The sequence below is a fragment of the Hemiscyllium ocellatum genome, unplaced genomic scaffold, assembly GCF_020745735.1.
Source record: "Hemiscyllium ocellatum isolate sHemOce1 unplaced genomic scaffold, sHemOce1.pat.X.cur. scaffold_93_pat_ctg1, whole genome shotgun sequence".
In the NCBI taxonomy this organism is placed as follows: domain Eukaryota; kingdom Metazoa; phylum Chordata; class Chondrichthyes; order Orectolobiformes; family Hemiscylliidae; genus Hemiscyllium; species Hemiscyllium ocellatum.
In genome coordinates, this window is record NW_026869319.1 from 1,603,510 (window position 1) to 1,706,678 (window position 103,169).

The 103,169-nt window shown below is 45.3% G+C and overlaps 2 long non-coding RNA genes across 8 annotated transcripts; one reads left to right on the plus strand and one right to left on the minus strand.

Annotated features, from left to right (window-relative positions):
• The first annotated feature begins 6,639 nt into the window (after nucleotides 1–6,639).
• On the plus strand, nucleotides 6,640–45,553 carry LOC132814814 (uncharacterized). 4 transcript variants are annotated; one of them, XR_009644505.1, is made up of 10 exons: nucleotides 6,640–6,692; nucleotides 7,329–7,435; nucleotides 10,618–10,834; nucleotides 15,082–15,186; nucleotides 20,083–20,189; nucleotides 27,898–28,110; nucleotides 29,260–29,368; nucleotides 34,360–34,465; nucleotides 37,914–38,251; nucleotides 43,603–45,553. It is a non-coding gene; the product is annotated as an uncharacterized LOC132814814 (long non-coding RNA). The 4 variants fall into 4 exon arrangements; XR_009644504.1 differs by lacking the exon at nucleotides 27,898–28,110; XR_009644507.1 differs by lacking the exons at nucleotides 20,083–20,189; nucleotides 27,898–28,110.
• A 5,628-nt stretch (nucleotides 45,554–51,181) lies between these two features.
• Nucleotides 51,182–93,302, minus strand: LOC132814812 (uncharacterized). Of its 4 annotated transcripts, none has more exons than XR_009644499.1 (9): nucleotides 93,257–93,302; nucleotides 92,208–92,314; nucleotides 85,298–85,625; nucleotides 74,971–75,077; nucleotides 72,415–72,505; nucleotides 70,013–70,100; nucleotides 63,042–63,159; nucleotides 59,638–60,205; nucleotides 51,182–56,996 (listed from the first exon to the last, which is right to left on the minus strand). It is a non-coding gene; the product is annotated as an uncharacterized LOC132814812 (long non-coding RNA). The 4 variants fall into 4 exon arrangements; XR_009644498.1 differs by lacking the exon at nucleotides 93,257–93,302 and adding an exon at nucleotides 92,885–93,224 and having other exon boundaries at nucleotides 85,327–85,625; XR_009644496.1 differs by lacking the exon at nucleotides 93,257–93,302 and adding an exon at nucleotides 92,885–93,224.
• Between the last annotated feature and the right edge of the window lie 9,867 nt (nucleotides 93,303–103,169).

The following is a 103,169-nucleotide window of genomic DNA, read 5'->3' on the forward strand; positions in this document are numbered from 1 at the left end:
AAGAATGAGAGAGATGGGGAGGGTGATAGAGGGGGGTAGAGGCAGGGGGATAGAGGGAGAGGGTACAGGGAGGGGGGTAGAGAGAGGGGTGTGGGGGGAGAGGGAGGGCAGGTAGGGAGTGTAGAGGGGGTATAGGGAGGGGGGTAGATGAAGGGTGTGGGAGGGGCAGAGGGAAGATGTTGAGGGAGAGGGGGAGAGGAAGGGTGGAGAGGGAGGGGGTAGAGAGAGGGGGTAGAGCGAAGGGGGTAAGGGATAGAGGGAGGGGGGGTAGAGGGAGGGGGTAGAGGGAGGGGGAGAATGGGTGCAAGGGGGACGAATCAGGGTGCGAAAGGGTGGCGCGGGGGGTGGGGGGCGAGTGGGGGGCGAGTGGGGTCGGGGAGATAGAGGGGTGCGAGAGGAGGGGCGAGGGTGGCGATGGGGGGGCGAGCGGGTTTGAGGGGGACGGGGGGCGAGAGGGTAGTGAGGGTGGCGAGGTGGGCGAGGGGGTACGAGGTGAGCGAGTGGGGGTGAGGAGGGTGAGGGGGGTGAGTGGGGGGGGCGAGTGGGGGCGAGGGTGGTCAAGTCGGGGGCGAGGGGGGACGAGGGGGCGGGGAGAGGGGTGGGGGGTTAAGAGGGGTGTGCCGGAAGGGGGTAGAGGGTGGGGGAGGGGGTGGGGGGGGTGGAGAGAGGGGGGAGAGAGTGGGGGAGAGACAGAAGGAGAGTGTTGGCTGTGTCATTTCATCATCTGTGAAACACATTAAGACCGGCGAAGTCCCTCATCCTGATAACGTTCTGCTCAGGACTCCAGTCACTAATTTGCTGCCAGGTTCTGATAAATAACCAAAAACACAACAGGAGTTGCACTTGCAGAGAATAAGGGAGCCACGGTTACATCAACATCAGAACACGAGGAGGCTATTTAGCTTCGTGAGCCTATTCCACCATTCACCCAATCTATCGTAACCTTCATCATCATGACAAATCCCTGTCTTTGTTCCATAATCCTTCAGCATTTTCATTCCAAATCTACCAACCTCAAATTTGAAATTTGCAAATAATTTCCAATCAATCGCTGTTTGTGGAACTTTATCAAACCATCCATTTCTGTGTATAAAAGTGTTCCCCGTTATCACACCTCAATGTTCTGACTCGAACACTTTCTCTGTTTAATCTTTCTTCTTAAGTTAAGCCTTGGAATCCAAGTATCACTTCAGTAAATCTGCACTGCACTTCCCCTCAGAGGGATACTCTCCTTCAGCCATGGTGCCCAGCCCTGACAGCTTGGTCTAACCTCGGTTCGGATTTGCTGAAGCATGACTTCTAATCCTTTGGTATCTCATCTTCTGTCGAGATCAATGTCAACATTCCACCGGCCCATTAGTCACTTTTCTGAACCTGTTTGAGACATTTTCGTGAACTATACAACTGGATCAATCCCACCAAGTTCCTTTGGAGTCCACTCTCTCTATTTTCACAATCACAAAATATCCGATTTTGATCCAACCTCTCACTTGCCGACACAAACTCATCTGTCGTTTTTTTTTCATTTACTGAATCTATCAAGATTGCTTCCTAATGCTGTGCTTCCATCTACCTACACTTGGAATCGCTGTCATCTGCAGAGTGGCCCCAAATGTTGAATGTGGCTTTCCTTTCATTATGAATAGCGAATAATAAGATCTCCAACATCGATCCATGCAGGATATCACTAAACATATCCTTCCACTTAGAATATCTCTTACTATCTGCACAAATGTCTCTTGTTCAAATCAAATTCCTCTGCAAAAAATATCTTTTGCATCTTATTACCTTTAATGAACAGTAGAAAGGTGTAAATTCAGGGACATGCTTCACAGTCAAATTTACCTTGTGTTTATCTGATTGGGGGAGCAAGGAATCCCAGTAAATATTAATCGTTGTCTTCGCTATATGGGAACTCGATCACAAAGATTAACAATGTCAAGTATTTATTCTCCTTCATGATTTATAAACTCTGGGCACATTGTGACCGAGTGGTACTCGTTTTTTTTTCAGAAACACAGGCCCTGCCCAACTGTTGGCTCACACTTGTTACACCATATGGTCCTCGTCCTCTCCATCTGAATCTCGTGGCAAGATACCTCGAACAAGGAGAGAAGCAACTATTCCAAGCACTGAGATCCCACTAATTGGTAACACCACTCACCCTAATCCATTACAGAAGCCGACTGGTCCCGCACTATGTCCTCATCTGAACCATCCTGCTGGCTGCGTTCCTTCCCCATATGAAAGTGGTGTTGGCTCTCTGGTGGCAGAAGGGAACGGAAGGATTTCTCTTCAATCTCATCTTTAGTCATTGGCTCGTCAAACTTATGGGAGTATTCAGTGGCAACAGGAGCAGAGGCTGTAGAGACAATAAATGATTGACATTGTTCTTTGTTATTTTCCATTGCTAACTGAAAGGTTTAGAACTTGAACTTGAAGTTAAGGGCTGAGCTAGAATCCTTGGATTAACTATCTGCTCAAGGAGCAGAGTGAGGTTACAATTATTGATACAACACAACTTTGATATTGGATCATACATTGTTTAAGTTTCCTTGTGCACACCCACAGATCCAGGGGAAACACAAGGAACTTGGATTGAATAGGTTAAGCACATAACTGAAGAAAGGAATCTTGAATTAAAGCAGTGCAAGACATGTGCCTATTTGACCCACATATCCTTTGGGTAGGGAAGGAGTGCTAACGTAGCAAAAGATTTGATTGATTCAAATCATCTAACTGATGAGACACATTTCCCTGCTTCAGTCATGAGATCATTGGAAGAACAAAACATCATTTCTGGTTAAAGAAGTCCCCTTTCTCACCAGGTAATGAAGGCACACTGTCTCTCGGATTGAGTCGTTGGCCACTATTTGAACCACCTCCTTAATAGAGCTATTTCCCTTTTGTGTGGCCAGAGGTTCTGCTTTTCTCCAAGAATGGTAAGGGTGAGCTGTCTTGTTTACTGCTGCCGCTGCTGCTCCTATAGAAATGTCACAGAACAACACAGATGCATAGTTTCAGGACACAAAAACAGGTTCTCAGTATCTGTGATTTACACAGGCTTCCTTCTCAACCTAAACCCATCAACATGGTTTTCTTCGATTTCTTGTATTCCAAGCTCCTCCTTGAGTTCATCTGTTATTTACTTCAATTATCCCTGATGAAGTAAGTTCTACATTCAAATCCCTTTTTGGTAAAGACTTTGTCGCCCTCTGCAAATTCCCCGTTAGATTTAATAGTGATTACAATTATATCCACAGATCCAGTGGATTCTGTCATTCCCAAGCAGAAACATCTTTTCCATGTCTACCCGATCAAACATAACTGGACCATGTCACTGTTTTACAATGAGACAAGACTGTCCAATCTTACTTGATGAATTCAAATTCAGTTTGAATATAATTCCAGTAACTATTCTTTATCTTCCCTACTGCCTCTACATTCATATTACAATATGAAGATCGGAACTGTTTGCAGTGCTCCAAGGGTGATCTGTCCATGGTTCTACACATATCAAACACATTTCCATTCTGTCGTCCCAGAAATAAACCCATGATCTACTTTTCTATTTAACCTCACCAACTGGTGCCATTTGCTGCCAGTGACTCATTGCTATCTCCAGATCCCTCTGCCCTATTTAAGGACATATTTCCAAAGAGGAAGTGGTCTCTTTATTCTTTTGACCACAGTGTACTACCTCACACATGGGTGGAGGTTAATCTTCCACAGCTTTGACTGCAATATTCCCTTAACCAAATCTTCCCAACAGTAAGTCTTCCTAAAAACAAAACGCCAACATATTAATGCACTTAATCTCGTCAACTATTTCTTATTTGAAAAGCACTAACTGTCGAGCTCAGTTTTGAACAAACATCCTCTGCCACAGTTATCAAAATGCCACAAGCTGAACGACAACCACTATTTACATTCATATTCATTGCAGCCTAAGAATGAGAGGTGGTATCATTGAGGGTCTATAAAATGGTCAAGGGATTGACCAAGTAGAGGCAGAGAAGATGATTCAATCTACAATGAGTCGTCCTAAGTTTACAATGAAGGGAAAGTTGGAGGAATTACTTTTCTCAGAGGATGGTGAACCTGGGGAATTCCCTATCTCAGAACACTGTGGATTCTGGGACATGAAGTAAATTTAAATAAGAGACACACAGACTTTTAATCAGTAATGGGTTGAAGAGTTAAGGAGGGCTGGCAGGAAAGGGGTGTTCAGGCCAAGAGGAGATTCACAATCAAGCTGCCTAAACTTTAAACATGAACACTTCTTAATAGTTCACTCGATCCTCACGAAATATTTTGTGCGAAACAAATCACATGATCCATAGTTATTCAGAGAACAAAACAAGTTTGTTCATTGAAGAACCCAGAGGAAAAGGTGATGAAACAATGTGAGTTTGATAAACCTCAGTCAGCATTTCAAGGGCATTCTCTGCAGAAATTCTCCTTTTCTTCCTCGAAGTATTCAACTTCTTGAATAATTGAGAGAATGACGTCACAGTTGTACAATACATAAATCAGACCCTTCAGTCCAACTTGCCCATGCTGACCAGATATCCTAAATTAATCTAGTCCCATTTGCCAGCATTTGTTCCATATCCATCTTAGACCATAAGACATAGGAGTGGAAGTAAGGCCATTCGGCCCATCGAGTCCACTCCGCCATTCAATCATGGCTGATGGGCATTTCAACTCCACTTACCAGCGTTCTCCCCGTAGCCCTTAATTCCTCGAGGCAACAGGAATCTATCTATCTTAAACACTTTCTACTGATTATCAGTTTATTTTACTTTATCAGCACTTGAAATATTGACTTTTTCCCCCAACATTGGTTAAAGAAATCATAACTTCATTCATCCAAGTTAATTTTGTAATCTTTCACAAAGAAATAAGTGAGAACAACATATAGCTGAGTGCAAAACAAAATACTGCAGCTGCACGATATCTGATAACACTCTAAAGGTGAGGCACTGATACTTTGTTGTAACCTGCAGTCTGGCCAAATTGCAGCAAAAAGCTGTTCCATTTTATCAGCAAACTATTGAATGAAATCCTCCTTGCACAATAAAAATATATTATTTTCAAAGTTACTCACAATTAAGAGTGATCACTTGGTGCTGTCTGCATAACACGGTACGAAAAGGAATTAACAGAAAAAAAACATTATAACCCAAATTCAGAGGCACAAATTCATTGATATTGCATGGTCCAGCATTTTATAAGTAATTGATTTTTAAAAATAAATAGATACATTTACTAACTATATTGGAGTACAGTCAAGTTTCTTACTGAATAGTGACAGGATTAGACAGATTCCGCATGGATATAAGAGAGGGGAATCATACTTAGCAAATCTACTGAAAGAATCCACAGAGTCAAATATTAAAGTAAGAAATTGCAGGACAGTTAGAAAAGCTTATCATTAGACATGGTCGACTGGGTTTTGTGAAAGAGAAACTATATTTGACAAATTTGCGACAGTTCATTGAGGAGATAACAAGCAGGGCTGATAAAGGGCATCCAATGATGTTCTGTATTTGGATTTTAAAAATGCATGTGATAATGTGCTCCATAAAAGTTAATTGCACAATTTAGGAGCTCATGGTATCAGTGAAATGTATTAGCATGGATTGAGGATTGGTTAACCACGCTGGCTGTTGCTGAGTCCTCACTTGCAGTGCTGTATACAATGTTAGCTCCCAAAATTATTAAAGGATAAAACAACATTGGAGACCATTCAAAAAAGATTCACTTAGCTTCTTCGAGCATGAAAGGGTTGACCTATCAAGAATAGATAAGCAGGGGTGATCTCATGGAAACAAGATTCTGAGGAGCTTGACAGGGTGGATGTTGACTAGATCTTCTCTCACCAATGAAGTCTTAAACTAGGGGACATTACACAAGGGAACATTCATTTTTGAAAAATTAAAGATTTTTTCTCTCAGTGAATGGCAAGAATTTTCTCACCCAAACAATTGTGCAAGTTTAATGTGGGAGGGGAATGGTTGGGTTACTCTTCGGAGGGTTGTTCTGGCTTGTTGGGCTGAAGGGCCTGTTTCCACACAGTAGGGAATCTGTGATTCTATCTCAAATTATTTTTAAAAAGGGTAGATAGATTTTTGAAATATTGATCAGTTGAGGGCTATGCGGATCAAGCCTAGAAGAGGTGTTGAGGTCTGGGTTGGCCCAGCCATGATCTGACAGAATGGGGGAACAAGCTGAAAGGGAGGAATGCCCTACTCCTGCTCCGATTCCTCGAGGCTCCATTTCATGATTTGTTTTTGTTTCCAAAGAAGAGTGTGATACAATGTGCTAAAGATCTCAGATGTTGTGAAAATGGGGTGTTTATGTACTGATTCAGATGGCATTGATTCATCAGTCACAGCTATACAGTCATGAATAGGAAGGCAATGCCCTCCATGAATAAAGGAAATCTACTGCAGAGCTCACCCAAAGGGAATTCATACCCTCAGTAAACTCTCTACCCACCCTAGCTCTTGCAAAAATGCCATCCCGTTTTCCAATTCCTCCGCCTCCGATATATCTGCGGGAGGTTAGTCCTCCAACCAATCAAAGTGAATGAAGGGCGGAGCTAAAGTAAACCATGTGATCACCCTCGCGCGCGGCGCAGAGTCGCTGTAATGAAAGCTCGGGAAGTTATGGAGCGAAAGGATACGGTAAGGAAAGAAATAAACAGGGAAACGGGAGAGAAGCTGTGTTGCTATGAGCGGAGAGGTTTTACAAACAAATTGTGCATGTCGGAAAACACAAATGTGACCGTCCCAGTCCCGTGTTTGCAGTAAATGAGGAATTGCCTCAGCGGCTGCAGGCCTGAGTGAGCGCCGCCATCTTTATTCGGGTCAACGATTCACTGGACACGTGCGGGGCCGCCATCTTTGTAGGGGGCAAGGTGCAGCCAGGCGCATGTGCAGCCTCTCTCTGGTACAGAGTCATTGTGATGACAGCAGCCAATCCTGCTCTGATTCACCTCTGGGCTCCCTCAGGACCACTTTGTCAATGTCTAGCTTCCTCAGTCTCCAACCATGGGGGTATTTTTGGTCTGTTTAATACTGTATTATTACTTTTATAGACCCTTTGTAAATGAGTTTTTCACTGTGGCCCAGCCCCTGACCATGTGCTGCTCTATTATCAGATTACTTTTATCTTCAATATTTTTGACAGTCAAGAATTCTTTTTTCCAATAAGCAAGTGTATTTTCCTTCCATTTCTGACTATCAAATTCTGCATCATTTTCATTCCCTGTAATCCGTTTTGCTCTCCCTGAAACATCAACTGTGTTTCTCCTTCCACAGATCCCAGTGATTAATGCCAAAGCCCTGTTGCCTGGGGAGAGGGTGATGCTTGACTTTCTTGTACAGCTGCAGTTTGTGGGGTGAAGGTGCTCCCACAATGTGGTTGGGTAAGAGACATTACAGATTATTCATTACAGCCACAGTGATGATGTGAAGATAATGTCCAAATCAAAAACAGACTTCAATCAGACTTTAAATCAAAAACAGTTTGTAGTTTTATCATCAGTTGAAGTAATGGGAGTCTCAAAGAAAATGGGTTGTCGAGGTCTCAAAGGATGTGTGGTGCAGGGAGCTAGGGGTTATCACAGCCAGGAATCAAATCAAGAATGAGAATTTTAAATTGTTGCTGCTTATGAATAGGATCTGTTTGACAGATGAACATGTTTGGGGAGAAGTGAGCACGTGGGCGATAGAGCTTGCAATTTTTCTTGAGATTACAGGAAGGTTGAATTTGGGAGGCTGGCCAGGAGTGTGTTTGGATAATTAAGTCTGGAGATAACACACAATGGATGAGAGTTTGAGTATATGAGCTGAGCTGAGGTGAGGGTGGAATCAGCTAGAAATAGTGGTGTTGGGAGTGGGACTGGGCTGTCACTCTCACCTCACCTCTGGGATTCAGCTGGTTGTGAATCAGGGCAGTAACACAATCGGGAGCTGAGTGGCCCTGGTGGAGCCTAAAATGAGTGTCACTCAGCTGGCTGTTGCTGAGCAGCTGCTGCTTGATAGCCCTGTTGATAACATCTTCCATCACTTTACTACTGATCGAGTGTGGACTGACAGCGGGAAATTTCCTGGGTTGGATTTGCCTTGTGTTTTTGTGTTGTACATGCCTGGGCAATGTTCCACATTGTCAGTAGATGCCAGTGCTGGAGCAGTACGTGGTTTGGTGGGTGGCAGTTTGCGCTCCAGAACTTATCAGTATTATTGCCAGAATGTTAGCAGGACCCATAACCTTAACACTACTTAACCATTTCTCGGCATTACTCAAACTAAATTGAACTGGCTTAAAGCTCACATCTGTGATGTTAGGAAACACCGGAGAAGGCTGAGATGGATTATCTCACTTTGCATCTGGCTGAAAGTTGCTGCAAATGCTGTTATCTTACCTTTTGCATGGATGTGTGAGACCCCTCCATCAGTAAGGGTGGGGATATCTGTGGTGCTTCCTGCAACGAGTTGTTTAATTGTCCATCACTGTTCATAACTGGGTGTGGCAGAACTGCAGAGCCCTGATCCACTCCATTGGATGTAGGATCACTTAGCTCTGTTGCTTGCTGCTGATGCTGTTTAAAATGCAGATAGTCCTGTTTGGTAGCTTCACCAGGTTGGCACTTCATTTTTAGGTATGCCTGGTGCTGGTCATGGCATGCCCTCCTTTCCTGTCCATTGTGATGGGTAAGTGCGGGATGTACAAACCCATGAGGTTACAGATTGTGCTGGAGTACAGTTCTGCTGCTGTTGTTATCCCACAGTGCCTCAGAGAGATCCAGTTTGAGTTCCTACATCTGTCCCATTTAGCACATTGTTAGTACCACTCAGCTCAATGGAAGTTTTTCTCAACTTTAAGGTGGGGCTTTGTCTCCAAAAAGACTGTGGGATGGTCTCTCTTACCGATACTATCATGGACAGATGCATTTGCAGCTGGTAGATTCATACTCATAAGGTCTAGTATGTTTTTCCTTCTTGCTGGTTCCGTTATCGCCTGCTGCAAACCCAGTTGAGCAGTTATGTCCTTGAGGACCCGACCAGCTCAGTCAGTAATCCTGCTGCTGAGCTACTCTTGGTAGAGGACATTGAAATCCTGTACCCAGAGTAGGCTTGTAACCATTTTATTGCCTTAGTGCTTCCTCCAAGTGTTGTTCAACATGGAGAAGCGCTGATTCATCAGCCGAGGGTGCACGGTACGTGGTAATCAGCAGGAGCCATGAGACTTCCTGGTGTCCAAAGTCAATACTGAGTACTCCCAGGGCAAATGGTCCCTGTGTGTACACCACTGTGCCATCACCTCTGCCTGGTCTGTCCTGCTGGTGGGACAGGACATATCCAGAGACTTCAGGAGAAAGTGAAGACCGCAGATGCTGGAGATCAGAGTCGAGAGTATGGTGCTAGAAAAGCACAGCAGGTCAGGCTGATGAAGGGCTTAGGCTCGAAACGTTGATTCTCCTTCTCCTCAGATGCTGCCTGACCTTGTTATGCTTTTCCATCATCACACTCTCGATATCTAGGGATGGTGATGTTGGTGTCTGGCCATTATCTGTAAGGGATTACGCTGTGAGTATGACTATGTCAGGCTGTTCCTTGACTAGTCTGTGAGACAGCTCGCCACATTTTGGCACAAAAAACCAGATGTCAGTGAGCAGGACATTACACCATCGAGCAGGCTGATTCTGTGGTTGTATTTCCTAATGCCCTGTTCGATGCCAAGTGGTCCATCCAGTTTCATTCCTTTGTTGAGACTTTGCAGTGATTACTACAGTGAGTAGCTTGTTGGGCGACTGTCAGGTTGGCAGTATTTTTTTCGCCATTGACAATGTTTCCATGGAGATCAGGAGATTCCTAATTCCAGTTATTTTTTCTTGAATTCCGATTCTACCATCTGCCGAGCTGGGATTCGGACAAGGACTTCAGTTGTACATTTTAATATTCTGGATAAAAGTTAAATACATTAGGTTTGTTCACTCATTTTATATATCACTAACCCTGGTTTTGTTTCTTTGTAAAACACTGCCCACCATCCTGTCTCCTCCATCCTTCCCTCCAACAACAAGAGCAAGGAGCACATTGAGTTTCTCTGTCACTAAGACGGAGATAATCTGACCAGCTGCCTCTGCTGCTTCCCTCCCACCCACTAGCCCACTGAGACAAACTGCCTCACATGGTGTTCCTGGTTTTTGTCCCAAACTTACATCTTTCTCCAGTCTCTTGTCAAGTCTTATCAGAGCTCATCTTGATCTTTTACTTGTCTCGCTAAACCACAGACATTCCAACTCTGTTTCCTCCTCATCACTCCCCCTCGCCAATTCACAGATATTGTTCCTTGTTCTGTCTGTCTGTCTTTTCTGGTTATGTCCTTCTCATCCATTCTGCAAAAAAAAACTAACATTTGACCTCACCATCATTTGTAAATCCTGCTCCATCTCCACAATCCCTTTCCTTTCTGAATTCCTTGTATTTTGTGTCCCTCAAGGATGTATCCTTGGCCCCTCCTGTATCTCACCTACATACTGCCAGGAGGTGACATCGTCCAAAAGCACCGTGTTTTTTTAACTTTGTCCCTCATTCTATGCAGAGCAACAAAAGCCACGAAGCAGTGCGCATGCTCCAGCCAACAATGGTCACAAGATGATTGATGTCAGCGGTGGACCAATGGACGTACAGGGGCGGGGCTGGAGGACCTGGCGAGGCGGTTGGCCCTCCGACCAATCAGAGTGAATGAGAGGCGGGACTTGATTATACCACGTGATCATCCTCGCGGACAGCGCGGCTGTGCGGGCGGAGAGCTGTCGGTAAGGAAAGAAATAAACAGCAGCAAGCGGGAGGGAAACGGTGACGGTCTAGGCTGAGAGGTTTTGCGAACATTTGGTGCACATCGGAAAAGACAAATTTGAAATTTACAGTCTCGTTTTGGCAGTAAACGGGAAAATGCCTCATTTCGCGATTGACTCGAGTCAGCGCCGCCATCTTTATTCGGGGCAACGATTCACTGGACACGTGCAGCCGCCATCTTTGTAGGGGGCAAAGTTCAGAGGGGAGTATGTGCAGCCCTCCCTGATAGAGAGTCATGGGGCAGGATTTACACAGAGCTCATTCACACACAGGGAAATGGATTTTTGTTTTTCTGTGGAATTGTTCCGTCATTCATTTAAATGATTTGGATGTGAATAGAGGCGGTACCGTTAGTAAGTTTGCAGATGACACCAAAATTGTTGATATTATGGTCAGTGATAGAGGGTGTCTCAGAATACAATGGGATATTGATCAGATGGGCCAATGGGCTGGGGAGTGGAAGATACAGTTTAATTTAGATAAATGTGAGGTGCAGCATTTTAGAAAAGCAAATCCGAGCAGGACTCTCACACTGAATTGTAAGGTCTTGGAGAGTCTTGCTGAACAAAGAGACCTTGGAATGCAGGTTCACAGTTCCTTGAAAGTAGAGTCACAGGTCGATAGGATAGTGAAGAAGGCATTTGGTATGCTTCCCTTTGTTGGTCAGAGCGTTGAGTACAGGAGCTGGACAGGACATTGGTTAGGCCACTTTTGGAATATTGTGTGCAATTCTGGTCTCCCTATTATCAGAAGGAGGCACTGAAACTTGAAAGGTTTGAGAATTGATTTTCAAGGATGTTGCCAGGGTTGGAGGATTTGAGTTGCAGGGAGAGGCATAATAGGGACTGGGGCCATTTTCCCTGGAGTGTCATAGGCTGAGGTGTAATTTTGAAGAGATTTATATAATCGTGAGGGGCATGGATAGCGTAAATAGACCAGGTGTTTACCCTGGGGTGGTGGAGCCCAGAACTAGAGGATATAGGTTAAGGGTGAGAGGGGAAAATTCAACAGGGACCTAAAGGGCAACAAAAATTGTAACATTTCAAAGGCAGTTGAATAGGAAGGGTTCAGAGGGATGCCGGCCAAGTGCTGGCAAATGGGAATAGATTAGGTTCGAATATTTGGTTGGCATAGACGGGTTGGACTGAAGAGTCTGTTTCGGTGCTAGACATCTCTGACTGTGGGATCATAAAACTGCTCCGATTCGCCTCTGAGCACCTTGATGTCCACTTGTTCACTATCTAGCTTCCTCAGTCTCTGAGTGTATTTTTGCTCTGTTTAGTATTTTACTGTTATGTTCACAGACCTTTCAATAAATGAATTGTCCACTGCTGCCCGGCTCCTGACCATATTACAGACGAGGTAGTACTGGATGTGTTGAATCATATCGAGGTGGATAAATCCCTGGGACCTGTTAATGTGTATCCCAGACATTTGTGGAAAGCTAGGAATGTGATAGCAGTGCCCCTCACTGAGATGTTTATAATGTCATTGGTGACAGGTGAGGTGCTGGAAGGCATGTGCCATTATTTAAAAAGGTGGTAAGGAAAGGCCAGGGAACAAGAAAACAGTGAGCCTGAAGTCAGTGGCAGGCAAGTTGTTGGAAGGGATTCTGAGGGACAGAATTTACATGTATTTGGAAAGACGAGGAATGGTTAGGGATAGATAGCATGGCTTTGTGTGTGGGAAATTCTCTCTCTAAATTGATTGAGGTTTTTTTTGAAGATGTGACAAAGATGATTGATGAAGGCAGATTGTGAATGTTGTCTATATGGACACTGAACGATGTTCCACAAAGCAGACTGGTTAGCAAGGTTAGATAACATGAAATGTTGAGAGAACTAGCCATTTGGATACAAAACTGGCTTGAAGGTAGGAGGCAGAGGGTGGTGCAGAGGGTTGATTTGTGGACTGGAGGCCTGTGAGCAGCAGCGTGTTGCAGGAATGGATATTGGGTCCTTAAATAATTGACTTGGATGTGAATATGAGATATGGTCAGTAGGTTTACAGAAGACACCAAAATTGGAGGTGTAGTGGACAATGAAGAAGGTTAGTTCAGAATACAACAGAATCTTGACCAGATGGGCCATTGGGGCGAGGAATGGCAGACTGGGTTCAATTTAGACAAATGTAAGCTATTGGATTTTGGAAAGGCAAATCGGGGCAGGACTCATACACTTAATGGTAAAGTCCTTGGGAATGTTGCTGAACATAGAGACCATGGAATGCAGGTTCATTGCTCCTTGAAAGTACAGTCATAGATAGGCAGGCTAGTGAAGGTGGGGTTTGGTATGCTTATATTTATTGGTCAATGCATTGAGTACAGAAGCTGGGATGTCAAATTGTGGCTGGACAGGACATTGATTAAGCCATTTCAGGAATTACGTTTTAAGTTCGAAATCCCCTGTTCTGGGAAGGATGTTGTGAATCTTGAAAGCGTTCAGACAAGATTTACAAAGACTTTGCTAGGATTGGAGGATTTGGGCTACAGGGAGAGGCTGAATAGGCCAGGGTTAATTTCCCTGGAGAGTCAAAGACTGAGAGGTGACTTCATGGGGATTTATAAAATCATGAGGGGCATGGATATGGTGAACAGCCAGGGTCTTTTCCCCCCAGTTAGGTGGGTTCAAAACAATCGCATGGGCTTAAGTTGAGAGGGCAAAGATTTAAAACGGATCTAAGGGGCAAAGTTTTCAAGCTGTGTGTGGTGTGTGTGTGGAATGAGCTGCCAGATGAGGTAGTGGAGGCTGATACAATTACAACATTTGAAAGGCATCTGATTGGGTACATGGACAGGAAGGGTTTAAGTGATACGGACCAATCGCTGGCAAATGGGGCTCCAGTTGTTGAGGATTCCTAGTTGGCATGGACAAATTGGACCAAAGGTCTGTTTCTGTGCTGTACATCTCTGTGACACTAATAAATGAAAATAAGATGTGTTCCTCTTTTGTGGAGAGCTAGCAGAAGCACAGATAATTGTTCTTGGAGCTGAGAAGGTTAAGCAGTGATTTTGATCAGCTGCAAATTTGTTTCTAAGATATTTAATTTGCAGAGAGGGGAATTGTTAACAATATCACAATTTTAGTAACTATTTTCAGGTAATTGGCAAATAATAAGTGAATATGTGAACATTATGTTCTTCAGTAAGTTCTGAGCATCTGGAATAGTCTGAACGGCAGCTGGACAGACTCAGCAATTATTCATAAACAGATTTGGAATTTTACCTTTTAAGGGAAGATTTGGGGTGCTATGGGCAAATGGGAAGGGAATTGGGACAGATTTGCAGCATTTCTAGAGGGAGAGAGTACAGCCCCAATGGGCTGAATAGCCCCCAGTCCCTGTGCTCTGTGATACTGTCCCATTCACTGTGAATGATGAAGCTCATCCCAGAGCAGAGAGAGGGAGAATCCCACCAATCATCCGGGGCCCATTGTGAGGTGAGTGATGTCAGCGCAGGCCAATAGGGCCAGAGGGCAGTACTGGAGGACCAGGTCGTACCAGTTTGTCCTCCAACCAATCGGAGTGAATGAGGGCATCCTCAAGGTTGGAACTAAAGAAAGGCACATATCGCAGAGATTTGAGAAACTGGAGGACGTGAGATAGGGAGCGTTCTGTGGCTTGTGAGGAATTATATAAATAAGGAAGAGTTGTGAGGATAGTTTAGGTGACATTGATCAGGCGAGTTGAGGATGGAGGAATTTAGGGATCGTGAGGATTAGAGTCATAATGTGATACAGCAAGGAAACAGGCCCTGTGGTCCAACCAGTCCATGCCGACCATAATTCCAAACTGAACTAATTGTACCTGCCTCCGCTTGGTCCACATCCATCCAAATATTTCCTATTTATGTACTTATCTGAATGTCTTTTCAATATTGTAATTGTATTCACAGCTACCACTTCCTCTGGAAGTTCATTCCACACGTGTATCTTTTTTATTAAAACCTTCATGTATTTTCTCAAATCTTTCTCATTTCTTCTCAAAATGAATGCACCCAAGTTTTGAATCCCCCTCTCCCCCGGCTATTCACCCTGATCTACACTCTTTCTAATTTTATAAACCTCGAATAAGCTCTCGCCTCAACCTCGTGCATGCCAGTGAAAAAGTTCCCAGCCTCTCCCTAGAACACAATTCCTCCATTCACGGCAACATGCTGGTAAATCTCTTCTGAACCTGCTCCAATTTAATAATATCCTTCCCATAACAGCACAACCAGAACTGGACAGAGTATTCCAGAAGAGGCCTCCCCAACGTCCTGTACATCCTCAACATAACGTCCCAACTCCTGTACTCCAAGGTCTGAACAATGAAGGTAAGTGTGCTTAGCACCTTATTAACCACCCTGTCTACATGTAACACAAACTTCTAAGACGTGAAGCCCTCGGTCTCTCTGTTCCCATATCACTACTCAAGGCCCTACCTTTATTGAGAGCAAGTCCTGCCCTCGTTTGTTTTGTCAGGTTGTTATATTTTGCATTTATTCCAATCCAAAAAAATTGAGTATAAAGGCAGTAGGGGTATAATTAAGAGGGAAATCAGGAGGCAAAAAAGGGACGTGAGATAGCTTTGGCGAATAGGTTTAAGAATAATCCGAAGGGCTTCTATAAATACATGAAGAAAAAAAGGCTAACTAGGGAGAAAATAGAGACCCTCCAAGATCAGCAAGACAGCCATTGTGTGGAGCTGCAGGCCATGGGCGAGATAGGAAACCAGTGTTTACTGTGAAGAAGTACATGGGAGATATAGAATGTGAGGAAATAAATGGTGACATCTTGAAAAATGTCCATATTACAGAGGAGGAGGAGATGCTGGATGAGTGGCTAAGGAGCTGGTGCAGGGGAAAAGGATTCACATTTTCTATGGATCATTGTGATCTCCTCTGGAGTAGAGTTGACCTGCATAAGGATGGATTGTACCTGAATTGGAAGGTGTTAACATCCAGACAGGGAGATATTAGTGATACTTGGGAGGCATTAAACCAGTGAGGGAGTGGGTGTAAACCCAATAAGATAGTGAGGAAAGAGTATGTCTGAGGCTGGTACAGTTCAGAAGTCAAATAGTCAAGGCAGGCAAGGGCAAGGCACAGAATGAAGTCGGACTGAGCAGTTGCACTGCATTTACTTCAATAGAAGAGGCCTGACAGGGAAGGCAGATGAGCTCAGGGTATGGTTTTGAACATGGCACTGGGATATTATAGCAATTACAGAGGCATCACTCAGGGATGGATAGGACTGGCAGCTTAATGTTCCAGGGTATAGATGCTATAGGAAGAATAGAAAGGGGGACAAGAGAGGAGGGGGAGTAGCATTTTTGATTCAGGATAGCATTATGTTTTTGCTTAGGGAAGATATTGCTGGGAGTACGCCCATTGAAGTTATTTCGTTGGAACTGGGAAATAAGAAAGGGATGACCACCTTATTGGGGTATTCTGCATGGATTTTGTCTGGGTTCTCTGGTTTCCTCCCACAGTCCAAAGATGTGCAGGATAGGTTGGATTATCCAGGCTGAATTGTCCACAGTGTTCAGGGATGTGCAGGTTGGGTGGATTGTCCAGGCTGAATTGTCCATAATGTTCAGGCATGTGTAGGTTGGGTGGCCCTGGGAAATGCAATGTTACTGGGGGAGGTGAGGAGGCTCTCAGGGTCAGTATCAGTGTGATGGGCTGAATGACCTGCTTCCACACTGTTGGGATTCTCTGATAATTCTACTAGTTTTAAAATAGTTACAGAAAATAATAGACCAGATCTACATGTTAAGGTTCTGAATTGGACAAAGGCTGATTTTGATGGCACGAGGCAAGAACTTTCACCTGGCCCCTCCAGCCTGCTCTACCATTCAATAAGATCAGGGCTGATCTTTTCATGGCCTCAGCTCCACGTTCCCGATCTCCCACCATAACCCTTAATTCATTTCCTGTTCACAAATCTACATTTTGCCTGAAAAGCATTTAAATGCTGCAGTCAGCAGGAAACGCCACAGATTCACAACCCTTTAGCTGAAGAAGCTCCTCCTGATCTCAGTCCTAAATCTGCTCCCCCTTGTTTTGAGGCTCTGGAGTTGGACCAGTCCCCAGTGGAAGTAGCCTCCCTGCTTCTGTCTTATCTCCTCCCCTCATAATTTTATTTGTTTCCTATCCAACGTCCCATTCTTCTAAATTACAATGAGTATAGAACATGTTTTCTCAATCTCTCCACATACACCAACGCTCTCAACTCCCAACTCAAACTAGTGACCCTCCTCTGCACTCCCTCTAGTGCCAGTACATCCTCGCTAATGTAAGGGGATCAAACCTGTACACAGTACTCCAGGTGTGGCCTCCCCAGCCCCCTGTACAGCTGCAGCATAACCATCCCTCTAGCAATGAAGGACAATATTCCCTTCACTGCCTTAATTACCTGCTGTACCTGCAAACCAGCTTCCTGTGATTCATACACAAGGACACCCAGCTCCCTCTGCACAGCAGCCTGCTGCATGTTTTCACCATTTCATCATCCAGTTTGCTGTTAGTCCGACCCAAATGGATGACCTCACATATCCCAACATTGAACTCCATTTGCCAGATCCTTACCCACTCACTTAATTGATCTGTATCCCTGTGCAGACTTGGAATGGACTCTGCAGACATTGCTTTACTCATCTTTGTATCAAATGTGAACTCTGACACCGTACACTTGGTCCTCAACTCCAAAACATTTGTGTAAATTGCAAACAGTTGTAGTGTCAACACTAATCCAAACACCCGTTTATCCCCATTCTTTATTATGTTGGTGAACCGATCCTGTATCAATGATAATTACCCATAATGCTGTGTATCTTTACCTTATACAGCAGCCTTTTGTGTGGCAACGTATCGAATACCTTCTGGAAATCCAGGTACACCACATCCACCTCATTGTATCCTCAAATAATTCCAGTAAATCCATTAAACGTGACCTGCCTTTCATGAATCCATGCTGTGTCTGCGAAATGAGACAATTTCTACCCCGATATCTCACCACTACTTCCTTGAGAGATTCGAGCATTTTCTCCACTGCAGAAGTTAAGCTAACAGGTCCTTTTTGAAAAATAGTGGCACCACATTTGCAGCTTCCAGTCTGTCAAAACCATCCCAGAATCCAACAAATTTTAGTGAATTATCACGAGTTTGTTATTCTTCCCCCCCCCCCCCCCCCCGCCCACCCCCATCTCCTTTAGTCCCTCGAATGCATTCCATCAGGGCCAGGAGACCCAGCTACCTTGAGGCGGTTATCTTTCCCAACATTGCCTCTTTACTGGGAATGATTGTTTCTCTGTCCTCATCTGCTATTGCCTCCACAGGCCTGCCAGAATGAGAGTATATAGACAGTATGTTCCTGTTAAGGCCAAGGCTGGGAGGTGTAGGGAATGCTGCCTGTCGAAAGAAATTGAGGGCCTGGTCAGGAAAATGAAGGAGGCATTTGGCAGGAACAGAGAGCTGTGTTTGTGAGAATCCCTAGAGGAGTATAGGGGCAGTAGGAGTATACTCGAGGTAAACCAGGAGGGCAGAAAGGGGACATGAGATAGCTTTCGGAAATAGGTTTAAGGAGAATCCAAAGTGATTGTACAAACACACTAAGGACAAACGAGTAACCAGGCAGAGAATAGGTACCTGCAAAAATCAAGGCTGTCTGTGGAACCGCAGGAGGTGAGAGAGGTTCTGTGTGAGTGGAGAGGTTTTACAAACACAATGTGCGCATCGGAAAACACATATTTTGTAACGTCCCAGTCTCGTGTTTTCAGTAAATGGGGAATTGCCTCAGTGTGGCTGCAGGTATGTGTACGCGTCACCATCTTTATTCGGGGCAAGAATTCACTGGATACATGCGGAACTGCCAGCTTTGTAGGGGGCAAGGCGCTGCCAGGCGCATGTGCAGCCTTTCTGTGGTACAGAGTCATTGGGCAGGATTTACAGAGCACATTCAAACTCAGAGAAATGGATGTTTATTGCTGGATTTGTTTTGTCATTCATTTAAATGATTTGGTATCGGAAATGAGTTTGCAGGTCATACAAAATTGGAGGTATTGTGGATAATGAAGAAGGTTACCTCAGATTACAATGAGATATTGATCAGATGGGGTTTAATTTAGATAAATGTGAGGTGCTGCATTTTGGAAAAGCAAATCAGTGCAGGACTTATACACTGAATGGCCAGGCCCTGGAGACGTTTGCGGAACAAAGAGACCTTGGACTGCAGGTTCACAGTCCTTGCCTGTCAAGTTGCAGGCAGATAGGATGGTGAAGAAGGTGTTCAGTTTATATTCCTTTATTGGTTCGAACATTGAGTACAGGATGTGGGAGGTCATGTTGCTGTACAGGGCATTCGTTAGGCCACGTTTGGAATATTGTGTGCAGTTCTGGCCTGCCTCCTATCAGAAGGGTGCTGTGAAACTTGAAAGGTTTCAAAAAAGACTTCCAAGAATGTTGTTAGTGTTGGAGGATTTGAGGTTGGAGGCTGGGCTGTTTTCCCTGGAGTGCAATAGGCTGACCTGTGATGTTATGGAGGTTTATACTATCAAGAGAGGCATGAATGGAGTAAATGAACAAGGTGTTTTCCTTGGAGTGATGGTGTCCAGAAGTAGAGGCATTGCTTTAGGATGAACGGATAAAATTTCAAAGGGGCCTAAAGGACAACTCTCATGCAGTGGGTGGAATGAGCTGCCAGAGGAAGTGGTGGAGGCTAGTACAGATAAAACTTGTTAAAGGCGTCTAAATAGACACATGATATGATGAGTAAGCGTTTACAGGGATATGGGCCAAGTGCTGGCAAATGGGAATAGATTAGGTTCGGATACCTGGTTGTCATGGATGAGTTAGACTGAAGGGTCTGTGTCGGCGCTATACATCTCTATGACTGTGGGATCATAACAGCTTATACTGTTCTGCTTCATCGCTGGGCTCCCTCATGACCACTTTGTTAATGTCTAGCTTCCTCAGTCTCGAACAATGGGTGTATTTTACTATTACTTTTACAGACATTTTTATACGTTAATTTTTCACTGCCGCCCAGCCCCTGACCGTGTGCTGCTTATTAATTTTTTTTCTGGAAAATTTTTGACAGTCAAGAATTCTTTTTTTCCGATGAGCAAGTGTATTTTCCTTCCGTTTCTGACTCTAAATTCTGCATCATTTTCGTTCCCTGTAATCCGTTTTGCACTCCCTGAAACATCAATTGTGTTTCTCCTTCCACAGATCCCAGTGATTAATGCCAAAGCCCTGTTGCCTGGGGAGAGGGTGATGTTTGACTTTCTTGTACAGCTGCAGTTTGTGTGGTGAAGGTGCTCCCACAATGTGGTTGGGTAAGAGACTTTACAGATTATTCATTACAGCAACAGCGATGATTTGAAGATAATGTCCAAATCAGGAACAGTTTGTAGTTTTATTATCATGCTTATAATTTCACACAAATATTATTGGAAACTTTAGACAAGGCCAGAGAAGTAGGTTTTGAGGAATGTCTTAAAGGAGGAAAGCAGACCTGTGAGGTTTTGGCTGTGAATTTCAGAGCTTGTTGCTTTGGCAACTGTAAAAGCAGCCACCCAGGTGAGGTAATGAATTAACAGGTCATTGGGAGTCTCGAACAGAATGGGTTGTCGAGTTCTCAAAGGGTGTGTGATGCAGCGAGCTAGGGATGGTCACAACCAGGAATTATATCAAGGGTGAGAATTTTAAATTGAGGGATGTGGGCCGGATACTGGCAGGTGAGACTAGATTGGGTTGGGATATCTGTTCGGCATGGACAGGTTGGGTCGAAAGGTCTGTTTCCATGCTGTACATCTCTGTGGCTCTATGTTGTTGATTATGAATAGCAGCCTTTTGATGGATCAACAAGTTTTGGTACGAGGAAGTACTTGGGCAGAGATTTAGTTTTTCTTGAGATAACAGGGAGGTTGAATGTGGGAAGTTGGCCAGGAGTGTGTTTGTATAAGGAAGTCTGGAGATAACACAAGGTGGATGAGAGTATATGAGCTAATACAATGTTAGAATCAGCTCGAAATAGTGGTCTTGTCCCCCTGACCTCACCACACCTCTGGGATTCAGCTGGTTGTCAGGTTGTGAATCAGGCGGTAACACAATCGGGAGCTGAGTGGCCATGGTGGAGCCTGAAATGAGTGTCACTCAGCTGGCTGTTGCTGAGCAGCTGCTGCTTGGTAGCCCTGTTGGTGACAACTTCCATCACTTTACTGCTGATCGAGTGTGGACTGACGGAGGGAAATTGGCTTGGTTGGATTGCCCTGTGTTTTCTGTTGAACATGCCTGGGCAATGTTCCACAATGTCAGTAGATGCCAGTGCTGGAGCGGTACTTGGCTTGGCGGGTGGCAAGTTCTGGAGCACAAGGCATTAGTATTATTGCCAGGATATTGGCAGGGCCCGTAGCCTTTGCACTACTTAACCACTTCTTGATGTTATTCAAACTGAATGAAACTGGCTTAAAACTCACATCTGTGATGTTGGAAACCACTGGAGAAGGCTGAGATGGAGCATCCCACTTCTGGCTGCAAATGCTTTTGACTTATCTGGTGCATGGATGTGTGGGGCCCCTCCATCAGTAAGGGTGGGGATATCTGTGATGCTTCCTGCAGTGAGTTGTTTTATTGTCCATCACCGTTCACAACTGGGTGTGGCAGTACTGCAGAGCTCTGATCTGATCCATTGGTTGTGGGATCACTTAACTCTGTTGCTTGCTGTTGATGCTGTTTGATATGCAGATGGTTCTGTTTGGTAGCTTCACCAGGTTGGCACTTCATTTTTAGTTATGCCTGGTGCTGCTCTGGGCATGCCCTCCTTTCCTGTCCTTTGTGATGGGTGAGAGCAGGATTTACAAACCCATGAGATTACAGATTGTGCTGGAGTACAGTTCTGCTGTTGTTGATGTCCCACAGTGCCTCAGGGAGATCCAATTTACGTTCCTACATCTCATCAAAGTCTGTCCCATTTAGAACGGTGATAGTGTCACTCAACACAATGGAAGTTTTTCTCAACTTTAAGCCAAGACTTGTGTCTCCAAAAAGAATGTGCAATGGTTGCTCGTACCGATACTGTCATGGACAGATGTATCTGTAGCTGGTCAGTTCATAACAATGAGATCAAGTATGTTTTTCCCTGTTGTTGGTTCCCTCACCACTTGCTGCAGACTCAGTTGAGCAGCTATATCCTTTAGGACCTGACCAGCTCAGTCAGTAATTCTGTTGCAGAACTAGTCTCGATTGTGGACATTGAAATCCTGTACCCAGAGTACGTTTGACACCATTTTACTTCCTCAGTACTTCCTCCAAATGTTGTTCAACATGAAGGAGAAGTGATTCATCAGCCAAGGGAGGACGGAGCGTGGTAATCAGCAGGAGCCATGAGACTTCCTGGTGTCCGGAGTCAATGCTGAGTGCTCAGAGGGCAAATCCTCCCTGTCTGTGCCACCACCTCTGCCTGGTCTGTCCTGCTGGTAGGACAGGACATATCCAGAGATTTCAGGAGAAAGTGAAGACTGCAGATGCCGGAGATCAGAGTCGAGAGTGTGGTGCTGGAAAAGCACAGCAGGTCAGGCTGATGAAGGGCTTAGGCTCGAAACGTCGATTCTCCTGCTCCTCGGATGCTGCCTGACCTGTTGTGCTTTTCCATCATTACACTCTCGATATCTAGGGATGGTGATGGTGGTATCTGGTCATTGTCTGTAAAAGGGCTCCTGAAGAAGGGCTCATGCCCGAAACGTCGATTCTCCTGCTCCTTTGATGCTGTCTGACCTGCTGCACTTTTCCAGCAACACATTTTCAACATTGTCTGTAAGAGTTGATTTCACGAGTATGAGTATGTCAGGCTGTTCCTTGATTGGTCCGTGAGACAGCTCTGCACATTTTGACACCAAACTCCAGATGTTAGTCTGGAGGACGTTGCACCATCGAGAGGGCTGATTCTGTGGTTGTATTTTCTGGTGCCTTGTCAGATGCTGAGTGGTCCATCCAGTTTCATTCCTTTGTTGAGACTTTGCAGTGATTCATACAGTGAGTAGCTGGCTGGGCCACTGTCGGGTTGGCAGGATATTTTTCCACCATTGACAATGGTTCCATGGAGATTAGGAGATTCCTAATTCCAGTTATTTTTTCTTGAATTCAGATTCCACCATCTGCCAAGTTGGGATTCGAACCAGGATTTCTGTCATTGGTTTTAATATTTTGGGTAAAAGTTAAATACATTAGGTTTGTTCACGCACTTTAAATATCACTTACCCAGGTTTTGTTTCTTTGTGAAACACTGTCCATCATCCTGTCTCCTCCATCCTTCTCTCCACCAACAAGAGTTTGGAGCACATGGAGTTTCTCTGTCACTAAGACTGAGACAATCCGATCTGCTGCTTCCCTCCCTCCCACTGAGTCAAACTGCCTCACATGGTGTTCCCGGATTTTGTCCAAACTTTCTCCAATCCCGGTCAAGCCTTATCAGAGCTCATCTTGACCCTTTAACCCTCATCTCAGTAAACCATAGAGTTTCCAACTCTCTCTCCTCCCCCTCCTCATCAGTCTCCGTCACCGATTCACAGATATTGTTCCTTGTTCTGTCTTTTCTGGTTATGTCCTTCTCTCCCATTCTGTGAAAAACTAATATTTGACCTCATGGTTGTTGAAAAATCCTGCTCCATCTCCACTCTCCCTTTCCTTTCTGAATTCCTTGCATTTGGTGTCCCTCATGGATCTATCCTTGGCCCCTCTTGTATCTCCTCTACATACTGACAGGAGGTGACATTGTGCAAAAGCACCATGTTGGGTTTCACATGTACACTGACAATGCCCAGCTCTCCCTCCCCGTCATCCCTCTCCATTACTCCACTGTTACTCAGTTATCAAGCTGCTAACCACATTCCCACTACTCGATTAGGTGCAGTTTCCTCCAATGAAACATTGTCATGGTTAAACCCGTTGCCTGACCAATTCCTTTCCCTTACTGCTGAGCCCCTCCCTCTCACTGAGAACTATACAGCAGAACTACACTCTTCACAATATTGCAGTTCACTCTTCACAATATTGCAGTTGTTTCTGACGCGAAGCTGACCTTCTGATTAGACGTTTACACAATCCCAAACACCAGGAATTCCAATCTCTTAAACGTTGATTGTCCCCTCCTCACTTCAGCTCCATTGCTACTGAAACCCCTTACCCATGTCTGTGTTGCCTTAAACGTGATGAATCCGAAACAGAACCCTTGATTCTGTGACTGGCTCAGAATCTGGTTTCAGACTCCCCTCTCAGTATTTACCCTCAGACACATCAGTATTTATTCTGTCAAACCCCTTCAGAATCTGGTGGTGCGATCTGATTGTAGCTGGTGGGAATGGCAGAAGCTGATGTGTTGTATCTGGGTGGAAGGTAAGGACTTGGGGTGGGTGGGGGGAGCTTGTGGGGTGTTCTATCCTTGTTGCAGTTGGAGGTGTGGGTTTCAAAGGCAGAGGTGCAGGAAGTGGAGGAGATACATTGGATGGTATTGACCACATGGGAGGGGAAATTGCAGTCCTTGAAATATTTGGTATTTTGGTATGTTCTGGCTTCACTGGAACACTGCAGTAAGCATGAGACAGAGGTGTTGGCCAGGTGTGTTATAGTGACAGGCAGCTGGAAGCTCGGGGTCTGTTTTTGCAGCAGAACGTCGATCATCAGTCGCCATTTCCGCCACCTCCACTGAGATGCTGCCAGACACAGGTTCCTGTCCTCTCCATTAACAGCTATGCACCCTCCCAGCCAGATCGTAATCCACTCCTTTGTCTTTCCAAATGTTCCGGTCTCTCTTTGGGTCCTGTCCCTACCTATTATTTACTCTTTAACCCCTACCTCCTGCAGTACAAAGATCTGCAGGTTAGTTGAATTGGCCAAGCTAAATTTCCCATAATGCTCAGGGATGTGTAGGTGAGGTGCATTAGTCAGGAGAAATATACAGTAATAGGGTAGGGGAATGGGTCTGGGTGGGATACCCTTCGGAGGGACGCTGTGGACTTTTGGGCCGAATGGCCTGTTTCCACACTGCCAGGATTCTAATGTTCCCAGCTCCCATCGGTTCTGAGGAAGGGCCACTGGACAGATTCCTGTTCCCAGATGCTGCCAGACCTGCTGAGCTTTCCCAGCACCTCCTGCTTGTTGTTCCTGATTGACACCATCCATCCACCTTCCGGGTTTGATTCAGGCAGGGGGAGGATCCCACCACTGACCTCACAATGGGGTCCAGCTGATTGATGGCAGCTTTCCACCAATAGGAAAAGGAGGTGGGACTGGTGGACCAAGTGGAACCAGCTGGTCATCCAAACAATGGGAGAGAATGAGGGGCGTGGCCAGTGGGATGACACGTCACCAGTAACTCCGCCTGTGTAGTGTCACGTGACTCGGCCGTTGGTGAATGTGGGAGAGGCAAACAGGGAAGGGGAGAGTGGCCTCAGAGGCGGGGGTAATGAGTCACTTCAGACTGGGAAGTTTTAATTACACTCTGTACGGGTCGTTAGTCTGAATTAGAAACTCTTAATCCCGCGTTTGCAGCAGATGGGAAAATGGCTGCGGCCCTCAGGCGGTGATAGGTCCTGGGATATCGCCGCCATCTTTATTGGGGGTAAGGTGCAGTGAGGGGCATGGACATGTCCTCTTCCTCGGATGGGGGAGGGGGAGGGGGGGCATGTGATTTTAGGAGAGGCATTTACACATCAAGCACAAACCAAGAGAAAGGTATGTCTTTATATTCTGTTTTGTTTTGTCAATTTATTTCATAGGATATTAAATCAGAATAATTGAGGTTGGGATCTCAAAAGTAAGTTTTTACAGTCAATGGAGTCATCAGGATCTGAATATCATTGGCATTTAACTGTGGAAGGAGAAAGGTTTGTCTGTTCTGTTTGTGGGAAAATATCTCCAATACTTTTGTTAAGCAGAAAGATGTACAAATTCGTGGTTGGATCACCCTTTGGGTGTGTGCTCTGTTCTGGGCCCTGCAGCTGAGGAAGGAGATATTGGCCTGAGAGGGAGCACAGATTTATCCAAATTACACCTCGTCTCTTTGTAAGAACTCTCAGATTTAGACCCAATCACCCACTTCATGATGTTAACCTGTAAACTTGATATTTTCAATTACCTGCAAACTTCCCATTAAAACTCCTTTTAGACTCAAATTCCAGTACCTTTTCAGGTGGGATGTTTCAGCTTCTGACAACTGTCTGTTCATTCAGAAACTGCTGAGGTCCATGTTGACTCTGGGGTTACAAAGGGCTGAACTGAAAGATGAGATGCTGTCCCTGAGCTCCCATTGAGATACACTGGAACAGTACAGGAGGCTGAGGGCAGTGTAGGTGTGAGCAGACAATGAAAATGACAGGGCTGCACTGAGAGGGCTGCTTGGCTCAATGAGAGTGTTCTGGAGTTGGGTGTAAACAGAGTGAGGGGAGACAGGGAGAAGGTGAAGCTGAAACTCCGTTTTAGTTCAGGCCGTTCAGAAATTCCCATGGTCCCATTGGGAACAGCCAGTTTTTAAGTGATACCTGCGGGGTATTTGTTAACAGTTTTTAATGTATTTTTCCTGAGGGCAGTTGAGAGTTAACCACATTGCTGTGGGTCTGGAGTCACATGTAGGCCAGACCAGGTGAGGATGACCGTTTCCTTCCCTACAGGACATTAGTGAACTAGATGGGTTTTCTAACAATCGACAATAGTTTCATGGTCATCATTCGCCTTTTCATTCTCGATTGTATTGGATTCTGATGCTGCCATCAGCCATGTTGGGATTCTATCCCTAATCCTCGGAACACTGTACATTTCAATCATCTGGCAGGAATACCATTAAGCCATTGCCTTCCTTTTTTAGCAATATTTAAAAGCAAGTTCCATCATTCTACGTGTACAATGTGAGATAAAATACTGCGGTGTCCATGTGTCGGCCTCTCCAAAAGGGCAATCAACAGAAATTTGTTTGGGGGTGAAATATGTCACTTTTTTGTGGAGGGGGGAAGTGGTTTATTAAACAAAAACGAATCCAAATAAAAATCTTATGCCACGGACATGTAATTTCTGAAGCCGGAGGGGGATTACAGAGACAGGGAGGGTGGTGAAGCCGGAGGGGGATTACAGAGACGGGGAGGGTTGTGGGGCCGGAGGGGGATTACAGAGACGGGGAGGGTGGTGAAGCCGGAGGGGGATTACAGAGACGGGGAGGGTGGTGAAGCCGGAGGGGGATTACAGAGACGGGGAGGGTTGTGGGGCCGGAGGGGGATTACAGAGACGGGGAGGGTGGTGAAGCCGGAGGGGGATTACAGAGACGGGGAGGGTTGTGGGGCCGGAGGGGGATTACAGAGACGGGGAGGGTTGTGGGGCCGGAGGGGGATTACAGAGACGGGGAGGGTGGTGAAGCCGGAGGGGGATTACAGAGACGGGGAGGGTGGTGAAGCCGGAGGGGGATTACAGAGACGGGGAGGGTGGTGAAGCCGGAGGGGGATTACAGAGACAGGGAGGGTGGTGGGGCCAGAGGGGGATCACAGAGACAGGGAGGGTGGTGAAGCCGGAGGGGGACTGTTGTCCAAACATCACTGTGGTGTACATGGACTGCAGCATTTCAGGGAGGTGGTAAACCACCATTTTCTCCAAGACAAGTAAAGGTGGCCAATAAATACTGGTCTGGGCAGCAAAGGCACCCTCCAGTGAATAAAACCAAGCAGTGACCTCTCTGAGCTGACTTGCTGTGAAGTTAAAAACCTCTCTGGAAATGGAGTGGGCAGAGAAGAGAAACAGTGACATTTCACAGCTGCCCTCAGAGAGACCTCCCCCTTGGAAGTACTCAGAGCCAGGGATCAGCTCAGTGAGTTTCAGTCTCTTCAAACATCAATCTTAGTCAGTTTTATTTTATTAAATCTACAATCATGAGTCAGGTGAGGATTTCTTTTTAATGTCTTACGGTCTCTTGATTAAATGTTTAAGATATAAAATGTAAGCAATAAGTTATTCTCAGGCAGTATTTTTCGAGCAGTTAGACTGTGCCTTTGTCTTGGTCTGTAGGTTGTTAAGGCGGAGAGGTGGCCTACTGTTCCTGTCGGGTGCGGAAGATTAGGGAGAGTTTCAATGAACCTGATGATTTGTCTGCAAGAAGTGTGATTGCAAATCCTATTGGATCACATGGATTGGTGGCGGAGTGATTAAAGGCAGTGAGGAATTGACAGGAGCCCGGGAGTGTGATAGGCAGCAGTCTCAGGATACTGCAGATACAGTCAGGTAGGTGGGTTACCTCCAGAAAAGCTAGGAGGGGTAGGTAGGTACTGCAGGAGTCTCCTGTGGCTATCCCCATCTCAGACAAGTATACTGTTTTGGAAAATGTAGGTGGTAATAGACTTTCAGGGGAATGTAGCACTGACAGCCAAGTTACTGGTAGTGAGACTGGCTTCTAACATAATGTGAGGTGTATCCAGTTCCACACGATCGATGGTGATAGGGGACTCTCTCGTCAGGGGCACAGTCTGCCGTTTCTGCAGCTAACAGTGAGAGATCAGAATGGGGTGGTGCTGCCCTGGTGCCAGTGTCAAGGATGTCTTTCAGAGGGAGCAGAACATTCTCAAAGGGGAAAATAACCAGTGGGAGGACATTGTACATTGGTACCAATGGCATAGGAAGGGGAAAGCATGGGGTCCTGAGGAGCAGGGAGATTTGCTAGTGCCACTCGGGAGGCATTAAACCAGTGAGGGAGTCGGGGTAATCCTAAAGAGATAGTGAGAAAAGAGGTGAGTCTGAGGCTGGTACTGTTCACCGGTCAGACTGTCAAGGCAGGCAAGAGCAAGTCACAGAATGAGGTGGGACGGACCAGTTACACTGCATTTATTTCAGTGCAAGAGACCTGACAGGTCAGGCAGGTGGGCTCAGGGTATGGTTTTGAACATGGTACTGGGATATTACAGCAATTACAGAGGCAGCACTCAGGGATGGATAGGACTAGCAGCTTAATGTTCCAGGGTATAGATGCTATAGCAAGGGGACAACAGAGCAGGGGGAGAGGTGTTTTTGATTAGGGATAACATTATGGCTGGGCTTTGGGAGGATATTCCTGGGAGTACATCCAGGCAAGTTATTTGGGTGGTACTGAGAAATAAGAAAGGGATGACCATCTTACTGGGGTTGTATTTTAGACTCTCTCCCAATAGTCAGTGGGGAATTGAGACACAATTTTACCGGCAGACCTCAGTTATCTGTAAAAATATAGTTGATGAGGGGTTTTAACTTTACCAACATGGCCTCGGAGTGCTGTAGTGTTAAGGGCTTGGATGGAAATGCATTTGTTCAGTGTGTACGAGAACATTTCTGATTGAGTTTGTAGGATGTACCTACTAGAGAAGGAACAAAACCTGACCTGTTTCCTTTATTCATTCACAGGATGAGGCTGTCACTGGCTCGGCCAGCATTTATTGCTGCGTTTACCCAGTGGGCAGTTAAGAATCAACCACGTTGCTATAGGTCTGGAGTCCCATGCAGACCAGACCAGGTAAGGATGGCATTTTCCTTCCCTAAAGGTCATGAGTGAACCACATGGGTTTTTTCAACAATTGACAATGGATTCCTTGTCGTCACTAGATTATTTTTTCCAGATATTTATTGAATTCACTTTCCAAAATCTGCCGTGATGGGATTCAAACCCAGGTCCCCAGAACGTTATCTGGGTCTCTGGATTAACTGTCTAGTGATAATTTCACTCCATCATCACTGCCTCTTAGGAAATGAGGCAGGGTGAGTGACTGAGGTATCAGTGGGGCAGCACATCAGCACCAAAGATCCCACAGTATTGTGGCTCAGTGGTTAGCGCTGCTTCCTCAGCAACAGAGACCTGGGTTTGATACCAGCCTCAGGCAACTGTCTCTGTTGGAGTTGGCACATTCTCCCCAGTGTTTGTGAGGGTTTCCTTCGGATATTCAAATTTACTCCTACAGTCCAAAGATGTGTAGGTTAGTTGGATGAACCATGTTAAATTTCCCATAGTGTCCAGATGCAGTATATGAGGTTTTGGGATGTGCAGGCAAATCTCTGCCTGATGTGAAAAGATCGTTTTGAGGTCCTGGACAGAGCTCAGTGAGGTGTGGCTGAACGTTTTACATTTCCCGTGGCGGTAAGGGAAGGTCAAAGGTGTGGAGCATGTGTTGGTGGGAGGGTGTGGACCTAACAAGGGAGGTGCAGAGGGAATGGTCTCTGTGGAACGCAGATAGTGGTGGGGAGGGAAATATGTCTCTGGTGGGGTCTGACTTTAGGTAGCAGAAATAAGAGGTTAATGCGCTGTATCTGGAGATTAGTGGGGTGGAAGGTGAAGACCGCAGGGCTGTATTCTTTATTGTGGCTGGAGGGGTGGGGTAAAGGTGGAGGTGCGGGAAGTGGAGGGTATGTGTTGGAGGGCATTGTTGATCAAGTCGGAGGAAAGTTACGGTCCTTGAAGTAGGCCTTTCTGGGATGTCCTGGAGTAGAATCCAAAGAGATTAAACAAATATATCACAGACAAAAGATTAACTGGACCAGAGAATAGGACCCCTTAAAGGTCAACAAGGCTGTCTATGGAATCACAGAGGGTGTGAAAGATATGCAAATGTTTCATGTCATTTTTACTGGAGAAGTATATGGAAGCTCGAGAGTTTGGAGAAATAAACAATGATAACTTTGAAAGTGTCCATGTTACAGGGGAAGTGGGACTGGATGTCTTAAATCACATCAAGGTGGATAAAGCTCTGGAACCTGATCAGGTGTATCCTGGAACTTTCTGGAAATCTAGGGAAGTGATTGTTGGGCCTCTCCTGAGGTATTTGTATCGTTGATAGTGACAGGTGAGGTGCTATTATTTTAAAAAAGGTGGTAAGGAGGGGCCATGGAACAAGAGAACAGTGAGCCTGAAGTCAGGCAGGCAAGTTGTTCGAAAGGACAGGATATCCATCTATTTGGAAAGGTAAGGAATGATCAGGGAGAGTCACTGTGGCTTTGTACATGCACAATTGTGTTTCACTAACTTGAGTGAGTGTTTTGAAGTGACAAAGAAAATTGATTAAGCCAGGCGGTGAATGTTGTTTATATGGACATTCAACAAGGTTCCACAAAGCAGACTGGTTAGCAGGGTTAGGTAACATGGAATGCAGGGAGAGCAAGCCATTACAAAACTACCTTGAAGGTAGGAGACAGAGGATGATGATTGAGGGTTGCTTTGCGGACTGGCGGCCTGTGAGCAGCAGTGTGCTGCATGGATGGATATTGGGCCCTTAATTAAACGACTTGGATGTGAATATATGAGATATGGTCAGTAGGTTTACAGAAGACACCAAAATTGGAGGTGTAGTGGACAGTGAAGAAGGTTAGTTCAGAATACAACAGGATCTTGATCAGATGGGCCATTGGAGCAAGGAATTGCAGACTGAGTTCAAATTAGAAAATGTGAGCTGTTATATTTTGGAAAGGCAAATCAGGGCAGGACTTATGCATTTAATGGTAATGTCCTGGGGAACATTGCTGAACAAAGAGACCTTGGAGTGCAGGTTCATAGTTCCCTGAAAGTAGAGTCACAGGTAGGCAGGGGAGTGAATGCAGCATTTGGTACGCTCCCCGTTATTGGTCAATGCATTGAATGCAGCTGTTGTGACGTCATATTGTGGCTGGACAGGGCACTGATGAAGGCCCTTCTGGAATTCTGTTGTCAGTTCCAATCTCCCTGTTCTTGGAATAATGTTGAGAAACTTGAAAGGGTTCAGAAAACATTTGCAAGGACTTTCCTGGGGTTGGACGATTTGAGCTATTGGGAAAGGCTGAATAGGCTGGGACTATCTTCCCTGGAGATTTGGAGGCTGAGAGGTGATTTTATAAAGTCATGAAGGGCATGGATAAGGTGAGCAGTCAGGGACTTTTTCCCAAGTTTGGTGGGTCCAGAAATAGAGGGTACAGGCTTAAGGTGAGAGGGAAAAGATTTAAAAGGGATCTAAGGGGCATCTTATTCATGTTGAGGGCATTGCATATATGAAATGAACTGCCAGAGGAAGGGGTGGAGGCAAGTACAATTGCAGCATTTAAAAGGCGTCTGATTGGGTACATGAAGAGGTAGGATTTAGAGGGATAAGGGTGAACCACTGGCAAATGGGACTCCATTAACACTCTCCATTAATGGTCAATGCATTGAATACAGAAGCTGGGACGTCATATTGTGGCTGAACAGGACGTTGATTAAGCCACTTCTGGAATTCTGTTTTCAGTTTGAATTTCCCTGTTCTGGGAAGGATGTTGTGAAATTTGAAAAGGTTTGGACAAGACTTACAAAAACATTGCCAGGATTGGAGGATTTGGGCTACAGGGAGGGGCTGAAGGCTGGGGCTATTTTCTCTGGAGAGTCAAAGACTGAGAGGTGACTTCATGGAGATTTATAAAATCACGAGGGGTGTGAAAAAGGTGAGCAGCCAGGGTCCTATTTCCTCAGGTTAGGTGGGTCCAAAACTAGAGCACATGGGTTTAAGTTGAGAGGGCATAGATTTAAAAGGGATCGAACTGGCAACGTTTTCAAGCTGAGTGTGGTGTGTGTATGGGAGGGGCTACCAGATGAAGTAGTGAAGGCTGAAAAATCACAACATTTAAAAGGCTTCCAATTGGGTACATGAATAGGAAGGGTTTTGATGGATACAGGCCAATAGATGGTAAATGGGAATCCATTAGTTTAGGATTCCTTGTTGGCACGGACGAATTGGACTGAAGGTCTGTTTCTTTGATCTTAATAAATTAAGATGCATTCCTCTCTTTTGTGCAGAGCTAGCTGAAGCACAGATAATTATCCTTGGAGCTGAGAAGGTGAAGCAGTGATTTTGATCTGGTGCAGATTTGGTTCCAAGGTCTTGAATTTGCAAAGAGAGAGAGGAATTGGTAACCCTGTCACAATTTTTAGTAACTACTTTCAAGTAATTGGCAAATAATACAAGGTGAAAATGTGAACACTATTTTACTAAGTTCTGAGCATCTGGAACAGTCTGAACGACACAGATTCAGGAGGTATTCTGAAACAGACTTGGAATTTTACTTTTTAAGGAAAGATTTGGGAGGCTATGGGCTCATGGGAGGGGACGTGGGACAGATTTGCAGCATCTCCAATAGCCCCCAGGCCCTGTGCTCTGTGATACTGCCCCATTCACTGTGAATGATGAAGCTCATCCCAGGGCAGGGAGAGGGATTAGTCCTCCACTCTCATGACAATGGTGCCCGGCTTGACGGCAGCTCCAGACCAATAGGAGGAGGGTCTGTGCGGTCCTTGAGCCAATGGGAGTGAATGAGGGGTGTGGCCAGCAAGACAACACCTGTCCATGAGCTGTGCAGGTGCAGTGTCACTGGGTGGGGGTGGGAGAGACAGCAGAGACTGGGACAGTGGCTGTTGGACCTGAATTACAAACTCCCGGTAAATTAAAACCAAAAGAACTGCGGAAGATGTAAATCAGAAACAACAACCAGGAGGGTCTGGAGAAGCTCGGCAGGTCTGGCAGCATCTGTGAAGAGAAATCAGAGTTCAAGTTTAAGATCCGGTGTCCCTTCCACAGAACAGGTGTTACTGAGAAAAAAAAGTCAGTTTATTTGCAGAAGATAGTGTGGGGGGAGGATATAAGGAGTAAAGGATAGGTGGGGATAGAGTGAGAAGAATGGTTGGATAAAGGAGTGGATAACGATATGGCCGGGGGAGGGTGACTAGCTGTTAATGGAGACTGTTTAGTGGCTTACCATAGGTAGTGTGTAATGACAGGCTGTGAGAGCAAGGCCTGGTGTGTGGGGTAGGGGGCTAGGACATGGGGTTGTTAGCCTCTGGTTAGCCACTAACAGTCTCCATGTGTAAGCTGTTGCCTACCTATATCACTCCACAATTGGAGCTGCCGAGGACACACACCTTTGGAATATCCTCCCTAACCCCCTCTGTCCGCCTTAAAGATGTATCTAAAAATCGTTCTCTTTAATCTACGTTTCCATCATCCGTGAAGCATTTTAGGAGATTTGTCAATGTGAAAGGCTCCATACAATGCAGGTAGTTGTTGTTATTGTCTGACATCAGGATTAACAGGGATGAGCACACTCTCTTATACCTGATGAACAGCAGCAAAAGCAGGAAGCACTGAGCATGCTCCAGCCCACAGTGGGACTCGGATTATTGATGGGGTGGGGGAACGGGGGCTAGAGGTGCTAGTTGTTCCTTCAACCAATCGGAGTGAATGAGGGGCGGGACAATACCCAACCACATGATAAACTTCACTGACAGCACAGTGTTGTTGTGACCAAGGCATTGGAAATGTGTGAAGGTGCAGGGCAGGGGAAAGGAAAGACATATTGACCAGGAAGAGGAAATTTTTACCGTATGGAATGAGAGGTTTTACAGAACTTAGTGTACATTGTACAACACAAATTTGAAAATCCAAATTCTGCCCCATTTTCCCTCCCTATAATGCATTTTACACTCCCTGAAATATCAACTGTGTGTTTCTCTCTCCACAGATACCAGTGATTAATGCCAAAGCCCCATTGCCTGTGGAGAAGGTGATGTTTGACGTCCTGTACAGCTGCAATTCGTGTGGTGAAGGTGCTCCCACAATGTGGTTGGGTAAGTGCTGTTATAGATTATTCACTCAGCGACAGTGAAGAGTTGACAATGTATGTGCAAATCAACAACAGTTTGTTTTTTTTATCACGTTTACAATTCCACAAAAATACTATTGAGAGCTTCTGACATAAGGCCACAGATGGGGATATTAGGTCAGGTGATCAAAAGAATTGCCAAATACACAGGTTTTCAGGAATACTTTTAAAGGAGGAAAGCAGGTCTGAGAGGGTTAGGGTGGGAATTCCAGACTGTGTTGCCTTGGCAACAGGAGAAACAGCCAGACAAGTGAAGCAATGAATAAACACATCGTTGGGAGTCTGAAAGAAATGAGTTGTCGGGATCTCACAGGTTGTGTGGTGCAGGGAGACAGGGATGTTCACAGCCAGGAATTACAGCAAGAGTGAGAATTTTAAATTGTTGCTTGTTGATGGATCAACAAGTTTTGGTACAAGTGAGCACTTGGAGAGTAGGGTTTTAGATACTCTTGAGATTGCATGTACGTTGAATGTGGGAGGCTGGCCAGGAGTGTGTTTTATAACGAACTCTGGAGATAACACAGGGATGGACGAGTATTTCAGTAAATGGGCTGAGACTAGGGTGAGTTGGGTGACGTCACTGATGTAGAAATAGTGTTTTTGGAGTTGGGCTGCACTGCCTCCTCACCACTCCCCCTCACCAATTCACAGATATTGTTCCTTGTTCTATCTGTCTGTCTTTTCTGGTTATGTCCTTCTCTCCCATTCTGCTACAAACTAATATTTGACCTCACCGTTGGTGCAAACACATACTCCATCCCGACTCTCCCTTTCCTTTCTGAATTCCTTGTATGTGGTGTCCCTTAAGGATCTCTCCTTGGTCCCTCCTGTTCCTCACCTACATACAGCCAGGAGGTGACATCGTCCAAAAGCACCGTGTTAGGTTTCACATGTACACTGACAATGCCCAGCTCTCCCTCCCCATCATCCCTCTCCATTACTCAGTTATCAAACTGCTCATCACATTCCCACTACGCAATTGGCTGCAGTTTCCTCCAATGAAACGTTGTAGTGGTTAAACTTGTTGCCTTCAGTTGCTATTACAAATTCCTTTCCCTGACTGTTGAGCCCCTCCCTCTCCCTGGGAACTGTCTGAGACAGAACCACACTCTTCACAATATTGCTGTCATGTCTGTAACCCCAACGTGACCTTCTGATCAGACATCTACACAATCACAAACACCACGAATTCCAATCTCTAAAATGTTGCTTGTCTCCACCTCACCCCAGCTCTATTGCTACTGAAACCCCTTAGCCGTGTCGGTGTTGCCTGAAACTTGATGAATCTAAAACAGAATCCATGATTCCGTGACTGACCCAGAATCTGGTTCCAGACTCCCTCATGTTGGGAAACATTCTCTCAGTATTTACCCTGTCAAACTCCTTAAGAATCCTTCATGTTACAATGAGATCCCCTCTCATTGTTCCCAAATCCAGTGAGTGGAGTCTCAACTACTTCAGCCTTTTCTTAAAAGATAATCCCTGCAAACCAGGGTTCATCCCAGTCAGGTTTCTGTGAAATGCCTCTGATGAAATGTTGCATTTCCTTAAATAAAGGGACCAAACCTTCTGTCATTACTCCCAGATGTGGTCTCACTTCAATTTATAAACTTCATAAAGTTCCCCTCAGGTATATACTCCAAACAACTCCCTTTAAACTTGCACTGATGTTGAAATGCTCAGCAGGTCATGCAGCATCTGTGAGGAAAACTCAGTTAAAGTTTCGGGTCTGGTCACCCTTCCTCAGATACGTTAACTCTAATTTCTTTCTAGACCTGCTGCTAGACCTGCTGAGCTTTTCCAGAAACTTCTGTTTCTCTTCCTGGTTTACAGCATCTGCAGTTGGTTCGGTTTTCATATCCTTTAAACTAGCCATCTCTCCTCTAGAATTTGTCATTCCCACCTTGGGGAAAAAGGATTCACGTTTGTTTGGTCTCCCCTACTCTGGGGGAAAAAGAAACCATGACTATTCACCCTATCATTGCTCCTTATAATTTTATAAAGTTCGATAAAGCCACCTAAAGTGTCCAGTGCTGCAGGGAAATAGCCTCAGCCTATTCAGCCTCTCCCTATGGTTCAAATGTTCCAATACTGGCAACACCCTTGTAAATCTTTTCTGAACTCTTGCAAATTTCCCAACATCTTTCCTGTAAGAGGGAGACTGGAATTGAAAGCAGTCTGGGGATTCCAAAAGTGGCCAAGCCAATAAACTGTACAACCGAAACATCATCTCCCAACTCCTATCCTCAATGTACTGCCCAATAACAGCTAGCATACCGCACACCACCTTCACTGACCTGTCCACCTTCAACCACACTTTCAAGGAACTATCAACCCACACTGCACGGTCTGTTTGTTTGTCAACACTTCCCAGGAACTTTTCATTGAGAAGTTGAGTCCTATTCTGGTAACATCTTTCTGAAATCAGGGAGACTACAATTGAATGCAGCATTCTAACACTGGCCTGACCAATGCCCTACTCAGCCACACCATGACCTCCTAACCCCTATACTCAGTGACAGAATCCCTACAGTGTGGAAGCAGGCCTTTCGGCCCATGAGACCATACCAACCATCGGAACAGCATTCCACACTAACTCTGTAACCTACCATTACCCAAAGCTAATCCAGCTAACCTGCATGTCTTTGGATTTGTGGGAGGAAGTTAAGAGCCCCCAGAGGCAGCCCACGCAGACACACAGGGAGAATGTGCAAACACCACACAGACAGTGGAGTCGAACCAGGGTCCATTTATTGACCAGCGCATTCCATTAAAGGTCAGTGTCCCAAATGCCGCATTCAGCACCTGATCTCTCTGAAACTCCATTTTCCAGGAACTATGCAGTTGTTCTGAGCCCTTCAGAGGGAATTAAGGTGAGGAGGAGAAAACACGAAAAGGGTTGAGTTGTAGATCTATAAAATAACTCTCCATCTTCCCCCTCTCTGTTCCCCCCGTCTCCCCTCACTCTGCTGTCTGGTTTTCCCCCCTCTCTGTCGGTCAGTCCTTTGTCGCCCCCCCCCCCCCCCCACCTCGTCGGTCGCACTCCCCCGTTGGTCTTTCCCACAATCTGTTGGTCTGTCCCCCCTCTGTCTGTCGGTCGCACACCTGTCTCTTTTCCCCCCTCCGTCGGTCGCCCCCTCTGTACCCCCCCCATCTGTTCCCCTCCTCTCTAATCCCGCTTTCTGTCCCCATCCATTTCTGTGCCTCCCCTCTCTATCCCGCCTCTCTGCAGCCACCCATTTCTGTCCCAACCCTCTCGATCCATCCACCCACCCTCTCTGACCCTCCGCCCACCCCCTCTCTGTCTACCCTCCCCTCCCAGTCCCCTAGTTCTGTATTTCCCCCTCCGCAGGGAAAATATCTTGTCTATTTACCCTATCCACGCCCGGCCTGATTTTAAAATTCTCTTTCAGGTCACCGTTCAGCCTCTGACGGTCCAGGGAAAACAGCCTATCCATCCCTGGCAACATCCTGGACTTCTTTTCTGACCCTTTTCAAGTTTGAGAACAGCCATCTGATAGGAAGGAGACCAGAATTGCATGGAATATTACGAAGTCGCCGAATCAATGTCCTGTACAGCTGCAATATGACCTCCCAACCCCTACACTCAATGCTCTGACCAATAAAGGCAAGCAGACCAACTGCCGCCTTCACTAATCTATCTACTTGCTTCTCTACTTTCAAGGAACTGTGAACCTGCACTCCAAGGACTCTTTGTTTAGCAGCACTCTCCTGGAACTTACTTTAAACTGTAAGTCCTGCTAAAGTTTGCTTTTCCAAAATGCAGCAGGTCGCATTTTTCTAAACTAAACTCCTCAGCCCATCACCCATCTGATCCAGATCCTCTTGTACTCTGAGGTAATCTTTTTCCCTGTCTACCACACCCCCCATTTTGGTGTCATCCGCATACTTATTTACAATACCTCTTATGTTCACATCCAAATCATGAATGTAAATGGCGAAAAGTAGTGGATCCAGCACCGATCCTTGTGACATTCCACTGGTCACAGGCCTCCAGCCTGAAAAGCACTCTCTGCCTTCTACCTTCGGACCAGTTCTGTACACCATGCGATCTAACCTTGCTGACCAGTCTCACATGAGGAACATTGTCGAATGCCTTACTGAAGTCCAAGTAGATCATGTCCATGCTCTGACCTCATCAATCCTCTTTGTTGCTTCTTCAAAAAAACTGAGTCAAATTCATGAGACATGATCTCCCATGCACAAATCTGTTATTAATATCCAGGATTTAACTCTGTACATTGGGGTCTGCGTTGCCCAGTTATAGGTGTTAATATTCGGGATGAAGTACAAGTACACCAGCATTTTGTCATCGACTGTGTATTGAGTCTTGCTAGTATCACCAACACAGTTGAGTTCCTTTTGAAAGCCAGTCCCTGTATCCCTTGCCCACCAGGAAATGGTGGCAGTGTCCTTACCTTTGGTTCTGGAGGATCGGGCACAGAGTTGAGGAACAGCATCTTTGAAGAGGATGATTAGAAAACCTGTCCAAGCCACCAGGCCATACTGTCTCCCAGCTGTCCCTGCCTCAGCCTCCAAACAGAACCTTCCTGTAGTTTCTCTCCTGTCAGACTCTCCCATTGCTCAGTTTGTCCAGGATCCCCTCCTGCTGCTGCTCCTGTCCCTCACTGACCTGTCCATCCCCCAGTGTCCTGCACATTCATTCATTGTTTACAATCCCATTACCCCAGTTCTCCAGCCCCACTCCTTCCCGTCCATAGAGACGGCTCAGTGGTTAGCACTGCTGCCTCACAGCACCAGGTACCCAGTTTCGATTCCAGCCAAACCCGGAGTTTGTGCATCCTCCCCGTGTCTGAGCGGGGTTCCTCCCCCAATCCAAAGATGTGTAGGACAGGTGAATTGGCCATTCTAAATTGCCCATAGTATTAGTTACATTAGTCAGGGGTAAATATAGGGTAGGGGAATGGGTTTGTATAAGGTACTGTTTGGAGGGTCGGTATGGACTTGTTTGGCCGAAGGGCCTGTTTCCACACTGTAGGGATTCTGATATATAGGGCAGCAGCTGCTGTCAATCTCCCGGACTCCTGTATGATCGGGAGCACGTGCTGTAGGAGGGGAGACCAGTGTATGGGCGCAGTGCTGGGCAACTGTGGGAGTATGCACAGTGCCTGGGAAGGAGGCTGTGGTTGTGAGGGATTAATCTGTCATTGGCAGCTTCCTCCCTCTGGGAGCAGGACCCAGGGGAATGGCCCCTTTCCTGGTACCCTGCCATGTGATCAGACTATCAGTGGGGCAGCATTTTGCAGAAAGTTATCAGAACTCTTTTGTGAAGATTCAGGGTTTTTATGGAAAGTGACAAAGATGGGCCTGCAATTCGAGTTCTAATTTGGTTCATTTTAGTAAGACAGGTTTTGGCCAGAGTGTGCAGGAAGCAGTGCATGCAGGATGGTTATCATCAGAGGATTCACCAACAACGCCCCCCCCCCACCCCCCCCCGCCCCACCCTGCTGGACTCAGAGTCAGACTCATTCATTTGGTTCTTAGTCCGCAGACAAGATCTAGGAAACTGAATTCAAAGTGAGGAGAGAGTGTGAGAGAACTGGGTTTGGAGGGAAGGAGTGAGGGGATTGGTTCGGATTTCAGTTCACAGAAGAAAGAGAAATTGTTAGACTGAGAGTTAAAACTTTGGAAAACATGAAACTACAATTTAATACTATAATTATCTTATAAAGATCCATCCTGTATTAATATGGTGAGTTGTTTTCTCAGTTGTAGGGTACCGAAAGGGTGGATTTGTGGATGAGAAATTCAAATTGAACTTCATGTTCAGATCTGATAGTTACTTGATCCGTGCCGATCTGAATATTCATTGGCCTTTTCATGTGGAAGGAAAGGTGTGTATTCTGTCCATGGGCGAATATTCCAAATCTCAGTGTGACTGGAAAAACTACTGAGACACAGCCAAGTCCATGTTAGGGTGGTGACTGTGGAGAAAGAGTTCATTTGTTTTTAGAAGTCTGAAAAATCATGGCATGTTTCCCAGGAAAAATTAAGCCACAGCTTTGCTTTGTAGAAGGACAAGCCTTTAATTAACCATACAACCAGAAAGACACAAGGATACCTGCACCATGGGAAATACTATGAAAACGGGATTGTTGTAAAGGAGTTCATTCTCGATCATGGACTGTAATCCATTGGCGTTGTCACGTTGGTTCCAGCGCCGTGGGGAAACACTGGAAATATGATGAATGCAGTGTAGGTTTCAGTTATTAAACTGTAAAAAGTGCAGAACAATTTACAAGGATGTTGTCAGGGCTCAGGGGTCTGAGTTATAGGGAGAGGTTGGACAAGCGAGGATTTTTTTGTTTAGAGCAGAGGAAACTGAATGGGTCCTGTTCTAGAAGTGTGTAAGACCATGAGGGGCATGGATAAGGTGAATGCATTCAGTCTTTTTTCCCAGGGAATCAAGGACTGGAGGGCATCAGTTGAAGGTTAGAGGGGAAAGAATAAAAGGGAAGCTGAGGGGCAACTGTTGTACACAGAGGGTGGTATGTATATGGAATGAGCTGCCAGTGGAAGTGGTTGAGGTGGGTACCTTAACAACAGGTAAAAGACATTTGGACAAATACATGGATAGGAAAGGGTCAGAAGCAGATGGGCCAAGTGCAGGGAAATGGGGTTAGTGTGGATGGACATTCTGGTCGGCATGGGCCAGTTTGGGCCAAAGGGCCTGTCTCTGCTGTAGGACTCTGTCTCCAGGTATATTTCCTCTTTCTCCTGCTATCCCTGGTAGCACCCTGGGATGTATTCCATCAGGGCAAAGCGACTTATCTACCTTTAGCTCCATTAGCTTGCCCAGCTCTAACGCTTTCGTGATAATGGTTGTTTCTTGGTCCTCACCTTCCTCAGTTTCCTTATCAATTACTGGCATGTTCTTCGTATCCTCCACTGTGAAGACTGACTGCTGTGTACTCATATTCCTAAACCCTGCTGGATAGGGATAACTAGGTACAGAACTCTGAGAGGTCTTCTCAGAGTCTTTATTGATGAGACATGGCAGTTACCTGGATAGTGTACATGCAAAACACCTCCAGGCAGCATCAGGTAAAGCCCCACCTATCCGATGTAAAGCTCCCATTCTTAAACATTTTGTGGTTTGGGACTTTGAATACAGACTCTGTCTCAGTATTTATCTCCATGGCAACGGTCAGTTAGAAAGTCGACTTCAGTTTCGCACTTTGTGGTTAAAACATACACCCCTGTGGCTCCCTCAAGTATCTGACAGGCACTTCAGTTTCAGTGGGGATGTCTATCAGGATTCTGATATGGAGGAGCCGGTGTTGGGGTGGGGTGGACAAATTTATAAATCTCACAACACTAGGTTATAGTCCAGCAGGTTTATTTGGAAGTACAAGCTTTTGGAGTGTGCTGTGATTTGTAACGTGATCAGGTTTATCTCTATGGTAACAGTTAAGTGCTTCAACAATGAGAGGCCACATTTTCCCACACAATAGGTTCCCCTCTAGCAGTGTAAGCTGCTATTCCAGCCCTGGAGATGGCTACTCATCACTTTTCTCCCCAATCCTATCTAGCTTTCTGTTGATCTTTAAAGTTTTTTCTAATCTCCTAGTTTCTCCTTGATTATTGCCAATTTGTATGCCTTCTATTTCATTTTGATAGACTCCCTTATTTCCTGAGCCACTCATGGCAGATTACTCCTTTTTCCTACAGTCCTTCCTTTTCCCTGATATACTTTTGCTGAGCACTACAAAAAATTCCCCCGTTGTCCGTCAACTTTTCCACGGTAAAGTCTTTGCTTCCAGTTTACATTAGCCAACTCCTGCCTCATCCTATTGTAGTCTCCTTTGTTTAAGCACTGGATCTTGGACTGGATCTAATCTTCCAGCTTTCCAGCTGTGTTCTAAGTTCAACCAGATTTATCAGAAGTCAGTTATCAGATTACGAGGTGAGGCGAAGTTTCCTGGGTGTTTTGCGTTTCATTGTCAAAGACCTTGGCTTTATATTAAAGTATAGGATAGATATTCACAACAGAGTATTCTGGACGGCACATACATGGACACTGTGGGCAATTTAGCATAGGCAATTCACCTAACCTACACATCTTTGGACTGTGGGAGGAAGCTCGGGCACCCTAGGAAACCCACGCAGACATAGTGAGAAAGTGTAAACTCCACACAGTCACATCTGGCTGAAATAAAACCCGGGTCCCTGACGCTGTGTGGCAGCAGTGCTAACCACTCAGCTACATCTGCTTAAAATCTGCTACCTCTTATTAACCTCCCCACCCCGCAATCTATGTTCCTTACGTCAGAAATCAGGTTGTGGAAGCATATGTCTCAGTAAAACCAATGACAGCCCATATGTCCTGTGTGTCTGAATGGGGATCCTATACACAACACCCTCCAGCCCACACTTTTCATTCACTATCCAGAAACATGTCTCCAGTGCCTTCATGAGGACTATAACTCCCACAATCCCTGAGGCAGGGACCACCCGTGTGAGGGGAAGCCCAGAACTGCACATGTACAGAATATGGGTGGATTTTGGCGCATGTGCTTTGGGGTAATTAGCGGAAAGCATTTGACATTGTTATTGGCTGGAGGATGGACCAATCAGCTTGTAGTATTGATGGGTTGGGGGGGGGGTCAAAGTGTCACCACACCCACATGGGACCAAGTTCCATCCCCAACTTGTCATAATGCTGGGAATCGACCAATGGGAAACAAAGAAGGATCTGACCCATTCTCCCAGACTGAAGGTTCCTCTTCTGTCCAGCATCTGCTACCACCCTTTCTATTTATTTCCTTTTGATTTATCCTGCTGTAACATTATAGACTTGCAGTAACTGAAGGGAAATGGAGTAAACCCAGAAAGGGTGCAGAGTCTAACCAGGGACGGGAAGTGGTGGCATGGATCTGTTTATCAGTAACTCCATGAGAATGGGGGTGGGTACATTAGGGACAGCAGAGGCAGAATGGTGGGAGAGAGTAAGTGGGCTGGAGGGTTACAGCTTTTGCAGAAGAAAGGGAAAAAAGATTTCCAGAGAAGCTAGAATTGTTCTGCTCTGAATTTCTAATCTGTACATACTTGTTTATACAGGGTGCTTAATGGTGAAGATTTGCAGACTGACATCTCAAACTCCTGTGCAGATTGTGATTAAGTTAACCAGCATTTGAAGAACCAAAGATGGAGAATAACTTGGGCAAAATCCAGCAACCCTGTCCCTCCCAGCATTGTTGGTCTATCTGCACCAAATGGGCTGTGAATGGTTCAAGACAGCAGCTCACTCCCATCTTCTCAAGGGTAACTAGAGATGGGGAATAAATGCTGGCTGAGCCAGTGATGCCCATATCCTGGAAATGGTTTCTATCTCTAGTTGCTGAAACCCAGTTGATGTTACTGCAGGATGGTGAGGGATGCTGAGTGCATCCTCCAGGAGGCAGCACCATCACATTACCCCTGCCTATACCCACACAGTAACACAGCAACGTCACTGGAACAAAAGGCAGTGAAGCCAAAGGAGGACTTAGATATAGTTCTTCGAGGTAAAGTCATGAAAGGGAATTGGAACACAGCAGGAACAGGAGACTGAGCTGGATGGTCAGCTGTTTCCCATTGAATGTGGAGCAGGATTAAAGGGCTGAATGGTCTCCTCCTGCTGCTATCTCCCAGGTATGTATATAGCCATAGAGCCCGGGTAGGAAGAAGTAGGCAGGGCAGGGATTCTCCAGGCGAATGCACTTCCACATCCGGGTTCAGCGGGAAGGGATCAAATCAAAGTAGAGTTGGGGGTGAGGAGGCAGCGATGGAGATAAAGCACTGTATCCACTGCGGTGCCCATCTCTATCTAAAGACAACGGGAGAATTGATAAAAGCTACGTGCTCCTTCTCCAAGGACACCCTGTTGTATCACCTTTATCCTCAATCATAGAATAGAATCCCGACAGTGTGGAAGGAGAGCATTGGCCCATCAAATCCCACCAGCTATCCAAAGAGCATCCCATCTGGAGCACTCCACCCCTGTAACACTGCATTTCCCATGGCAGATCCACAGAGTCTGAACAATCCTGGACACTGGACAATTTAGCATGACTGATCCACCTAACCCACAAATCTTTGGACTGTGGGAGGAAACCAGAGCACCTGGAGTGGACCCACACTATCCTGGGGAGAATGTGCAAACTCCACACAGGCTGTTGACCAAGGCTGGACTCTAACCTTGTACCTGGTGCTGTGGAGCAGCAGTGCTATAGAGCAATTTAAATCAAAACAGATGACCCCTGCTCATTGCTGTTTGTGGAGACTTATTGCCCAGAGAGACATCCTGAGATTCAGAAAGAGACAATATGAATTCAATCAACTCCTGCTGAGTTAATGTGATTAACAACAACATCAATACTCCAACAGCGTCATCAGACCTCGTACCTACTCTATCATTTACAATTTTTAACCCATGGGAAGTTTGTTACCAGCTTCGATGACAGCCATAATGCTCTGACCACTTTGACAGAGCCAGTGCTCGTCAGTTCTCATAGTTATCAATAGATTGAATCTAAACAGGATGCCCCACAACAGGAAGTGCTCTAACACTCAATGCCCGTAAGGCAAGGTCATTTTCCTAAAACCACTCACGACTGGCAATACCATTGAAGATATTTTATACAGTAACCTTTCTGTCTCAATTGCCAGTTCCAGTCCATGACACAGCCAGTAACATGCCAGTGAATTGAATTCTAACAGCAGCATTGCCCTGGCAGGAGAGATTGAGGAGCTTGAAGCTGTCTTCTCTGGAGTATCTAAACATGAAACACTTCAAATGAACAAAAATCTTCAAGAGCTCGAGAGAATGTATACAGGAAGGATGTGCTCCTAGGCTGGTGTGCCTGGAATGAAATAAACACTAACTACGGTATCTTTACCCAGCATCCCCTTTAGCTGCATAAATGTTGAGGATTTATTTGCTGCTCTGATTCCACTCTCTCCATCACTCCCATTTTTCACTGCTGTAATGTTGATGACTGTGCAAATGTATAAAATTTAATTTAATCCATCCCAAAGCCTCTCTGTACCTGTGCCTCACTTGTGTTCACCGAGACACTCATTCAATCTGACCTCTTTGTAAACCCTGCTCTGATATTTCTTTAGAGGGCTCAGAATTAATTATTCACAGAATTGTTACTGTACAAAAGGAGGCTGATTGGCTCATCAGCTCTCCAAAGGATCACCTCACGGAAAGCTATTCTTCTCCCTTTACCCCATAAACCTTCCCATTCATCCTCTTCCAGTAACACCGGCGAGTTCACAACTAGCCACAGCGATCAGATTTATTTTGTTTGTTCATGGGATCACGGCATCACTTGCTGGGGCAGCATTTGTCATCCATTCTGACTGCACAAGAAATGGTTCAGAGTCAACCCCATTATTCAGGGTCTGGATTGACATGTCGGCTGGACCAGGTCAGGAGTAACACAGTCTCCCAGACCCAATGATATGAAGAGTTGATTTCTGGCCTACTATCTTATTTCTGAAACGATAATGAATAATGTTTGCCTTTGAATTAAAAGAGAAAGATGAAAATGTGTTTTATTCTGATTGAGCACATCCTCCTGTGTCTCTCAGTTGTTATTGACAGTCTCATTCCCCCCGCACCAGAACCTGTCCCAGAGAGTGTTACAGAAATAGCAGAATGGTCAGCTGCAGCTGGTCACCTGACCGGTCACTGGACCCAAAGGTGCACTCTCCACAGATGCTGCCAGATCTGCTGACTTTTTCCAGCAATTTCTGTTTTTATTTCTGATTTCCCAGCATTTGCAGATGTTTAGTTTTTCATATTCATCTGGTCTGTTGCAGAGGAGTTTATTGATGAAATTAGAGGGTTTTGCAAGTTGTACGTTAGGTCACACATCAGCTATGATCATCATGAATGGCAGAGAAGGGTTGAGGGGCTGAATGGCCTCCTTCTGTTCCAATGAAAGTTATCCATCTGCAGCTTGTGGTAACATTTCCCCTCACTGCTCACTTCACCCTCCATGTCTAACACACTGTTACTGACTGAACAAACCTCCTGTGTTTGAACTAAACCTGCTAATGTTCAGTGGCTCCTCCTGCCTCCTGGGTTTAACTCTCATCATGGAATGCTGTCTTGTATTACTGCGGGAATGCCCACAAGGACTCAGCCTGGAGTCTGTATCCCCTGGGATCCACGAACCCCATTTATTTCCTCCTTCCTCTCTCATTCTGGCTATTGAACTCTCAGTTTCAATCCATTCTCTTGTCATGCTCTTCAACATGCCCATGTGGGTGGACTAGAGGCAGCTGGGATTTAATGAAGGGAAATGGGAATTAGGCGGAAGCATGAGGAGAGGTGACAGCAAAGACAGTTCTCATTGTAACGGCAGAGTTTCTCCATGACCCAGTGAGTGCTGCAACACCTGAGACTGGGGGGGGAGCCAGATTCAATCAGGGATTTGGGGAAACACTCAGACACTGACCTGTCCATCTGGTGTTAACTCAGACAGAGAGAATGAAAGATACATATTAGATTGCAACTTTGATGATCTGGGGCAATGAAACATGCTTCCGACCTGATGATTTCAACCTCAAATCTCTGAAAATACAAACACAAAGCTTCCCATTTGTACCAGGTTGTCTCTCACCCTCCTGTTTTCTTGAGAAAAACATTTGGAGCCGTTCAGCCTTTTCTTGTAATTATAACCTCTATGTTCCTGTAAGATTTGTAATGAAACCTTTATTGTTTTCCTGTCCCTTGTGAGTGGTGGCAGCAGCAGAAACAGGTCCTGACCTGTGAGGAGTTTCAGTTGGAATACTTATATTTAAAAATTCGTTCTCACCCTCACATACAGTGTGAAATTGAGGTAAAAACAGAAGGATAGGAGTGAGTGAGAACCCACAGAAACACACAGGCAGCATGTGTACCTGAGCTGAACAAACTGGGCATTAGGAAAATGTGACAGCAATCGCAACCATTTATAATCGCATAATTCTGCAGGTGTAGACAGAGGCTATTCGGCCCATCAAGTCGGTAATTACCTGCTCTCCTACCCTATCCCCGTAACCCCACATTTACCATGGCCAACCCAACGCGCCAAACCTACACTGTCCAGGCCATGTTAGCACGGCCAATAGAGCAAACCTGCACATCTGTGGGAGGGTCACAAATTACATCCAAATGCTCGGAATTGTGGATGAAAGCTCACAAATACTTGACTGACGCAAATTCTCTGTTTCCAAAATAAAATCTGGGGAAAACTGCAGCCAGAAAGATTTCCCATTATCTCTGGAGGAACAGAATTCAAAATTTGTGCCATTGACCCGGGGGGGAGTGAAAGTTACAGTGGTCAGGGAACTATCAGAAATGTAATAGGTTGTGAGTAGGTAGGTGTGAGACAAGGACAGAAAGGCAGTCTGTCACATAGGCGAAGGCAGGAGAGATTAAACAGCAGAAATGGTAGTCCCTCAAGGCCAAGGGGAATAGATTTAGGGCTGGGAAAGAAACAAGGAAACAAGATATGCAGCTGCCAAAGAAATACTTTGAGAAAATAGGTTATAACAACATAGAGGACAGCGTCTACAGTCTGAAATTGTTGCTCTCATTGGTGAGTACAGAACGCTGTAAAGCCTGAGTCATTCTATCACAGCCAACACATGGAGGATGGGCCAAGTGGCTTTGATCTGTGCTGTAACTTTCTGATAATTTTATTCTGACATTTGGAGCTCAAGTCTAATGATGTTTAACTTCTCAAATTGGACTGGAGTTTAATATTCTGGAGAAATGTCAAATAAATCACATTTATCCCATTCTGCAGAACTTAGTCCATTGCCCTGCACGTTCCAACATTTCAGTTCCATCCACGTACTTTTAGTCAAATGTAATGCTGGTAACTGCCTCTGTCACCCCATCAGTGAGATCCTGCTCTCCACCATCTCTGAGGGAAATAAATTCTCCTTTCCTCTTTTTTTCTGAGAATTATCTTCAATCTAAAACCTCTAGTTCCTGATGGCTCTGTTAATGAATAGCTGCTTCCTATCCATTCTACCTGGATTCCTCAGCATTTCATCACATCAATTAAATCTCAGTTCATCTTCCTTGGGAACCTCCCCCCCCCCCCCCCTCCCCCAACCTATCCAATCTTTCCTCAGAGCAGAAATTCTCCAATCAGAGAAACATTCTGATCAATCTTCTCTGTCCCCTCTCTGGTGTGATCACATCAATCCTGGAATGTGGGGACTAAGAGTGAGTGCAGTACTTTAGCCGTGGTCAAACTAGTGTTCCAGTGTCACCTCCGTGTTCTTGTGGTTGTTGCTGATACAAGAAGTGTCCTGGTTTTCCCACATGGAACTGAATGTGCACTCCATGGGGCTGGGATTCCCTACCATGTGTTTGTTTGTTAACTAATCCTAAATTAACTTCACATTTCAGATACCCACCAATAAATTTCGTCCATTATACTCAAGTCACCTTACTTTTAATATCTCTTTAAAATTATTACTAACACAACAGGTTTTAATTTGCTGAATAAGTATTCCTGTGTCTTCACTGTTACAATCACTTGAAGATTATCTTTACCTTCAGCTACATGTGGCGAATTGAACACTGATTGTAAACATATTAATATCAAATGGACTTCAGTTTTATGATGATTCATCCAGTCTGACATTCTTGTTGATTAATATCTTGGAGAGAACTGTCCTCAGAACTCCAGCTGTGCTCTGACTTCAATCACAACTGGTTGTGGTGGACTGCAGATCTTAGATCTGTTCCGTTGTTTACTGGATTGTTTCGCTCTGTCTATCACTTGCTGCTTATGCTGTTTGGTAACTTCATCAGGTGAACACCTCATTTTTAGGTATTCATGCTGCTGTTACTGACATGCCCTCCTGAATTCTCTCAGTTGAATGAGGGCTGATCCTCTGGTTTGATGGAAGGAGGGAAGTTGGGGAATATGCTGGGCCGTGATTCTGTAAGCTTTGTTGGAGTACGACTCTACTGTTGTTGGAAGGCAAGAGCTAAACTCTTGCACTGTAAACCCGATGTACAAGAAGCTACATGCAGTATCCTGAACACTGACAGGCCAAGACATGAAATACGAGCAACGCTGTACAATGATGCAGGATCACAACTGCAGCAAGGGGAGATTAAGATCCAACTTGACATAGGAGTAGGGAAAGAAGCAGCTGATCAGATTGTCTCCTTCATAGTCACAAAGAGACTCTGTGAGATTATTGTCCTGTTGGGTGTGAGGATGGAGGAGGTTGGGGAGATGAGGAGCTCTTCAAAGGAAACTAATCTGCCTGAGAGTTATGGGATCGACTTGATTGCTAGGTATTTAACAGAAAGGTAATTGAAACTGTTCTTATCCCCAAAAGATAACAAGACTGATGGTGTTTACAATCATGATCAGAAACAAACCTCAGAATACATGGTTCATAGATGGATGTCAATAGCCCATCAACATCCAGCTCCTGCAATTATTCAGCAAATGTATGTGTGATTAACCAGTCCTGATGTCAGTCCTGATGTACCAGAAAATCGCTGTTTACTCGGTGCAGATGGACAGTGATGTGGGGAAGTATTGGCCGAATGATATTGTCGCTGGACAGTTAATCCAAAGCCCCAGATAAAGTTCTGGAGACCTGAGTTCAAAGCCTACTGCAGCAGATGGGGGAATTTGAATTAATTTTTAAAAAACTTGAAAATTTAAGAATCTAATGATGACCATTAATCGATTGCCAGAAAAGCCCATCTGGATCACTAATGCCCGTTCAGGAAGGAAGCTGCCATCCTTACCTGGTCTGGCCTACATTGTGACTTCAGACCCACAGCAATGTGGTCGACAGTTCAGAAATGTTGTGAACATTTCCAAAACGAAGTTCTTGATATGCAAAACTTTATGAACTGCCAAAACCGTTGCTCATTACTTGGTGTGAAAAAGAGAAAAAAAATCATCCAACTGTGGGTATGAGTAAATTGACTGGTATCTCAGCAGGATGGATGCCTGAGTGAATCCCTTCCAGCCCCCCCCCCCCCCCCCCCACACACACACACACAGAGCAGGTGAACAGCTTCTCCCCAGTCTGACTGGTTTGGCCAGTTTCCAGGTGGGATAGGCAAAGAATTCCCTTTTGACATTCCCCACATTTCCAGAGTCTGTCCCTAGTGTGGCTGCACTGGTGTTTTGCCATTTCAGATAAATGCTGGCAGACTGCTATACACACCGTTACACCCTCACCACCCCCTCCATATATATATACACACACACACACACACCCAGAATCAATCATTCATCTTCTCCTCTGCCTGCACCACCATAATAGGTAATGTTCTGCATATTTCTAGCCAATACAGACAGCAGAAACACTTGTTCATGTCCCTCTGTCTCAAAACCTTACATCTGATCTTAATTCTTGTACCATCGCCTATCGAATACACATATTTTTGTCTGCTATATCTAGGGCTGTTATAATCTTATACAGCTCTATCAAAAATATATTTAGCTTGTTTACTTCAAAGAAAATAGCAATTTCTTCAAATCAATCCAATGACTGCATTTTCTTCATCAGTGAACCACTCCAGTAAGTCTGTACTCCACATCCTGAAGATCACTCATATCCTTCATTGTTGATGACTATTTTGTTCCACAAATCCAGACGATGCAAGTTTTCTGCACAACAGTAGTAGCTTTATTATCGGACAGCCGGCGAGAGTTTTAAAGCATCTCTAAAGTAGCAAAGTGCCTACTTGTAGAGACTCTTCTTCATGAATCTCTGCCTTACCCACAGAGACAGTATATTTAATAGGAATTAGACAAAGGCATATCAGTCACATGGGCGATTGTCATTACATAGTTTAAAGCAGGTAATTATGACCTTACAAAGCTTGATGAATGGCGATGTCCTGTGATAACGTATTAATGGATTACAGAAACTGATTATCGTAATGTTCATGATTATGTGTTGATGGGAAGAGATTAAGGCTGGAGGGTTCTTCCTTCAGTAAATGGGGAATTCACTTACCTATGCTAATATGGAGGGGAGGTAAGACAATGGGAGCTTGTTAGATGATTATAACTGTTATCTCTTATAATCCTTTCCAAAACCTTTCCTACAATGGAAGGAAGGCTCACTGGTCTATAATTACCTGGGTCATCTCTGCTGCCCTTCTTGAAAAAGGGCACAACATTTGCAATCCTCCAGTCCTCGAGTACTAAACCCATTGACAATGATGACTCAAATATCAAAGCCAAAGGCTCTGCTAGCTCCTCCATAGCTTCCCAGAAAATCCTCGGATAAACCCCATGGGGACTTGTCTACTTTCACTCCTTCTAGTATTGATAACACCTGTGTGTAACTAACCTCAATCCTTTCTAGTCTAATATCTCGTACCAAGTTTTGTCCTCTACAATATTCCCCTTTTCCTGTGTAAACACCTATGAAGAATGTTCATTTAGCACTTCTCCGATCTCTGCACGGTCCACACTCAACTTCCCACTTCTGTCTTTGATTAGCCATATTCCTACCCTAATCATCCTTTTATTCTTCACATACCTATGGAAAATTTCAGGGTTATCCTTTATTCTGTTTGCTAAAGACTGCTCTTGTCCTCCCTTTTTTTTTTAAACTCTCTCTTTAAATCCTTCCTAGCTGATCTGTAACTCTCTATTGCTTCATCTGTACCATTTTGCCTCATCAACACATAAGCCTCTTTCTTCTTCTTAACAAGAGATTCAATTTCTGGAGTAAACCATGGTTTACAAACTCTGTCTGTGCCAGTTGGGTCACCCCACAGCCATTGATTTTCCAAAGACAACAATCCAAGATTTTCCAACCTATCCCAATCCAGGCAACATCCTGGTAAACCTGTTTCCACCTTCCCAAAACCCTTCACATTCTACCTATAATAAGGTGATCAAAACGGCACACAATTCCCCAAAGGTGGCCTGATTCTAGGTTTATATTCACTTCCCTGACAGAAGGAGGCAAGCCCTGCTATTCACCTCCTTCACCACTTTCAGGGATCTTTCAGCTTGCAACTGAAGATCCATCTGTATATCAGTGCTGCTCAGGGCCCTTCCGTTTATTGTATACATTCCTCTTGCTATGTGTCTTCCAAAACGCATCACCTCACACTTGTCTGAATTAAAATATATCTGCAATTTCTCCACAAAACTTTCTGACTCATCTCTTTCTTGCTGTATCCTTTGACATCATTCTTCACGATTCACAACTTCAACAGTTTGTGCCATCTACAAACTTGCTCATTAAATCTTTTACATTTCCAAACTTCTCATTTACATACATTACAAACAACAGATGGCCCAGGTCTGATCCTTGTGGAACAGCACTAGCCATAGACCTCCAGCCAGCAACATGCCCCTGCACAACTGTTGCTGGGAGAAATATCAAAGAGGAGCCTTGAGTTCTGTGAAGAGCAGCATGACCAACGTTTATTCAGAGCTCCTTACTAATGCATGATGGGAGAGGTCTCTCTCTGGCTCCCCCAGATAACTCCAGCATTTTGATGTGTTGATTTCATACGTTCCAGTAATATTTTCCCCCTGACCTGAACTCCAGGGTTTGGAATGTCAGCTCGGATATTTCCGTGTTCCGTTTCACAGTCTCTGATTCTCTCAGCCCATGCAGCTGCTTTGCCAGTTCTTTCACAAATGGTTTAACCCTATCCTTGTCATTGCACATCTCCAGCCCTCCCACTACCACACATCTCCAGCCCTCCCACTACCACACATCTCTGGCCCTCCCACTACCAAACATCTCCGGCTGTCCCACTACCAAACATCTCCGGCTGTCCCACTACCACACATCTCCGGCCCTCCCACTACCACACCCTGTGGCATCTGCATAGTCCATCCAGTCACTAATTCAAAGGGGGACAGCCCCATACCCTTTGCTGGGGTTGTCCTCAGTTTCATTAGGCTGGTGTGGAGTACTCTAACCCATCGCTGTCCTGTCTCTGAGAGAGCCTTAGTCAGACTAGCTGTCAGTGTCTGCGTCATTCCTTCTACTGTCCCAGAGCTCTGGGGGTGGTATGGGGATGGGATTTCTGTTCAGTACCAAACAGGGCACATAGCTCTTTAGCTATGTTCCCTGTAACATTTGTCCCTTGGTCATAATCTGCAGGGGAATGCTTCCACCCAATGAGTAAACCTATTTATTAAAACCCAGTAGGACTTCCTTCCCTGGGACTGGGATGGGTGTGTGCGTGTGTCAAATCCATCTGTAATTGTTCCCATGGGCCCCTGGGTCCCTGCTGCTGCCTCCATTTTATCCTGATTGCTTTCCCTGGCTCACACTGTGAACACACTGCACCCCTTCGACAAAACCTTGCTCCCTGTTCTAGGCAAGGATTGTCGTGGATCATCTGCTATTGCATTGTATCCTGCCCCATATGGTTCAGCCCATGATATGTTTTTAATAATGTTTGTCTTATACAGTGTGGTGGCACTGTTGGATCATCCAGACTCTGTCTTGTCCTATTATTGCCCCACCCTTTTCCCATTCCTGTTTCTCCTGTTGTGGGACTGTTTCTGGGAATATCTTTCAACCTTCCTCTCTCACTTCTGTAGCTATGCCCATTGCCATCTCCTCGAATGTCTTCACTGTTTCAGTCAGTATTTCACATATAAGATTATTAAAAGACTGGACATTCTGGAGGCTGGAAGCATGTTTCCGCTGATGGGTGAGTCCCGAACTAGAGGGCACAGTTTTAAAATAAGGGGTAGGCCACTTCGAACAGATTGAGGAGAAACTCCTTCACCCAGAGAGTAGTGGGATGGAATGCTCTGCCCCAGAAGGCTGTGGGGGCCAAGTCTCTGGATACTTTCAAGAAAGAGTTGCATAGAGCTATTAAGCATCGTGGAATCAAGGGTTATAGGGATAAGACAGGAACAGGATACTGATTGAGGATGATCATCCATCATCATAATGAACGGTGGTGCTGTCTTGAAGGGCAGAACTGCCTACTCCTGCATCTATTGTCTATTCACCCGCCTTCCCCACATACTCACTGCCCTGTTAGTGTGGGGTTTCTACTTTCCTGTGAGCTATAATCTTCATTATTGCTGCTTCACTGGGAAAGTTAGCTGCTTCCACAAACTCTCTGATCTGTCCTTCATGCTCTATGTGCCCCACCAAGCCCAGGCTATCAATTGGTCATGAACTATACCAAAGGCATGCTGTCTGTCTGTGTATGTGCTGACTCCCTGACTAATGTCAGTGCTTCTGTCAGGGCTCGTGATGGTTCTGCCATTTCTGGGTAATTCTCGACAAAAGTCCTCCAATAATTGAACAATCCTAAAGTTTGCCTTATCTCCTTCACGGTGTGTGGGTGTATAGTTTTGAAATCATGATCTTTCGTTACACTGGGATTGTCCTCCTTCCTTCCTGATTTGATCGCCCTGATGTGATGTCCCAGGTACGTCTCCCCCTACCTTCCCACGTTCTGTGGGTTAATTTTAAGCCCGGCCTGCCTGATCCAACACAATACTCTGTGTGATATCTGGGTATGTTCTTTCTCTCCAACTGAGGTAATGAGGTGTTGGTAAGATTAAATTGACGAACTCCATCAGCCATGTATCAGTGGGATATACTGGAATATTATGGGATCCCTGAGGTAATTGGATCCAGGTCTACTGCTTTCCTCAGACAGTAAATACCAGCTTATTCTGCTGTTCCAGGTCTACAGGAAGCCATTCACAATATCAAGGGCTGAGACTGTATCCTGTTGCAATTTTAATCCATTAACTGAAGTGGTGTGGTTCGCTACTGTAGGATACTGTTCAGTGGCGGATTTACTGAGGGAGGTATAATCAATAGTGAGGTGGGATGACCGTTTCGGTTTCTGTGAGTTAGTCTGGGATACTGTTAGTCTGACTATTCCCTGCTTCTCTCACTCTGTTACTGTCACAATGACTGCCTCCTCAGCCCCAGCTTTAATGGGATCCTGTTTGTGTGGGGAGTGAGAGGACCCTCGATCTTTACAGGATCTACAGATAACAATCCACATTCCTGTTTGAGTTACCCGCCCTGCTGTTTGGGTCCTAGCTATAACTCCCCAGATTCTCTGACTGCTCCAGTCTCCCTGCAAGGTAACAACCCTGGAGATGTCGCCTCTCCTTTGCTTCCTGTCCCGGGCCTGGCCAGGTTGTTCCCATATTACAGTTTGTGTCTCTACATCAATAGTTGTTCGGAACGGTTCTAAAATGGCAACTCCCAGAATGGTCCTTTCCTCAGTTTCACACTCCCATATCTGAATATATTTTGCCATATCCATGATCTGCATCGGGACAGGTTTATTTCATCCAGCTTCCTCGATTCCCTCTCCAACTGCTCTCATTTTAGTAATTGAGGAGTGAGGGGCAAATCTGTATCGGTAACTGATATAGATGCTCCTGTATTAATATTATGTTCTGCTGGTTCCCAAGCACAGCATCAATGAATATTCATGTGCCTACATGAACACAGGTGCACACACAATGTGAACATCTACCTCCCTCTCCCTGCCTACGTTCCTTGGCTATGTACCCTTTCCTGCTTCCCTTGTAACATTGTGGGTCTGGTTACCCTCCCTGTACTGCAGCTATTCCCCTGTGTTTCTGAGTTTGCCTCAGCTCTCATGGTCCAATTCAGAAGGTGGTTAGAATTATCTCCCACTGGGAGTCCCATGTTTATAATTCCAGTTAAATATGGTCCCATGTTATCTTTAAACACATCAACCTATTTCATCATCACAGGTTGGGGGTTGGTAATCCCCAGTGGTCCTTACACACCTTAGGTTTCCTCTCTGTATGATCCTCGATATTACCCTTGGGTCCCTGAGTCACCAAGGTTATTTTAGCCCATTCAGCCTGTCCCCTCCCCAGTGTGTCCCTGTAATATCTGTAAATGCCTGGAGCCACTGATCGGCTGTGCACTGGGAGGGAAGCAGCTCACACCCTCACCATCTCATTGCAGAGACATGTTCTGCTGTACACATCGTGGCATCTTGGCCTGACACCATCATCGGTGAGACTGTATCTCAACTAATTTATCTGTATTCACCCAATAAGGCCCATTATTACCATTTCTCTATCAGGCTGGGTGATCATTCACCAACATCTGTCGTTCAGCCGGGTAAACGGTTCAGTTTGGTTTCTGTCAGTTCCCTTTCTTGCCCCCCTCCCGTCTGTCCAAGTTTGAGCTTTGATGCACAGCGGTGCCACAGACATGGCCTTCTGGGCCTTACAGGGCGGTGGGTCAACCCACCTATTGTCCTCTCTCTGTCCATACGTGGGCGCTTTGTCATCTAACCCGTCCCAGTCAGTGTCACCATCCTCACTGCCTTCTGAGGATAGTGGGAGACTCGGTACCTCCCCCACTGTAACTACCACCTGGCTCTTTGGCTTTCAGGTCTCGCATCTCAGAGGCACCACCTTCACTTGTTCCTGTTTCCCATAATAACGTAACACATCCTGTCATTCCTGCAATAAAACAGAACAAAATGTAAATTTGGTTTGACTTGAAATATGAGTAATTTGACATTCACTTGACATATCGAGAGAAGTGAAAATTCTACTGTGATTATTTAAGTGAATTTAACGTGATCATATGGTGAAAATGATGATAATCAACGACAATGAATGAACTGAATAATATGTGATTATTTGCACAAGTTCTTGCAATGAAAATTCAATTTTATTTAATGCTTGTCACCCATTACACCATGGGCATTGTTATTAGGGAATAAAGTAATGGAAGGATATCAGAGAAAATAAATAGACTTTAATTTTAGCTTCACTGCAATAATGAACCAAAACAATATTTGGACATATGGGTAAACTACATAACAAAGTTTCCATTGTCATTATTACCATGAAAACTATTTTAGTTTGCAAGTTGTTTTATACTAAGAATAATTGGAAATAAATTGTGATTATGAATTGACCATTTAACATATATTTTGAAGAGAATAATCAGATATATTTTTTGCAGGAAATTAGGAAAGTAAATAAATATGTATATATTGATATTAATAGTTTTAAAATGTTTAGAAGTTGACTAGGATTATTTGATTGAGAGAGGCTGCATGATTATAAAGACTAATTCACCTTTTTCATTGCATTGTTGATTTCACTAGAATCTGTTGTGGTCTAAGCTCTTGTTGTGTGCAATGGACTGTCACTAATAGCTTCATTAACCTGCGAGTCTCAGATCAGGTTTCCTTTGTCTGTAAGTCAGTCTGTAAGTGCGCGACACACCTGCTTTTCTGAGGGGAAACAGCGACTCTTTTCAAAGGAAATAAGTGGCAGATCACTGAGAATGGTTTCTACTGCAAACCATAAGCAGGGAAGTGGTTTTCCAAAGAATTCCAATCTTTATCTATAAAGCTGATGGTATCTGTGTTTGTCAGTTTGTGGAGGATTCAGCCCCTTTGTTCTGAGCTGTTTTATACAAGCAGTTGGTTCATTAAGTCTTTGCCAAGAATGTTGTTTACTTTCCCCTTTTACTGTGATTCTGCAGGTTAGAATATTCTGAGAGTCAATAATGTACAATAACTGAGCATTGAATGATTTTGACTCTAACAGAGCAGTTGCCTTGTTTTCAGCTAATTATTCATGTTTTTTTATTTCCTGGTTGAGTTGAATGTTACAGAAACAGGCTCTGAGCAATGTTTCCATTCACTTGTGTTGGAGTCACTGACAGCCACATGGTCAGTCAGTTTCAGGCTGATGGATCAGTTTCTCTGACCTTGTACATGATGACACTATTGGAGTATTGATGTTGTTGTTAACCACATTAACTGGGCTGGAGTTGACTGATCTTACATTGCCACTTTCTGAACCTCAGGCTGTCTCTCTGGGCAGTAAGTCTCCAAAAAACAGTAATGTGACAATGCGCAAGGATCATCTGTTTTGATTTAAATTGTGATTGTAGCCCTGCTGCTTCACAGCATCAGGTACAAGGTTGGAGTCCAGCCTTGGTCAACGGCCTGTGTGGAGTCCCCACATTCTCCCCATGATAGTGTGGGTCCCCTCCAGGTGCTCTGGTTTCCTCCCATAGTCCAAAGATGTGCAGGTGGATCAGTCATGCTAAATTGTCCACAGTATCCAGGATTGTGCAGACGAGGTGGATCAGCCATGGGCCATGCAGTGTTACAGTGATAGCGTGCTCTGGGTGTGATGTTCTTTGGATGGTCGGTGCGATTTGATGGGCCAGTGCTCTACTTCCACACTGTAGGGACTCTATTCTATGATTGAGGATAAAGGCTACACAGCCGGGTGTCCTTGGAGAAGGACCATGTGGTGTGTATCAATTCTCTCGAGGCCTTTAGATAGAGGTGGGCACCGCAGGGGATACAGTGCTTTATCTACACCGCTGCCCCCTCCCCACAACTCTACTTTGATTTAGTCCCTTCTCACTCTGTCACTTGTAATGGTTTGCTTGGCCCGTAATGGGCTTACTTTGGAAATATTCAATTGGTTACGCAAATGATTTACTGCTGGTGATTATATGTCTAGATTAGAGTGTTGCTGGAAAAGCCCAGCAGGTCAGGCAGAATCCGAGGAGCCGGAAAATCAACGTTTTGGTAAAAGCCCTTTTCCAGCACCACTCTAAGCTAGGCTCTGGTTTCCAGCATCTGCAGTCCTCACTTTTGCGCTGCTGGTGATTATATGTTAACCAAAGCTAAATGGTGTAATGATGATTTTGATGGTGGGAAGGTTGCTGTGATAACATTTCTGGGTCGGGGAAATGGGGAAAAAGAACGCTTCGCAGAATGAGAACTGAAAAGCAGTTAAATCAAACCAAAGGTTCAGACAGGGAGGGAATATATCCCTGGAGCTTGAGTAGCTGGAAAGTGAATAGATAGAACTTTGTTTTACAGAGGTTGAAAGTTTTAAAACTGTTATATTCAGACAGTTTAATTTATTTTCTTTAATTTTATTTGCTGTGCAAAACACTTTGACAACATTTTAAAACCAAAATTTATAAACCTTGTGTTAAAGATAAATGTTAAATAAAGTCCATCAAACCATCGCTCACTGAAAACTGTTGTGGAAGTATAATCTCCTGGAGAATCCCTGCCCACTCCTTCCTACCTGGGCTCCATGGCTATATACATACCTGGGAGATAGCAGCAGGAGGCCATTCGGCCTTTCGATCCTGCTCCACCATTCAATGGGAAACAGCTGACCATCCAGCTCAGTCTTCTGTTCCTGCTGTGCTCCAATCCCCTTTCATGACTTTACCTCGAAGAACTATATCTAAGTCCTCCTTTGGTTTCACTGCCTTTTGTTCCAGTGATGTTGCGGTGTTACTGTGTGGGTGTAGGCAGGGGTAATGTGATGGTGCTGCCTCCTGGAAGATGCACTCAGCGTCCCTCATCATCCTGCAGTAACATCAACTGGGTTTCAGCAACTAGAGACAGAAACCATTTCCAGGATATGGGCATCACTGGCTCAGCCAGCATTTATTCCCCATCTCTAGTTACCCTTGAGAAGATGGGAGTGAGCTGCTGTCTTGAACCATTCACAGCCTATGTGGCGCAGAGAGACCGACAATGCTGCGAGGGAGAGTGTGCAGGATTTTGGCTGAGTGATTCTCTATCCTTGGTTCTTCAAACACTGGTTAACTTAATCACAATCTGCACGAGTTTGAGATTTCAGTCTGTAAATCTTCACCATCCAGCACCCTGTATAAAGGAATATGTACAGGTTAGAAATTCAGAACAGAGAATTCTAGTTTCTCTGGAATATCTTTTTCCCCTTTCTTCCCCCGAAGCTGTTACCCTCCAGCCCACTTACTCTCTCCCACCATTCTAACTCTGCTACCCCCTCATGTACACCCTCCCCATTCTCATGGAGTTACTGGTAAACAGATCCATGCCACCACTTCCCGTCCCTGGTTAGACTCTGCACCCTTTCTGGGTTCACTTCCTTTCCCTTCAGTTGCTGCAAGTCAATAATGTAACAGCAGAATGAAAGAAAAGGAAACAGAAAGGGAGGTGGCAGATCCTGGACAGAAGAGGAACCTTCAGTCTGGGAGAATGGGTCAGATCCTTCTTTGTTTCTCATTGGTCGATGCCCAGTGTTATGACGAGTTGGGGATGGCCTTTGGCCCCACATGGGTGTGGTGACACTTTGGTGCCGCCCCCCACAACCGATATGTTCGTCCTCCAGCCAATCACAATGTGAAGTACTTTCCGCTATTTACCACAAAGCACATGCTCCAAAATCCGCCCATATTCTGTACATGTGCAGTTCTGGTCTTCCCCTCACACGTATGGTCCCCGCCTCAGGGATTGTGGGAGTTGTAGTCCCCATGAAGCCACTGGAGACATGTTTTTAGAGAGTGAATGAAAAGTGTGGGCTGGAGGGTGTTGTGTGTAGGATCTCCATTCATACACGGGCTGTTACTGGATTTTACTGAGACACCTGCTTCCACAACTTGATTTCTGATGTAAGGAATATAGATTCAGCCAATTGCGGGGCGGGGAGGTTAATAAGGGGGAGCAGATTTTAAGCAGAGGTGGCTCAGTGGTGAGCACTGCTACCTCACAGCATCAGGGACCCGGGTTTGATTCCAGCCTTAGGTGACTGTGTGGAGTTTACACGTTCTCCCCATGTCTGCGTGGGTTTCCTCTGGGGGCTCCAGTTTCATCCAACAGTCCACATATGTGCAGGTTAGGTGGATTGGCCAAACTAAATTGCCCACAGTGTCCATGCATGTGCCAGTTAAGCCATTAACCATGGGAAATGCAGGGTCACAGGGAATGGGTGGGTCTGAATGGGATGCTCATCATAGGGTTAGTGTGGACTCGATGGATGAATACCCTGTTTCTGCACAATAGGGACTCTATTCTATTCTCATGAAGAAGAATGTACTTGTCTCAATGTGTTGTGAATCTGTGGAATTTTTCTATTCAAAATGCGGTGGATGCCAGGACAATGAGCAGATTTAATGAAGAGATACAGATGTTGAATTTGCAACGAGATGAAGGGTGAGAGAGAGCAGGCGGGAAAATCCAGCTGGGACCGAGGTGAGCTCAATCATCACCGTATTAAATGGTGGAGCTGGTTCGAAGGGCTGCATTGCCTCTCCTGTGCCCAGTGCTTATCTTCTTATGGTAATAACTGGAAAGCTAAATCCAAAACTCACCACCTTCACCAAAGGAGATTTTCTGAAAAAGCAGGATAGTCAGGTGGATTAGCGTTCCAAACTTAGGTAGTGAGGAAGCATGTAGGAGATAATGATTTTGCAATTTTAAACTCAGGGGAGACAGTGATTTATGGTTTTAGACTGTGTTGTCCATTCACACTGTCCAGAATACTCTGTTGTGAATATCCACCCTGTACTTAATTACAAAGTTAAGGTCACTGATAATGAAAACCAAAACACCCAGGTAACATCCCCTCACCTTGTAATCTGATAAAGGACTTGTGATAAGTATGGATCAATTTAGAACACAGATGGAAAGCGGGAAGATTAAACCCAGTCCCAAGATCCTGTGCTTAAACAAAGGAGACTACAATAGGATGAGACAGGAGTTGGCTAATGTAAACTGGAAACAAATAGTTTACGATGGGGCAGTTGACGGCCAGTGGAGAAATATCAAAGCAATTTTTCAAAGTGCTGAGCAAAAGTGTATATCAGTGAGAAGGACGGACTGTAGGATAATGAGTAATCTTCCATGGGTGGCTAAGGAAATAAGGGAGTCTATCAAATTGTAATAGAAGGCATACAAATTGGCAATGATCAGCGAGAAACTAGGAGATTAGAAAAACTTTAAAGATCAACAGAAAGCTAGATGGGATTGGGGATAAAAAGTGACGAGTAGCTAACCCCAGGGACAGAATAGCAGTTGATATTGCTAGAGGGGAATATGTGGCCTCTGTAATTAGATTACTTACAGTGTGGAAACAGGCCCTTCGGCCCAACAAGTCCACACTGACCCGCCGAAGCGTAACGCACCCAGAAACATTCTCCTACATTTACCCCTTCACCTAACACACAGAGTCGCCAGAGGCGGGAATTGAACCTGGCTCTCTGAAGCAGCAGTGTTAACCACTGTGCCACCGTGCCGCCCACTGATTATTGAAGTACTTAACTAAAGAAGTCTGTCATCATAGAGATAGACCTGATAAAGTTAAAAATTACGCCGTGTTCGGAAAGCTAGTGCTTCCAAAAAACCCTGTTGGACTGTAATCTGGTGTTGTGAGATTTATAACTTTGTCCACCCCACTCCAACACCGTCTCCTCCACATCAGAATCCTGACAGACAATCCCACTGAAACTGAAGCGCCTGTCAGGTACTGAAGTGATCCACGGGAGGTTGGGGGAGGGGTGCGATGTTAAAACAATGTGCTGAATTGAACTAGACTTTTTAAACCGCCGTTGCCATGGAGATAATCCTGATGAACAGCCTCCATTCGTAGCTACAAACTTTGCTAACATGGACTTGGCTGTGTCACAGTAATTTTTCCAGACGCACTGACATTTGAAATATTGTCCACGGACAGAATACACACCTTTCCTTCCAGATGAGAAGGCCAATGATATTCAGATCGGCACGGATCCAGTAACCATCGGGTCTGAACAGAAAGCTCAATTTGAATTTCTCATCCACAAATCCACCCTTTCAGTACCCTACAACAGAGAAAACAACTCATCACTGTTAATATAGGATGGAACTTTATAAGATAGTGATAGTATTAAATTGTAGTTTCCTTGTTCCCCCCAAAACTTTAAATCTCAGTCTCACAATTTCTCTCTCGTTAACTGAAGACCAAACCAATCTCCTCACTCCTTCCCTCCACACCCAGTTTTCACAATCTCTCTCCTCTCCTTGAATTCAGTTACCTAGCTCTTGTCTGCAGACTAAGAACCAAATCAATGATTCTGACTCAGAGCCTCCCAGGTGTTGGTGAATCCTCCCCCCCCCCCCCCCCCCCCCCCACCCCAGGTCACCGGGTTTCCTTCCTGGTCGGAATCACATTGGGGAAAAATCAATCTGGAACCTCTCATTTATATTCCCCACCTCCACCCTCTGATGAGAACCATCCTGCACACACTGCATCCTGCACACTGGCAAAATCATATAGAACATAGAACATAGAAGAATACAGCGCAGTACAGGCCCTTCGGCCCTCGATGTTGCGCCGACCGAATCCTACCTAACCTATACTAGCCCAATAACTTCCAAATGCCTATCCAATGCCCGCTTAAATGACCATAAAGAAGGAGAGTTCACCACTGATACGGGCAGGGCATTCCATGAACTCACAACCCGCTGTGTGAAGAATCTACCCCTAACATCTGTCCTATACCTACCACCCCTTAATTTAAAGCTATGTCCCCTAGTAACACCTGACTCCATTAGAGGTAAAAGGTTCTTAGTATCTCCCTATCTAAACCCCTAATCATCTTATACACTTCTATCAGATCTCCCCTAAACCTTCTCTTCTCCAATGAGAACAGCCCCAAGTGCCTCAGCCTTTCCTCATAAGATTTTCCTACCATTCCAGGCAACATCCTGGTAAACCTCCTCTGCACTCGTTCTAAAGCTTCCACATCCTTCCTATCGTATGGCGACCAAAACTGCACACAATACTCCAGATGCGGCCTCACCAGAGTCTTATACAACTGCAACATGACCTCAGGACTCCGGAACTCAATTCCTCTGCCAATAAAGCCCAGTACACTATATGCCTTCCTCACAGCACTATTTACCTGGGTGGCAACTTTCAGAGATCTGTGTACATAGACACCAAGATCCCTCTGCTCATCCACACTACCAAGTAGCCTACCATTAGCCCAGTAATCCATTTTCTTGTTACTCCTACCAAAGTGAACGACTTCGCACTTAGCTACATTGAATTCCATTTGCCACATTTCCGCCCAGCTCTGCAACTTATCTATATCCCGCTGTAACCTACCACTTCCTTCCTCACTATCCACAACTCCACCGACTTTTGTGTCATCCGCAAACTTGCTTACCCAGCTTTCAAGTCCTTCCTCTAGATCATTTATAAAGATAACAAAAAGCAATGGTCCCAAAACAGATCCTTGTGGTACACCGCGAGTAACTGCGCTCCAAGATGAACATAATCCATCAACTACTACCCTCTGTCTCCTTCCAGCCAGCCAATTCCTAATCCAAACCTCTAATGTATCCTCAATGCCATACCTCCGAAGTTTTAGCATTAGCCTACCATGGGGAACCTTATCGAACGCCTTACTAAAATCCATATACACAACATCTACTGCTTTACCCTCATCCACTTCCTTAGTCACCTTCTCAAAGAACTCAATAAGGTTTGTGAGGCACGACCTGCCCTTCACAAAACCATGCTGGCTATCCCTGATCACGTTATTCCTACCCAGATGTTCATAAATCTTATCCCTTACCATTCTCTCTAAGACTTTGCCCACCACTGAAGTCAGACTCACTGGCCTATAGTTACTAGGGCTATCCCTACTCCCTTTCTTGAACAATGGGACCACATTCGCTATCCTCCAGTCCTCTGGTACTATTCCCGTTGACAATGACGACATAAAAATCCAGGCCAATGGCTTTGCTATCTCCTCCCTAGCTTCCCATAGGATCCTGGGGTAAATGCCATCAGGCCCAGGAGACTTATCTATATTCATCCTTTCCAATATTCCCAAAACCTCTTCCCTGCATATTTCCAGGGCATCCATTCTAATTATTTGTGATTCCATATTCACATCAGCAACAGTGTCCTGTTCCTGAGTGAATACTGATGAAAAGTACTGATTTAATGTCTCTCCAATCTCCTCCGCCTCCACACACAACTTCCCACTACTATCCTTGACTGGACCGATACCTACCCTAGTCATCCTTTTATTCTTGACATACCTATAGAAAGCCTTTGGGTTTTCCCTAATCCTACCAGCTAAAGACTTTTCATGTCCCCTTCTCGCTTCTCTTAGCTCCCTCTTTAGCTCCTTCCTGGCTACCTTATAACTCTCAATCGCCCCAACTGAACCTTCACGCCTCATCTTTACATATGCCGCCTTCTTCCCTTTCACAAGGGACTCCAATTCCTCACTAAACCACGGCTGCCTCACAAGGCCCTTTACACCATGCCTGACTGGTACATACCTATCGAGGACACGCAGTAGCTGCTCCTTGAACAATCCCCACATCTCATTAGTGTTCTTCTCTTGAAGCCTGTTTTTCCAATCCACACATCCTAAGTCATGCCTCACTGCATCATAATTTCCCTGCCCCCAGCTATAGCTCTTGCCCTGCGGCGCACGATTATCCCTCTCCATCACTAAAGTGAAAGTCACCGAGTTGTGGTCACTGTCCCCGAAGTGCTCACCTACCTCCAAGTCTAACACCTGGCCTGGTTCATTACCTAGAACCAAATCCAATATAGCCTCCCCTCTTGTTGGCCTGTCGACATATTGTGTCAGGAAACCCTCCTGCACACATTGTACAAACACCGACCCATCTAATGAACTCGAGCTATAGCTCTCCCAGTCAATATCTGGGAAGTTAAAGTCCCCCATAACAACCACCCTGCTACCTTCACTCTTTTCCTGAATCATCCTCGCAATATTATCCTCTACTTCTCTAGGACTATTAGGAGGCCTGTAGAAAACACCTAACAGGGTGACCTCACCTTTCCTATTTCTAACCTCAGCCCAAACTACCTCAGATGGCAAGTCCTCTTCCATCGTCCATTCCACTGCTGTGATACTGTCTTTGACAAGTAATGCCACGCCTCCCCCTTTTTTACCCCCATGTCTGATCCTACTAAAACATTTGAACCCTGGAACGTGCAACAGCCATTCTTGTCCCTGTTCTACCCACGTCTCTGTAATGGCCACAACATCGAAGTCCCAGGTACCAACCCACGCTGCAAGTTCACCTACCTTATTCCTTATACTTCTGGCATTGAAGTATACACACTTCAATCCACCTTTCTGGTTACAGGCACCCTCCTTAGAGATCGCTGCATTATTCCTAACCTCCCTACACTCAAGGTCCTGTACCCTAAAGCTACAGTCCTGGTTCCCATGCCCCCGCTGAGTTAGTTTAAACCCTCCCAAAGAGCACTAGCAAACCTCCCCCCAAGGATACTGGTGCCCCTCAGGTTCAGGTGTAGCCCATCCTTTTTATAGAGGTCCCACCTTCCCCAGAAAGGACCCCAGTTGTCCAGAAACCGGAATCCCTCCCTCCTGCACCATCCCTGTAGCCACGCATTTAACTGCTCTCTCTCCCTATTCCTCGACTCTCTATCACGTGGCACGGGTAACAAACCAGAGACTACAACTCTGTTTGTCCTAACTCTGAGCTTCCAACCTAGCTCCCTGAAAGCCTGTCTGACATCCTCACCCTTCTTCCTACCTATATCGTTGGTGCCAACGTGGACCACGATCTGGGGCTGCTCCCCCTCCCCCTTAAGGACCCGGAAAACACGATCAGCGACATCACGTACCCTTGCACCTGGGAGGCAACATACCAAACGTGAGTCCCTGTCGCCCCCACAAAACCGTCTGTCTGTACCCCTCACTATCGAGTCCCCAAGAACAATTGCTCTACCTTTCTCCACCCTACCCTTCTGAGCAAAGGGGACAGGCTCCATGCCAGAGGCCTGAACCTCGTTGCTTGCCCCTGGTAAGTCATCACCCCACAAGTATCCAAAACGGTATACTTGTTCTTGAGGGGAATGACCGCAGGGGGTCCCTGCACTGGCTTCCTCCTCCCACTCCCCCTCACTGTCACCCATCTATCTTGAACTTTCGGAGTAACTACTTGCCTAAAGCTCCGATCTATGACCTCCTCTGCCTCCCGAATGATCCGCAGTTCATCCAACTCCAGCTCCAGTTCCCTAACACGGGTTTGGAGGAGCTGGAGATGGGTGCACTTCTTGCAAGTGTACTCAGCAGGGACGCTAATGGCTTCCCTCACCTCATACATGTTGCAAGAGGAACATTGCCCTCTCTGCACTGCCATCCCTCTAAAAGTAAGCTTTCCTTAAAAAAAACAACAAAAACCAACTAAATCTAAAGAAACAAACAAGGAAAATGCAGCACTTACCCGCTAGTCACAATTGGTCTTATTATTAGGTTAGAGGAGGTGGAAGGGTGGGAGGCACTACTCGTGTTGAACTGAAATGAACTGAATTAGAACTCTAATTGCAGGCCCATCCTTGTCCCTTTCCATAACATTCCTGAATTTTCACAAAAGGTGTTCTGATAACTTTCTGCAAAATCCTCCCACAGTCATACTTTGACCACTCGTCAGGATACCAGGAGAGGGGCTATTCCCCGGGTCCTGTTCCCAGAGGAGGAAGATAGGGAGCTGCCAATGATAGATTAATCCCACACACCCACAGCCTCCCTCCCTGGCACTGACCCGCCCTGTGGCCAATTGGCCAGCACCGCGCCTGTGCACTGGTCTCCCCTCCCACAGCACATGATCCAGATCACACAGGAGCCCAGGTGATTGACAGCAGCTGCTGCCCAATAGAGTGGAGGGGGCGGGGCTGGAGGACTGGGATAACGGGATTGTAAACAATGAATGAATGTGGAGGGACACTGGAGGATGGACAGGTCAGTGAGGGACAGGAGCAGTGTAGCAGCAGGAGGGGATCCTGGACAAACTGAACAATGGGAGAGTCTGACAGGAGAGAAACTACAGGAAGGTTCTGTTGAGGCTCAGGCAGGGACAGCTGGGAGACAGTATGGCCTGGTGGCTTGGGCACGTTTTCAAATCAGCCTCTTCAAAGATGGTGTTATTCAAATCTGAGCCCGATCCTCCTGGTCCAGAGGCAAGGACACTACCATCATTTCCTGGTGGGCTAATAGAAAGAAGGGAACATGTTCTCAATCTCACTTGCATGGAAACTCCATGAGCTCCTCCCACTTACTGTCTACGGTGGGGATGGAGGGGACAGAGCAGATGGGGGGGAGGGGGGTTATGGATATAGGGACTGCCTTCCAAAAGGAACTCACCTGTGTTGGTGAGGTTAACAATACACAGTCACTAACACAAACCTGGTGTACATGAACTTTATCCAGAATATGAATACCCATAACTGGGTGACGCAGACCCCAGTGTACAGAGTTAAGTCCTGGATATTATTGACCGCTTTGTGTGTGAGACATCACATCTCACGAACTTGAGTCAGTTTTTTGAAGAAGTAACAAAAATGATTGATGAGGGCAGAGCAGTGGTCATCAGTCAGGCGTTTGACCAAGTTCCCGATGGGAGACTGGTTAGCAAGGTTAGATTTCATGGAATACAGGGAGAACTAGTCATTTGGATACGGAACTGGCTCAAAGGTCGAAGACAGAGGGTGGTGGTTGAGGGGTGCTTTTCAGGCTGGAGGCCTGTGACCAGTGGAGTGTCACAAGGATCGGTGCTAGGTCCATTACTTTTCGTCATTTATATCATTGACTTGGATGTGAACATCAGAGGTATTGTTAGTAAGTTTACAGATGACACCAAAATTGGAGATGGAGTGGACAGTGAAAAAGATTAGCTCAGAGTACAAGGCATCTGGATCACATGGGCAAATGGGCTGAGGAGTTCAGTTTAGAAAAAAATGTGAGGTGCTGCATTTTGGAAAAGCAAACCTTAGCAGGATGAAAACAGTTAATAGTAAGTTCCTGGGGAGTGCTGCTAAACAAAGAGACCTTGTTCTGCAGCTTCATAGTTCCTTGAAAGTAAAGTCGCAGGTAGATAAGCTAGTGAAGGCAGCAGTTGGACTGCTTGCCTTTATTGGTCAGAGTGTTTAGTATAGGGGTTGGGAGGTCAGATTGTGGCTGTACAGGACATTGATTAGGCAACTTTTGGAATATTCCATGCAATTCTGGTCTTCCGATCAGAAGGATGTTCTCAAACTTGAAATGGTCAGAAAAGAATTACAAGGATGTTGCCAGGAGTTTTACCTGGCGTGTCGGAGGCTGAGGGGTGACCTTATAGAGATTTATAAAATCATGCCGGGCATGGGTAGACTAAATAGACAACGCCTTTTCCCTGTGGTGGGGGAGTACAGACCTAGGGAAGAGGGAAATGAGGGAAGGCAGGGATGGGGTGGCAGAGGGTGGGGAGACAGAGAGGCTGGCGGGATAGAGAGGGGTGGCACAGAGAAGGGGGAAGAGAGAGATGGGGAACAGACAGTGGGGACAGAGGAAGCAACAGGGACAGGCGCGGGTAGGGGGCAGACAGACAGATGGGGGACAGACAGAGAGGGGGAGACGGGGCGAACAAACAGACACGGGAGACTGACAGAGAGGGGGAAGATGGAGAGAATTGTTACAGATCAAAATTCCACCCTGTTGCTGTTTTCTCTCCATCCCCTTCAATCCCTCTGAAGGGCTCAGAACAACTGCATAGTTCCTGCAAAGTAGAGTTTCAGGGAGATCATTTGTTGACATTTGGGATGGTGACCATTACTGGTCAGGGCACTGATTAATAAATGGACTGGGTTCAATTCCACTGTCTGTGTGGTGTTCGCACATTCTCCAAGTGTGTGTCTGCGGTGGCCTTCCTCTGGATGCTCTGGTTTCCTCTCTCAGTCCAAAGTGTTGCAGGTAAGGGGGATTCGCTGTGGGAAATGAGAGGTTACATGGTTAGGGTGGGATGCTGTTCCGTTGATTGGTATGGTCTCATGGGCCGAATGGCCTGGTTTCACACTGTCGGGATTCTGTCACTGAGTATAGGAGTTAGGAGGTCATGTTGTGGCTGTATAGGGCATTGGTGAGGACAATTTTAGAATACTACATTCAATTCTAGTCTCCCTGAGTTCAGAAAGTTGTTACCACAATAGCACTCAACGTCAATGACAAGTTCCTGGGAAATGTTGACGAATAAACAGACCGTGCAGTGTGGGGTGATAGTTCCTTGAAAGTGGGGTTGAAGGTAGACAGGTCGGTGAAGGTGGTGTGCGGTATGCTAGCTGTTATTGGGCAGTGCATTGAGTATAGGAGATTGGAGATCATGTTTCGGTTGTACAGTTTATTGGCTCGGCCACTTTTGGAATTTCCATACTGCTTTCAATTCCAGTCTCCCTGCTATAGGGTGGATGTTGGGAAACTTGAAAGAATTCAGAAAAGATTTACAGGGGTGCTGCCAGTATTGGAAAATTAGAACCATAGGGAGAGGCTGAATAGGCTGAGGCTATTTTCCCTGGATCACTGGACGTTTGAGGTGGCATTGTTGAACTTTATAAAATTATGAGTAGCAACGATAGGGTGACTAGTCATGGTTTCTTTTTTACCCCAGGGGATGGGAATCTAAGAGTAGAAAGCCTAGGTTTAACAAGAGAGGGGAAAGACTTCAAGGGGATTTGGAGGCTTTGGAGAGGGTGAAAACAGGTTTACCAGGATGTTGTCTGGATTGGGAGAGAAACTTCTGTTTCTCTTTCTGGTTTACAGCATCTGCAGTTGTTTTGGTTTTCATTTCCTTTAAACTGCCCCCTCTCCTCTTAAATGTGTGGCTCTAGAATTTGTCACTTCCACCTTGGAAAAAAGATTCACATTATTCATTCTGTGCCTCTCGGGTTACCCCGCAGCTACTGACTTGCCAAAGATAAAAAATTCTATCATAAATATCGATCTCTGTAACACCCTCCATCCTCAGAATACTTTCCAACTTTCATGTCCTCCAGATTCATTATCCTCCCTATCTCTAATCCCCTCCCCTCTCTCAAATCATTGCTATATGTGCCTTTCTTTATTTCCAGCCTCTAGGATTGCCAATGTTTATTTCTCACTTGATGATGGCCCTTTCTGATTCCTGAGCTGAGCTTCTGAATTTCATCTTAAAACTCTCCTTCTCACTTACCTCCCAAAAACATCGACCAACCAAGTGTCATCTATTCTAGTATCACCGTTTCTGACCTGATGTCCAATGGAGCCTGTCATATTCCTATAATAAACATCTCAGCTGTATACGGAACAGAAAATACACTGGTGATTCATCTGTGAGAAAGAAAACTACCATCGAACTATCCTGATCTATTGTCCAGTACTTGTGGAAAAGTCTCATATATCATGGCATCGCAAGTGTACACTAAATACATCTCAAATGCTGCCGAGATTTCTGTGTCTCCCACCCTCACAGACAGTGACGTTTAGTGCAATGTTGCTCTATGAGGACATCACCCACAGGAACACAGAGCAGCTGGGTCTGTGCAAACCAGAGGTCGCCCATACATTGGGAAGGATGGCAGGGTCCCTGAGAGGGGGCACAGGAGATTTACCAGGATGGTACAAGGAATAGGGGATTTTAGTTGCAGGGACGTGGGTGTTAATGGTACAAATCAAGAATATCCATCTACAATAGATGGACTCTCCTTTCTAACCTCTCCCCTTGCCTGGGCTGTGGTAACCTTCAGGTTAAACCCACCACCAGCCATCTCTCCCTAATGAGAGAGCAGCCCTATGGTCTGGGAGGACAATGCTGACTTTCCCTTTTACACAGTGATGTCACTGTACCCCGGGGATGGGGAGAGGGAATGCTGAAGATGTGGATGGGACACAACTCAGGCACAGTGCTTTGTCCTGGAGGATGTTTACTTTCTTTAATATTGTTGGGGGCTGCACTGATGCAGGCAAGTGGGGAATGTTCCAACACAATCCTGATGTGTACCTTATAGAGAGCAAACAGACATTGGGGAATCAGGGGTTTGGGGAAACTGAGGTTGTTCTCCTTGTAGCGGAGGAAATTGTGGCTGCCCTGTGACAGAGGGTTTACAGAAATTATACATTAGAATAATCAACCTTACACTCATCAGCTCATCATAAACTGTTGACAAGACATATATGAAAGACTTGGAGGGAGATCTATTGACAGGATGGTTTGATTCAAAGGAGAACTTTTATACATCAAATAGGAATGAGCTGGAACACAATACTCACAACTAAATGCAAATATCCAGGTCCTGATGAATTGAGTAATTCTGTCAGAGTTTGGTGTTACAAATACTGAGGTTACCATCTGAATGTCCACCTGTAATACAAGTTAATAAAATCCGTCACTGTCAGATCAGATTACAAACTCGCACCATCCCCTTCTCCTAGCCCAGGATGACTGGACACATTACCCCTTGTGGAGGTCAGCTGTCATTCAGGGGGAAATCTACGTGGGTTTCTATCAGTTTCCATCTTGGGACTTCATGTGACTAAACAGGGCAGATCTTTGACACATGGGAGAGAATGTTCCAAGTGTTAGTGAGATGTGGAGAGCAGGATTTGCTGCTTCTTCCTTCCTTCTGTGCTGCCGCTGTGCCTCATCACTAAGAATTGGGGGAGGGGTGAAAGGCTCATGCAGCTTCAGGGGCAAGTGGTCACCATTCTGACCAAATACGCAGTAAGCTCCTCCCAGTCATTCCATAGAGTATCCCTTAAAAGACAGGAACTCTGCATGCTTCCCATTGCCCAGTGTTCACAGGAAAAGTTTAGAAGAATGATGGGGAAAATCTCCTAGGAAAGGCATAACAGTGAAGTTCCAAAAGGATTATAAACAGTTTACACAGAGGGATCCATTGGAGAAGTGGGCAACAAGTTGGCAAATGGAGTATCACTTGGGAAAATGTGAAGTTGTTCATTTTGGAGGAGATAATAAAAAGAACAGAGGACTATTTAATTGGTGGAAACTGTAGAAAGCTGCACCACAAAGGGACCAAGAGGTAAATGTGCAGGAAACAGAGCAAGCTAGCACAAAGTTACACCAGGTCATCAGGAAGGGGAATGCAATATTGCTCCTGATTTCAAGGGATTCGCAGTATAAGAGTTTGAGTATATACCTGAGAGCAACTTTATACAGTGCGAGTGAGACCACTTCTGGAGTAATGAGAAGTTTTGCTACCTTTATTTAAGGGAATACATCACTTGATCGGAGGCATTCAGAGAAGATTGACTGGGATGATCCTTGGTTTGAAGGGATTCTCTTTTTAAAAAAGGATGAAGTCGTTGGGACTCTACTCACTCGATTTGGGAAGAATGAGAAGTGAACTCTTTCAAACATATCGGCTTCCTCAGGGGTTTGACAAGGTAAAGACTGACAGGATGTGTCCCAGCATGAGGGAACCTAGAACCAGACTCTGGGTCAGTCGCGGAATCAAGGGTTCTGTTTTAGTTTTGTCAACTTTAATGTAACACCAACACGGGTAAGGGGTTTCAGTAGCAATGGCGCTGGGGCGAGGGGGAGACAAGCAACATTTTACAGATTGGCATTCCTGGTGCTTGTGATTGTGTAGATGTCTGATCAGAAGGTCAGCTTGGTGTCAAAATATGAGAGCAATATTGTGAAGAGTGTACTTCTGCCTCAGTTCGCAGTGAGAGAGAGGGGCTCAGCAGTAAGGAAAAGGAATTTGTAACAGCAACTGAAGGCAATGGGTTTAACCATTGCAATGTTTCATTGGAGGAAATTGCAGCTAATCGAGTAGTGGGAGTGTGGCAAGCAGTTTGAAAACAGAATAACAGTGGAGCAATGGAGAGGGATGATGGGGAGGGAGAGCTGGACATTGTCAGTGTACATGTGAAGCCTAACAGTGCCTTTGGACGATGTCACGTCCTGGCAATATGTAGGTGAGAAACTGGAGGGACCAAGGAGAGATCCTTGAGGGACACCAAATACAAGGACTTCAGAAAGGAAAGGGAGAGTGGGGATGGAGAAGGATTTTCCAACAACCTTGAAGTCAAATATTAGTGAGTAGCAGAATGGGTGAGCAGGACATAACCAGAAAAGACAGACAGAACAAGGAACAATATCTGTGAATTGGTGACGGGGAGTGATGATGATGATGAGGAGGAGAAGCCTGACTCTACATTCTGTTTCTACATTCGTGAGATCACCCAACCCCACCCTAGTCTCAGCTAATTTACTGAAATACTTGTCCATCGCTGTGTTATCTCCAGACTTCATTATCCAAACACACTCCTGGCCAGCCTCTCACATTCAACTTACATATAATCTCAAGAATATCTAAAACTCTACTGCCCAAGTGCTCACTTGCTCTAAAACTCGTTGATCCAACAAAAGGCTCCCGTTTACAAGCAACTTAAAATTCTCTCCCTTGATGTAATTCCTGGCTGTGAACATCCCTGTCTCCCTGCATCACACAACCTGGGAGACCTTGACAACTCATTTTCTTTCAGACTCCCAACGATGTGGTTATTCATTGCTTCACCGGATTGGCTGTTTCTACTGTTGCCAAGGCAACACGGTCTGGAATTCCTATCCTAATCCTTTCATATCAGTTTTTCTCCTTTAAGGTATTCCTGAAAACCTGCTTATTTGGCAATTCTTTTGATCACCTGACCTAATATACCCATCTGTTGCCTAACGTCAGAAATTATCAATAGTATTTCTGTGAAATTGTAAAAATGATAAAAATACAAACTGTTGTTGATTTGCACATACATTTTCAACTTTTCTCTGTCGCTGAGTGAATACTCTGTAATGTCTCTTACCCAGCGACATTGTGGGAGCACCTTCACCACACAAACTGCAGCTGTACAAGGAAGTCAAACATCACCCTCTCCACAGGCAACAGGGCTTTGGCATTAATCACTGGGATCTGTGGAAGGAGAAACACAGTTGATATTTCATCAGAAATGGAAGGAAAATGCACTCTTTTGTTGGAAATAAAGAATTATTCACTGGCAAAGTGATTGTGGAAAATTCAGTCCGTTTAGAGAGCAGCACGTTGTCAGGGGTTGGGCAGCAGAGGAAAATTAACTTACACAAGGTGTGTGAAAGTAACAGTAAAACACTGAACAACCCAAACACCCTGTTTCCCAACACTTTAACTCCCCTTCCCGCTCCACCAAGAACATGCAGGTCCTGGGCCACCTCCACCGCCAAATCCCAGGCATCTGATGCCTGGAGAAAAACGCCTCATCTTCTGTGTTCGGATCCTCCAACCAGATGGGATCAATGTGGATTTCACAAGTTTCCTCATTTCCACTCCCCCCACCTTATCCCAGATCCAGCCTTCCAACTCGGCACCACCTTCTTGTCCATCTTCCTTCCCACCGATTGGCTGCTGCTTGACTGGCTGTGTTTTTCCAGCATCACATTCTGACATTGAAAACACCCTGACTCTGACACACTGTAAACCCTGCGCATGTGTCCCCCTGCAGTTTGCCCCTCACAAAGTTGGCTGCCACACTCCTGTCCCATGAATCACTGCCCCCAATAAAGATGACGGCGCTCACTCGCACCATTCACCATTTGAAGCATTTTCCCGTTTGCCACAAACATGGTCCTGGGATTTTCAAATTTGTGCTTTCCGATGTGCACTAAGTTCTGTAAACATCTCAGCCCGTGTCATTAAAATTTCCTTCTCTTCCTGGTCAGTATGTCTTTCCTTAACCGTGCCCTGCACCTTCACACATTTCCAATGCCTTGGTCACAACACACACTGTGCTGTCAGTGAAGCTGATCACATGGTTGCTTATGCCACGCCCCTCATTCATTCCGATTGGTTGGAGGACCGACAGGCACTGCCTGGTCTTCCAGTCCCATCCCCATCTTCTTATAAGAGGTATAAGAGTGAGGGCTCATTCCTGTTTCTCCTGATGTCAGACATTAACAACAACTTCCTGCATTTTAGGGAGCCTTTCACACTGACAATTCTCCTAAAGTGGTTCACGAATGCTGGAAACATTGATTAAAGAGAACAACTTTAAGGTACATATTTAAGGAGGACAGAGGGGGTTAGGAAAGATATTCTTTAGGTTTTTTTTAGATTAGATTACTTACAGTGTGGAAACAGGCCCTTTGGCCCAACAAGCCCACACCAACCCTCTAATGAGCAACCAACCCAGACCCAATCCCCTGCATCTAACGCTACAGGCAATTTAGCATGGCCAATTCACCTAATCTGCACACTTTTGGACTGTGGGAGGAAACCGGAGCGCCCGGATGAAACCCACACAGACACGGGGAGAATGTGCAAACTCCACACAGACAGTTGCCTGAAGTGGGAATTGAACGCGGGTCTCTGGCGCTGTGATGTAACAGTGCTAACCACTGTGCCGCCCATCTGCAGCTCCAATCGTGGAGTGATGTATGTGGGGAACAGCTTACAACGGAGACAGTTAGTGGCTAACCATAGCTTAACAATCCCATGTCCTAGCCCCCTACCCCACACACTAGGCCTTGTTCTCACAACCTGCCATTACACACTACCTATGGTTAGCCACTAATAGTCTCCATTAACAGCTAGTCACACTCCCCCAGCCAGATTGTTATCCTTTATCCAACCGTTCTTCTCACTCTATCCCTACCTATCCTTTACTCCCTACATGCTCCCCTAAACCCTACCTTCTGCATATAAACCAACATTTGTTCTCACAGTAACATCAGCTGTGAGGAAGGGACACCGGATCTGAAACGTTAATTCTGATTTCTCGTCACAGATGCTGCCAGACCTGCTGAGCTTCTCCAGAACCTCCTGGTTGTTGTTTCTGATTTACAGCATCTGCAGTTCTTTTGGTTTTAATTTACCGGGAGTTTGTAATTCAGGTCCTACAGCCCCTGTCCCAGTCTCTGCTGTCTCTCCCACCCCCATCCAGTGACACTGCATCTGCACAGCTCATGGACTGGTGTCGTCTTGCTGGCCACACCCCTCATTCACTCCCATTGGCTGCAGGACCACACAGATTCTCCTCTCATTGGTCTGAAGCTGCCATCAATCAAGCCATCCCCCATTGTGAGGTGAGTGGTGGGCTCCTCGCTCTCTCTGCCTTGGGATGAGCTTCATCATTCACAGTGAATAGGGCAGTATCACAGAGCACAGGGGCTGGGGGCTGTTCAACCCATTGAGGCTGTACTCTCTCCCTCTGGAGATGCTGCAAATCCGTTCCAACTCCCCTCGCATTTACCCACAGCTTCCCAATCTTTCCGTAAAAAGTAAAATTGCAAATCTGTTTGAGAACACCTGCTGAATCTGTGTCCACCTGCTGTTCAGACTGTTCCAGATGCTCAGAGTGTACTCAGTACATTATAGGTCACATATTCACCTTATTTTCCATTTAACTTGAAGTAGTTACTAATATTGTGACATTGTTAACAATTCCCCTCTCTGCAAGTTAAAATATCCCAGAAACAAATCTGCACCTGGTCGAAATCACTGCTTAACTTTCTCAGGTCCAAGAATTATCTGTGCTGAGAGGTACAGCTCAGAAACAATGGACCAATTCGCCCATGCCAACTAGGAATCCTAAACTAACGGAGGCCCACTTGCCAGCTCTTGGTCTGAATTCCTCAAAACCCTTCCTAATCATGTACCCAATCGGATGCCTTTTAAATGTTGTAATTGTATCAGTCTCCACTACTTCATCTGGGAGCTCATTCCATTCACACACCACACTCAGCTTGAAAACGTTGCCCCTTTGATCCCTTTTACATCTTTGCCCTCTCAACTTAAACCCACGTGGTCTTGCTTTGGACTCACCTAACCTGGAGGGGAAAAAAAGACCCCAGCTGTTCACTATATCCACACCCCTCGTGATTTTATAAATCTCCCAAATGTCACCTCTCAGTCTTTGATTCTCAAGGGAAATTAACCCCAGCCTATTTAGCCTCTCCGTGTAGCCCAAATCCTCCAACTGTAGCAAATCTTTGTAAATTTTGTCTGAACCATTTCAAGTTTCACAACATCCTTCTCAGAACAGGAAAATTCGAACTGAAAACGGAATTCCTGAATTGGCTTTATCATAGAACAAAGAACAGAAAAATACAGCGCAGTCCAAGCCCTTTGGCCCTCGATGTTGCGCCGACCCAAGCCCACCTAACCTATACTAGCCCACTATCCTCCATTTGCCTATCCAATGCCCGTTTAAATGCCCATAAAAAGGGAGAGTCCACCACTGCTACTGGCAGGGCATTCCATGAACTCACGACTCGCTGAGTAAAGAATCTACCCCTAACATCTGTCCTATGCCTACCTCCCCTTAATTTAAAGCTATGCCCCCTCGTAATAGCTGACTCCATACGTGGGAAAAGGTTCTCATTGTCAAATGTCCTATCCAGCCACAATATGACGTCCCAGCCCCTGTATCAATGCATTGACCAATAAATATAAGGATACCAAACACCACCGTCACTACCTGCCAACCTGCGACTCTACATTCAAGGAACAATGTACCTCTTTTTTCAGCAACACTCCCCAGGAACTTACCATTAAATACATTAAGTCCTGTCCTGATTTGCCTTACCAAAATGCAGCAGCTCACATTTGTCTAAATTGAACTCCATCTGCCATTCCTCACTCGAATGGCCCATCTGATCAAGATCCTGTTGTATTCTAAACTAACCTTCTTCACTGTCCACTACACCTACAATTTTGTATTTTCTGTAAACCTAACTCATATATTCACATCCAAGTCATTTATTTAAGGACCCAATATCCATTCCTGCAGCACACTGCTTTTCAGAGACTTCCAGTCCACAAAGCAACCCTTCATCACCACCCACTGTCTCCTACCTTCAAGCCTGTTTTGTATCCAAATAGATAGTTCTCCCTGCATTCCATGTTATCTAACCTTGCTAACCAGTCTGTTTTGTGGAACCTTGTTCAATGCCCATATAGACAATGTCCACAGTCTGTCTTCATCAATCTTCCTAGCACTTCTTAAAAAAAAACTCAATCAGGTTAGAGTGACAATTTCCCCCGCACAAAGCCATGCTGAGTCTCTAATCATTCTTTGTCTTTCCAAATACATGTAAATCCTGTCCCTCAGAATCCCTTCCAACAACTTGCCTGCCACTGCCTTCAGCCTCACTGTTCTCGTGTTCCTTGTCCTTTTGTTACCAGCTTTTTTAAAAACAAAAGAATGGCACCCGTCTTCCAGCACCTCACCTGGCACGAACAATAATACCAATATGTCAGGGAGGGGCCCAGCAATCACATCCCAAGCTTCCCACAAATTTCTGGAATACACCTGATCAGGTCCCAAGGCTTTATCCACCTTGATGCAATTTCAGACATCCTGAAACTCCTCCACTGTAACAGACACTTTTCAAGTTATCACTATTCATTTCTCTAGCTTCCACATCCTTCTCCAGTGAAAAAAAGACATGGAATATTAGAGATGCGAGGCAGGAGCGAAGGACTTCTGGGAAGGTGAGTCTAACTCAGTAGCTGAGAGTGCCTCAGTCTGAGCTGTCTCAGTCCTCAAGGACATAACTGTTCAAATGGGGTTTGCAGCAGGTGGTGAGGGAACCAGCAAGAGGGAAAAAGATACTACATCTTATCGTTATGAATCTACCAGCTGCAAATGCATCTGTCCATGACAGTATCGGTAAGAGCGACCATCAAACAGTCCTTTTGGAGACAAAGCCTCGCCATAAAGTTGAGAAAAACCTCCCTTGAGCTGAGTGGTACTATCACCGTGTTAAATGGGACAGATGTAGGAACTCAAACTGGATCTCTCTGAGGCACTGTGGGATAACAACAGCAACAGAACTATACTCCAGCACAATCTGTAATCTCCTGGGTTTGTACATCCCGCACCCACCCATCACAATGGACAGGAAAGGAGGGCATGCCATGAGCAGCACCAGGCATACCTAAAAATGAAGTGCCAACCTGGTGAAGCTACCAAACAGGACTATCTGTATTTCAAACATCAGCAGCAGCAAGCAACAGAGCTAAGTGATCCCACAACCAATGGAGTGGATCAGGGCTCTGCAGTTCTGCCACACCCAGTTGTGAATGGTAATGGACAATTAAACAACTCGTTGCAGGAAGCACCACAGATATCCCCACCTTTACTGATGGAGGGGTTTCACACATCCATGCAAAAGATAAGATGACAGCATTTGCAGCAATTTGCAGCCAGATGCAAAGTGAGATGATCAGCATTCTCCAACGGTTCCTAACGTCACAGATGTGAACTTTAAGCCAGTTCTATTTAGTTTGAATAATATCGAGAAATGGTTAAGTAGTGTAAAGGCTACGGGCCCTGCCAATATTCTGGCAATAGTACTGATGGCTTGTTCTCCAGAACTTGCCAACCACCAAGCCAAGTACCGCTCCAGCACTGGCATCAACTGACAATGTGGAACATTGCCCAGGGACGTTCAACACAAAAACACAGGGCAAATCCAACCCAGGAAATTTCCCTTTGTCAGTCCACACTCGATCAGCAGTAAAGTGATGGAAGTAGTCATCAACAGGGCTACCAAGCAGCCGCTGTTCAGCAACAGCCAGCTGAGTGACATTCATTCTAGGCTCCACCAGGGTCACTCAGCTCCCGATTATGTTACCGCCTGATTCACAACCTGACAACCAGCTGAATCCCAGAGGTGAGGTGAAGGGGACAGCCCAGTCCCACTCCAAAACCACTATTTCTAGCTGATTCCACCCTCATCTCAGCTCATATACTCAAACTCTCATCCATCGTGTGTTATCTCTAGACTTAATTATCCAAACACACTCCTAGCCAGCCTCCCAACTTCAACCTCTCTGTTATCTCAACAAAAATTGAAAACTGTCATCCATGTGCTCACTTCTACCAAAACATGTAGATCCATCAAAAGGCTCCTATTCATAAGCAACAACAATTTAGAAAACTCACTCTTCATATAATTCCTGGTTGTGATCATCCCTAGCTCCCTTCACCACACATTCTTTGAGAACTCGACAACCCATTTTCTTCGAGACTCCCAATGATTTGTTAATTCATTACTTCAACTGTGTGGCTGATTCTACAGTTGCTAAAGCAACATGGTCTGGAATTTGCAGACAAAACCTCATAGGTCTGTTTTCTACTTTTAAGACATCCCTCAAAACCTACTTTTTGGCAATGGTTTTGGTCACCTGACGAAATATCTCCATCTCTGGCCTCATATCTAAAGTTCTCAATAATATTGTTGTGAAAGCATGATAATAAAACTACAAACTGTTCTTGATTTGGACATTATCTTCAAATCATCACTGTTGCTGTAATGAATAATCTGTAGTGTCTCTTACCCAACCACATTTGAATCACACATCGTGTGTTTATAGACAGGGTGGATCTATTAATTTGGGGGAGCTGAGATTGTGTTCGGTGATTAAAAACGTTACTGAAGCAGTGGAAGGAAGAAATTACTCATCTTTAAACGTTCCCCGAGCGGATCTGTGGTGGTATTGTGGAGGAAAACTACTGAGACCCACCCTGCCCCCTGATTGGAAGGGGATACGTGCAATTGTACAATTGGCAATACCATTCACCTTCACACACACACACACACACACACACAACACACACACACACACCTCACACATAACCCACACACATACACACACCTACAAACACACTCACTCACACACATACACACACCTACACACACACATACACATACACTCACTCACACACACACCTACACACGCACACACACTCTCACACTCTCACACACATACATACACCCTCACACACTCACTCACACACTTACACACACCTACACACACACTCACTGTACTAAAACTGAGGTTTAATGAATAGAAGCTAAATTATGAAACTAATGATTGACTAGGCCATAATGAAGCATGAACTAAAAGTTCCCTCTGTAAAGCCAGGAACATGGTAACCTTGGGCAAGAAACCAAGGAATGCTTCGATTAGACACAGAGGGCAAAATACAATGAAAGCTCTTTTCATGACATACACAAAAATCAACAAATGTTATAGCTAATAGAACATGAAGATAAATTGTAAAATAATATAACATTTTAATTAAAGAAATTGGCAGAGAAAAGCGTGAAATGCTTTAACCAATGGAATTGTCATTAATGATTTTTAATGTAAGAAAAATCCATAGCGTGAGATGTTTAAACCAATGAAATTATCACCAATGTATTTGAATGGAAAAATAATGTATAAGTATTAGTGCTGTAAAATCTCCTGTTGCGACTTCCGAAGTCCTTTTTGGAACTCGCCCAATCTTCGAAGATTGAATAAACATCTGTTGCTCCGTCTGTGTGTGTCTCGCAGTATTTCGATTTGCCACGGGAAAAGTGACAGCCGGTAGGGATAAGGGCTGATACCAGTCAACTTGGAATTCGCCTTTTTGAACTTAACCTTGCGGACAGTCTCCCTTGACACAAGGGTTAAAGGACAGTCCGCGGTTGGCAGAGTTCGGAGGCAGGACCCGGTTGTTCTGAATCAGATCCCTAGAGTTAGAATAGTTAGCCAAGTGTCAGGAACTATTCTCCGGAGATTCAGAAAGCCTAGACAGAAATCACTTATGTTATAAGTGATAATTTGATTGGTTTAAACATCTCACGCTATGGATTTTTCTTACATTAAAAATCATTAATGACAATTCCATTGGTTAAAGCATTTCACGCTTTTCTCTGCCAATTTCTTTAATTAAAATGTTATATTATTTTACAATTTCTGCTGTTTGGTATCTTCATGTTCTGCTAGTTATAACATTTATTGATTTTTGTTCATTAATGCTTCATTATGGTCTAGTCAATCATTAGTTTCATAATTTAGCTTCTATTCATTAAACCTCAGTTTTAGTACAGAAATTACCCCACTCATACCAAGAGAATGTGTGTGTGAGTGAGTGTGTGTGTATGTGTGTGGGTTTATGTATGAGGTGTGTGTGTGTGTATGTTGTGCGTGTGTGTGAGTACGTGTGTAGGTGTGTGGATGTGTATGAGTGAGTGTGTGTGTGTGTAGGTGTGTGTATGTGTGTGGGTTTATGTATGAGGTGTGTGTGTGTATGTTGTGCGTGTGTGTGAGTACGTGTGTAGGTGTGTGGATGTGTATGAGTGAGTGTGTGTGTGTGTAGGTGTGTGTATGTGTGTGGGTGTGTGGGTGTGTGTGTGTGTGTGTTATGTGTGTGTGTGTGTGTGTGTGTGTGTGTATAAATGCATGAAACTGCAGAAATTACATTTACCATATCAATTCCCCCTGTCTTTTTATTCAGTCTGTAATTTTTGCAACATGATAATAGCTTGTCTATTCCAATCAGCTTCAGTATCGTTTGCATCTGCTTGTAGGTGAATGCCCACGACTGAATTAGGGTCACTTTTCATCAATGCAGTCTCAATAAGGCGGGTAATTAGACCACGCAGACAGGGAATAATACAACAGCCCAAAGCAATTAAAACACCAATTACTAACAGAAGCGTAACCACCACTGAAACCATCACACCCTTCCATTTACCGAACCACTGCTCTAGCCAGCTTGTCCAATTAGTATTTACACCTGAATTCTCAGCAATTTCATCAGCCAGAGCCTGGAGACCCTCCAGGGCACGGGTCACTGAGCCATCAGGGGCCGTATTATTTGGAATAAAAGTACAACATTGAGGACCTATCATAGTACAAACGCCCCCTTTTTCAGCTAAGAGCATGTTCAAGGCTAGCCTATTTTCCCAGGCCATACGACTGGTTGCATCCATTTGTTCAGCCATACCCTTTACTGCTTCTTTAGTGTGGTTAATAAATCGTGCCTGGTTATAATAAATGTAATTTATCCAATCCACATTCTTATTAATCGTAACCCACCAGAATAGGGATGACTCAGAGCCTGCTGAAATCTGGTTACGAGCTTTAAACTCATCATGCACTCCCCTAGGGACCCCTATTGAATCAAGATAAATCCCTTTATCAAAAGAAGTGGATAGCAGTGATCTCTTATCTCTTCCTTTTTTCCCAACTAAATGTTCTCTTTCAAATGCCAGGGTGAATGGTATTGCCAATTGTACAATTGCACATATCCCCTTCCAATCAGGGGGCAGTGTAGGTCTCAGTATTTTCCCTCCACAATACCACCACAGATCCGCTCGGGGAACGTTTAAAGATGAGTAATTTCTTCCTTCCACTGCTTCAGTAACATTTTTAATCACCGAACACAATCGCAGCTCCCCCAAATCAATAGATCCACCCTGTCTATAAACACACGATGTGTGATTCCCAACAGCAGCAGAAAACACAGGGGGAGCCTGCCTCTTGTGTCCTTTTAATGAAGGGAACAACGCAGACAAAGAGGCACATTTCGGATTTTTCCAAGCAGTCTCATCTTGATATAGGGCTATCACGCATTCCATGCCCTGTTTGTTCTGCTCCCACCCGAGCGGAAAGGGAACTACCCGAGACACTGTCCTACCGGAGGCACATGCATAGCAATTGCTTTTGTTCAGGCTTTTTACAGTATATTTAATCCATTCAATCCAGGCATTTGTTTCCCCATATCCTGTTTCTATTTCAAGAGTCTGTCTCAGGTCTTTAACCTCTACAACTTGCAGTGACTTTTGATTAATGTAAGGAGTAAAAGTTTGCAGCTTAGAATCAAAAAATCCCAAAGGATGTTTTAGTCCTACACAGATTCGAAAACAACAGCCCTTAAAACTCTTCCCAGGCGCTGTCATCGCTATCTTTAGATTTTTACTAAGAGGTTTAGACCCATTTCTATACGGGAATGCCTCCTCTGAGGAAGTATCTTTAATAGTTATATATATCGGGTGACATTTCTTATCAAAACAGTTTTGCCCTGGGCTAAAGGGGGCTCTACGAATAGTGATGCCAGGTGGTGGTTCTTCCGACCCAAACCTTACATCCAGAGCACTGTGTAGAGATATTTTGGAGGAAACATATTCCCTTTGAAATTCAATATCTGGGCATTCTACAAGGTCACAAGCATCAGTTTTTATAACTTGCGGATATCTTGATTCAGAAATCATTATCACACTTGAAAAAGATACATAAATTAAACTCAAAAGTGACAAGAGTATCATCATAATCTTAATCAGTGGTAAGAACTCAAACATTAAAAAGAAAAATCAACATACAATTCTGAAGAAATAGTCCTTGCACTCACGTCCCCACAATACAGTCAGTTCAAATTTTCTTCAGTTTGAGTTTAAGTGGATCCCGCACTGGTTCGACAGTCCAGATCTTTTTCTCATCTGGGCAGCGAACCGGACCTTTGACTCGCGTGTTGTGAGTCCACCCTTTCTCTGCCGTGCGGATAGCGGTTTCAGTAGTAAGCAACACCAGGTACGGACCGTCCCACACAGGTTCGAGAGTGCGCTGCTGCCAGTGCTTGATTAAAACCCAATGGCCAGGCTTAATGGTATGCACAGCGAAATCCAGAGGTGGTGTTTGCAGCAGCAGATCCTGGTGGCGTAAACGAGAAAAAGCGGAGCCCAGGGTCTCAACATATTTGCAGACAAATATATCCCTTGACTCAAAAACAGGCAAATCCCCCTTTGGCCCAGGGTAAGGTATTCCAAACATCATTTCATAAGGGGATACACCCAAATCAGCTCTGGGCTGTGGACGGATTTGAAGTAGAGCAATATGAAGGCATTTTGTCCATTGTAAACTTAGCTCTGAAATTAGTTTAGTGAGCTGCTTTTTAAGTGTTTGATTCATACGTTCTACTCTGCCGGATGAGGACGGATGCCACGGTGTGTGGAAATCCCACTGTATCCCTAATGCCTGTATTAGGTGTTGAAGGACTGTTGCAGTGAAGTGACTACCCTGGTCAGAATCAATGGCCCGTGGGAGACCAAAACAGGGTTTTGGTTGTTCTAGTAAGATCTTGCTCACTTGAGAGGCTGTGGCGGTGGCTGTCGGAAAAGCCTCAACCCATCCTGTCAAGTGATCTACTACAACCAAAAGATATTTAAGACGCCCTGCTGGCGGAAACTCAGTATAATCCACCTGTATGAATTCAAATGGTCGGTATGCTGGACTTCGACCCCTTTTACTGCATTTTGTCTTACTCCCTTTTTATTAACTCGCCTACATAATAAACAGTCTCTAGTGACCTGATTGGCCACTGTGTGTATTCCTGGGTGAGCGTAGACCCTAAGAAAGGTATCACACAAGGCTTGGGTTCCCCATTGACCACACTGGTGAAGGTGGGTAATGACACCCCTTGCTATGGGTCGATTAAGTAACTGCCTGCCATCGGGAAGGAACCACTTGCCAGTTTCATCTTTAGTTCCCCCTATTGACTTTAACTCGTCCTCTTCTTTTTCTGAAAACACCGGGGTTTCTGTGATTTCTGGTAACTGGGGAACCCACAGCACGCAAATCAATTCTTCCTTATTCATGCCAGCAGCACGAGCCTGCTCGTCCGCTAACTGGTTGCCTTTTACATCTACCTTCATTCCCTTTTGATGTCCCCGTATGTGAACTACAGCTATTTCCTGAGGTTTCAATAAATCCTCCAATATTTTGAGTACTAATTCCTCATGCACTAATTCCTTACCTCTACTATTTATCATTCCCCTTTCTTGCCAAATTTTTCCAAAGGTGTGTACTACGCCGTATGCATATTTGGAATCATAGTATATTGTCCCTACCTGACTTTCTAGACCGCCCAATGCACGGTGCAGAGCATACAATTCACACGTCTGTGCTGACCAGGCATTGGGCAACCGTCCACTTTCTATTAACTTCCACCCTTCTTCATCAATAATGGCATAACCATTAAACCTTTTACCATCCACTACCCGGGAAGATCCGTCTATATACCACCGTTTCCCCTGATGGAGAGGTTGATCACTCAAATCCTCTCGAACTTTACTCTGCAACTCGACAATATCTGTACACTGATGCTGTAACTGCTGATCCGATTCCCCTTTCCATAAGAAGTCAGCTGGATTTGAACATGTGCTTACTTCTATCTTTAGGTCCTCTCTATCTAAAAGGACTGCCTCATGTTTTAAGATTCGGGAATCTGTCAGCCATCGTCCTGCTTTCTGATTTAGGATAGTGCGGACTTGGTGAGGGGTAACTACAGTCAGTGGAGCGCCGAATGTCAGTTTCCGGCTTTCTTCCACTAGTTTAGCAGTAGCTGCTACTGCTTGAACGCATTCAGGCCAACCCCGTGAGACAGGGTCTAGATTTTTGGAGAGGAAAGCTACAGGTTTTCTATGCCCCCCCCCCCCCCCATTCTTGAGTTAAGACCCCAAAAGCTGTCCCGCTTTTGGCATTAACAAATAGTCTGAAATCTTTATTAAAATTTGGCAAGCTCACAACGGGTGCTGTAACTAATTTTTCTTTTAAAGTTTCAATCAGCATTTTTCCTTCTGGGTCCCATTTAACCCTGTCCGGAGCTTCTTCTGTTAGCTGTAGATATAGCTTTTTTGTAAGAATAGCATAGTCATCTATCCAGAGTTTGCAATAACCCAGCAAACCCAGGAACTTTCTGAGTTCTCTTTTAGTTCTGGGTAATCCTAATTCTACAATTCCTTTTATTCTTTCAGGGCTTATTCTCTTCTGTTCCTGACTGATTAGATGTCCTAAATATCTGACCTCCTGTTCTACATACTGTAGTTTGTTCTGACTTACTAGCAACCCCTTTTTTGCAAGGTAGTTTAATAAATCATTTGTTCCCTGTTGTGTGTCAGTTTGAGTTGGACCGGACAGCAGGAGGTCATCCACATACTGATTCAATTTTAAAGTTGGTTTTAAAGTTAAACTCTCAAGAACTTGTTCTAGGATTTGTCCAAACAAGTTTGGTGACTCGGTAAACCCTTGAGGTAAGACAGTCCACCTGTACTGTTGTTTTCTCCCAGTATCAGGGTCTTCCCACTCAAAGGCGAACAGATCCCTACTAGAGGGATGGAGAGGGCATGCCCAGAAGACATCTTTTAAATCCACCACGCTAAACCAAACATGGTCTGAGGGGACTTTTCCCAGAATAGTGTAGGGATTCGGAACAACAGGATGTCGGGATTGTACAATTTTATTAACTTCCCTTAAATCCTGTACCATTCGATATGTCCCGTCCGATTTTCTGACGGGAAGTATGGGGGAGTTAAAACAGGACATGCAAGGCTCTACCAGACCGTCGGAGATCAGGTCTGTCATAACTTGTTTTAAACCTTGCCTTCCTTCCCATGATATAGGATACTGCCTAATGTGTATCGCTGGACTTCCGGGTTTTAGTTCTACCTGAATCGGGGAAATATCCAATCTTCCCCTGTTTCCTTTGGATGTCCATACCCGGGGGTCTATTTCAGCTAGATTCTCTTCATTCAAAAGGGTTATTACTATTAATTGTTCATCTCCCCCTACTCTTATTTGCAATCCAAATTGTACAATAAGATCTCTCCCCATCAGTCCGTAGGGCAAATGAGGGAGATATAAGAGTTCTGTTAGGACAATTTCATTTTCCATTTTTACTTGTACTTTTTAAAAAAAATTTAAGTCTGATTTTCCTTCTCTAACCCCTGTTATTTCTAAATTTCGAGTCAGAAAGACTGCCCCTTTCGGATGTATTGGGACAGAAGACCTTCCTGCACCAGTATCTATCAAAAATATTACTGGCTTTTCATTTGGGCCCACCTTTAAGGTTATCAGGGGTTCGTGGTAGGCCCGTCTTTCGATTCGCCCCTGACTTCCCTATTCACAATCCATTAAATGGATTCCCTCTCTCTCTTTCTGAAACTCTGGGCATTTCGCTTTGAAATGTCCCAGTTTCCCACAGTAATGGCATCCTGCAGATGTAATTCTATCCTGTTCGTAACCCTTCCCTTGGTCATTCCCTTTTTTAACACCATATTGATAATTTCTTTTACCTTTCCCACGATTTCTTTTATTTCCCTCCTTCATCATTCCTGATGATTCACAGACTTCCCTCACTGTTGCAACCATAATCTTAGCCTTCTGTTTTTCTGCAACTTCTTCCCTCCGAATAAAAACCTTCTGAGCTTCCTGCAACAAGTCTGACATATCTTTTTCACTCCAACCGTCTATTTTTTGTAATTTTCTTTGAATATCAGGCCATGCCTTTGTGACAAAGTGTACTTTTATCATGCCACATCCTATTTCCCCGTCTGGGTCTATAGTAGAGTATTTTCTGACTGATTCTCTCAGGCGGTCTAAAAACGCACAGGGCGATTCATCTTTGCCCTGTCTGATTTCAAAAGCCTTTGCCAAATTCTGCTGTTGAGGGACGCAGGTCTGGATGCCCCTAATAATTAAACTTTTTAAATCGGACATATTAGCCCGTCCATCTACAGTATTATGATCCCAATCAGGATTATTCAGGGGAAACTTTATTTCAGGTCTAACGCCCCCTTCTGGATGATCTCGTTCCCATATTTCCATAGCTCTTTTTCGAATTGCAGTTCTCTCATCGTGAGTAAATAAAATATTCATTATTGATTGTAACTCTTGCCAAGTGTACAGATTTGGACCTAGGAACTGATCTAATTGAGTAGAGACCGCAGTTGGGTCTTCCATGAGAGAAGGTATTTCTTTTTTAAATTGTCTTATATCATTTGAGTTTAATGGGGCTACAACAAATCCTGTGGTCCGTTCCCCAAACGGGACCTCCCGTAGGGGACACAGTCTCACTACTTCTTTATCACCTTTTCCCCTCATCTCTCTCTCCTTTAGTCGTGCAGATCTCCTTACCCCCTCAGCCCCTGCTGCTGTGGCTTCTACGTCCCCTTCGCCAGATCCCCTGGATCCCGCTCCCTGATTCTCCAACGGCCGCTGCCGTTGTTCCTCCTGAAGAGCATATGGCGGGGGTGCCACAGGCGGGGGTAAGTTCTCTAACACTTCCCACTTACTCTCATTCAGTGGGGTTAAAGGAAATAAGGGTACTGGGGTTGGAGCAGTTGCTGTCAGGTTCCCTACCCAACATGCAGCATACTCGCTCTCCTTTAAACCTGGATACTGTTTATTCTTTACATAATCATTTAAAATTTGACAAACCCAATCCTCGTCCTATCCAAATTTTGGCCAGATCACTGATGGCGGACGGATGGGTTCTTTTACCCAAACAAAACAACAGTATTTTATCATTTCCTTTTTCTTTAAGCCCCGACTTTCGTAGGGACTCCAATTCCCCAATTTTCGTCCCAGCGGAGTATTAAGGGGAATCTGTGGGGTTTCGTTTTCCCGTTCCTTTTTAGACCTGGAACCTCGGCCACCCATGGTTGGTCTTCAGGCTAACCTACACTCTGGTTACTCAATTAACCCTTGTATCCCGGTTACCTGTCACAACCACCGAGTCGACAAGGCAGTGTACCCTTCTCAACCGCGAAGACCCCAAAATACCAGAGAAGGTTCTTACCTTGATCCTGTGCACGGAGTTGTCCGACTCAAAGTAAAAAAATCACCTTTTTACTTTTTCGAAGCTTCAACCTTTTTACTTTATTGCGAGCGCCACCTATGCACATCCTTTGCTCAAACATCTGCGTGTGTCACAGTGTCCCAGAATCATTCAGAGCCTCCCGTGGGAGTTCGGTTTAGGATCCCGGACACGAGCCCCCAAATTTGTTATGTGATTTCTGTCTAGGCTTTCTGAATCTCCGGAGAATAGTTCCTGACACTTGGCTAACTATTCTAACTCTAGGGATCTGATTCAGAACAACCGGGTCCTGCCTCCAAACTCTGCCAACCGCGGACTGTCCTTTAACCCTTGTGTCAAGGGAGACTGTCCGCAAGGTTAAGTTCAAAAAGGCGAACTCCAAGTTGACTGGTATCAGCCCTTATCCCCACTGGCTGTCACTTTTCCCGTGGCAAATCGAAATACTGCGAGACACACACAGACGGAGCAACAGATGTTTATTCAATCTTCGAAGATTGGGCGAGTTCCAAAAAGGACTTCGGAAGTCGCAACGGGAGATTTTACAGCACTAATACTTATACATTATTTTTCCATTCAAATACATTGGTGATAATTTGATTGGTTTAAACATCTCACGCTATGGATTTTTCTTACATTAAAAATCATTAATGACAATTCCATTGGTTAAAGCATTTCACGCTTTTCTCTGCCAATTTCTTTAATTAAAATGTTATATTATGTTACAATTTATCTTCATGTTCTATTAGTTATAACATTTGTTGATTTTTGTGTATGTCATGAAAAGAGCTTTCATTGTATTTTGCCCTCTGTGTCTAATCGAAGCATTCCTTGGTTTCTTACCCAAGGTTACCAAATTCCTGGCTTTACAGAGGTAACTTCTCGTTCATGCTTCATTATGGCCTAGTCAATCATTAGTTTCATAATTTAGCTTCTATTCATTAAACCTCAGTTTCAGTACAGAAATTACCCCACTCATACCAAGAGAATGTGTGTGTGAGTGAGTGTGTGTGTATGTGTGTGGGTTTATGTGTGAGGTGTGTGTTGGTGTGTGTATGTGTGTGGGTTTATGTATGAGGTGTGTGTGTGTGTATGTGTGTGTGTGTGTGTGTGTGAGTGCGTGTGTAGGTGTGTGTATGTGTATGAGTGAGTGTGTGTGTGTGTGTATGTGTGTGGGTTTATGTGTGAGGTGTGTGTGTGTGTGTTATGTGTGCGTGTGTGTGTAAATGCATGAAACTGCAGAAATTACATTAACCATATCACTGGTTGTGATCATCCCTAGCTCCCTTCACCACACATCCTTTGAGAACTCGACAACCCATTTTCTTCGAGACTCCCAATGATTTGTTAATTCATTACTTCAACTGTGTGGCTGATTCTACAGTTGCTAAAGCAACATGGTCTGGAATTTGCAGACAAAACCTCATACGTCTGTTTTCTACTTTTAAGACATCCCTCAAGACCTACTTTTTGGCAATGGTTTTGGTCACCTGACGAAATATCTCCATCTCTGGCCTCATATCTAAAGTTCTCAATAATATTGTTGTGAAAGCATGATAATAAAACTACAAACTGTTCTTGATTTGGACATTATCTTCAAATCATCACTGTTGCTGTAATGAATAATCTGTAGTGTCTCTTACCCAACCACATTGTGGGAGCACCTTCACCACACAAACTGCAGCTGTATAATAAAGTCAAACATCACCCTTTCCACAGGCAACAGGGTTTTGGTATTAATCACTGGTATCTGTGGAAGGAGAAACACAGTTGATGTTTCAGGGAGTGCAAAATGAATTACAGGGAATGAAAATGGTGCAGAATTTGATAGTCAGAAATGGATGGAAAATACACTTGCTTATTGGAAACAAGAATTCTTGACTGTCAAAAATATTCATGATAACAGTAATCAGATAATAGAGCAGCACGGTGGCACAGTGGTTAGCACTGCTGCCTCACAGCGCCTGTAGACCCGGGTTCAATTCCCGACTCAGGCGACTGACTGTGTGGAGTTTGCACGTTCTCCCCGTGTCTGCGTGGGTTTCCTCCGGGTGCTCCGGTTTCCTCCCACAGTCACAAAGATGTGCGGGTCAGGTGAATTGGCCAAGCTAAATTGCCCGTAGTGTTAGGTAAGGGGTAAATGTAGGGGCATGGGTGGGTTGCGCTTCGGCGGGTCGGTGTGGACTTGTTGGGCCGAAGGGCCTGTTTCCACACTGTAAGTCTAGTCTAATCACATGGTCAGGGGCTGGGCCACAGTGAAAAACTCATTTACAAAGGGTCTATAAAAGTAATAATACAGTATTAAACAGACCAAACATACCCCCATGGTTGGAGACTGAGGAAGCTAGACATTGACAAAGTGGTCCTGAGGGAGCCCAGAGGTGAATCAGAGCAGGATTGGCTGCTGTCATCACAATGTCTCTGTACCAGAGAGAGGCTGCACATGCGCCTGGCTGCACCATGCCCCCTACAAAGATGGCGGCCGCGCACGTGTCCAGTGAATCGTTGTCCCGAATAAAGATGGCGGCGCTCACTCAGCCCTGCAGCCGCTGAGGCAATTCCTCATTTACTGCAAACACGGGACTGGGACGATCAAATTTGTGTTTTGCGACATGCACAATTTGTTTGTGAAACCTCTCCGCTCATAGCAACACAGTTTTTCTCCCGTTTCCCTGTTTATTTCTTTCCTTACAGTATCCTTTTGCTCCATAATTCCCCGAGCATTCATTACAGCGACTCTGTGCCGCGCGCGAGGGTGATCACATGGTTTACGTTAGCTCCGCCCTTCATTGACTGTGAGTGGTTGGAGGACTAACCTCCCGCTAGGTCCTCCAGCCCCGCCCACCGTCCTTTCATTGGTCTGGTGCTGACATCAATCACCCGGGGTCACTGTTCGCTGGAGCATGCGCAGTGTGTCCTGCTTTTGCTGAGATGTTGGGTCATGTGATGGGAGGTAACAACAATGAGTGCAGATGCTGGAAACCAGATTCTGGGTCAGTGGTGCTGGAAGGGCACAGCAGTTCATGCAGCATCCAAAGTGCAGAGAAAAAGCCCTTCATCAGGAATAAAGGCAGTGAGCCTGAAGCGTGGAGAGACAAGCGAGAGGAGGGTGGGGAGAAAGTAGCATAGAGTCCAGTGGGTGAGTCGGGGAGAGGATGAAGGTGACAAGTCAGGGAGGAGAGGGTGGAGTGGATAGGTGGGAAAGAAGACAGGCAGGTAGGGCAAGTCCGGACAAGTCATGGGGACAGTGCTGAGCTGGAAGTTTAAACTAGGGTGAGGTGGGGGAAGGGGAAATGACGAAACTGTTGAAGTCCACATTGATGCCCTGGGGTTGAAGTGTTCTGAGACGGAAGATCAGGCGTTCTTCCTCCAGGCATCTGGTGGTGAGGGAGCGGTGGTGAAGGAGGCCCAGGACCTCCATGTCCTCGGTAGAGTGGGAGGGGGAGTTGAAATGTTGGGCCACGGGGCAGTGTGGTGGATTGGTGTGGGTGTCCCGGAGATGTTCCCTCAAGCGCTCTGCTAGGAGGCATCCAGTCTCCCCAATGTAGAGGAGACCACATCGGGAGCAACGGATACAATAAATGTAATTAGTGGAAGTGCAGGTAAAACTTTGATGGATGTGGAAGGCTCCTTTAGGGCCTTGGTTAGAGGTGATGGAGGAGGTGCGCGCACAGGTTTTACAGTTCTTGCGGTGGCAGGGGAAAGTGCCAGGATGGGAGGGTGGGTTGTAGGGGGGCGTGGACCGGACTAGGTAGTCACGGAGGGAACGGTCTATGTGCAAGGCGGAAAGGGGTGGGGAGGGAAATATATCCCTGGTGGTGGGGCTTTTTGGAGGTGTCGGAAATGTCGGTGGATGATTTGGTTTATACGAAGGTTTATAGGGTGGAAGGTGAGTCCCAGGGGCGTTCTGTCCTTGTTACGGTTGGAGGGGTTGGATGTGGAGGGCGGAGGTGCGGGATGTGGACGAGATGTGTTGGAGGGCATCTTTAACCACGTGGGAAGGGAAATTGCAGTCTCTAAAGAAGGAGGCCATCTGGTGTGTTCTCTGATGCAACTGGTCCTCCTTTGAGAAGATACATCGGAGGCGGAGGAATTGGAAAACGGGATGGCATTTTTGCAAGAGGTCGGATGGGTTGAGAGTTTACTGAGGGTAAGAATTCCCTTTGCGTGAGCTCTGCAGTAGATTTCCTTTATTCATGGAGGGAATTGCTTTCCTACTCATGATTGTATAGCTGTGATTGATGAATCAATGCCATCTGAATCAGTACATAAACACCCCATTTTCACAACATCAAGGATCTTTAACACATTGTATCACGCTCTTCTTTGGAGACAAAGAAAAACATGAAATGGAGCCTCGAAGAATCGGAGCAGGCGTAGGCAATTCATCCCTTTCAGCTTGTTCCCCCATTCTGTCAGATCATGGCTGGGCCAACCCAGGCCTCAACACCTCTTTTATGCTTGATCCGCATAGCCCTCAACTGCTCAATATTTCAAAACACTATCTGCCCTCCTTTTAAAATAATTTGAGATAGAATCATAGATTCCCTACTATGTGGAAACAAGCCCTTCAGCCCAACAAGCCAGAACAACCCTCCGAAGAGTAACCCAACCATTTCCCTCCCACATTTAACTTCCACAAAATTTTGGGCGAGAAAATTCTAGCCATTCACAGAGAGAAAAAAATTCTTGACTTTTTTTCTAAAATGAATGTTCCCCTCTGTAATGTCCCCTGATTTGAGACTTCACTGGTGCTGGAAGATCTAGTCAATATCCACCCTGTCAAGCTCCTCAGAATCTTGTTTCCATAAGATCACCCCTGCTTATCCATTCTTGATAGGTCAACCGTTTCATGCTCGAAGCAGCTAAGTGAATCTTGTTTGAATGGTCTCCGATGGTGGTTTACCGTTTATTAAATATGGGAGCTAACATTGTATACAGCACTGCAAGTGAGGACTCAGCAACAGCCAGTGTGGTTAACCAATCCTCAATCCATGCTAATACATTACCCTGATACCATGAGCTCCTCAATTGTGCAATTAACTTTTATGTAGCACATTATCATTTGCATTTTTAAATTCCAAATACAGAATATCATTGGATTGCCCTGCTAGTTATCTCCTCAATGAACTGTCACAAATTTGTCAAGTATAGTTTCTCTTTCACAAAACCCAGAGTCTACCATGTTTAATGATAAGCTTTTCTAAATGTCCTGCTATTTCTTAATTTAATATTCGACTCTGTAGATTCTTTCAGTAGATTTGCTAGTATGATTCCCCTCTCTCTTAAATCCATGCGGACTCTGTCCAATCCTGTCACTGTTCAGTAAGAAACTTGACTGTACTCCAATATAGTTAGTAAATGTATCTGTAGTTATTTTTAAAAATTGATAACTTATAAATGCTGGACCCATGCAACATCAATGAATTAGTGACTCTGAATTTGCGTTATTGTGTTTTTTACTGTTAATTCCTTTTCGTACTGTGTTATGCAGACAGCACCAAGTGATCACTCTTAATTGTGAGTAACTTTGATAATAATATATTTTAAAAATGACATCCCAAAATACTGCCTCATTATTGTGCAAGGAGGATTTTATTCAATAGTTTGCAGATAAAATTGAACAGCATTTTGCTGCAATTTGACCAGACTGCAGGTTACACCAAAGTATCAGTGCCTCACCTTTAGAGTGTTCCCAGATATTGTGAAGCTGCAGTATTTTGGTTTGCAGTCAGCTATATGTTGCTCTCACTTGTTTCTTTGTGAAAGATTACAAAATTAATTTGGATGAATGAAGTTATGTTTTATTCACCAATGTTAGGAGAAAAAAAGTCAGTATTTCAAGTGCTGATAAAGTAAAATAAACTGATAATCAGTAGAAAATGTTTAAGATTGATAGATTCTTGTTGCCTTGAGGAATTAAGGGCTACGGGGAGAACGCTGGTAAATGGAGTTGAAATGCCCATCAGCCATGATTGAATGGCGGAGTGGACTCGATGGGCCGAATGGCCTTACTTCCACTCCTATGTCTTATGGTCTTATGGTCTAAGATGGATATGAAACAAATGCTGGCAAATGGGACTAGATTAATTTAGGATATCTGGTCACCATGGGCAAGTTGGACTGAAGGGTCTCATTTATTTATTGTACAACTGTGACTTCATTCTCTCAATTATTCAAGAAGTTGAATACTTCGAGGAGGAAAAGGAGTTTATGCAGAGAATGCGCTTGAAATGATGACTGAGGTACATCAAACTCACATTGTTTCATCACCTTTTCCTCTGGGTTCTTCAATGAACAAGCTTGTTTTGTTCTCTGAATAACTATGTATCATGTGATTTGTTTCGCACAAAATATTTCGTTAGGATCGAGTGAACTATTAAGAAGTGTTCATGTTTAAAAGTTAGGCAGCTTGATTGTGAATCTCATCTTGGCCTGAACACCACTTTCCTGCCAGCCCTCCTTAACTCTTCAACCCATTACTGATTAAAAGTCGGTGTGTCTCTTATTTAAATTTACTTATTGTCCCAGAATCCGCAGTGTTCTGAGATAGGGAATTCCCCAGGTTCAACATCCTCTGAGAGAAGTAATTCCTCCAACTTTCCCTTCATTGTAAACTTAGGACGACTCGTTGTAGATTGAATCATCTTCTCTGCCTCGACTTGGTCAATCCCTTGACCATTTTATAGATCCTCAAGGATACCACCTCTCATTCTTAGGCTGCAATGAATATGAATGTAAATAGTGGTTGTCGTTCAGCTTGTGGCATTTTGATAACTGTGGCAGAGGATGTTTGTTCAAAACTGAGCTCGACAGTTAGTGCTTTTCAAATAAGAAATAGTTGACGAGATTAAGTACATTAATATGTTGGCGTTTTGTTTTTAGGAAGACTTACTGTTGGGAAGATTTGGTTAAGGGAATATTGCAGTCAAAGCTGTGGAGATTAACCTCCACCCATGTGTGAGGTAGTACACTGTGGTCAAAAGAATAAAGAGAACACTTCCTCTTTGGAAATATGTCCTTAAATAGGGCAGAGGGATCTGGAGATAGCAATGAGGCACTGGCAGCAAATAGCACCAGTTTGTGAGGTTAAATAGAAAAGTAGATCATGGGTTTATTTCTGGGACGATAGAATGGAAATGTATTTGATATGTGTAGAACCATGGACAGATCACCCTTGAGCACTGCAAACAGTTCCGATCTTCATATTGTAATATGAATGTAGAGGTAGTAGGGAAGATTAAGAATAGTTACTGGAATTATATTCAAACTGAATTTGAATTCATCAAGTAAGATTGGGCAGTCTTGTCTCATTGAAAAAGAGTGACATGGTCCAGTTACGTTTGATCGGGTAGACATGGAAAAGCTGGTTCTGCTTGTGAATGTCAGAATCCACTGGATCTGTGGATATAATTGTAATCACTATTAAATCTCACGGGGAATTTGGAGAGGGCGAAAAAGTCTTTACCAAAAAGGGGTTTGAATGTAGAACTAACTTCATCAGGAATAATTGAAGCAAATAACAGATGAATTCAAGGAGGGGCTTGGAATACAAGAAATCAAAGAAAACTATGTTGATGGGTTTAGGTTGAGAAGGAAGCCTGTGTAAATCACAGATACTGAGAACCTGTTTTTGTGTCCTGAAACTATGCATCTGTGTTGTTCTGTGACATTTCTATAGGAGCAGCAGCAGCAGCAGTAAACAAGACAGCTCACCCTTACCATTCTTGGAGAAAAGCAGAACCTCTGGCCACACAAAAGGGACATAGCTCTCCTGAGGAGGTGGTTCAAACAGTGGCCAACGACTCAATCTGCAGAGACAGTGTGCCTTCATTACCTGGTGAGAAAGGGCAATTCTTTAACCAGAAATGATGTTTTGTCCTTCCAATGATCTCATGACTTAAGCAGGGAAATGTGTCTCATCAGTTAGATGATTTGAATCAATCAAATCTTTTGCGACGTTAGCACTCCTTCCCTACCCAAAGGATATGTGGGTCAAATAGGCACATGTCTTGCACTGCTCTAATTCAAGATTCCTTTATTCAGTCATGAGCTTAACCTATTCAATCCAAGTTCCTTGTGTTTCCCTTGGATCTGTGGTTGTGCACAAGGGAACTTAAACAATGTGTGATTCAATATCAAAGTTGTGTTGAATCAATAATTGTAACCCCACTCTGCTCCTTGAGCAGATAGTTAATCCAAGGATTCTAGCTCAGCCCTTAACTTCAAGTTCTAAACCTTTCAGTGAGCAATGGAAAATAACAAAGAACAATGTCAATCATTTATTGTCTCTCCAGACTCTGCTTCTGTTGCCACTGAGTACTCCCATAAGGTTGGCGAGCCAATGACTAAAGATGAGATTGAAGAGAAATCCTTCCATTCCCTTCTGCCACCAGAGAGCCAACACCACTTTCATATGGGGAAGGAACGCAGCCAGCAGGATGGTTCAGATGAGGACATAGTGTGGGACCAGTCGGCTTCTCTTATGGATTAGGGTGAGTGGTGTTACCAGTTAGTGGGATCCCAGTGCTTGGAATAGTTGCTCCTCTCCATGTTCGAGGTATCTTGCCATGAGATTCAGATGGAGAGGACGAGGACCATATGGTGTAACAAGTGTGAGCCAACAGTTGGGCAGGGCCTGTGTTTCTGAAAAAAAAAGCGAGTACCACTCGGTCACAATGTGCCCAGAGTTTATAAATCATGAAGGAGAATAAGTACTTGACATTGTTAATCTTTGTGATCGAGTTCCTATATAGTGAAGACAACGATTAATATTTATTAGGATTCCTTGCTCCCTCAATCAGATAAACACAAGGCAAATTTCACTCTGAAAAATGTCACTGAATTTACACCTTTCTACTGTTCATTGAAGGTAATAAGATGCAAAAGATATTTTTGCAGAGAAATTTGATTTGAACAAGAGACATTTGTGCAGATAGTAAGAGGTATTCTAATTGGAAGGATCTGGTTGGTGATATCCTGCACGGATCCATGTTGGAGATCTTATTATTCACTATTCATAATAAAAGGAAAGCCACATTCAAAATTTGGGGCCACTCTGCAGATGACAGCGATTCCAAGTGTAGGGAGATGGAAGCACAGCATTAGAAAGCAATCTTGATAGATTCAGGAAATGAAAAAAAAACAACGACAGATGAGTTTATGTCGACAAGTGGGAGGTAGGATCAAAATCGGATATTTTGTGATTGTGAAAATAGAGAGAGAGTGGACTCCAAAGAAACTACGTGGGATTGATCCAGCTGTATCGTTCACGAAAATGTCTCAAACAGGTTCAGAAAAGTGACCAAGGGGTCGGTGGAATGTTGACATTGATCTCGACAGAAGACGAGATACCAAAGGATTAGAAGTCATGCTTCAGCAAATCCGAACCCAGTTAGACCAAGCTGTCAGGGCTGGGCACCATGGCTGAAGGAGAGTATCCCTCTGAGGGGAAGTGCAGTGTAGATTTACTGAAGTGATATTTGGATTCCAAGCCTTAATTTAAGAAGAAAGATTAAACAGATAAAGTGTTCGAGTCAGAACATTGAGGTGTGATAACGGGGAACACTTTTATACACAGAAATGGATAAAGTTTGATAAAGCTCCACAAACAGGGATTGGTTGGAAATTATTTGCAAATTTTAAATCTGAGATTGGTAGATTTGGAATGAAAATGCTGAAGGATTATGGGACAAAGACAGGGATTTGTCATGATGATGAAGATGACCATGATTTGGGTGAATGGTGGAATAGGCTCAAGAAGCTAAACAGCCTCCTCGTGCTCAGATGTTGATGTAACCGTGGCTCCCATATTCTCTGCAAGTGCACCTCCTGTTGTGTTTTTGGTTATTTATCGAACCTGGCAGCAAATTAGTGACTGGGGTCCTGACCAGAACGTTATCAGGATGAGGGACTTCGCCGGTCTTAATGAGTTTCACAGACGATGAAATGACACAGCCAGCACTCTCCTTCCGTCTCTCCCCCACTCTCTCCACCCCTCTCCTCCCCTCCCGCCCCTCCCCCACCCTCTATCGCTTCCCCGGCACACCCCTCTTAACTCCCCTCCCCTCTCCCTGCCCCCTCGACCCCCTCACTCGCTCCCTTTGCCCCCACTCGCTCGCCTCGTCCCCTCTCGCCCCCCCACTACCCTGTCGCTCCCGCCCCCTCAAACCCGCTCCCCCCAATCGCCACCCTCGCACCCCCTCTCACAACCCTCTACCTCCGCGACCACCCACTCGCCCCCCTCGCCCCCCCTCGCCCCCAACTCGCCCTCCAATTTCTCCCCTCGCCCTCCTCGAACCCCCGTTCCCCTTCGACCCCCCTCGCCCCCCACTGGCCCCCCTCGTCCCCACTCACCCTCCAATGGCGTCCCTCGCCCCCACTCGCCCCCCTCTCGCTCCCTTCTCGACCCAATTCCCCTCACCCCCGCTCGACCCCACTCGCCCCCTCTCGCCCCCCCCCCCCCCTCACCCCAACCCCCTATCCTCCTCGCCCCCCCCGCGCCGCCCTTCAGCCCCCTGATTCGTCCCCTTTGCACCCATTCTCCCTCTTCCTCTACCCCCATATCCCTTACTCCCCTCGCTCTACCCCCTCCCTCTACCCCCTCCCTCTACACCCCTATCTGCCCTCCCACTACCCCCTCCCTCTCCCCCTCCTTCTGCACTCTCCCTCTCCCCTTCTCCCTCTACCTCTTCCCTCTGCCCCTCCCACCCCCTTCATCTACCCCCTACCTGTACCCCCCTCCCTCTACCACCCTCTACCTGCCCTCCCTCTACCCCTCCCTCTACCCCCCCTCTACACCCTCTACCTGCCCTCCCTCTCTATCCCCCTCCCTCTATCCCCCTCCCTCTATCCCCCTCCCTCTATCCCCCTCCCTCTACCCCCCTCCCTCTACACCCGCTACCTCCCCTCCCTCTACCCCTCCCTCTACCCCTTCCTCTATCCCCCTCCCTCTACCCCCCCTCCCTCTACACCCGCTACCTGCCCTCCCTCTCCCCCCTCTATCCCCGCTACCTGCTCTCCCTCTCCCCCTCTATCCCCCTCCCTCTACGCCCCTCTATTCACCCTCCCCATCTGTCTCTCTCTCTTTCTTTCTTGCCACTCCCTCACTCCCACTCTGCCACTCTCCCTCTTTCTCGCTCCTTCATTCCCTCGTTCCCACATTCCCATGTTTCCATGCTCCCACTCTGCCAATCTCGTTCTTTCCTTTCTCTCTCTCGCTCTCTCTCGTATCTGCCCTCTCTCTCTCTCTCTCTCTTGCTCTTTCTTGCAGCTCTCTCTCACGCTCTCTCTCTCTTGCTCGTGCTCTCTCTCTCTCAGCCCTCTTTCACTGCCTCACACCACTCTGTCTCTCATCCCTCTGTCTCTCACTCGCCCCCTCTTTCTCTCTCACTCTCGCTCTCCCCATTCTCTCTCTCTCTCTCGCTCCTCTCTCTCGCTCTCCTTTTCCCCTCTCTCTCACACCCCGTTTCTCTCCTCTCTCTCCCCCATCACTGTCGCCCTCTCTTGCCTCTCTCTCTTTCGTGCGCGGCCCTCTCTCTCTCTTACACCCACTTTCACCCCTCTCTCTTTTAAATATATCTCTCTTTGTTCCCCATGTCACCATCGCTCACGTCTCTCGCTCTATCTCTCTATCCTTCTCTATCACCTCTCCCTCTCACTCCTCTGACTCTTTCTCGCTCTCTCTGTTGCTCCTCTCTAACCCCTCCCTTGCTTTTTCTCAATCACTCTTTCCCTCACACTCTCTCCCACACCCTCACTCCCTCTCTCTTTCCCTCGCGCTCTCACTCTCTCTCCCGTATTTGCCCATCTTTACCGCAACTCTCTCCTTCTTTCTCTCGTTCCCTCTCGCTCGTTCTCTCTCACTCATTCTCGATCACTCTCTCCCTCTCTCGATCACGCCCCACCCTCTCTCTCTCTCTCTCTCTCTCTCTCCGTCTCGCTCCTCTCTCTCCCCCCACTCTATCCCTCTCTCTCCCACCCCTCTCTCTCTTGCCCCCTCTCTTTCTTTGGCACCTCTCTCTCTCTCTCTCACCACATCGCTCCCTCATTCGCTCTAACCTCATCGCTCATGCATCCTCTCTTCCTCTCTCACCCCTCTGTGTCTGCCTCTCTGGGCCTTCCCTCTGTCTCTCTCGCCTCCACTATTACTCTTTCACCTCTCTCTCATTGCTCTACCTCTCGCTCGTCCCGTGTCTCCATCTCGCTATCCCTTCACTCTTACTTCCTCTCTCTCTCTCTCGCGGCCTCTCTCTCACTCACATTCTCACTCTCCCCACTTTCTCTGCAGCCCTGTCTCTCTATCCTGACTCCTCCTAACTCTCTCTCGCCATCCTCTCACTCTCTACCTCTCTCTTGCCCCCTCTCTCCATCTCTCTGGCACCTCTCTCTCTCTAAGCCTCGTTCTCTCTCGCTGTCTCTCTCACGCGCTCGCTCTCTCTTGCTCTCCCCCTTTGTCCATCTTTCTGTGTATCTTGCTCTCGGTCTGGCTCTCTCTCTCGCCCTCGCCCTCCTCGCCCTCGCCCTCCTCGCCCTCACCTCCTCGCCCTCCTCGCCCTCCTCGCCCTCCTCACCCTACTCGCCCCTCGCCCTCCTCGCCCTCGCCC